Source organism: Phocoena sinus, chromosome 10 (assembly GCF_008692025.1).
Source record: "Phocoena sinus isolate mPhoSin1 chromosome 10, mPhoSin1.pri, whole genome shotgun sequence".
Classification (NCBI taxonomy): domain Eukaryota; kingdom Metazoa; phylum Chordata; class Mammalia; order Artiodactyla; family Phocoenidae; genus Phocoena; species Phocoena sinus.
In genome coordinates, this window is record NC_045772.1 from 65,350,710 (window position 1) to 65,472,605 (window position 121,896).

General features: G+C 49.9%; 2 protein-coding genes and 2 long non-coding RNA genes across 15 annotated transcripts; 2 read left to right on the plus strand and 2 right to left on the minus strand.

Annotated features, from left to right (window-relative positions):
- Positions 1 to 1,358: 1,358 nt before the first annotated feature.
- TMEM106C (transmembrane protein 106C) lies at positions 1,359 to 6,945 on the minus strand. 9 transcript variants are annotated; one of them, XM_032646859.1, is made up of 8 exons: positions 6,818 to 6,939; positions 6,129 to 6,343; positions 5,124 to 5,187; positions 4,467 to 4,626; positions 4,236 to 4,376; positions 3,744 to 3,793; positions 2,988 to 3,041; positions 1,359 to 2,107 (listed from the first exon to the last, which is right to left on the minus strand). In XM_032646859.1, the coding sequence occupies exons 2-8, from the start codon at positions 6,313 to 6,315 to the stop codon at positions 2,011 to 2,013; spliced, it is 753 nt and encodes a 250-aa protein (XP_032502750.1). In that variant the 5' UTR covers positions 6,316 to 6,343; positions 6,818 to 6,939; the 3' UTR covers positions 1,359 to 2,010. The 9 variants fall into 9 exon arrangements, 8 of the variants coding, with proteins under 8 accessions (XP_032502750.1, XP_032502751.1, XP_032502753.1 ...); XM_032646860.1 differs by having other exon boundaries at positions 6,129 to 6,392; positions 6,818 to 6,938; XM_032646862.1 differs by having other exon boundaries at positions 6,892 to 6,937.
- Positions 6,946 to 17,836: 10,891 nt separating this feature from the next.
- LOC116760241 lies at positions 17,837 to 22,249 on the minus strand. Of its 2 annotated transcripts, none has more exons than XR_004351687.1 (3): positions 22,019 to 22,249; positions 20,354 to 20,493; positions 17,837 to 20,013 (listed from the first exon to the last, which is right to left on the minus strand). It is a non-coding gene; the product is annotated as an uncharacterized LOC116760241 (long non-coding RNA). The 2 variants fall into 2 exon arrangements; XR_004351688.1 differs by having other exon boundaries at positions 20,354 to 21,784.
- Positions 20,349 to 52,347, plus strand: LOC116760242. The gene is made up of 3 exons (XR_004351689.1): positions 20,349 to 20,417; positions 51,305 to 51,393; positions 52,299 to 52,347. It is a non-coding gene; the product is annotated as an uncharacterized LOC116760242 (long non-coding RNA).
- Positions 52,348 to 57,423: 5,076 nt separating this feature from the next.
- VDR (vitamin D receptor) lies at positions 57,424 to 113,942 on the plus strand. Of its 3 annotated transcripts, none has more exons than XM_032644811.1 (10): positions 57,424 to 57,471; positions 78,492 to 78,575; positions 81,469 to 81,616; positions 92,136 to 92,266; positions 99,570 to 99,754; positions 99,957 to 100,077; positions 102,825 to 102,996; positions 108,886 to 109,037; positions 109,207 to 109,323; positions 110,592 to 113,942. In XM_032644811.1, the coding sequence occupies exons 3-10, from the start codon at positions 81,471 to 81,473 to the stop codon at positions 110,849 to 110,851; spliced, it is 1,284 nt and encodes a 427-aa protein (XP_032500702.1). In that variant the 5' UTR covers positions 57,424 to 57,471; positions 78,492 to 78,575; positions 81,469 to 81,470; the 3' UTR covers positions 110,852 to 113,942. The 3 variants fall into 3 exon arrangements, with proteins under 3 accessions (XP_032500702.1, XP_032500703.1, XP_032500701.1); XM_032644812.1 differs by lacking the exon at positions 57,424 to 57,471 and adding an exon at positions 70,935 to 71,136; XM_032644810.1 differs by lacking the exons at positions 57,424 to 57,471; positions 78,492 to 78,575 and adding an exon at positions 78,697 to 78,835.
- Positions 113,943 to 121,896: the final 7,954 nt, after the last annotated feature.

The window sequence follows — 121,896 nt, forward strand, 5'->3', positions numbered from 1 at the left end:
CATAAAAAGGAACGAAATTGGGTCATTTGAAGAGATGTGGATGGACCTAGAGACTGTCATAGAGACTGAAGTAAGTCAGAAAGAGAAAAACAAATACCATATACTAACGCATATATGTGGAATCTAGAAAAATGGTACAGATGAACCAGTTTGCAAGGCAGAAACACAGATGTAGAGAACAAATCTGTGGACACCAGGGGGGAAAAGCAGGGGGGTGGGTGGGGGGGGGATGAACTGGGAGATTGGGATTGACATATATACACTAATATGTATAAAATAGATAATAAGAACCTGCTGTATAGCACAGGGAACTCCACTTTGCTGTACAGCAGAAACTAATACAACACTGTAAAACAACTATACCCCAATTTTTAAAAAAAATGAGTAAATACCTTGAAAGTTCTAAAATAAAAAAATAAAGATAACATTGAGAAGCAAGAAATGCTACTGAGGCACATGGTCACAAAAAATTATTCAAAACTGAAGTACCAATAGGAGTAACTTTGTCAAGATCACATGAAAAATATGCTAGAGGCTGTTTGGAAAATTGGAAAATAAAAAAATGTAGCAATGTGTACATCTTCATGTGTTCAGGGCATGTCCTCAAAAATGGTGCACACCTGCTTCCATACAAGTTGTGTTCCATCACTTACACACAGAACAGTCATCACCATCGTGTACATACAGACCGTTAAAGGATCCAGGTTAACAGGGAAACTCGGCTTCCAACCCTCAGCTCTTGGGTTACTCAAGCATGGTCAGCATCGGCCAAACACCATGAAATTTACCCTTAGCCTGAAGATTCAGAGTGCAAATATCATTGATATTGAAAATCAAGCTATGTGAATGAGGACAAAAAAGAAAATAGACCCCGTGCTACCACCTGTTGCTGTTAGTTTCCTGAGGCAAGAGCGCTGGAGGAGTTGGAGCCCACCTCAGCGGAGTTCTGAAACTGACTACTCAAGCTTCCCCCTAGATGCCCTGCCATCGTGGGGCTGGAGCCTGCTCTTTGGGTGGTGGAGAGGGTGGAGACAGTTCAAGAAACTTTCAACTTCAAACCAGGTCCTCTTAATTAGCAAGTTATTCCTCCTCAGGGAAGCAGCTTCTCAATCCTCAGGCATCACTGCTCTACCTCGTCCAACCTCCAGGGGGCATTAAGTGCTCTGTTCTACAACAGCGATAGGCCAACCTGTCAGCATCAGAGGTAGACGGACTGTGATAGGAGCTCATGGGGCCAGTACAAGCAGGGCTTCCTCTCTTCCCTTCCCATCGTGAGCTGGTAACACTTCACAAGCAACTATTCTACGGTCCCCCAGAGGCGCCTACTGAGACGTCCAGACAATCAGAGGAGACACAGATGAATCAAAAGCAGGGTTTACTTTTCTACCAAATTCTCCAATCCATGTTCCAGCCAATGGATGAAGGGTAAATCAGACCCCACAGACTCTTGGTAAAAACAGTTTTAACTTTCTACAGGAAAAAAAAAGTTATTTTTTTTTCTTTAGTAAAGTTCCTAGGCATTTGGAAGCAGATGAATAAATTTCACATATTGAATGGTCTGTGCTTTCTTCTTTAATGTATTCAAATGCTCCCTCCCTGCTGCCTCTTCTGTGATGAGGCCCCGAAAATAGTTCTGCAACTGCACCGACCGTCTTATTTCCGGATCACTCTATCGTCTGATACCCTAGAACCATGGTATGATTTTAACTGATAATGGCCCAAGAACAGCTGAAAAGATCTCAGTTAAACTCTTCAAACCTTCTTTGAGTGCCTACTATTTGCTGGGCATAGGCTAGGCACTAGGCAGTGATCCTGCTGGTTCTGAGAAAAGTAAATGGCGCTACAGAGAGGAGTTTTCCTCCCTAGTGGCAGGAGGATGTCTGCTGGGGACTGAGAGAACCAATTTCTCCTCTGGTTCTACCCCCTGGGGTAGGTACAGGGCTCAGGTCCCGGAAACAGATGCTGTGTCTCTTCTGACAGGTGCTGCCATGGAAGAACCATGAGCAGTTTCTAAACAGCTGTGGAATTTGCTCCACAATCCACATAGTGATGTGTCTCCAAGGAGCTCTGGGTCATGTGGCCAATGTAGGAAATCTTCACTGAAGTTCTAGGGAAAGGAAAACCAACGAGAATTAATTGTTTCTGAGACGAAATAAGTAAGAAACACTGCCCAAGTAATTTCTTGCAAGCTCAGGCAGTAATATCCACAGGTCCTAGATACGTATCTTCATGGTTACATAACCAGGAGGTCAGAGGATCTTTCCACATCCCCAGAGACACTGTGCCCTGAGCTGACCCTTTAAATATGTGGTTCTGAACCGGGGACGATTTTAACCCACAGGGGACTTCTGGCAACGTCTGAACATTTGGGGTTGTTACAACTGAGTGGGGGAGGAGGTGGTGTTACTGGCATCTAGTGGGTAGAGGCCAGGCTGTAAAACGTCCTACAAGGCACAGAACAGCCCCTCGCAACAAACAACTGTCTGGCCCAAAATGTCAATAGCGCCAAGGCTAAGAAACCCTGCTCTAACCCTCCTATTTCAAATGTCTGCAGCAGAACCCTGTCACTTGCAAATTTAACAGCCACGGTTCTAGAAACTACCCTACCGGTCCATGACAATGTGGTAATTTGTGTGGCTACAGAGTAAGTCTGGCCAGATGCCCAGGGCTGATGCCTTGAGAAAGCTTTTCTTTTCTTTACTAGTTCCATCAGGATTCTAAAGGGATCACACAACTCGACCCCATTTCATGGAGAAAATTCTACAACTAACCGTTCACCGTGACCCTGGTGATTTGTGACAGGGATTTGGACGCTGTATCTAAACGACAGCAAGGCTCTGCTGTGTCTGTGCCTGTAAGGTACTGGGTATCCCCCCTTTGGTCTGTGGGTCCCACAGGCTCTCCTGAGCAAAGGTGGCCAGCTCACGTGGCCTGACGGTCCAGGCTCAAACACAAAGGCCCTGGACACAGGGAAATGAGCAACGTACCGCATGAAGACCACTGTGTTGTGCACCAGGATATCGGGTAACCTGCAGAAGAAGCTGCAAAACAGCAAACAGAGAAATGGTTGTTTTTGTTTTTGTTTTTTTAAGAAAAGGCGAATCGGCACGAGTGCTGAGTTACACTGTCAAACTGAGGAGCAGTCAGCCCCGTTTGGGTACCTCCCCTGCCCCACACCCGCCCTTCTGGCTTAAGTGCTGTCCTGGCTCACTAGTTCCGAGTCCCCACAAGTGTCCTTCCATCCTCCCACATCATCATCTTGTTTGTTCATACCCATCACAAAATGCTGTAGCTTGGAAATGTTTCTAGTGGCCTAACGTTCTCTTTCAGAAATTTGAGCACTTCAGTCACATATCAAATACCACATCCTGGGCTTCGCTGGGGGCGCAGTGGTTGAGAGTCCGCCTGCCGATGCAGGGGACGCGGGTTTGTGCCCCGGTCCGGGAGGATCCCACGTGCCACGGAGCGGCTGGGCCCGTGAGCCATGGCCGCTGAGCCTGTGCGTCCGGAGACTGTGCTCCGCAACGGGAGAGGCCACAACAGTGAGAGGCCCGCGTACCGCAAAAAAAAAAGAAAAAAAAAAAAATACCACATCCTCCAAATAAACTTCAAGATGGCCCAAACTAGGGAACCCACAGGCCCAAGGCTGGAACTTAAGGCAGGACCGGCCCCCAACAATTGAGCTCAACTCTGAATCCCTTTCATCCAGTAAAAAGCACACATGTAGAGAACACTGTCCTTACTACACATAGGAAAATGGTCCTCCCATCTCAGCCTTCACGGTAAAATTCACCTGAAAATAAGACACCAGAGTCAGTCTGTGGCTAAGGAGGCTTGACAGAGAACAGTGCTACAATCTGCAACACAAGGACCTGAGAGCATTCTTCTACCACATACAAAATATTTCCCCAAGACTGTCCCTGATCCAGACGGTGAGCCTCTAACAAATCTTCCAACCTCTTCCCCGTTGAGAGGCCAATGGACCACATGGCCTCTCCTCGATTGCTGGCAAATTGCTTTCTCCGACAAATTCTTTTGTTCCTGTAACACTTAAATGCTAGCTGATTTTTTTCCCTAAGTTTTCATAATTACAGAGCTCATCACGTCTTCCTCATCAACCAGTTGCTACAAGTGGAAACGAGGAGAGGAAGAGGAAAGTAATGAGGTGACAGCATTCCACAGTGCCTACTCTTTTCTCAGGCCCACGGGGCCAGGATCCTAAAAGGATGGCATACCAGATGCTCGCTCCGAGGTGGAATGAGGGAGATGTTAGTTGTCACATATGACCCAACCACGGTGTTCATGTACTGAACCTGGCTGGACAGGCTGGTCACCGCCACAGAGTAGAAGTTGGAATTCCTGATTTTCAGGGTGGCCTGCATCAGCGCAAGAGAGGAAACACGTGTAAGTGTCCTGGGTACAAGACTCACAGGTGCACAACCCAGGAAGGGAGGCCCTAATCTTACCGTGATGGCGAGGATTACAAGGGAGTCCTGCTCATTAAACGTGACTTTCACCACTTTGATGCCGTCATCATCCACGAGGACCGAATGTGGAAACAGGAAGAAAACCACCAAACCAGATGCCAGGAGACAGAGCAGAACAGACAGGAGGACATACTGCTTACTGCAAACGACAAAGCACATGACCAACCCAGGCAGTCAGATATCAAGGTCCAATCAGTCAAGATTAAATGCAAAAGCAGGAATGAGGCGGGGAGGGACAAGAAAGTGAAAAGAGCAAGGGATCACAAACCAGGAAAGAGTATGTGGAGCGGGTTCACAAACCCATCTGAATGCTGTCTGCCATCTGGGAAGAGAAGCTGAAGAGAGGAACTGTGTGGACAGAAACATCTCTTCACCTGCCAGGACACCCTCTTCTCCAATTCCTACTGATTCAAGTTCCTTCATTTGGCCCTCTGCTCTCAAAACATTTCTAGCTTCAAGTTCCCTTCCCCAGACTGTGATGGGGGCAGAGACATCTTGCTTGAGCAAACAGTATTAAAGCAAGTGGGGAATTTACAGGAACAGATAACGTTTTCAAGAAGTTAAGTGGCATTCATACACAGAAGAAGGGACTAGGGACCACTGTAGGCATTAACAGGAGAGACGCAGGTGACTCACGTTCTCTGAGGACGCAACCTCTGATCACTGTGTGGGATCAAAGCCACCAACTCATTTACTTGCTCTAGAAAAGAAACAAACAACAATTTCAGTAAAATAAACCCCACGTGTTGCAGTACTTTCCATCACATACACAGCAGCCTGTCACAAATATACCTGTCTGGAATTAGACGTTTCTAAGATAACAGTTTTATATTTGGGGTCTAATGAACAAGAAACAAGTAAATACGTAGAGAGCGCTACAAATTACAAAATATCTATCAGTGCTCCCAGGGCAGTGACGTGGAAGTTGAGAAATCTAGGATCTTGTTTTGGCTTTACTGCATGGCCTTGAGCTGCTGCATGGCTTTCAGCTATGGCATAGCCGTGGGGAAGTCATTACCTCTCTAGGCCACTGTGTCCTCATCTGTAATACGAAGGCTTTGGAGTGAATGGTTTCTAAGGTTCTTACCAGCTCTAAACCTCTGTGACCCTCCGTCTACACCGTTAAGACTTTTTGAGCGCCAACTTCGTGATAGATGATTCTGTACCCAATCCAGGCTCCACGCCTGGGCGTGTTTTTCTCCCTCCACTTGACTTATTTTTCAGATCTTAGGTTGTTAATGATTCACTACCTGCTTCCTTGAACAGAAGCTTCCAAGATGGTGTCTGCTCCTCCCCCACAAAGCCATGCCAGGCCTTATGAGCGAGAGCAATAAAGAAATGGGCCTGTCAACAAATCCCACAATCAAGAGCAAGCCAAATGTTCCAAACCAAGGAAACGACGAACAAAAGAGTGGAAGTGAAGAAAAGCAAGGCTTTCAAATACTGGGAAACCTAGAGAAGTTGTGGAACCTGCCCAAGTTTATCAAGTCAGCTCAGCTGGCTCCTTCACAGGGCATGGCCTATGACTGTGGTACTGCCGCCTAGGAGAAAAGTTCTGGCTGGGAGACCGGAGAAGCCCTCTGGGTATCCTGGAATTCTCCTTGGGGAATCATCCTTCCCATGATCACCAAAGACTCTCACCTGTTGGAATGTAGCCTGTCCCCTGGCACGTGAGACAGGTGATGCTATCTCGCCCTGTGAACTCCACATACGGGAACTGAGCAATGGCTTCTTCCTGCTCCCGTTCAGCCAGCAAATCCTCCCTGTCATCTGCCTTCTTCCGCTTGCAAGAAGGGGGGTGAGCATAAGCGGACTGCTGGGACCCCATGGCCGGGATGTGCCACTTGTGTCATGTCCTAGGATGCAATGAGGCAAGTGAGTGCGTGTTGGTGGCCGTGCATCTTTCTGTGAGAAAAGTGAGAACACAAAAATGACCAAATTGCCGTCCTGAATGTGATCCCAAACACCTGCACAATTTCTAGCAGGCTCCTCGTTTTGTAGTAGTGCTCCCTAACCTCCCTCCGACTCCTGACACACACAGCCGGAGAAACGCGGCGCCAGCTCCTCACAGCCCCACGGCTCAGTTCACCCCAGCTCCCACGTGGTCCAGCCTCACCCCTTCCTGTCCGCTATTTGCAAACTCTGTGCCCTCCTCGAGAAAACCTCCCCAACAATCAACAGGCACCAAATTAATAACAGGCCTCAAAGATTCCCCATCCCCCTCCACTCCCAAACCCAGGAGGCGGGCTGAGGTCACGCCCCTTGGCAAAAAGTGCGCTCCGAGCCCACCGGAGTCGCCCAGGAGGGAGCAAATGCCGAAGGTTCCAGACCTGCAGGGCACGAACTCCCGGCAGCTCCTTCACGGGCCGGACCGCCAGCCACCCGCCCGCTTCAGCGGGTTTACCTGCCTCTTCGGTCTTCGGAACTGCCCGCACTCGATGCGCACGCGCAGAATGGCAAGCTGGCCCGGGGGCGCCGGCGTGAGCGCGCGCGTGCGCTCTTCGCGGCCCTGCTGACGATGCCGGGAGAGGGCAGCAGAGAGCTGGCGGGGGGGTTCGGGATGGAGCAGTGCTTCTCGGGGCTTGAGGCTGGTGCAGTGGAGATGACTGAGTCCCCCAGAAATGCTGGGAAAGGCTCAAGTTTCCAGAGGAAGAGGAAGACGGAAAGAGCCGGCAGCCAAAGCCATTCTCAGCTATTCTCTGAGCACAGGGGTTGTGTGGAGACGCCGAGGGTAAAAAGTGCATCAGACACAGAACCTGCCCTCATCCTGCTTTAGGGCGTCCCCTTCCCCGGCCCTAGACACACACAGAAGGCATGCACATAAGGGGTTAGAGGACACTTTTTAAAGGGCGGGTTTCTTTGTAGGGACTGCCTGGTTGCGCTTCGCCTGCAGCACAAGGAAGCAAGCGAGGGCAGACTTTAAGCAGGTGAAGTTATAAAGACGATGCTGGGGAGAGGAGAGATTCTGAACTGGGTGAAAGGGGGGCATGCCCTGCAATGTGGAGGGAGGCTGGCGACCTTCGAGGTCTCTGCCATCTCCACTTCTCTCTCCTCCTTCTCCTGTGAAGAAGGCTGATGCCACTGCTGCTGTCTAGGCACCTGTGCAACTGCTGGTCCCAGTCAGCCCACTGAGTCTTTAGAATAAGAAATGGTGAAGAAAAAATTATTGAATGACACTGGTTGGAGACGGTAAGGCAGACTTTGTTCAAGGTGGGCAATGGTGATAGGTGTGGAGGGACAGCTGCACCAATGGGGTCTTCCAGTGGGGGAGAGAGATTGGTTTCAAGTCTGAATCAGCAGGGTAACTGGGAATTTAGAGTCAAGGAACAGGGTGCCGGTCAGTGGGTGGAAAATTACTAAGAGAAAACATCAGCGGTGAGGGGAATTCTGGCTAAACTGACCTAACGGGGTTATTGCTGAAGACACACCATGGTGATCAGACATACCTGGGGGATGATGGAGGATGAGGAATCCAATCAGATATGGAAGATGATCAGATTTTGAGAGGGGTTCTTGCTAAGCTGACTTAGCAGGGTTCATGCAAAAACTGGATTGTACAATAAGTGCACAGATGGGCCTAGGAGAAGGTTCAGGAACCTGACTAAAGTTTGGTCAAGAAAAGAATATTTGGCAGAAGCAACAAGAAACCACTGCTCCTCTTTTTCCACCTACGGCCCGTACCTTCCCCGTCCTGAAATCGATCTTCACCTCTCTCCTCGCAAGCTCTATACCAGTTTATATTCCTCGTTTATACAAATCTGATCTTGTTGGAGGCAACGATTTGCTCAATGAAAAATACATTTCCCTGCCTACTTACCATACGACACAGTTTGAGCCAATGAGGTGTGTGGGACTTCCAGGAAAGCTCCTTAAACGTGTTGGAGACTCAACCTGTGATTTGATCTTCCTCTTCCTGTTTGGAATTTAGACTTGATGTTGGAGATGGGGCAGGCATCTTGTGCCCATGAGGCAAGAAGTGCATGTTAGGAAGTCTGGGTAGAGGGATTAAAAGAGCCTGGGTGCCTGATGACATTTGGAACCATACTCAGGCTCTGGACTACCTTTTTCTGACTTCTCATCGCATGAGAAAAATAACCAACCCCACCCCGACAAATTGTGTTTTGTGTGTGTAAGTGTGTGTGCCTTTCTCATAGTGGGATGCAATCCTAAAAGATACAGACACAGAGCTAGTTAAGGGGGAAGCCTGGATTTTAACACAGGCAGTCTGACTGCTTTACCCAAACACCATGTAGGCCACACTTAGGTTTCTATCCTCTTCTAACATCCGCCCTTAGGGCACATGCCTTTAGAGAGAGGGAGGCCTCTTGCCTGTCTGAGGCCTGTCTTCCAAGTTCGGCTTTCTAGTCTGAAGACCCACTTCTCACAGGGAATTCACCTGGGGAATCTGGGGAACGAGCCCATCCTTTAGTCACATGGGGATCGCCTCACTTTGTGGCCTCTGCTGGAACCCCGCCAAGGGCAAGAGGCAGTGAGCCTAATGTCCACACTATGGATGGACACTGCAGAGGGTGGTCCAGGCTGTCCTAGGAACAGGGAAGGTGAGGAGGCAGCAGCTTGATTCATACCAGCTTAATAGGAAGAGAAGGCCAGGGGAAGACTGAGGGCTGTGGATGCTTCATAAAGGAAGAGAAACAGGCTAAGGGCTTGGGCCTGTGGTGAGGAAAAGCAGGGCTGATGTTGCTGGGGACTGTAAAGGGGGTCTGGGGGCGTAACCAGCAGAACCCTTGAGACTTTCTGTCCACTGTCTGGGACAAATAGACTGTACCCTCCAGTGTGGCTCTTCCTTGTTCCCCCAGCACCCAGCTTGAAGCCTGAGGCATAGCAGGCCCTCAATAAACACTTGCAGATCGACTCCACCTGGAAGCTGGCCCGCACTGCCTGGGGGAGTAGTCCCAGCATCCACCAGGGCCATCCAGGAGGCCATTTTAATCGGGCAGCACATTCCGAGGAGACACACATCACTTCTCACTTGTGCCTGGCTTCCAAGGTTGTCTCAGCATCCCAGTTATGAGCAGTGAGGTTACTGCAGACGTGAGCTCACGGGGGGCTCTCTGTGGGGGGGGGGCAGGGTGGAGTGGGACAAACTGGGGATCCCTGCTCTCCCAGCCTCCTCGATTTCTCCACGTGCGTTATGTACTCCCGGCCCCACAGGCTGAGGGGAGTCAAGGTATTGAGGGGCCGTGGTCCTGAAAGGCCCTGCACGTGGGGAAACCGAGGGCGTAGAGTTGGAAGTGTTCTCCATGGTCTTCATTCTGTCCCCTTTACTAAGTCCACAGTGGAGAAAACCTGCTTGAGGTTAAATGACACCCAGTTAGTGAAAAAATCCAGGCCAGAACCAAATCCTCTATCTCCTTTTTCAGTATACTTTCCAAAGAGATCAGGGGACCAGTTAGAGTGTGGGCAGTGAGGGGCAGAGCCAGGTCATAGCCCGTTGCTGCAGCCACCGTGGCCACGGGCAGATTTCAGCGGCACACAACCCTTTTTATTTAAGGGATTCTGTGTTTATCCGAACTCACATCAGAGATCTCAGTGTTCAAAGCTCTGGTGCATGTGTGTTGCTCAGATAAAGAGAGAAATCGATCCCATCCTCCAAAGTTCCAGGTCCAGTTCTCTAAAGGAAGGCCTAGAGGGAGAAGGGGAAGAAGATGGTCCCTTGCATTTAAGAACCTCTTCCAGCAATGGAGCATTTTGCCACTTGTGCTTCCATCTATGTGAAGCAGCTGTTATTTCCATTTTACACTGAGACACAATCGGGGAAGCTGATTGCCCCAGCTATAGTGGTAAGGTCAGAACTGGATCATGGATTTTCTGCTCCCAAGTGCTGTCTCTTTTTACTTTACTGTGTTATTTCCTAGGAAGATTGGCTACAGAAAGAAAGTTTACAGGCCTGTTCTAGGAAGAGAAGTGGCACAGAGGGTGCTTATACACGGTAGCGGTCTAGGTTGCGGGTTTGCACTGTGTCCTGGGCCCATAGCAGCTGAAGGCAGGAGCTCTGCCCAGAGAAGTCACCTTGATGGAGGGATCCCCTTGGGATGCAGGGGCTTGTGTGTGCAAAGAATTGACATTCCATCTCAAGCCACCGAAGGTCTTAGCCCTTTACCGAAGCTGCAATGAACCATGGTGGTCCGCCAGGCCAAGGTCTTCCTCAGCTCCTTTCCCAAGGGGCGTAGAGGAGGCTGATTGTGGGGCTCATGCCCACCTGGCTCAGGGGTGCACCCTGGAAGAGCCAATAAAGTGTTCTGAGTGCTGGCTGCATGGAAGGCATGAACCTTCTTCCACAAAGCCAGGTGGACAAAAGATGTCCTAGTAGAAAATAAATGGAAACCAACCTAAATCCAACTCAGAGCCCCATCCTGACTGGCTGGCAGGGGATTTGGTCTTGGTCCCTGAGGCTGCCTTCCCTTCCCCAGGATGTCTCAGGAACCCAGGAAGCAGGGGCGGGAAGGACCTCTCGCACTCAGCCCACCGTGTCGTGCTCTCTCCTCGTTCAACACCCCATGGGCCTCTGATCTGGGGGATGGTACTGCTTTCTTGGGGCCTGGGAATCTTTGCTCAGGCTGGCAGAGCTGGTGCCCAGGCTCCTGCATGCCCAGTGCACGGGCCAGACCCAGCCAGGGCACGGGTCTCAGAGCCTCCTGGCCCCGCCAGTGGGCTCACCCGAGGGAAGTCCCTTCCCTACCTGGTGCAGGCTCCATCTCTCCCTGCCGTCCCCATATTTTCCTTTCTCTCCTCAACAGCACCTCAGTAGCATCTCTCTAATGAGCTGAGCCATTGATAGAAGACAGTTTAAGAGGTAGTCTTAAAGCAACCTTGTAAGAAAATTTCTACCCCACATAAATCAAAGAGACCCAAAGGGCTGTTATCTCCTTGGACCAGGGGGACAGGAATACAGGGAAAACAAAACAAAACAAAATGACATCGTAAAAGGAACACCTGAACAAGATTCTCTTGTAGGGGGACTTGGCAGGTGGAGGAGACTAATTCCTCACCCCTGAACATTAATAACAACTCTCCCCAGGGTCTATGTGATGGCTGCGGGGGCCTTGATCCTTATAACTGCCAAAAGTCCCTCCCCTGACAGTGACCTGAGATGAACACACTCTAAGTCACATCGGCATATGTGCTATACACACATAATGTAAACTGAGTGGCCCTCCCTCCGCTCCAGGAACTGGCACCCCTAAGCATCTCCCTCCACCCAAGAGGTTCTGGACCACCTCCTGAATCGGAATTATGTTAGGAGCTGGCACCCTCGGGGCAGGTGTGGGAGGAAGGCTGCCTGGGCTGGAGAATTTGGGAAGCCTGCCTGAGCAGGGAGGCCAGAGGTGGCCTTGCTGGATTGCTGGATTTTTTTTTTTCTCCCGTACGCGGGCCTCTCACTACTGTGGCCTCTCCCGTTGCGGATCACAGGCTCCGGACGCGCAGGCTTAGCGGCCATGGCTCACAGGGTCCAGCCGCTCCGCGGCATGTGAGATCTTCCCGGACCGGGGCACGAACCCGTGTCCCCTGCATGGGCAGGCGGACTCTCAACCACTGCGCCACCAGGGAAGCCCGGATTGCTGGATTGTAACTCTATAGTGATGAGACCAGTCATCATCATTGTATCATCATCACCGGCAGTAGTGAGCCAGTCTTCCTGGTTGACCTCCCCCAGCACTGCGTTTCTCACCCCTGTGCCAGCTTCAGGGACAAACCTGGTGGCTGAGCTGCTGCCCATCTGATTATCATCAGAAACTACCATTCAACTCCTGTCCGTGTCTGCTGCCGCGCTGGGCACTTGCGTAGGGCCTCAGCCAGCAGAGCCTCTGCCCAAAGGAGGGACCAGCCCTGAACAAGAAAGCAGCCTGTGCAAAGCAGGAAGTGAGGACTCAGGGGGTGATAGGAGTAATGGAGCCCCAGGGAGAGCCTGAGGACAGGAGGCAGAGGTAACCTCCAAGAGGTGTTTAGAGAAGCAAAATCCATACCCAACCCCATCCTGAAAGGCAACTCTCTGAAGTAGCTCCTGGTGTTTTCCCTCCCTACCCATCCATAGTCTGTGATCGGATTCAGGCCCTCTACATCCTTCGCCTAGGCAATTGTAATAGGCTGCATAATAGGCTCTCTGACTTTCAAAAATGATAATTTACTGAGTGTCTATTATGTGCCAAGCACTGGAGTAGGCACGTCCCACACAGTATCTCATCTGGCCCTCTCAACAGCTCCGCAGGCTGGGCGTCATCACCTCCTTTGACAGATGAGGAGTCTGCGGCTCAGAGAAGTGAAGCGGCTTGCTGCATGTCACCCAGCTGGGGTACAAGCACCACACCAGCCTCGATGGCTTGCTCTTCTAGCCCTTCCTCCACATTCCATTGGTCTAGGGGTCTTTTTCTGAAATGCCAACCTGGTGGTATCATCCTGTCTCTTAAAACCTTCCGTGGCTCCTCACAGACTGCAGGAAAAGACCCAAACCCCTTCCACAGCCTGCAAGGCCCTTTCCACTCTCCTGCCGCCCTCTTCCCACTAACAACACACTCCGACCACAGAAGACTATTTGTAGCTCCCTAAACACGCTGGGACTTCACGTGTCTGCTCGTTCTGTCCTCTTTGTGCAGGATATTCTTTCCTCCCTGCCCCACCTCACTCCACACCCCGTTTCCTATTCCCAGAGAGATCCTACGCAACCATCCAAACACGGCCCAGCGGTCACCCTGACATCTCTGCACACCCATTCCTGCTGTGCCTACACACGCGCTGCTTGGTGTCAACACCACTGTCCTCACATCTCTGTCTCCTCTGCTGGACTCCTCTCTAGCACCTGTGCTTTCTCCACTATATTATAATTCTCTGTTACCCAGGCTGAACGTCCTGTTAGACTGTAAGCTCCGTGTGGGCAGGGTTGGTGTCTCTAGAGCCTAGAGGAGAGCCTGGTGGAGAGTACGAGCTCCATGAATATTTGTCGAATGAGTGGGTGAGTTGAGTGAATGAATGGCAAGCACCTCGGGGCAGGGACAGTGTCACAGTCACAGGACACGGTCTGTGTCCCCATCTCGTGGCAGGTGCCTGGCACCCCGTGGACGTGCAGTCAGGGCTGAATGAATGGAGGCGAGAAAGAGGAGGGAAGGTTGCACTCAGAACGCAGTGCAGGCCTGGCACTGCTCAGTTCCTTCCGCCAGGGGGCGCGAGAGGCCCAGGAGCCGGGGCCCTCAGACTGTTGGTTCTCTTCTCCTTGAGGCTCAGCCTTAACACCCGCAGAGGTTTGGGGTTGTTCTCCTCCACAGAAGGATTCTGGAGGCAGCCCGGATCCGAGGGAAGGAGCACACCCAAAGCTGGTTTACTGCAGCAGCAGACCCGGCACTGGCCTGGCCCGCCCTGCCTGGTGGCACCGGAAGGAGCCAGCTCCCCATCCTGGGATCTGGATGCACCCGGGCAAGGACCACCTTGGGGCAGGTGGGTGCTTGCAGCTGGAGGCTATGGCTGGATCTGAGTTGGTCCAGAGCCAGGAAGGGGCTCAGAACCCTTCACATCATGGACCTGGGGGAGGTAGTTTGCACAAATTCCTGGACAGTAAGCAGCTCTTTAGAACTCACAGCTTTGTCTTCCTACCCAACCCCATGCCATTCAAGGCCAATCTTCCAGGGAATCGGGGTTGGGAGACAGTGCTGAGCGGGACACAGTCCCTGCCCTCCAGGTGCCCCCTCCCTCCCCATGGAAGCCCTGCACCCGAGTGTGACCTTGGGTACCGCCCTTAACCCTTTCTGGGCCTCAGCTTCATCATATGTAGCATTGTTAAAATGAGCAAACGAGGTAATCCACGAGAGTCTCTTAGAATAATGCCTGTCAGCCTATCAGCCTTCAATAAAGGGCAGCTATTATCATGATGATGAGTCTCTAGCAACAAGCCCTTAGAAGCTTGCATGGAAGGCCCACAGGAGACCGCCCAATGCCACCATCTTTGGATAAGCCTTGAGCACCCACCCAGCTGGGCTTCCCAGCTTCCCAGCTGGCAAGTCCTTAGGTATGGAGAAGACGGCTGAGTACTCTGTGCTCATGGGGACTTCAGACCTGAAAGGGAATACACCAAACAGATCCAGAGGGAGAACTGAGGCTCAGAGATGCCCAGTGACTAGAAGAGGTCACAGAGACAAGTGGAAGCAGGGCCCAGTCCACTGACCTGCCACCCTACCTCTTGGGTTCTTGGGGCCACATGGCTGTGTGACCACCTCCTGGGCCATTCATCCCAACCAAGACAGCTTGGTGATTTCGATCTAAATTAGGTGCCGCCAAACATTTGTATTATAAAGAGTTTTTAGAGTGTTGTGGCTTTTGCCTCTCACCCACTCCTGTGAACGGGTGTGCCGGGGGACCAGTACAAACAGGAAGAGTGAGAGGGTTGCATGGGAGGTGTCAGAGGGAGGTGAGAAAGCAACCCAGGATGCTGCAGAGATGGAGGGTGAATCTGGATCATGGTCCACAATGGCCAGGCCTGGGCTCAGCTGTGCGTTCTTCCCTCTGGGCACTGGGCAGGGGTGAAGGCAGTCTCTTGAGTGGTGGGGGCCATATGTTGGGAGCTGGGCCTCTTGGGCCTTGTTTTTGTCTCTGCTCCTGCCTCAGCTTTCTCGGCTCTATACCTTCTGTCCCTGCCACTGAGCATACGCTCAAAATCCTCACTATCCTTCCAGAAGTAGTGCTTGCGTTACCTCCTCCATGAAACCCTCCTTGATTCTGACCCTCTGCCAGGGGCCATCTCTGAATTTTCATGTTAACTTGTTTATACGCTCTCATGGGGTTTTTGCTTTGCTTCTTGCACTATGGTACAGAGGCAGCAGATTACAGAGCTGAGTGCATGGATTCTGGACTCCCTGGGCCTAGATTCTGATTCTAGCCTTTACCGGTTGTATGGTGGGGTAAGAGTTTCTTTTTCTTTTTTTAAATATTTATTTATTTGGCTGGGCCGGGTCTTAGTTGCAGCACACGGGATCTTCACTGCAGTATACCGAATCTTTAGTTGTGGCATGTGGGAACTTTAGTTGTGGCACGTGGGAACTTTAGTTGTGGCATGCAGGACCTTTAGTTGCGACCTGAGGGATCTAGTTCCCTGACCAGGGATCGAACCTAGACCCCCTGCATTGGGAGCACGGAGTCTTAACCACTGGACCACCAGGGAAGTCCTCCCTTTTTTTTTAATATGAGAGTTTCTTAATTTCTGTGTGCCTCAGTTTCCTCCTTTGTTCTAGATGGAGAGAACAAAAGTACCTTCCGTACAGGGCTGATAGGACTTTAATTGAGCCACACATGTGAAGTGGTGAGGCCAGGACCTCGAACGTAGGAAACATTCTCTAAGTGTATGCTCTTGTTGTCAGTGAAGTGTTTGCATCTGCTCCTTACCTCCTCATGAAGCCTGTAACTCCTTGGGGAGAGGTCTCATTACTTAAGCTAATTTGTGTCCCCCCAGGATCCCAGCAGAGGGCCTGGCCACTGTGGGTCCTCACTGACCATGTGTGGAATGGTGATGGGACCCGAGGGCCCTCTCTCCTTCTGCTGTCCCACCCCGGCCCCTGCAGAGCGGGACTGCCTCCGTGGCTGAGGCCTTCCCTCTCACTGCCCCGCCTGAGCTGCGGCAATTTTCCCTGGCAGCTCCCACGTTCTGGACTAACTTTAGGGTTGGTTTCCAGCTGTGGTTGGATTTTTCTGTTTGAAAAATATTTTAAGCAGCTGGTGGGGAAGGGGTGGAGAGGTGGGAAAAGCTCGTGAAAGGAAGATTGTCTAAATGGCTTGGAGTGGCCGCTTCCTCCAGCTTGGTCTCTGGGTTGTGCCCAGGACTGGGGAGCTATCAGGTGGTTGGAGATGGGGAGGGGACACCCTGGTGGCTTCACAGGCCGAGGAGAAGGACTCCCTTCCCCTCACAAGCACCTCTCGTACTTGCCTTCACTGTACGCCCGGCACGGATTCCGCGGATGCAAGAAAAAACAGATGAGAAAGAGCTAGTTCTGCAGCAGGCAGGCTTGAGGTTAGACCGTGAAAAAAACTTAATATCAGAACCTATCCCAGATTACGTCACTCAAGACTGTGTTGCTCCAGAGCTCAACTCCCTTCTTAGCTCTTATTGCGCAAGACCTCAGGCAGCCTGTCCCCCGCCCCCCGCCCCTGTTGCTCTTCGTTCCCCTGTAACAACAGAAGTTCCATCTTCCTGCACCCCAGTTTCGTCAGCTTCCTCTTCCCTTTCAGCTCGGCTCTGCCACTGAGGCCCTCAGGCTCTTTTCTGAAGTCTTCACCTCTGTTACTTCCCAGGTGGGAGAGGAGCAGGCAACAGCTCGGGCTGATGGCCAGGACCAGAAGCCCACGGGCTGCCCCACACGCAGATGGAAGGTTCCTGCTGCCCCTTTGCTGGCTGGGGAGGATTGTGGAGACAGAGGCCCATAGAAAAGCAGGGATGGGAGACAGACTAAATCACAGAGTCGAACAGAAGCCGAGTCAGAAAGAGACAGGGAGCAAATCAGATGCGGGGGTAGAGAGTGAATTTCCCTGCCATGGAAATTCCTGTGGCCTCTGATGGCAGGGTGGGCTCAGCCGTGAAGGCCGTTGGGTGCTGGGGCCCAGCATGGGGTCTCTGGCCTGGGAGGGCGGGTTGGTGGGGGGATGCCTGCCTTCCATGCCAAGTCTCCTGAGGGCTCCCTCCACCGGAGTCAGAGCCAGTATGGGGGGGATGCCATTGTGTGGACTGGGCTCTGGAGCCCAGGATGCTTTGGGTGGTAGAGAGTTCTCCCCATCTAGGGGAGCCAGCAGTGGGGCCGGGAAAAGCTGGGAAGTTGGGGGCAGACCTTCTGGGCACAAGGTAGGACGCCAGTGGAGCAGGAAAGTGCTGGGCCTGAGGATCAAGGAAGGGGCCGTGCTGTTGAGGAATATGGGGTGGTGACCAGTGCAGAAAGGAGGTTGCCTGGGGTTCAGGGAGCTTTGCAAGGGCAGGGATTATGCCAGCCAGGAAGTCTGGGTGGGCAGACGTGCCTGTGGTTCTCAGCGCTCTGCGGCAGGGAGGAGCCATGAGGGAGGGCAGAATTGACCACTTTCTTCAAGGCCTCCCCCACAGGATCCACACCCCTTAGGCACCTCTGCCCTCGAGGCCTCCCCTAGCAAGGAAGACAGCACTGGTCTAGATTTATAACTGAAATCCCTGCTTATTAGCTGACCCTTGCCACCCAGCTAACCCTGACCGTGGCGAAATTCAGAGTCCCGGAGGCTGCCTAGAGGGTATGAGAATGGGAATTTATGCTCTTTAATATTATTTTACATTTATGCTAAACATGAAAGTTTCCAAAGCATTTTTTCTTATTATGAAACATAACATACATAGGTTAAATATATATACAGTTTAATAAATAATTATAAATTAAACATCCATGTTTCCGTAGCCCAGGTCAAAAATTAAAATACTGCCAGCACCTCAGAGGTCCCTGTGTCCTTCCCTGATCACAGCCCTATCCCTCTGCCCTGAGGGAACCAGGATCCTGACATCTGTGATCGCCATTTCCTTGTTTGTCTTCCAAAGCGTTTAGTCTCTTAGATATATTATCTTCTTTGAGTTTCACAATAACCTTATTATTCCCATTTTACAGATGAGGAAACTGAGGCTCAGAAGGTTTTAACAACTAGCCCAAGGTCACCCAACAAGTAAGCGGCAGAATCAGGGTCATATTTGGACTGGCTGATGCCCAGGTGGTTTCTTAGTCAAACCAGAATCCAAAAGAAACCCTGGAACAACCCCGGTTTTGGAGATGGGTGCCCCAGTGCCCCAGTGCCCCAGAGAAGGGGGAGGCCACAGTCACGGCCAGGCCACAGGCTCCCCTCCCGCATTTGTTGACTCTCATGACTGCCCAGGGTCCTGCTGTGTGAGTACCTGGCAGGAAATGACGGAGGCCCAGGGGAGAGCATTTGGAGGTTGGGGAAGCAAGGGTAGCTGGGGCCTGATCTGGGATGGGATCGATGCCCAGAGGGAGATTCGGGCCCTGCCAGGCACATGCCAGGGGAACCCTGCACTGTGGGGTTGTGCCTGAGCCAGGTGTGCGCCCATGTTTCTGCCAGATTTACCAGGTGTGCCCTCCTTGGCGGGCCAGATGTGCTCGGTGTGAGCACGTGTGTATGTGCGTGTGTGTGTGGGGGGGTGTGTGCGTGCCTGCACCTGGCATGTCTGTGTGTGTGCCCAGCTCTGTCTACACACTTGGACTGCTCTGAATCATCTCCCCCACCCTCATCATTTTCCTTTGCATTTCAAAATTATACATGCTTAGTATAAAAAATTCTAATACAAAAGTCTCTCCTTTTCCTCGAATTCTAATCCAAATGACCCCAGGCATACGTTAGCACATTTATCCTTCTTTCTAAGCACATTAAAATATGTAGTTATTTAGATACGCATATCCAAATGCACTGGTTTGAGGTTTAAGTATTTTTAAGAAAATTGTATCAGAATCTTCTGATCGTTTTTCCACTTACTATACTTTGGTCATCCTTCCTGTCAGGATGCATGGATGTACCTGACTTTTTAAAAAAGTTGAAGGGTACTCCTTTCAATAGATGTACCATCATGTGTTTTAACCGGGTGGACTCCTCCGCGTCGCAGATCCCCCAGAAGCTGAGATAGTCGGGTACGACGGGGGGTGGAGGACACCGAGACTGGCCTCACTGTGGGGGGAGGCCAGGCCCAGCTGCCCTTTGACTTCCTGCAGATGGATTCCCCTCAACGCCCTCCCCCGCCTGAAGCCCACACCTCCTGTCCTCTGTCCTTTGTTCCCTCCCCTTTCCCTCTCTGCCCAGTGCTGCAGGTTTGGGGGGGCTGCTGGGTGAGCTCCTGGCCTCCAAGACTGTCTGATCTCAGAGAGCTGGGAGGGACTGGGCTCGGGGGACCCCAGAGTTCAGGAGACGGCACGGACACTGCAAGGTCAGTGAGCTCGCCTCCTGCCAAGGCAGCCCCAGGAGAGGGCGCCATGCTGATGTTGAGGCTGGCACTGCCCCAGGCCTGGATGGCAGCTTCCTGCTTCCCAGAGGGCACGGGTGATGGGCGCTGCGCCAGGCAGGCTCGGTGCCCCCGCCCCTGCACAAGTGTCATGGAAAATCTGAAGCCTTGATCTTCGTTCTTGATCGCTCCTCCCGACTTTTACAACTGGAAACCTGCAGCCTCTTTGTTCCCATCAGCTTGCGGGGGAGGTGTTGGGAGGGGAGCGGGAAGTGGCTGAGTCAGCAGCTGTGGATTCAGAGCCTGGTGCATCCAAGGACCAAGCACGGCCCCTTCTCTCTCTTACCCACACTCATAGTTTGCCTATAAACAGAGGGCACTTCTGTGCCAGGAGGCAGGAGGAGTGAGAATGGGCACGGCCTCTGGGTATCTTCCTGGGCAAACTGTCTCCCCTCGCCCAGGGCTGGTCCCCCGGGGGTCCAGGTACTGGGTCCCTTGCTGCCAACACCTCTACTTCTCTAATGTCCTGGTGGTACGTGGTCCCCAGCCGTGCTAATTCCTCGGGCAGGTCCAGTGTGTCTGTTTATAGTGCAGGATCCAGTTAGAAGTTTACGGTAAGGAAACCACTAGGGGAGTTACTTCCCTCCCCTGCGCCTTGCCCAGCTGCTTTGGGCCTCTCCCCCCACTTCTCCCACATGGCCAGAGTTCATGGAAACTTCTCAGGTCAGTGATTCTCACCTTCCTTTCCTCCTTGGGAGAGAGGGGCCCAACCCTCCCCCCCCCCAACCACCACCACCACTCTGGAGCCTGGCACCTTCCTTCGCTCAAAGCCCTGCTTTCCTCGGCGATGGCATGCCGTGGGGAGGAGGGGCAGGCGTGGGGCTGGACCCAGGGCAGAGCCTCAACCCCATGGCCTCACCCGCATCTTCCGGCACCATCTGCTGGATGAGAAGATGTGTCTCTTGCTTCCTGTGATCTTAGAGGTGAGCCTGGGAAGCAGGAGGTGAAGCAGAGAGAGACTGGGGCGCCTTTGCCCCAAGGTGAGGGAGGACAGCGGTGCTGAAACAAAAAGGGAGAAGGACCCCAAACCAGCCCACCACTCAATCAATTCATAGGTTGCTGTTAGATCGGCATCCCCTCTGAGGAGCCTATAATGCGCTGTGTGGTAGGGGTGGGGGGAGATCTGAGGGAGGTTGAGGGAGGCTCAAGGCGCCTCCCGAAGTGGGGTGGGACTCCACCCCTCCCTGACCACAGGCAGTTGGGGCTGCTCAGGCCACATCTGCCTGGCTGAGGCTCGGCGGGGCTCTGCCCTGCTTGTCTGTCTGTCTGGGTGGTGTCCTCATCTGGGGTCCAGAGCAGGCGGTGCTGTGCGTGGGGCAAGAGGGGACTGAGCTCGCTGGCCTCGGCACTGGTGCATGGGCTTCACCTGAGGTTGCTCTGTCTGCCGGGAACCATCGCTCCTGGCCGGGCCAGAGCAAGACAGAAGAGCGGCGCTCGCCCCTGCAGGCCGGGGAGGGGTGCCAGGGGATGAGGGACCGCAGACCAGGCCTCTCCGCCCCCCACATCCGATCTGCCTCACCGCCCAAGCAGCACAGATTATTTTTGCTCCTTCAGACTCTGCCAGGGCCTTTGCCCCATCTCCAGGAGTTACTCAGTTACCAGCATCGGTTTTCTATTTCCAGAGCAAGGCAGGCCCTCCCCTCCTGGCTTCCTTCACCCAGGCCCTGGCATTTCCTCTGCATCCAGCCCCACGAGGGGTCCAAGGGCAGGGGATTCCTCATCTCCATTGGAAGAGGAAGGGGCATCTGAGGGAGGACTAACCCCCTTCCCCTTCACACCTTCTCTCTCCGGCTTCCTCCTGGAATGTTTCCATCCGTACAGGGATGGGTCTTCTAAAAATCCCTCTACCACACCCACACCAGGGGCGGGGGGAGGGGGTGCCTGACACTCGCTGCTTCTACTTCCTCCCCGGCCATCCCCACTTCACTCCACCCCAGCCTGGCTTCTGCCCCACCACCATTCATATTAAAGTCACCAAACTCTTGCCTCAGTTGTCCGTCTCTCAGCAGCTTTAACTCACCCTGAAGCCCTCCCTTCTCCAGGCTTCCCCACATGGTGCCCTCCTGGTTTTCTTCCTGCCTCGCTGGTGGCTTCAAAGAGATTCTAGTGCCAGTGCCCTTGGACCTGGTCTTGGGCTCTTCTCTCCATGCCTCCATGGCTGTAGACACCACACATATGGCGGCAAGTCCACATTTCTAACTGGCCCCTTCCTCCTCTTGGAGGTCCGATTTTCAGAGGCAGGTGCCACGTGGCCTTTCTACTTGAGGTCTCCGGACGTTTTGAAATTCACCTGTCCCGAAAAGAACTCTTGATCCTCACTGCTACCTGCCCCACCAGGCTTGCCTATATCACCTCCACCTCCCTAGTTGCTAAAGACTGTGGTCCTTGATTCCTCCTCACATTCCACATCCATTACATCATCAGGTCCAGCAAACTCTGCCTCTAAAGCGTACATCTAATCCCACCAGTTCTCTCAATTGTCACAACCTCCCCAGCTTTTTCTAAATTACCCTCCTCTCCTTACCTGGAATCTGTGGTGGCCTCATGACTGGTCTCCCTGCTCCCAGCTTGAGGTTCCTCCATTTCAATCTCCGTGAAGCGTAAGAATCATCGTTCAGACCATAGCAGACTTTCCCCACAGCCTTTCCTTTCAGCCTGCCCGGGTTTGTGTGTGTGTACGTGCGTTCAGAACGTTACTGCGGCCTCTCAGGCAGGCCCTGAGTGATTCTGGACTTTTACCATATCCCTAGCTTCATCTTCTGCCCTCCTTACTGGTCGGGCACTCGGCTCTTCCAGTTCCTAATGGTCAAAGTTCTTTTCCTGCCTCAGGGCCGAGAACTTCCACTCCCCCGCCACCTGGTCGCCGCTCCCCCAGGAGCTGGCCCCATTCTCATCCTTTAGGTTGGCCTGAGTGTCATGTCCTCAGGAAGGCTTTCTGCACTGTCCTGTCCACACTAGCCCTCCCAGGTCTCAGCTGTCAGAGCCAGGTCAGTCTGTGGGGCTGGAGGAGGGGAGGGGAGGGGAGGTCTCCCCGGGACAATGCTCCCTGCAAGAAGGAACAGAGCACAAACTTCCAGCGGCCGCTTTACACCCAGGCCCAGGGGATCTGCCTAGACGCGGGATGGAACAGGGCATCAGCGCGTGTTCAGGGGTGTCCTGGTCTCACCAGCCTCTCCCAGTGACATTAAACATATTGTGTAGTGACCTCAGTCCCCCAGAGGCTTCCAAGGCCTGGGGAACACAAGCAGAGTGGAGAAGGGGCTGGCGAAATGCTTGTGCCACCCTGACCCCCTCCCATCCCAAGGGTCTCCGATCCTTCCAACTCTGGGGCTGCAGGCAAGCTCACATCCCTTTGCTTGGAAACCCCAGATCTCATAGCCTTTCAGATCAGGTTGGGCTCCAAGAGGGCATCCTTGCCCTCCTCTTCCCTCCGGGAAGGCCAGGCTCCTGTGGCATCCGAGATACATGGGAAGGAAAGGCTGCACTGCCTATCTTGTGCACCCTTCCCAGGGTCTTCCATGCCTAAGGAGCAGAAACTCCTTCCCATTTTTGTCCCTCCCATTGGCATTTGTGGCGAGTTACTACATGTAGTCCAGGTCTCTGAGAACCAAGATGACCTTGTTTCAGCTAATTCTTTTTCTGTCTTTCCAATTCCCCATGGCTCTATCTATTTTCCTTTGGGTCTCTGTGTTGCTTCCCAATTAATTAATAATTTTCAAGGAGATGTAGCTTGGGTGTGGGGAATCCTCTCCTTGTGTCCTCACGGGACTGACACGTAGGATTTCCCAGCATCGGGTCCAACACCTAATGAATGAGTCTAGAGACACACTTGACACATTTTCCTAGTCACATATGGTCTGATTCCTAGGGCTGCTTCCCACGTGTGCAAACACACACATAGTCACACGTACACACGCTCGCGCATACACATTCTCTCAGCCATGCTTGCACAGACATTCACACACACAGACTAGCACCTGGATGCCATCCGTCTATCTATCCTGTAACAGGAGGCGTTGGTGTGTCGGGAAAGGGCCCACTGTCACTGACACCCGTGGGAGAATTCATCCTTGGGCCCTTTGTTGAACAAATATCATGATGGTCCATTTGAGTCCTGGAAGGCACTGAGACAAAGAGATAATCAACATAGGAATTTGTGGGTGAGGGCTGTTTAGCTTAGAAGGCACTTGGATGAGGAAGGAGCCACGACATGGTAGGAGGCTTGAGCCCAAGTAGAAGACAGTTCCCCATGACGGGAATGTGGGGGAAAGGAACAGCTGGAAGACTTTTAAGGACAAAGTTCTAGTGGTCAACACTAGGAGATATTCTGTTGTGTGTCAGAGAACAGCCCCTCTGTTCCTTCCACATCCACAGGGAAAGTTGGCTGCATCCACTGACTTTGGCGAGTGATGTTTGGGAGAAATCAAGGAAAACTGACTGAATTAGATGCTTGAATCCATGCAGGTGGAGAGTGGAAATGTCCACAGGAGGCAAGATAGAAAAGAGAAAATCCCACAGAAGCATGAACTTAGAGCCAGAAGTGACTGGGGTGGCCAGGGTGGGGTGGGGGGACATTGGGCCAGCCCCCTTCCCATCCCAAACATTCCTAGAGATATTGGGAGGGACCCTGGATTTCCCACCATCTGTGGGATGAATGTTTGAGTTGATATCTCATCTCAAAGAACAAATGACCCAAGTTGAGTTCCATGTAAACGCACATATTAAAACATGTGTGTTCACACTCACATAAGAATTTCTTTCCCCTTGATAGAGCGTGAATGAGGCAGTGATTTGGCGAGTATCAGGTTAACTTTATAAATGAAGACAGCCAAACCAGAATATTTAGGTTCAAAAAGCTACTACTGGCCTGAATGATCTGGTTTGGCCTTCTTGACTTAGCAAATTAACCAGAAAATTGCCAAAGCCCTGCACTTGTGCTGGACAGACACAGTTTTAGCGTGGCCTGTATCCTTATAGATACATAGATATCTCTCCACGTTATTACATCTAATTTATATTTGCAACCAACTCGATGATTGTCCCAGATTGGTCCAGAAGCAATCTTTCGTAGAGGGCTGGATTTCTACAGCTGCCTAGCATGTGACTGAACCATGGGTATAAAACACTGAAAAAGTAGGACACGCTAAACAAAGAAAAGGCCATGATTGCTTCTGTTCTTGTTATTGTTTTCATTCTCTATTAATGTGTGTCAGAAAATGAAATGACATTTACTGTTAGCTTAAATTGTACATAATTGGCAAAGAAAGCCTGTTTTTATAACAGAACCCCAAATCAAAGCACCAAATAGGGAAGTTCTTAAAGAAATAGGAAGAGGACAGGTAGAACGGAAGCCTTTTGAGTCAAAAGAGAGATTTGCATTTTCACCTTATTTTTGCTAGGGACTTGTTTTGAAAATTTGTCAGTGTCACCATCTGTACCATGATGGAGTAGGTGTAGGTGCTTTTGAGAAGTCCCTTCCAGCTCTAAAATACTGAGACTCCCCAAGAACATCTAACTCATGTGGGTCATCAGGCGTTTGCGAGAATGGTCTGATATGGTGGACATAGTAGGCCTTAAATTTTAACGTGAGTGTTAAAATGTGAATCGCGTAAGGATCTTGTTAAAATGCTGATTCTGATTCGCTAAGTCTGGGTTTGAAATTTCTTATTTCTAATAAGCTCCCGGGGTAGGCCTATGCTGCTGGTCCAAACACTGCACTTTGAGAAGCAAAGGCATTAAACCTCCTGGGTCTGGCGTGAGAAGTCCCAGGTCTGTCCCTAGTTTCTTATCTTTGCTGAGCCTCAGTTTCCTCTTTTGCAAAATAAAAACAGTCTTAAATACATACTCCCAGAGTCTGTTGTGAGGCTCATAGGAGATAACATATTTTTGATAAAGTGTCTTACAAATGTTTGTTATTATTGTTTTGGGGTGGCACAGCTTCACCTTCAAAGACTCCCGAGTGCTGCTGTCATGGCGGGTGGACCGATGATGGAGCGATAGCAGCGAGCATCCCTGCATCCTCGCATCGGTTCCACAGCGCGCTCACGTGAAGCCTTTTCCCTGGAAGCTGTTATTTGCAGAGCCAGATGCTCTGTGTTTCTCCCTCTGCCCCCCCCGATTGCCGGTCTGCTTGTTCTCCTGGCCCATGACCCAGAGAGGCCACAAGGCTTCCAGCTGTGCTGGGGCATCCGGAACACATTCCTCCTCCCCTCCACCCCGCGCCCCCTCTCGTGAACTCTCCCTTTAGCTCGCTATGTGCTCAGGGCTGGCCCAGGCAGAACTCTGCACTCTGCGGTTTTAACTCCCTGTTTCTCCCTCAGGCAGCCAGTGCCCTCATGTCCTCATGCCTTCAGCTCACTCCACCCAACCCACCCCATCAAATCCTCACGTTGGGAAAGCACCTGATTCTCGAATTCAGGGTTAGCAATGGCTGATAACACTTAGGGTGACCTCTCCTTAGAGGACAAAGCCAGGATGCGGTTAGAACCACAAGGGAACAGTTCAGGCCTCAGTGCCTGGACAGGGTGTCTTTGGAAGGGGTCAGGAGGCCTCTCTACTACCTCTGAAATCCTAGACTTCGGTGTCCTGCATCTGTCAGCCTTGCAGTGTTCCATTTTCAGCCAGAAACATTCCAACCTTGCGGTATTCTTGATCTTACTCCTGACCCTCATGGGTGTTTGTGAAAGCCGAGACCACCTCCTTTGATTTCATAGACTGATGTGAAAACCGGGCAGGTCCAGGTTTCTTCACCACATAGAAGCTTTGACACAGACGTCATGATGAACCAGGGGTTTCCAACCTGCTTCCCCCCTCGACAGCCTTGTTGGTCGGTGGTCACGTGTGGGACAAAATCTCCTCCAGGTGCCCTGGGTGATGAATACGAACCCCCCGCATCCCCGCCCCAGGTATAACTCTACCCTTTTCACTCTTATTCAGACCAGTCTCATCCAAGTAAGGAAGGAGAATATTATTATAAGGTAACTTTAATTTACTCTGATTATTATTATTTTTTAAGTATGGGGTTTCTAAACTTTGGTGCTTTATTTAACAGCAAGAACAAATAGTGACCTCGGATAGCTGTTGAGAACTCTGTCCATGGACTCTGTTTGCTCCAATATTGGGGCCACGGACTGCCTGCTCAAGAAGAGGATTTGATTTTATGTAACAAACTCACTGAATATCTATTTTGTACCAGGCTGCCAGGCTTTGAAGATACAAAGATAAATAAGACATGGGCACTGCATAGCCCAGCAGGAGAGAGGCGGGAGAGCTGTCTCCCCTAAGGATGTGCTATTCTTTCAGGCTTTTGTCGTATCTACACTGCCTCTAGTTGCCATTAGGCCGTTTCTGCCACCTCTTTTTTTTTTTTTTTCTTCCTAAATGAATCTTGCTATTTTATTTTCTTTAAGTCTGTCAAGTTCAGTAATCTCAGAAACCAACTTTTGAGTTTGTCCATTATTGTCTGTCTCTGGGTTTCTTAATTTTGCTTTTATTTTTATGTTTCTACTTTCTTTGAATATTCTCTTGATTTGTTAAATTGAATACGTAACTGATTAACATTCAGTCTTTTTTATTATCAATATCTTTTAAACTATACATTTTCCAATAGTTTTCACTGCATCCACAAATTTTGAGGCGTATTGTTTTTATTATCTAGTTATAATTTTCATAGCTGTAATTATTTTTCTTTGGCCTATAAATTATTTCTGAGAGCATTTGAAGTTTGCCAAATAAAAATTTTGTTTGTATTTTTGAAATCGAATTTTTGTTTTACTTCATTGTGGTCACAGAATATGTAAAAAAAATGTTTTTCGTCTTTTTTTTTTTTTTTTTTGCCGTACGCGGGCCTCTCACTGCTGTGGCCCCTCCCGCCGCGGAGCACAGCCTCCGGACGCGCAGGGTCTGTGTACGGCCCAGCCGCTCCGCGGCATGTGGGATCCTCCCGGACCGGGGCACGAACCCGTGTCCCCCGCATCGGCAGGCGGACTCCCAACCACTGCGCCACCAGGGAAGCCCCTCGTCTTTTTTTGAGACTCGGTTTATGGTCTCCTTTTGTGAATATTCTGTCAAGTGTTCTTGAAAAGAATGTGTATTCTCCAGTTTCGGGGTGCAAGGTTTTACACATGGCCTTCGGATCCAGACAATAATAAGTTCTATTGTAACAATTCACTACTTATGTTCTTATTCAACTTTTTTACTTCTTAAGCTTTGAGTTTCTGCAAAAGCTAAATGGAAAATCTCCCACTCTAATTGTGGATGTGTTCATTTCTCCTTGTAATTCTGTCAATTTTTGTTTCAAGTATTTCAAGACTATATTGCATGCTAAATGCATGAAGGTTCAGTTATTACTATATCTTCCTGGTATAATATCTTTGAGCAATGATTCTCTTTATCCCTACAATGCTTGTATTTTTTTTTCTTGCTTTAAAGTCTCTTTGATAATAATTATTAATATTATTATTGCTGATATTAATATTGCTATATCAACTTTTTCTATCATTTCACTTTCAACAAAGGAGAATTTTTCTCTGTTGAGTGTCAGTGTCAGGAATGTCTCTGCATTTCTTTGAAGTCAGCAAAACAGATATTTTTGTTTGGGGAGGGGAAGTTCAGGTAGGGACAGTGATCTACTGACCAAATGGTGTTGGTGGGGGTGATGTAAGAAGCACTAATGTTTACTGAGTTGTGGGTCCCACAGTAGGGTTGGGCTTGGAGTGTCCAGGCTCTCTCCCCACCCAACCTGAGGTCAGACCTCAAGCTGAGTTTGAGTTGGGGGGGGGGGTGACGTTGTTCCTGAAAGTCCCGCCCTAGAGGCTTAGGGGCTGGAGACTGGAGGCTGTATGAGAGTCTGTGGTCTGGGGAAGCCCTGCAAGGTAGGAGGCAAGGGCCCTGAAGTGCGTGCAACACATCAGGGATCTGTGGGACGCGATGTGGGCAAGTCAAAGGAGGCCCCGAGAGACCTGTGAGCAAAAGGACACCTAAACTTTCACAACCCACAGTACCTTCTGCCCAGAAGGGGGGCTCTCTTAGGGCCTGATCAGTTGCCAGGTGATTCGCAGGGACCCAGGGAGACAGGGGTGGCAGATCCTGGGGGTGGGTGTATTGAAGGGGACTTTATAAGTATCATCAGGGTCACGGCTACCATCTAACCTTCACTGAACTGGCGGGATCTGAAGACCAGCTCATCAGAGACCCTACTGGGGGTGGGGGCAGGGGGTGAATTCCATTGCTTGAAAGCCTTCCTGCTGGAAGGAAACAATGGAAGGGGCCAGGTTTTCTTGGTAACAAGAGGGCTCTCAGAAACTAACCCGTGTTAGGGACCAAGCAACCCCATTAAAAATGTATGTTCACACCAGTCAATGACCCAAAATGATACAAGTCCTAAACAATGTCCTATGGCCAATCATCTGAGTTTTCAGTACTCAAGGATGGGATAAAAGGGAGCAACCTTGTGGGTGGATACATCTCTATAACATATTCTTCTGATTAAGCTGAGAGATCAAAGCTTCCACCTGTGCTGATCCCCAGCAAGCTCCTTGGCCCTCTCATCTACCCCAGGAATGGGGACATTTTCTCACTTGGGTCGTCCCCAAGCATACCCAGATATCACCAAGCCACCTGGCATCAGCTGGTCAAGACTGACTTGGATGGACAGATCTAGATAAGGATGGCACTCTGGGCCTAGAAGCAAGGTAGCAAGAACACAGGGCTGGGGGCAGCAGCCCACGGCATAGGGTATGTGTCTCAGGCAGCTCAGCACACACCCAAATCTTTCCATGGATTCTGTGCAGGCCCCTGTGTCGCCTACTTGCTCGGCTGAGACAGACTCAAGGTTTGTCTGTAGGATCTTGGAAGTGCCTTCTGCCCCCCTTGACTTGCCTTGGGCCCTGATTCCTGTGGTGGGGATGCAGAGAGGAGTCGTCGGGAGCGGAGGGGACATGGAGTTCCTGGAGAGCACCCAGGTGTCAGCTCCACTCAGAGGAGGCAAACAGCTCTGGAAGAAAGTATCTCAGCGGCGGGTGTACGGGTGGGTCCCTCCGGCACATGCAGTGAGAGTAATTGGTCACATTACTGAGTACCGCCATGGCAGGTATGGTGTGTAATTGGGCTAGGGTGTGTGTGTGTGTGTGTGTGTGTGTGGTGTTGTGTGTCTGTGTGTATGTGTGTGTGTGCGGTGTTGTGTGTGTATGTGTATGTGTGTGCATGTGTATATGTGTGTGTGGTGTGTGGTGTTGTGTGTGTGTATGTGTGTGTGTGGTGTGTGTGTGGTGTGGTGTGTGTGTGTGTGTGTGTGCGGTGTTGTGTGTGTGTGTATATGTGTGCATGTGTGTGTGTGTGTGTGTGGTATTGTGTGTGTGTGTGGTGTTGTGTGTCTGTGTGTATGTGTGTGTGTGCGGTGTTGTGTGTGTGTGTGGTGTTGTGTGTGTGTATGTGTGTGTGTGGTGTTGTATGGTGTGGTGTGTGTGTGTGTGTGTGGTGTTGTGTGTCTCTGTGTGTGTGTGCGGTGTTGTGTGTGTGTGTGTATGTGTGTGTGTGTCTGTGTGTATGTGTGTGTGTGCGGTGTTGTGTGTGTATGTGTATGTGTGTGCATGTGTATATGTGTGTGTGGTGTTGTGTGTGTGTATGTGTGTGTGTGGTATTGTGTGTGTGTGTGGTGTTGTGTCTGTGTGTATGTGTGTGTGTGCGGTGTTGTGTGTGTGTGTGTGTGCATGTGTGTATGTGTGTGTGTGTGTCTCTGTGTGTGTGTGTGGTGTTGTGTGTCTGTGTGTATGTGTGTGTGTGCGGTGTTGTGTGTGTGTGTGTGGTGTTGTGTGTGTATGTGTGGTGGGGACCGGAACCTAACAAAGCAAGTCTAGGAAATTGAGAGCTGGCTTGTTAACAGGGAGAGCACCCCTGCACCTGGTGCTCAGCCCTGGGGGCCTTGGTGCCTGGAGTCAGGGGTCGGAGTGAGGCTGGCGGTACTGATGGTATCCAGAGATCCCCAACTTTGGATCGCTTGCTTACAGTGGTTTTCTCTTGCTTCACTATAAGCTAATAAACTCGAAGTCACATCTGGCCCTTAGTTCGCCTTTGGACATCAAACCAGGGAGGGTCTGATGGTGGCTGCCAACTCCGCCCAGCCCCAGTCCCCCCACCCATCTTTCCAGCCTGCACTTAATGGGTCCAAAGTCTGGCTGAAGGCTTCACGCCAAGCTCATGGGCTCTGGGAGTCCCTGGGGAGCCATGGGGGGCCTGGACGGCAGGGGCTGTGACGCCTCCAAATGTGTCTCGCTTGTGGTCTCAGGCAGGCGGCAAATACCATGGGGCAGCTTGGTCTTGGGCTCAGTTTCCACCCTCCCCACTGGCCACGCTGACCCAGGCCTCCCAACCCCATCTTGGCCTGTCCTCTGTGTCTGGGGACCCAGGGAAGAGGGCCTGATTGTGCAAGTTTGGATCCAGACCTCTGCTGTGGGGACTTTCTCTGGGCTCAAGAGGGAATTTGGGCCACGGGGTAGAGTAAATAGGCCATGTTCCTGGGAAGAACTGCCCTGACCAGCTGCTTGAGGTTGAGGGAGAGGGCCCGGTGTCCAGACCCAGAGCCAGGGGGCCAGGTCACTGGAGGATCATCTGGAAAAAGGGGAGACCGGACTCAGCCAAGGACTGGACTCCTCTCTTGGGCCTCACGCCTTCCCTGGCCCTTCATATGGTGCTTCAATCGTGGACCTGGTCCTTAAAGTCCCACAGGGCTGGAGAAGCTTCCCCTGAAGCTTGTTGGGGGCTGGCTCAGCTGTGGGATTAGGCTAGAATTGCGAGATAATGCTTAACCTTTCTGAGCCAGATGCTGAGAGGGAGCAGGGGCTTGTCCAAACTGGACAAGGCAGCCTGGAGTGCGTGTGGTGGGATTTGGGTCACTTAAGGGCTCCATCTGTCCTAATAGTACTGACTGTGGCTCTTCATCAGAATTAATTTTAAAGTCTCTGGAAGGTCAGAAACCTTCCTAGGATCATTCTAAGCCCAAGGAGGGTATTTTAGGAGAAGAATGTCCTTATTTAAAGCTGAAAAAATTAAAATAGTGTGATTCTTGCTGTTCTAGTAAATTTATCAATCCCCTATAATTTTCTTGACCCAAAAGATAACAAGCTGTGCTCTTAAAGAAAGACTTAACCACATCCTTCCCCTGTGCCATCTCTTTGCTGCCCCTCTCCCTCCAAAACACAGCTTTATAGCCCTGGCACAAATGGTCAGTCCAGCCCACAGCTCTAAGCATGGTTTCCCACCACTCTGAGTATGTAGACCCTAAATAGTTCAGGCTGCAATCTCTGGGAAACCCCTAATGTCCTTGGGCTAGAAGCTCCCACAATGACATATGATACCCCTGTGTTCACTCCCCCAAACTCTCTCCTCATATGGGGGGTGACTGCACTCATAGAGGGTCCTGGAACTGGAGGGCCAACATGCGGGCTTGGCTGTCATGGGGTCTTTCCCCTTTCAGATCATCCCTCCTCTGGATCCCACCAGCAAGAGTATAGCCATAGCGAGGTTCCCAGGTTTAAAAGCAGTCATATTGAGCCCATACGTGACCCAGGTCACGGCAAAGTCAGCATCGTGGCAAGGCCAATGAGCCTCTTGCTTCCCTGACGTGTTGATGATTTTCTGTTCTTCATTTCCACCCCTCTCCCAGATCCATTGCCCACCTTTCTCTGCCCTCTTCTGTGCCCCAGGAGGATGACAGCTCTGGACCACATCTTCCTGGGCTCCCTTGCTGACTGGTTTCTGATAGGATCCAGCTAGGGGAGGCACTTTCAGGGGGTCAGAGGGAGGAGAGAGAGATTAGGTACTTCTCCCTGCTCCTCCTTGCTTCAAAACTAATTCTTTGGTAATAGTTCCATGCCTCCATGACTACTGTTTCATCCAGGCGGCCCATTCTCCATGGCTCCAGCTCTCACTGGGCACTGGTTACTTTTTTCTTTCCCTTGGACCATTGAGGTTGAGGTGGTAATGATTTCCTGTCACTCCTATACTCCATTTTTGTTCCCTTAACCTTGCCCACACATCTGTCAATGACCTTTCTTCAAAGTCTCTTCTGGGAAAATTATATTTCCAGCTGGGACTCTGATGGACACATCTCACCTCTTCCATTTCCTAAACAGATAGCAATTCTCTGGCTAATAGGATCCTTGGGTCAGTTGCAGAGTCTCCCTGCCCATAATTCTTCCATTACTTCCTATATGAGACACCCAGGCTCTGATCCACTCTGTTCCTTCCATTTGGAGAAGATTCTACTCCCTCTCACCATCAGCCAGTCCTTTCAAAAGGGCCTGGTGGTGGACACTGGTGGACATTGTCAAGGCTATGGCCATACAGCTATGTCCTCTTCTGGCCATCATCAGGCAGGACTCCTGGGCATCTTCCTACCTGAAGGGAAACAGTGCCAGAGTGAAGAGCAGAAATGATGCAGGTGGATATTAAACAGGAAAGGAAAGAAGAGAAAAGAAAGACAGATGCATTAAAAAATTGTATGGACATCCCAGACACTAGTCAAATAGGAGAAGTATTTCCGTGTTGGTCAGGAGATGATGGAGCTGGTAGGAGGGAAGGGAAGGTAGAATGTGGTGCTCAAGATAAAGCCCAAACTCCTTGACATGCATGACATTCAATGACTTTCCTGGTCTGACTCACACTCAGCTTTGTAGACTTCCAGGCTACTGCCTGTGCACTCAGGCACCCCACATTTCCAAGCTACTTGCTCTCCCCCTAAGTCTCTGAGCTTTTCCCTCCGAATAGAAAATGCTTCTCTTTGAGATTTTTATTGCTGTGTAATGAGTATCACATAGGTAATGGCTTAAAACAACACCCATTTATGATCTCACTGTTCTATAGGTCAGGAGTCCAGACAGGCTCCACTGAGGTCTCTACTGAAAGTCTCACAAGGCCAAAATCAAAGTGTTGGCCAGGGTGGACTCAGATCTGGAGGCTCTGGGGAAGAATCTGCTTCCAGGTTCATTCAGGCTTTTGGGAGAATTCATTACCTCATGGTTGAAGGACTGAGGTCCTGGTGTCCTGGCTGGCTGTCAGCCAGGAGTCTCTTTTAGCTTCTTTAATCCATCCTCATCCCTTCCCCTGTGGTTTCTCCATCTGCAAAGCAGCCAAGGCATGTTGAGCCCTTCTCATGCTTCAGATCTCTCTGCATTACTCTTCTGGCACCAGCTAGATAAAATCCTTTGCTTTAAAGGGTTCGTGTGATTAGATTAGGCACATATGGACAATTTTCCTTTTGCCATATAATCATAGGAGTAATACCATCCATCTTAAAATTCTGCTCGCCACACTTTCTGTCCTTAGTTCAAATGCTACCACCACTGTAAAGTCTTCCTGGTTAATTCACTCAGAATTAACTGCTCTCCTAGCACATCACTGGCCCTCCATTCAACCTCTTATCTCATTGTATTCAATATTAATGAACAGTTTGAGAATAGGAACCATGTCCTACTCATCTTTGTATCTTCTGTTGCACCAATGCCTCCCACTTAGTAGGTGCTCAATAAACACTTATTAAAAGACAGGTAGGAAGGAAGGAAGAGAGGGAGAGAGGGAGAGAGAGAGGGAGGGAGGAAGGAAGGAAGGCAGGAAGGCAGAGGTAGAGGCTATAAGGGACATAATGTCTAGCACCTGAAAAGTCACCTAGTCTGAAGGATTACATCTCTATAAAGATATTGAGGACACTAGGACCACTTCATTTTTTTAAAAAAAATTTCCCCCTCTTCCTCCTGTTCCGGTTCCTACTTTTCCCCTTTCTCTTACTTCTCCTTCTTCCTCAAACTTGATTTGGAAGTTTCAGACTCAGCACTCATTTACTACACCAAGGGGTCAAGAATTAATGTTTGATACCTTTGTTTCCCAGCAAAGTGCATAGTCTATACGTTAAAAGAACCAATTCAAGAAATTCGTCCTAAATTTTGTAAGCCCAGGTGTCATTCCCTCTCTCAAAGGGCCGGGGTCAAGAGGCCAGGCCACAAAGGACAGAGTCAGGGCACCAGCTCCTCCTGCAGGGCTTCTAAGTTGGCCTTTTCTGATTCTTCTCACATGTTTCCAGTTTCCTGTTCTTCCTATCCCAGCCCCAGGTACCAAAATGGAGAGAGGTAACCCGATTAGGGAAATGCATTCTTTTCATGCATTGACACTTTAAAAAAACTAATAAGTGTAATGCACAGATATAGTAAACACAGAAACTGAGCAGAAAGATTAGAGAAAAGGTAAAAATCTCACTCTATGCAACCCTCACCCAACCTAAGTTTCAGACCCTAAGTTCGTAGAGGAACCTCTCTCCAAATGTTGTCTCCATTAACGGTTACTTATAACTCCTTCCAGAGAAAAAATTTTATGGTGCCTGCATTTTTTTTTTTTTTTTTTTTTTTTTTTTTTTTTTTTTTTTGCTGTACGCGGGCCTCTCACTGTTGTGGCCTCTCCCGCTGCGGAGCACAGGCTCCGGACGCGCAGGCTCAGTGGCCATGGCTCACTGGCCCAGCCGCTCCGCGGCATGTGGGATCCTCCCGGACCGGGGCACGAACCTGTGTCCCCTGCATCGGCAGGCGGACTCTCAACCACTGCGCCACCAGGGAAGCCCATGGTGCCTGCATTTTAAGCTCAATAATAATACTTCTGCAGCTAGTACACAGTTTAACTGGGGCCTGATTTCCATAAAGATCATTTTCTCTTCTCTGAACTATTAAGTCAATTTAGAAGCGGTTAACAAAACCATTTTCCAAGCAAATTAAAGTATCAAACCCATTTACAGTTCATCCAAGATGACGATGAACCATGTTATTTTAATCCCCCAGATAATAGCTTCCTCTTCTCCTCCCCACCGCCATGCCCTTCTCATCTCCCAGTTCATCTGTCTGCTACCCAGATGAAAGTAGTCAAGAAGTTCAGAAAGACATTTTCAAGGATGTTTCAATATTTTCTCTCCAGAAGATAGAATGTGGACAAAACCATCTCTCTGGTACTTTCCCATCTGCCTTGACCTCAGCCCTTCATGGATGCAGCAAGAAAGCAATGACTGAGACATTCAGATAATTAACAGCCATAGTGTCTAGACACAAGGATCCTTGTTAGTTGCAAAATAACATCCTTGCTAGTTACATTCTAATTTACCTGATAGGATATAATTTGGAACATTTATTGAAGTTGTGTTTGTGTGTGTGTGTGTGTATGTGTGTAACTTTGTTTTTATTCAGGTTGACAATCTTTCTGTTTTGTTTTGTTGGGTTTTTTTTTTGCAGTACGCGGGCTTCTCACTGTTGTGGCCTCTCTCGTTGCGGAGCACAGGCTCCGGACGCGCAGGCTCAGCGGCCATGGCTCACGGGCCCAGTCGCTCCGCGGCATGTGGGATCTTCCCGGACCAGGGCACGAACCCGTGTCCCCTGCATCGGCAGGCGGACTCCCAACCACTGTGTCACCAGGGAAGCCCAACCTTTCTGTTTATAAATAAAGCTTCAGTAGAAGCAAGTGAGGCCAGCGCTAGGTACAACTGGGCTGAGCAAGTTCTTAATTCAAAGACATATCCTAAGAGAGATCAAATGATCTAGATGTTGGGGGTCAACCTTGGGCAAAGGTCTCCATCTACTACTTCAGATACCTTTTTCATCCCCACTCCCATTATCTATACATCTTTTCTCTATTTATACCTTCATGGATCATCTTGACTCTGCAATCCTCTAAACTAGCTTTCAGACAATCTAAAATTCATTTAGGTATAAAGTCATTCATAAAACCTAAAGCAGGGCTTCCCTGGTGGCGCAGTGGTTAAGAATCCGCCTGCCAATGCAGGGGACACGGGTTCAAGCCCTGGTCCGGGAAAATCCCACATGCCGCGGAGCAGCTAAGCCCGTGCACCACAATTACTGAGCCTGCGCCCTAGAGCCCGCGAGCCACAACTACTGAAGCCCGCGCGCCTAGAGCCCGTGCTCCACAACAAGAGAAGCCACTGCAATGAGCCCATGCACCTCAATGAAGAGTAGCCCCCTCTCGCCGCAACTAAAGAAAGCCCACGTGGCAACGAAGACCCAACGCAGCCCCCCCAAAAAATATTTCCTCCTTCTAGAACTTGCAATCTCTTAAAAAAAAAACAAGCAAACCTAAAGCAGTATCTCCAAAAGTATAAGCAATAAAAAAATTTTCCACTCAGTGCTCCAGGGAACACTTCGGTTTGGAAAAGCCTGAACACTACATCTCCTGCTTGAAGAGTTCCAATACAGATTCATGCATGAAAGGCCCTGAGAAGTCTTGTGTTGAAAAAACCTATTAATGTTGGTTCCTTCATTCATTCAAATATTTAGAGTTTCCACAGTGTGCCACATGTTTTTCTAGGCACCAGAGCTATAGTTATGAATAGGATAGATATGGTTTCTCATTTTAATTGGTGGAGCAGATAATACACAAGTAACACTAGTAATTTCAGATAGTGTTAAAGATCGTTATGAAGAATGTTAACGGCATGGTCAAATGTGACATTTGAACCAAGGTCTGAATGAGTAGTCAGAAGCAGCCAGCTATGTGGAAAGCTGGGAAGAGCATCCCTGGCAGAGGGACTAGCAAATGCAAAGGTACTGAGGCTGGAGTGAGCTTTTGCATGTTTGGGTCTGAAAGATGGAAGACAGGTGCCCTAGACCAGAGAGAAGAAGAGTGGTACCAGGTGAGATCTGAGAGGCAGGAAGGGGCCAGATCATTCACAACCTTGTCATCTACAGTGAGCTATTTACCCAGCATTTTCCAACCTTATTTGATCACGGAACTTTTTTTTTTCTGGTATAAACATATCTGTTAACATCCCGTAGAACTCGTATGCTGCGGATTATAGGTTGCAAAACCCAGGTCTAAGGCATTATCTCTCTCAGAATGTTTGCATCTTTTTGGAGGAATCTGCTTTCTAACAGGGATTTATTCTGACAGAATAAAGCTCTGATGTAGAGTTGCAGACTTCAGCTAGCAGATTGGAGAGTATTTTCTTTTCTCCTTTTGAGTTTTGTTTGAATGATAAAACGTGCCTCAGTTGTCAAGGATTATTTTAAAAGTTTATGAAAGGTTATTTATGTAAATTATTGCTTCTGTAAGTTTTAAATGTTTTAATGTCGATGCTTCTTGAATGTTGGCTTTTTTATTGATATTATAGCCTAAAAAGTTTTGGAATGAGTGTGAAAGACAGAAAGAGAGAAAGGAGGGACAAGCCAATTAAGATTCTTCTGTGTGGATAAGAAGGGGGTTGGAGAGTTTTCAGCTATTATCATAGAGTTAAAGATAAAAGCCAGTTATTCCCTATCCTCATTGAAGAACGAATGAGCATAAGCCCAGTAAGAGGAATTGAAATCAGATATCAGGAAGACACTCAAGACAAGGAGAAGAATGTGGTACTGTACGGAATTACTGAGAAATCGTATAGATTGTTCTGGCGGCTGAAGAACTTATAAGGACATGGACAGGCTTCCCATCTGCCTGGGGAGATTTTAGTTTAACTTCCTGGAGTCTCATTTTGATGCCAAAGCAGGGGAAGTGACAGTAGGAGGGTAGGTAAGTTGGAGAAAAGACTATTTCAGAGTCTAGGAAAGTTAACGAGAAATAAGTTCACCACGTGGAAGAACTCAGCTTCCTAAGCAAATCAATAATATTAAGACAAAAAAAACAAAGGAATAATATCTGACATTTATTGAGTGCTCGCTACACCTCAGACAACTTGCTTAGTGCTTTATTTAATTTAATGCTCATGTACCTCAGTGGAGTAGGAAAAATTAGCGTGCCCGGTATTTTCACAGCAAGTATCTTTGCCACAAGGCTTTTCACCACCAATGCTTTCGCTGCATAACTAATTGACCATAAGGCAATTTTGCCATAAAAAGTAAAATAACAACAACAAAAAAGAGAGACATTAAAAAGGACATAATGAAACATGGAAAATGAATAGCAAAATTCAAAAGACTGTCATGAAATACAAAATATTTGAATAGATTTAAAATGTGTGCATAATCATGGCACTACTGCACAAATAACTGATTTTATTTCGTGGGTTGTACCAAAGCACATGGCTTCCAAGTCATTTGTTTATAGTATTTTATGCATTTTTTTTTTGCTTGTTGATTTGTCTCCTTGTTCAGCATTGCGCTTCTTCTTTTTCCATAAAGTTTCTTTATTCATTAAGGGATGTATCAATTTCCAAATCCTAGGTTACGTATGTGTAACTGAGCTTTATGTTGCCTTGTGAGAGCCTCTATACTGCTGGCTGTTCTTGGCATATGGTTACATGTCCGTTGATAGACGTTCCAAAGTTCTATGTGAAGTGTGGGTTCAACTCTGTGCCTTCAAATCATTGAAGAATTTGCAAAGTGATATGTTATCTTTTTCTAGTATAGTGTGCAACCTAGCTTTACACTCTCTTATTTCACACTTTCAGTAACTTTGATCACTGTATTTACCATCAAGTCGATATACGTCCACAGTTGTTATCATCCACTACTTTAAGACTGCCACATCTACTCGTCACTGTATAGACCATTATGAAAGCTAAGGTCTATGTAATATAAAAATGAGAGTACTATGTCAATGCCAAGGAGTTGAAACCAAACTGTCAAACCAAACTGCCAACCAGTTATTTTATCTTTTAAATTGCCTTACAGCCAATTAGTTATGCTATGAAAATGTTTACGGTCAAAATGCTTGTGGTAAAGGTGTCTATGGCAAAGACGTTTACAACAAAAGTACCTGGAATAAAAAAAAAAAAGATCCCAATTATATAAATGAAGAAGGTGGGGATTCAAGTGGTTAAATAACTAGCTCAAGGTCATGCGGTTGTTAAAGGGCAGGACTGAGATTTAAACTTAAATCAGCTTGAGTCCGGAACTACAATACTTAATCACTACCCTATACCGACAAAACATGGAGACAAAACATTGATCGTTAACTTGTTGGATCTGAAGGTAAGGTGGGAAAAAGGAATCTTTTTATCCCAGGTCTGGATACAGACCCTTAAGCAGAATATTTTTCTTGTCTTGAGATGGAAAGAACGCAAACAGCAGAACAATGAGAGGAAGACTGGAATGCTGTGAGTGGGCAAGTTTCCCCCCAAGAAGGCGATGAGGTGTTGGCCTGGAGAACCTCAGCTCGGATAACAGGATGGATTTGGGAAGTAGAGCCGGAGGCCGGGGAACTTGGACAGAGGTCCAGGTGTTAGCAAATCCAGTCCCAATGGGAATGGAATCGAGTGGATCTGACTGTGCCACGTCAGGAGGAAGCTTGTGCTCAGAAACGACAGGGAAGGTCCAGAGGGTACTCAGGAAGAAGACCACAATGACAATTACCTGGAATGACCCGACAGAAAATGAAAAGACTTTTTATTGATTTATTTATTTTTTTAATTATATATATATTTTTGCGGTACTCGGGCCTCTCACTGTTGTGGCCTCTCCCGTTGCGCAGCACAGGCTCCAGACGCGCAGGCTCAGCCACCATGGCTCACGGGCCCAGCCGCTCCGCGACATGTGGAATCTTCCCGGACCAGGGCTCGAACCCGTGTCCCCTGCATCAGCAGGCGGACTGTCAACCACTGCGCCACCAGGGAAGCCCGAAAATGAAAAGACTTTTAAACACAAATTGAAAATGAGAAATTGGGTGGACTGCATAGTAGAGTCAGCCTTAGTGAGAAGTGGAAAAGGGATTCTACCTACTAAATGTTCCCAGCTCACACTTAACCGTCAGAGATATGTCCACCGGGCTTCCTTGGGGGTGCAGTGGAAAAGAAGAGCCTGCCAGTGCAGGGCACACAGGTTCGAGCCCTGGCCGGGAAGATCCCACATGCCGCGGAGCAACTAAGCCCGTGCACCACAACTACTGAGCCTGCGCTCTAGAGCCCGCGAGCCACAACTACTGAAGCCCATGCACCTCGAGCCGGTGCTCCGCAACAAGAGAAGCCACCGCAATGAGAAGCCCGCGCACAGCAACCAAGAGTAGCCCCCGCTCGCTGCAACTAGAGAAAGCCTGAGCACAGCAACAAAGACCCAACGCAGCCAAAAATAAATAAATTAATTTAAAAAAGAAAAGAAAAGAAAAGAAATTTAAAAGAAATATGTCCACAGAAAGAAAGAAAGGAAGGAAGGAAGGAAGGGAAAAAAATGTCCACATAGCTTCTCATCAGCACATCTTTCATTGAGCTAGTTAGTTATTATTGACTAATGGGCACACATACAATACACAAAAGAAAGTACTATTACACACACAGTTAAACACTAATACTAATATTACAATGAATACTCATATACCTAGATTAAGAAAGAGAACAATATCGGTATATCAAAAGCCCCCGTATGCTCCTCCCCCCATACTTCACCATTATCCTAAACTTTGTGTTAATCATTTCCTTGTCTTTATAGTTTTGCCACCTGTGTATGTATCCCTGGATATTAGATCATCTAATTTTGCATATTTGGGACATTAAATAAATGAAACTCTTCTGTATGTATTCTTCTCTCGCTTGCCTCTTTTACTCAATGTATTTTGGAGATTTACCCATGTGGACATGTGTTGTTTTAGTGCCTTCATTTTTCACTGCCATGTGGTATTTCATTTTGCTTAACATACCACTATTTATGTATTCATTATGCCATTGATGGATATCTGTTTTTCCTCCAGGTTATTATTATTTTGGGGCTGTTGTAAATAATTTTGAGGTATATTTGAATAATTTCAAATATCTTGAACATTTTGTGCCTATCTCCTGGTGCACATGGACACGCGTTTCTCTAGAGCTCCTATCTAGGAGTGGATTTGTTGGTTGTAAAGTCTGAGCACATTAAACCTCACTAGGTAGTCATAAGCTTTCTGTGTTCTCTATTGCGGTTCCAATTTACCCTGCCTTCAGCAGTGGATTGGAGTTCTGATTGCCCCACGCCTTTGCTGAAACTGGAATTGACTGACTTTTTAATCTGGGAGGTGTGAAGTGGTATTTTATTGTGGTTTTAATTTGCATTTCCCTGATTAATAATGAAGTTGGACTCCTTCCCGGCCCCCCACCCAATATGTTTATGGAACATCTGTGTTTCCTCTACCATGAAATGCCTGTTCATGTCTTCTGCTCATCTTTTTATGTGATAATTTGTATTTTTCTTATGGACTCAAAGTTGTTCTTTATATATCCTTGATACAGATCCTTCATTGGTTATCTATGTGGCAAATATCTTGTTCCCCTCTTTGGCTTGTCTTTTTATTCGTTTGGTGGTATCTTTTTGTAAATTGAAGTTCTCCATTCAAATACAGTCAGATTTGTTAGTCGTTTTATTTAGTTTTTTAAAAAATTAAAAAAGTTACTTAGCCATAAAAAGGAACAAAATTGGGTCATTTGTTGAGATGTGGATGGATCTAGAGACTGTCATACAGAGTGAAGTAAGTCAGAAAGAGAAAAACAAATATCGTATATTAACGCATATATGTGGAACCTAGAGAAATGGTACAGGTGAACTGGTTTGCAGGGCAGAAATTGAGACACGAAGAGAACAAACGTGTGGACACCAAGGGGAGAAAGCAGTGCGGGGGTGGGGGGGTGGTGTGATGAATTGGGAGATTGTGATTGACAAGTATACACTGATGTGGATAAAATTGATGACTAGTAAGAACCTGCTGTATAAAAAAATAAATAAAATTAAATTAAAAAAATTTTTTTAATTTATTGGAAAATTTTAAAAATAAAAATTTTATAGTTGATTTACAATGTTGTGTTAGTTTCTGCTGTACAGCAAAGTAAATCAGTTATACATATACATAGATCCACTCCTTTTTTTATTTATTTATTTTTAAATTTTTTATCATTATTATTTTTTTTGCGGTACGCGGGCCTCTCACTGTTGTGGCCTCTCCCATTGCGGAGCACAGGCTCTGAGGCTCTGGACGCGCAGGCTCAGCGGCCATGGCTCACGGGCCCAGCCGCTCCACGGCATGTGGGATCTTCCCAGACCGGGGCACGAACCCGTGTCCCCTGCATCGGCAGGCAGACCCCCAACCACTGCACCACCAGGGAAGCCCCAGACCCACTCTTTTTTAGATTCTTTTCCCACCTAGGTCATTACAGAGTATTGAGTAGAGTCTTTTTCTTTAAGTTTGCCCATTTTCTTTTTTGTTTAAGGAATCCTCCTTTTAAACATTCAATGAACTTTTAATTTTAGAATAGCTTTAGATTTGTAGAAAAGTTGCGAGAGTCTTACAGATAGTTCTCAGGTACCCCACACCCAGTTTCCTCTAATGTTAACGTTTTACTTTATTACTACAGTGAATTTATCACAGCTAATGAGCAAATATTGATACAGCATGGTTATCTAAAGTCCATTTTAAAAAAATTTTATTGAAGTATAGTTGATTTACAAGGTTGTATTAATTTCTTCTGTGCAGCAAAGTGATTCAGTTATACATAAATATTCTTTTCCATTATGGTTTGTCACAGGATATCGAATATAGTTCCCTGTGCTATACAGTAGGACATTGTTGTTTATCCATCCTATGTATAATAGTTTGCCTATGCTAATCCCAAACTCCCCTTCCTTCCCTCCCCATCCCCCCTTCCCCTTTGGCAACCACATGTCTGTTCTTTATGTCTGTGAGTCTGTTTCTTTTTTGTAGATATGTTCATTTGTGTCGTATTTTAGATTCCACATATAAGTGATAACATATGGCATTCATCACTCTCTTTCTGACTTACTTTGCTTAGTATAATAATTTCTGGGTCCATCCATGTTGCTGCAAATGGCATTATTTCATTCGTTTTAATGGTTGAGTAATATTCCATTGTATACATGTACTACATCTTCTTTATCCATCCATCTAGGTTGTTTCCATGTCTTGGCTATTGTAAATAGTGTAAAGTCCATATTTCATTCAGATTTTCTTAGTTTTTCTGTTCCAGGATCCCATCCAGGATACTACATCACATTTAGTCCTCATGTCTCCTTAGGCTCCTCTAAACTATGACAATTTCTCAAACTTTCCTTGTTTTTGAGGATCTTGACCATTTTGAGGACTGGTCAAGTATTTTGTAGAATGTCCTTCAATTGGGATTTCTTTGTCTAAAAGAACTGTTAGACAGGATTATGGATTTTCAGAAAGAAGACTGCAGAGGTAAAGTGCCATTTTCATCATATCATATGAAGGGTATATGCTATTAATATGACTTATCATTGATTACATTAACCTTGATCCCCTGCCTGAGGTAGTGTTTTTCAGGTTTCTCCACTGTAAAGTTACATTCCCTACCCCTTTCCATACTGTATTCTTTAGAAGGAAGTCATAATGTACATACCACACTTAATAAGTAGGGAGTTATGCTTCATTTTCTTAAAGGGGGAGTATCTATAAAGTATTTAGAATTCTTCTGTATGGAAAGTGGTCTATCCTCCTCTATTTACTTATTCAATCGCTAATTAATATTTATTTATTTATCATGGATATTTATTTATGGAACATGAATAGTAGAAGCTTAGTTTCTCACTATTGGAGAGGTTACAGATAAGTAAGGGGACAAGGCTGGAATCAACCATGTAGCTCTTGATGAGAGTTGGAGACATTAATATGAACCCATGTTTAGCTTAATAGAGATACAGAAATAATTATAGATGTATGTATACACATGTATAGTATACATACATATATTTCCTAACTCTGTCTGCTGAGAGGGTCTACAGTACCCCAATAGCTATGAGCAGACCCAGTGCCAAGATTTTAATTTCTAATACCATTCTCCAATAAAAAGAACCAGGGATTTTTAGAGAAATGGCTTATTCTAGAACTGGGCAGGAAATATACAGGATGAGCCTGGAGCATCTTATAGTTCCAGAAGGTAAGGAAGTACTCAAAACCCCCCAGAATGATGGGGGTATGTTAAAGGGACACAGCAGCCTTCAGAGCTCCCCATGGCCAAAGCTGGAATAATTTTAACAACACAGTAAATGAGGGAGTATTGGATTATTACCCAAAGTATAAAAGAAATCCATTTTTAACGTGAAAGTCCTATTAGTAGTCTTCTATATTACCTACTAAGAGTTTTCTAGGTCTGCATTTTCCCATTTAAGGCTTGAATCAACTTGTAATGGGTTTGAGTGTACTGTTTGAGGTAGAGATCCAATTTAATCTTTTTCTAAAAGGATAACCATTTGTTCCAGCCTATTCAATAGTCCATCCTTTCCCCCACTAATATGCCATACTCATTCAGTTACAAATAGGTCTCCATACACGTGTGTCTCAATTCTGAGTCACTGATCTAGTTGTCTTTCTCTGCACTGATAACCCACAGTATTCATTATTAGAGTTTTGTATTATGATGATGTTGGGTAGAGTGAGTATCCCACCTTGTTCTTTTTTTTATCAGGACAATTTGCCCTGCATTTGGCTCTTGATTTTCCAAATAAACTTTAGAACTAGCTTACCCAGTTCCAAGAAAAGCTCTGTTGGGGTTTTTATTGGAATTGCATTGAATTCATTATTGCATTTGTAAATAATCGACAGCTTTATTATATTGAGTTGCCTTAGCCAAGAACATGCTGTATTTCTTCATTTATTTGATCTTCTCTAATATATTTCTATAGAGATTTATATTTTTCTCCTTGAAGAACTTGAACGCCTTTTGTTAGATTTTATTCCTAGGAACTTTATATTTTTGCTATTATTGTAAGGTGCTTCTTTTCACTCTTTTAACTTTTCCATCAGATAGTTCATGGTATATAGAAATGCAATTGCTTTTACATATTTCTATCCAGCAATTGTCCTAAATTGTTATTAATTCTAGAATTCGTTTGTAAATGATCTCGGGTTTTCCAAACAGATAATCACATCAACTACAAATAATGACGGTTTAGTTTTTTCCTTTCTAACCCTCATAGCTTTCACTTTTATTTCTTGACTTCATTTCTACTTCTTGACTTATATCAACTGTCTCAGACTTCCAGTATGATGTTGAATAGAACCAGTAATAATGGGCATTCTCACCTTGTTCTAGATCTTAACAGAAATATTTCAAAGTGTCATTATTAAGTATACTGTTTTACAAATGTTTTATCAGGTTAAGGAAGTTCCCATCTCTACCAAGCTTGCAAATTTTTTTTTAAAAATCAAGAATGAATGTTACATTTTATTGAACACATTTGGGGGGGCATCTGTTTAGATAGTCACGTGGCTCTTTCCCCTCTTTAATCTGTTAGTGTTTCACACATTGCTGGATTTGGTTTGCTAACATTTTGTCTAAGAGTTTTCTGTCTGTGTTTATGGGTGAGATTAGCTTGTAATTTTCCTTATACTGTTATTGTCTGGTTTTAGAATCAAAGTTATACTAGTCTCATAAAATGAGTTAAGGAATGTCTTTTCTTGAATGTTTTCTAGAACTTCCTACATGTACCACCTCTTGTGCCCACCTCACATCCTTTTTGCCCTCCAGCTATGGCAGCGATAACCAGGTTGGTACAGGTGTAACGTGACAGAATCTTGCCTCAGCTACCCCACCAATCTCTCACTTTCTGTCCTATGGCTTCTCCACTGTGGATGTTGAGGGGAGCCTGGAAAAATCCCTAGCACTTGAGGGTTTGCAAATCTGGAAGTTTAAGAAAGTTAATAACCTACGGGGCAACCCTTGACCAATGGAGGATGGAAACTGGTGGCTTTCCCCTTCCATCCCTTAGGCAAACAATTCTAAGGTACATTCCATGCAGCAAGATTGAGCCTTAGTTGCCCATAGTAGTGACTCCTTTGTGTTGGCTGTTCCTCCTTCCCTGTTTCATTTTTCCTGGTCCTCCATTTCCAAAATAAAATATTTCACTTTCCAAAATAAACCATCTACACCCAAATCCTTGACTCTGGCTTTGCTTTCTGGAGGAACCCAGGCCACAGCAACTACCTGTAATTAAGTTGTGTGGCCTGGTGTTTTCTTTGAGGGAACAGTTTTAACTGCCAGTTCAATTCTTTTTCTCTAATGCTTATACAACTATTCAGGTTTCTATTTCTTCTTTAGTCAGTTTTAGCAAATTGTATTGTTTTGCTAGGAATTTATCCACTTCCTTGAAAACTTCAAATTTATTGGCATAAATTTGTTTTTAATATTTTCTCAACTATTTAATTTCCACAGCATCTCCAGTTAGATCCCCTTTTCAACTGCTAATATTGTTTCTTTTCAACTTCTTTCTTTTTGTCTTGATTAATCTTGCTATAGGTTTGTCTATACTGTTTCAAAGAACCAACTTTTAACTTGTTGATTTATTTTCCCTATAATGTATCTTTTTCAACTTAATTTGGACCCTGTTCATTTTTTTTTTTCTTACACTTTTCTGGGGCCATTTTGCTTTTGTTCCTCCCTAACTTCTTAAACAAAATTCTTAGCACATTAATTCTAAGCTTTGAAATTTTTCTAATGTAAGCATTTGCAACTATAACATATGGACTTGGAAGCCACACTGGCTGAGTCCAAATCCTGGCTCTGCCACTTGCTAGCTGTGTGGCTTCATTCACTTTTCCGTGCTTCAATTTCCCCGTTTATGCCTGCCTCAAGGATTGTTATGAGAATTAAATGAGTAAAATATGTGGAGCTCATAAACCAATGCCTGCCACACAGTAAATCCTAAGTAAATGTTAGTATTATATATTTTCCTTTAAGTACTATTTTAGCTACTTCCATAAGTTTGGATACATAGTATGGTTATAATTAAATTCTTAGTAATTTCTCTTTTGCATTATAATTTATTCTTCAGAAGTGTGTTTTTAAAATGTTAGTTGTCAGTATTTACAGTTTTCCTACCCTCCTGGACCTATGAGAAGATTACACTTCATAGACCCCTGGGAGTTCATCATAGCCAAGGGACTTGCTTTGCTCAATGAAATGTGAGTGGAAGCATTTAAGAAAGCAGCATGCAATTTTCCATGCTCTTTCCCTTTCTGCAGGGATTGGAGAAATACATGTTGAGATACAGGTGCCACTAGGTCAGAGCAGTCTGGAACACAGAGTTCACACATAGTGGGCAGCTGCTCTGGAGGGCTCTCAACACCTTGAGCAAAAAATAAACTTGTGTCAAGCTACACAAGTTTTGATGCTGTTACCACACCATAATCTAGCCTATCCTACTTGATATTAATTCTATTTTAATTGAATTATGGTCCAAGAATACAATCTGTTTGAAAGTCATCCTTTAAAATGGTTGGGGCTGGATTTATGGCATACTATGTGTCCATTTTCCATAAACATTCCTTGAAACGTTTGAAAAGAATATTTATTCTCTAACTGTGTGTGCAATGTTCCTTCAATGCATATTAGATCAAGCTTGCAAACCAACTTCTCCATCCTCACTGATTTTTTGTTTCCTTAATCTATCAATTCCTGACAGAGGTAGTAAAAATTTCCCACTCTGATAGTGGGCTTATCATTTTCTTATCATCTTGTCTTCTTGTTCTATATTTTTGGGGCTATGTTATTAACACACACAAATTTAGAATTATTTTAGCTTCCTGATTAATTGACTCTTAACAGCTTATATCTGGAATTCTAAAAATCTGATCTAGCTTCATCCTTCACTGGAACATTTATTTAATTACAACTCCGGGATTATTGACATATTTTGATTTATTGCTACCATCTTACTAAGTGCTTTATCTTTTTTTTATGGATAGGTAAGGATATTGACAACAACACTGGAATAGCAGAGGAATTGAAAATGCTATACATTGATCAATGGGAAACTAGCTAAATTAATTATATTGCATATACACAATAAAATACCATGAAGAAAGCAAGCACATATATAGTCTTTGGTTGACCCATATACCATTCTAAGTGCTCTACATTACATATACTACCTCACATAATTTCCCAACAATACTACTACTATCCCATTTTACATATGAGACAAGAAGTTAAGTAACATGCCCAAAATGACACATATATATATATTTTTTTCTATGTCATAATATTGACATTCAGTCCAGTAATCTTCCTAAATGCTTTATCTTGATTTTTATATTCATTTCTTTATACTTTTCTTGACTTCTTTTGTTCCCCTTCACTTGAAGTTATCCACTTAGTATCATTTTTTTAATGATTAGCCTAGCTATTTCTTTATATTCATTCTTACTTTAATAAAGTGTGCAATGAATCAATTTCTGTGTCTCCCCCTTGAACAATACAAAGATCTTGAAAACACATTAAACTTAATCATCCCTACCCAACCTACCTGCTTTTATCATCGATTCTTTTAGTACTAGCCTTCCCCCACTACGCATAAATAAGACGTTATAATTACTATTTTAAACAGTTACTGTTTGTTGGGATTTACCTAGGTATTCACCAATCTCTTTACTCATCATTCCTTCTTGTATTGCAGATGGTCATTCTAAGATCATTTACCTCTGCTTGAAATAAATCCTTGAGAATTTCCTTTAAGTGAGGGTCTGTTGGTTATAAATGCTCTCAATTTTTACTGGAAAATATTTTTGCTTTCTTTCATTATTGAAAGATAGTTGCATTGATATAGGATTCTATGTCCATAGTAATTGTCTTTCAGCACCTTGAAGATACTGCTATATCCCTGTCTTCTGATCCGCATTTTTGCTGTTGAGAAGTCAGCCATAAGTCTAATCACCATTCCTTTGTCGGTGATCATTCTCCTTGCCAATGTTCACAATCTTTTCTTTCTTCTTTGATGTTTAGTTTCCTATGGTGTTCCTACACGTGAATTTTTTCTTATTTATCTTCTTGGCATTCACTGAGCTTCCAGAAGTTCTCTACAGTTCTGGAAACATCTCAGCCATTGTCTTTGAATATTACCTCTTTCCTATCCTTCAGTTTCATTCCAGAGCTCTAATTTGGCACAGTTCGATTTTCTCTCTCCTTTATGTCTTTTACTCTTTCATATTTTCCATATCTTGTCTTTGTGGATTACATTCTAGGTCATTTTTTCAGCTCTAGCTTCCGGGTTACTAATTTTTTCTTCAGCCATATCTAATCAACTATGAAATCTATCCACTGAGTTTTAAGATTCAACACCTATTATTTTTTATCCAGAAATTTTTTTTGCTTATTTTCCAAGTCCAATTAGTTATTTATAGTCTCTTATTTCCTGCTCACTTTTTTGAGTTTCTCTTTTGTTTCTTTAAAACAAACAAACAAAAACCTTATATTCTGTGCCTAAAACTTTAAATATCTAATGCCTTTGTGGGTCTATTTCTGCTGATTTTCACTCAACGTGCTTTATTTCCATGTGTGTTTTGTGACTTGGCCCATAAGCTGTAATTTTCCCTGAGGTTTCACCTGTGGCAAGCCTTTGAGTACTAGGATGTGGTTGAGTTCCTACAGAGAGGATTACAATTGATTCAGCAAGTTACCTGAATAGTACCAACCTAGGATAACTTTAAGTTTTTTGTTTGAGTTTTTGGTTTTTGCTTTTTGGGTTTTTTTTTTTTTTTTTTTTTTTTTTTTTGATCACATAGCACATGAATTTGGAGTGCAAACCCAGCTGAGCACTGGCTTGTGGTTGTGAATTCTGAGGGAATATTTATTATTTTTCCTACCATCCAGAATGACACAGACCAAATTCCTTGCTGCTCCTTTCTATATGGAGGTTTATTTCTCATTCTCTTTACACAGAGAGTTCTGGGGTATATCCTTTGAGAGCCCAAATTTATGCAGGATAATCCCTTGGCCAAACCTCTTGTCCCTTGACCTGTGAAACCATCAAAGTAAAATCTCAAGGTTCCCAAGACTCTCTCAGGGTGAAGACCAGCTTTGGTCCTTGTTTTCCAACCTGTGTTCCTATTTTCACTTCATTTTGAGTTCTGTAGATTTCTTTCTTTTGTGCTAGCTTGGTGATACATTTAAGATTAAATGTTGTTTAATTTAAATGGTTGTCTTTAAAATTTTTATTTCAACTGAAAGGGTCATTCAAGGTATCTAATCCATTGTGCTATTAGAAACGAAACATCTTTTTTAGACTGAGGTTGAGACAGAGGTAATGCAACCTTGACACATACAATTCTTTGTCAATTGTTCTGGTTCCAGCACCACTCGTCCTCAAGTGCCCTCTACTTAAAGGGTGTATGCTATTTGGGAGAAAGAAACATGGCAATAAATCCTTAATTGCTGCAGATCAAATGAAAATGTATAGTATAAGGCAGTAAGATAACAAGTGATTAGAGGGGAGACTATTATTAATCACAAAGCAGGAATTGTATCTCCTCACATTCAGGGGTTTGACAAGGAAGTAAACCAGCTGTAGGCACAAGATTAGCCTCTCTATCAGGCTAGATTGCATTGTCACAACTGACAGGGTATATGGTATCAGTCCACAGTCTAAGCCTCATGGAATGGGAGAGAAGATGGGAGAGTGAAGTAATGTAGAGACATGTGTTTCTCTAGAGTTCCAGCTCCCGACATGGCGGAAGTGGTTGAATTACTTTGATCATCTCTAGGAAGTTACGGTGGAGATTTTGGTATTTGCCTTTGGAATTCACTTCTAATTCCTGTCAAGATCAAGCATAAGGTTCTTGGGAAGAGAAGAGGACAGGGAACTGGGATACCAAGATTACTTCAAGGACACAGAACAAAGACTCAGTTGCTATAATTCATTGTACTGGGTCTAGCATCCTGCTTGGGAACTCCATCCCAACACTGTGAGGAGTGTACAGCTGGCGTTTTCATGCCTGGGCACCTGGACTACTTGCCTAAATGTTCTCTCTCAACTCATCCTCACCCCTATTTTGGGTTTCACTGGAAGGAAAGGCAGGGAGAATGTGGGGGAGTGTTGGCAACTGAGATACTATTCTCCTTTCTGGGCAGGTCCAAGTCATAGACTCACTGATCATCAGCCTCTGATGGCCTTCAAACTCCCCATTTCTTGACAGATGAGGAACCTGGTGATGAATAAGGTACAGAGGCATGTGAGATATGTGAAGTAAACTGGGGAGCAGAGGGAGGGCAGGAAAGAAGGATCTAGGGAGGAGTAACTGATTTGTCTGGACTGAGAAGATGGGTGGGAAAAAGGAGGGTTAAAGGGTAAAGAGATGGAAACCCCTGATGGTTCAGGCCTCTTCAACACATTCTTTCTGGGCTTGGCAGCTGGCGCTCAGAGGTCAGGCAACCCCTTCTTCCCAGGTTCCAGAAACCCTAACTGAGCGACACCTCTTCTCGAGAATGTGGGTGGAAGGAAGGTCCTTGGTGGTGCCCAAGTTAAGAATTTAAAGTCTATTCTCCTACTTCTAGTTACCCACAAGTGGCCACCACACCCTTTCTCCCAACCCTGGTAGCCACTGTTGGGAGAGCCTGTCCTGTTTCCCTCTCTGGTTTAATCTGGCTGGGGACCTGTGGCATCAGACTATTGGCAGCTGTGGTTCCAGACACACACCACAGTCAATTCCACCTGTATCTTGCCTCAGACTCTGCTTAAATAAGCCAATCAGATCAAATAATTTAGCTTCCCAGCCTTCAAGAGATTCTCCCTGCCCACCCCCCCACCCCCACCCCCACCCCCACACAAAGTGCTTCCATTTCTCCACAAAGCAGAGGGAAGAGGAGGCACAGGGTGGTGGAAAGAGCAAGACCTGGATTTCAAGGAAGGAGACTTGGCCTCTAGTCCCTGCTTTGCAACTCACCAATTATAAACTTGAATGGGTCACCTAAACTTGCTAAACACTCTGGGTCCAAATCCTGTTTCTCTGTTCTCTAGAGCAGAGATCTCCGAGGGAGGATATGTTACACAATCCACTGGGTATGGGAGGACAATATCAAAGACTTCCCTTTCCTTTTTTTTTTTTTTTCTTTTTTAAAAATTAAGCTTTAGGACTTCTCTGGTGGTGCAGTGGTTAAGAATCTGCCTGCCGATGCAGAGGACATGGGTTTGAGCCCTGGTCCAGGAAGATCCCACGTGCCGCAGAGCAACTAAGCCTGTGCGCCACAACTACTGAAGACTGCGCACCTAGAGCCCGTGCTCAGCAAAAAGAGAAGCCACCGCAATGAGAAGCCCATGCACCGCAATGAAGAATAGCCCCGGCTTGGTGCAACTAGAGAAAGCCCATGCACAGCAACGAAGACCGAACGCAGCCAAAAATAAAAATTAATTAAGTATTTAATTAAAAAAAATAAGCTTTAGTGTGTTTAACATACAGATTGACACTGAACCCTCACTTGGTCCTTGTATCAGATGGTCTCCATGTCAGGTATGTTGGGTGAGGTATCTGAGTGCAAAGAAGTGTTAGGGAAGTCAGTAAAAAGTAACAAGAACATCAGCTGAAATACGAATTTACATTCATTAATGTTGATGATGAATCTCACCCTAACTGTGTAGTTTGACTTGAAATATGAGTTAATGATAGAACTTTTAAAGTCATATTCATATATGGGGATGGCAACATTTTTTTTGCCAATAAGGTTTTACAATCAGAAATGTCTAGAGACCACTTCTTGGCTGTAGGACATGTGGATGATACAAAGCAGCATAATACCACTATCATTTAGTCCAGAGTAAACTCTGTTGGAAGTGGAGATGGACACCAGAAACACCAGTCTTAACAACGGTGACGTCTCTAACAACATGGAACGATGAGGCAAATCCAAGGAGAGGGGCGTCCACGCTCAGTAGTGTTCGTCCCAGGTCAGAGGCCAAAGGCAGAGGAAAACAGCTGTCAGTAGCCACATCTTTCTGGAGTCAAGGCCCCAGGGAAGAGTTGTTTAATGCATTCCCGGGCTGCTTACGGAATGTTCTTCCTGTTCTTCTGGAGAAAGAAGCACGCATGCCCAGGATCGGGCTTGTGAGGCTTCTGCTTCTTGGTATGAAGAGAAGGAGAGCTTTGCATAATCGCCTTCATTGGAGACTCTCCTCTGGGTAAAGGGGGCTTCCTTAGAAAACAGTCAGTCATTTCCTACTGACTTCTTCAGCAATGATGTGACACTAAGGGCACTCTCACCTGCTCCCAGGATACCTACTCCCACGCCTCAGAGCCTCTCCACCCACCTGCCTCACTAGGCTCTCCAAGATATGCCTCCCTAGAGGAGCAAAATAAGAATTCCCCAAGGGCCAGAGGATAGGGTCACTTCATTTCCTATTAGAGTGATCGTAATTGTTGCAAAACTTACAGCCACAGACCCTAGGTGGGAAAGAATCTTGAGCCTCTTGTTTATTCCATTGGTCTCTGTAGTTGATGTCAGGGCTTGAAGAGTCATCATTGTCTGCTGGGGTTTGGATGGGAGCCCAGCAAATACCTGGGAGCCTAGGAGTGCTCTGGAGCTCCCTCTGCTTGGAGACGCAGGTGGGAGTCTCCACCTTCCTTCGTCCGGCCCCTAGGCTCTGCTTAACCATGCCAGCAGACGCTGTGTGCAGGCCAGCAGGCAGGCAGCCTAGGGCTCAAGGATGTGGGAGCAGATGGGAAAGACAAGTGCCAAAAGCCCCAAGGATGGAGACATGAGCTGGGCTACTGGGAATGGAGCCCTGGAGCCACATGCATTTGGATTGAACAACCGGGGGTGAGCTACACTTTCTAGGGCAAGCGGAGTCTGTGGACACTCACTTCTCGTGACATTGCAGAGTACTCCTCCACAGCTGTCCTGTTCTGGGGAAGTTAGGATCTCTGAGATGCCATAAACCTTCCTGAGGCTGAAAGAAGCCCCCACGCTAGAAAATGCAGGAGCATGGTAGGATAACAGCTGAGTTAAGGCCATAAAGGCAAACATTGGGTAGATACACATTGCCTCAGTGACCTAATCCTGACAATGTGGCCTTGGAAGTAGAATCCTCCAAAGCCTTGGAGCCCCCATGGGCTTCTGAGGGTGCTCTGTGCAAGCCAGGCTGGGCTCCCAAAGGCCTTTCTGTGAATCTCATGTTGCAGGTTCTAAATGAAGGGATCTCACGATAATAGGGACTTTTTCAAACTTTGGGTCACAACCCACTGTGGTCTGTGAAATCAGTTTGGTGGATCCGAAAAGATCTGAAAGACAGAAAGACAAAAAGAAGGGAGGAAGGGAGGAAAGAAGGAAGGAAGGAAGGGAAAAATAATGGAAAACATTGCAGGGTGTCTCTTGTTTTATAAAATGTATATCTGCATGGGTATACTAGGTCATGACAAAAAATTGTTTCTTACTACGGGTTGCAGTTAAAATTTTGGGAAACACTGTCCTGGGAAGACCCTTTTGTTTGGGTTACTTTCATTGCTTACAGCTTCTTCCATTTATTCATTCCATTTTCACCATCCGGAACATAAACAGAGAGAACAGCCCTAACATGGCTTAGAAAAGATAAATAAGTTCACCTTTCTGGACTTGATTGTTTTTGATCTCTAAAACAAGAGAACTAACGGGGATGGCCTGGTAGCTTCTGTCTTTATGAATCCATGACTCTGTGTCTCTCAGATGTTCTGGAGTTTGCTGAGTGAGAGTCTTTCCTTCATTCCCACCATACCTATAACCATAAAATATTTAAGGAGAAAAAAACGGCCCTAAAAAAGGGAAAAAGAAACAGATGGGAGTGCTCCAGAGAGGGCTCAAGGGGGCACATTTTTACCTGGAGAGCAGCCTGGAAGAGGACAGGGTCTGGAGCGACAGGTGGGAGGTATTGGGGGAAGATAAAAAGAAGTTGGTTAGGGATAGAGAGATGGGCTGATGAGTGCATATGCTGGGCGCTGTGATCACATCCATAATCCTGCAAATCTGTCTGACTCAGAACCTCTGAGTTCTCCAAGGCTGGTTTGAGAGGCAGCATGGAACAGTGGAAAGTGCAGAGAGATCTGAGTTCAAGTGGCTCTGTCACTCACCGGCTGTAAGAGCTTTGGCAACTCCGCACATCAGTTATACAACGGGGAGAGTACTTTCTAGCTGGCCTGACTCAAAAGGTCATGATGAAGATCAAACGAAGAGCTGTGAAAAGACACTGCCAATTACTGTGGAACACTTAGGACTCATCTTCTACCACTTTTTGATAAGGTTTATTTTCAAGATGCCAGGTTCACCTGTCTGGCCAATTAAGCATTACGAAAGTGACTTCTGAGTGATCAACCTCTTCCAGAGGCTCATGGAACTTTCTGAGGATGTCCCAAAGTGTTGGTTGTTAGAGATTTCCTCTGACACTTTCCTGCCCACGAGATTCACTGCTAGATTTCCCATGATGCTCTGGGCAAGGGGATTCCTTCTTTTACTTTCATTACAAGCAGCTAATCCATCCATCAGACTGGCAGGACCTCCAAAGGGGCACTTCCTTTCATCTGTTTCTCAGAATGGATAGCCCATTCCCAAGGTCAATCAAACAATCTGTGTCTCTTCTATTTTTTTTTTAACCTGTCCAGAGAGAAAGTGTCCATGATACTCCCTTAATGAACTGTTACGGTGCTTAACAAACGTCACTGTTTGAAGGTCCTTTTTTCTGTTTAGCCTCAGTCCATTTCTCTTGATCCAGTTACTGAGAGTTTGAGAGGGGCTGCTTATCATACAGTCTCGCATAACTGTTTCAGAAATGGATGAGGCTATTTTGCTGAGCTCTAGTACTACCCTTCATTGAATAGGTATGTAATGTTGGGCAAATCAACCTCTCTATACCTCATTTTCCCACCTGTTCAGTTTGTCCCTCTGAGCCATGGTTTCCGCCTCTGTAAAAGGTGAACGACAACATCTTCCCTGCCTAAAGGGGGTAACCAACTGCTGGATGACTTCCTGGGCATCTCTATTATAGAACATTACATTGTAATTACTATTTATTTCTATATTCTCCCACTGGACAGTGAGCTCGAAGGAGGGAACCACATCTTTTTCGGCTCTCCTCTAGCATCTAGAGTGGTGCCTAGCACATAGCCAAGGAAACGGAGTAATTTTTAGCCAAGATTTTCTATGGTGAATTTTCCGCATCCACCTACAATCCCAGGTCTCAGATGTACTTTTTTTTTTTTCATTTTAACATCTTTATCGGGGTATAATTGCTTTACAATGGTATGTTAGTTTCAGCTTCACAACAAAATGAGTCAGTTATATATATACGTATGTTCCCATATCTCTTCCCGCTTGCGTCTCCCTCCCTCCCACCCTTCCTATCCCACCCCTCCAGGCGGTCACAAAGCACCGAGCTGATCTCCCTGTGCTATGCGGCTGCTTCCCACTAGCTATCTACCTTACGTTTGGTAGTGTATATATGTCCATGCCTCTCAGATGTACTTTTTACCTCCTTCCATCCCTTCACACCAATGTCGGATGGGATGGATGAGTGTGTGGGGCTGGGGTCCAGGGCCCAGGGAAGCTGAGACTAAGCTTGTTTGGATGAGGTTCGCGACGGGCCGAGAACGTGGTCGGCCGTGGTCGCGCCCGAGGGGACATCGAGTAGGGGTGACAATGCAAATCCAGCCTCCTCTTCGGCCCCGTTTTCGTTCGCTCTTTTATACCAGCGTGTGGGATCGGGCTGAGCTCCCTGACGCTCTGCAGGAGTAACACGACGGCGGGCTGCACTGGGATTCTCCAAGAGCGCTCAGAGAACCTTTGGTGCCCGCCGCAGCTCCTCTCCACCCCCACCACAGAGCCCCGCAGACGACGGAGAAGTCCCGGCCGGGTCAGCCCAGGTGGGGGTGACGCACCTGGAAGAGGCGTCCGCAGCAGGCTGGGTAGAACCACTGCGGTGGGGGGAGAGGGGAGGCATCACGGATTATCGCAGGCAAAATCGTGGATCTGCACACACATAACTATCGAAAGCTCTCACGCACGGAGGGCAGTTTGCCTTGCCCCGTGGACGGCAGTCTTGTAGGACTGGGCAGAGTCTCCCAGGAGACCGTGCAGTGGTTGATTCCAAGTCAAGATGGTTGCAGCGCAGTTGGAGCTCTGGGCAAGAGAGGACTAGATCTGTGGGCGGGGCCCAGGGGCGGGGTGGGGCGGGGCCTCGAGAGAGGCGGGGCCAGGAGCTGGGCTGTCTCTGCTTGTCAAAAGGTAGCCGCCGATCCCCAGGCGCCGGGAGCGCGGAGCAGTGTGCCCACACGCAGTACCAGGTGCGGACCCGGGACCGGCGAGGAGAGGGGGCCCCAGTATCGGGATTAGGCGCGGGGTGGGGGCGTCGGGGGTACCGGGTCTGAGTGCCCGTGTGCAAGCACTAGAGTCTGGGCGAACTTGGCGACCGAGATCTGGGCTGTCGTGCCTTGAGGCTGGGGCACTAAGGGGACCCTGAGGTCTGAGAGAAAGCTGAAGTTCGTGCCAGGCTGGAGAGGGGAGCAGCGACCTCCTCGGGGCTCAGGCAGCGGATCACAGAAACGGTCCTCCAGCAGGGTGCTCGGCACTTGGGCAACAAGAAACATTTGTTTCCTTCCTCTGTCGGGCCGCCTCGGCATGGACTGGAGGAATAAGAAAGGGAGGGATGGGCTCTGTAGGGTGCTGAGGTCTTCTGGGGATGGAGTGTGTGTAGCCTTGCTATCTTATAGGACCCACGCATGGTTACCTGCGATGATGGAATTGGATCTTTTAAGTAGAGTTTTGTTTTTTCCTTTCCTTTTCTTTTCTCGCTTTTTTTTTTTTAAGCCACCAATTATTTTAGACCTGGTTGATCCAGTGCACCGGACTTATTTTCTCAGGAAAGCCCATCCATAGATGTCCACAGGAATTCAGGGGCAAGCATCTAACTGAGGAGGGGGCTCAAGGAGTAGCTTCTATTGGGGGAGTGAGGAGTCCCACATCTGTGGGTGGTGGATGAAGAGGATTTCAGGGGAAGTATCTAGGAGGGAACATCCTATGGTCTCCGGGGAGCAGTTTGACCTGGCCCCCCTCCCCCCATGGACCACTGAGGCTGAGACCTAGGCTGCCTGGGCTGGGAGAGCCCTGGGTCTCTGAACCCAGGCCCTTCCCTCATCTTCTCCTCCTCTTCCTCCTTCTCCATGCGGTGCGTGAGTCAACCTCCTGTCTGGGCTCAGCAGCCAGAGGGGCCAGAGCCCAGGCAAGCAGTTGGGCAGGCATTTTCTGAGCATTGCAAAAGCTCTCCTGGGCAGAGTTCAGCTCTGCACCAGCTCCCTGCTGGAAGGCTGGCTTCCTCATGGCTGGTGGTGGCCACTCCTGAAGGGGACACTCTGCACAGCAATGATTATGGGATGGCTATGGTATGACTCCAGAATAGGTTGACTGGGAAGGGATTGTGGCTTTGTGGTCAATCCGCATCTCTTATTCTCCTGGGATCAGGAAGTGCATCCCAGCACGGCAGAATTTTCCAGCCCCTCATATGCCATTGCTGCCTAGTGATCTTGTTAGCTGCCTATGTGTGTTAGGGAGGTGGGTGTGTACAGGAGATTGGGAAAGACTCTGGGATAAGGGAAGCCGTGGTGCTGGCAAAGGTTTTAAGTCAGGCTGGGAAGTGGGGGTGGTTTGCTGAGGTGGGAATGGGTTATCTGGACACTGGAGCCTCAACTTTACGAACCAAGAGTGTTGTGTTTCGGGGGGACCTTCCTCATCCCATTCCTGTCCAAGTGCTGGAGGGGATTGTGAGTCCTTCTGGAATGGTGTCAGTGTTGTATGTAGCCAGACCAGGAGGCTATTAAGACTGCAGATTTCTCGCTGGCTTTTGCTTTGGGTGTTTTAGATCCTTGAGCAGAAGTAGGGGCCCCATTTGGCCCCTACTCAGTGGCCTCTCTGGACCCATTTGAAGACAATCCACAAGCAGGCTAGGGGGCTGACTCAAACTGCAAACAGCTGGGGAATTCACAGTCTGTGCTCTGGCTGGGTCCCATGACTTCAGTTTGGCTGTCCCTCATCAGCCATGACTTGGACCCTTTCCAGGGTAATGGATAAGAAAGGGGGGAAGAGAAAAAGGATGAGAAAAGAGGAGAGTGGGGTAAGGAAGGAGGGAAAGAAGAGGGTTAGGGTTAGGGAGCTTTCCTCACCACTCACAGCCAAGACCATGACACTCTATTTGTATAAATACTGTGGAAGGTCTGATGCTGTTTGAGGTGCCCTAGTTACTTGTGTTCATGGTTTCTCGGTCTTCTTTCCCTATTCGACCTCAGAACTGATCTCCTTCGGGCACCGAGTCCCAGAGGAAGCACCAGGAGGACCTCTGGGACCCACACCGTCCGCTCCCAGAACACATAGCCAGTGTTAAAACCAATGTCTTTCACATTTGGAGGAAGGCCTGGGGTCTAGTGGGCCAGACCAAGTGGTTATCCAAGACAGGAGAAGGACTTGCAGTTGTTCATTTCTTTACCCCACATCCTGAGGAGGCAGAGGTCATCCTGCCTGAGAGCCAGAGTTTCTCTGCAAGAAACTGGCCGGTGCTTACATCCAGCAGGTGGGCTCTAGTGGCCAGAGAGCCAGAGTCATGAGCACCTGGAGGTCTGAGCTAGGATGGCACTCCAGTGTGTTACTGGACAGGATGAGCTATAGGAACTCCAGCTCTCCATTTGTTACTGTTTACGTCTGGTTTGGATGCAGGTAAAGAGAAGTAAGGAAATGACAAGATTTTCTTAAGAGCCTCTTGTGTGCCCAGCATGGTACTAGGCCCTCTGAGGGATAACAGGGAACAGAGCCCACCAGACCGGGCCTCTTCCCCCTAGACGGTCTGAGCTCAGACTGGGCAGTGGCTGGCGGTATCTTCTTCCACTACAGTCCAGTTCTCAGGGGGTCCAGCTGGACAGGAGCCAGCCTGGCTGTAGCTCTGGACCACTAAGGCCTTGCTTCTAGTTATGCTTTTCTCCGGTTCCCCATTGACTGTCTCCTGTCTCAGTGCCCTCTTGGATGTGCTAGAGAGAGTGACTGTATAATTTATTGCCCAAACTGGGAGAATTTTGAGAGTGAAAGGGGTGTGATGAATAATTAAACCCAAGCTGTTCAGGACAAATTGGAACATTGAGGCATTCTAGCGAACCCCACCCCAGACCCAGCGGAGGTCACGGTGATGCGGGGAAGATGGGTGGGTGTGGGTTTAATGAGGAGAAGATGGGGGTAGTGCTTAATGATGAGGGGAAGATGGGGGTAGCCTGCTCTGTGGTGTTATCGCTAATTGCAGTCTCTCCCTGAGGGCAGCACTGCTCTGGGCCACCCTCTCTCTGGACTAGCCTAGTGTTCACTCCCTTCCCCTTCACCCTTGACTTGTGAGTGGCCTCACCTTTGGTTTTCCTGCCCCACCCCTACCTCAGACAGGGACAGCAAGGCCTGCCAACTCGCCTTCAGGTGCCCTTGGGGAACTGGGATTTATACTGAAGCCAAGACTCAGCCTCACGCTTCCTCTTCTCTCTTCCCCCCCAAAACCTTTAGTCTCTTCATTCTGTCCGTCCATCTTCCCAGACCTCCGGGGGCCCCACTGTCCCGTGGGAAACTCAGCATTAAAGCGGGTAGACAACCAGGAAGGGTAGGGTAGTCAAACCTTGCCCATGTGGATAAAGGACACAGGTCACTTGTAATCAGGTTCTGGGGAAATGGTAAGCAAAGTGGAGGTCAGGGCCGAGAGAAGCTGCATAGCAGGGGAGGGAGCCAGGTCCCCTGGACACTGGAGCTTGACTCTTGGCTTGTCTGACTACTGGGGAAATGGTCCAGGGTAGGGACAGACTCCTCTCAACCCCGACTAAAGGCGTTGGTGACGGCGGGTGACTGCAGCTTGCTGTGGAGACACGTGGAAGAGAAACTGCCTTCCCTCCTTGGTCCTTGCGGCCCAGATGCTCAGGGTGGGTTCCCTGGAGAGTCCCCAGAGGTTCAGCATGAGAGATGGGGCGCCGGTCATGGGGGTGGAGCCTCCTTGATGACTGTGTAGTGACTCTGTCCACTGTGGCAGGAAGGAAGTCGTTCTCATCACCGACAAATGAAAATGGCAGGTGAAGACCTCTTGGGAAGTCCCACCCTTTGAAGCAACTTATGGGGAGGGGAGAGGAGAGAGCTTCAGGGGTGGCAGGGGTGGCAGGCCGGTAGGTAAATGGCAAAGGCAGAAGGAACAGACGCTCGGGGAGTCTGAGTGTGTGTCATACCTTCGCAAACCTGCCCGACAGGTCCCGTGCCAAGGAATAGACCAAGCTGTCTATTCCACAGTCTTTGCCACACAAAGCCCCCATTCTGCACAGGGCAGGGGCCTGATCCTGAGCATGGTGGAGGCAGCTGCACCAGTGAGAAAGTGGAGTTTGGGCAGGACCCAGCAGCCAGTTCCTGGGAAGCTGCTGCCTCTCATTGGCCTTCTGATGACAGGTTGAAGCTTTGAGGTGTTATGCAAAGTGTGATATTCTAGGCCCTGTGAGGCGCCCATGAGGCCCAAAGCTTAGCTGGTGACACATCCAGTGTGTGCCACCTGCTGGCACTGGAGTTGTAGCTCCAGGAACAGCTACTTACTGAGCACTCAGCCCAGTGGTACCAGGTGCTGGGGCCCAGACGCCGCGTGCACTGCCCCCCAGAGCTGTCACAACTTGTGAGACGAGAACCACCACCATGTTCTTTTTACAAAACTGGGGAAACCGAGGATTGGGGAGGTCGAGCCATGTGCCAAGGTGACACAGCTGGTGAGAGGGAGCGTCAGGACTGACACTGGGTCTGTCTTAACCTCAGGGCACCCTGCCACCTCTGCCCTTACCAGGCGGCCGCAAGCATTCAGGGCCTGCCTCACACATAATAGGCCTGCAGAAATGTCCCTGAGCAGCAGGCTTAGATTATGTAGCAGTTTGAATGAACTGACCTGGGAGCAAGTTCAGTTTGTCCAAAGGTTACTCTGGGGACAGTGGCCTCTCAGAGGAGGCTCCCTCTGCCATACCCTCAGGCCTCGGTGCCTCTCTGGCAGTCTTGGGTACCTTATTTGGGTAAAAACAGCAGACACGGGCTTCCCTGGTGGCACAGCGGTTGAGAGTCCGCCTGCCGATGCAGGGGGCACGGGTTCGTGCCCCAGTCCGGGAAGATCCCACGTGCCGTGGAGCGGCTGGGCCCGTGAGCCATGGCCGCTGAGCCTGCGCTTCTGGAGCCTGTGCTCCGCGGCGGGAGAGGCCACAACAGTGAGAGGGCCGCGTACCGCAAAAAAAAAAAAAAAAAAAAAACAGCAGACAAGAACCCGAGGGAGATAGCCCTGTGTGGGAGGTCTGGAAGGCAAATAAGAAACTCTCAGTTTCAAACAGACCACTTTATTGATGACCTTCTATGTGCTAGATGCACCAAGGAAGAAAAGGCCATTGTCCCACTGTCCAACTGGGAGCTATTCTCACTTTGTTTACCTCTTCCTCTCCTGGCTACCCCTTAAGGAACACTCCCCAACCTACCCACCTGGAAAGAGAAACAGACTCCAGCCTCCCCTGACGGCCTCTGCCAGGCACTGTGCTGATCACTTTCCTTGTCTCCTTTAATCTTCCCAGCTTTTCTTGGGAGTAAGTTACTAGTGTTCTCTCCAGCATGCATATGGGAAACGAAGGTTTAAAGAGATGAAGTAACCTGCACCATGCTGTAAAGTGAACCCATGACCACAGCTCTACGCTGTGTGCCGGTGATGGGCCTGGCTGTACAAACCACTCTAAACGCCAGAGCCAGAGCCTGGAGACACGTAAAAGGAGGAGAAAACACCGAGCCAGCCCCTCAGCTGGGGTTCCCAGGGTTTCTTGGTAAATGACTGAAATTTTAGGTAGTGCTATTAGGAGCTGTGCTAGCCGCCTTGCAGAATGGGAGAAACGCTGGTTTTGAGTTAGACACACTTAGGTTTAAATTCTGGCTTTGTGTGTCACTTTGTAAGGTTTAAATTCTGGCTTTGTCACTTTGTAGCTCGTGACCTTGGGCATGGTTCTGAATCTCTCTGAATCTCAGTTTCCTTATCTGTAAACTGGGATAAGAATAACTCCCTTGCCGTGTTGTGTGAGGATTAGAGATGATACAAGTGGAGCGCCTGGCACGATGTAAGCCCCAGAAGAGCTTGTGCGGACAGTCATTCACTAGATATGCGCTGAGCACCTACTGTGTGTCAGGTACTATTCAAGACACTGGGAATTTAACAGTGGAAAGAAAAGACTCTTGCAACTGTTTTCAAATTTCGTAGACCAGAAACTTATCATTTCTGAGAGGTCCTTTTAGAAGCCAGGAATGGCTAAACTCAGATTCAGTAAATTGATTTCTCTTTCTGTTATTTGTTAGCTGATGAGCTTGGAGAAGTCGTTTAGCTTCTCCAAGACTCTATTTTTTTAAACTGTGAAATACATCATACACACAAGAGTACACAATAGGCCTATGTATACATTAAAGGGTAGTGTAATATATCCTGACCCACCACCTAAGTTTGGAGTGGAACGTTTACAGAAGCTTAAAAGCCCCCTTTCCTCTTCCCAGTTGCATCCCCTTCCTCACTCTCCACCACACTGTAACTAATATTATGAATTTTAGTTAATATTTCCTTGCTTTTCTTTGCAAGTTATCATCTCTGTAGGCTTTACAAAACAGTGTATTGTTTAGTTTTACATCTTTGGAGTCTACCTACACGTGTATTGTCTGCGATGCACTTTTTTCACTCAATAGTGTGTTTCTGAGATTCATCCACTTCGAAGCACACAGCTGTATTGATTCGTTTTCAGTGCAGTGTCGTATTCCGTAAGAATATGCCACAATTTGTGCATCCTTCCTCTTGTCGATGAGCATCTGGGCTGTTTCCGGTTTGGGGCTATTATGATAAGCTAATACTGCTAGGAAGATGTTGTGCTTGTCTTCTGGTGCATGTGTAGGCTTTTCTCTAGGGCACATACCTAGGAATGGAGTTGATGGGTCACACGGAATTCCCTGTTTGGCATTACCCTACACGTCTTCCACAGTGACGGTACCGAAAACACTCCTTTAAGTAAACACTCCTTTAAGATAAAAGTTCCCATGGTTCCCCATCCTTTTTAACACTTGGTATAGACTTCATTTCTAAAATGAAAAAGTTGTACTAGAGCTTCCTTTTTTTTTCTCTCGGTACGTGGGCCTCTCACTGTTGTGGCCTCTCCCGTTGCGGAGCACAGGCTCCGAAACGCGCAGGCTCAACGGCCATGGCTCACGGGCCCAGCCACTCCGTGGCATGTGGGATCTTCCCGGACCGGGGCACGAAACCGTGTCCCCTGCATCGGCAGGTGGACTCTCAACCACTGCGCCACCAGGGAAGCCCTAGATGAGCTTCTAAAGTCTCTTTCGGCTATAATAAGTGTATCATTCTTAACCTCAGGACCTGGTTTCTGGCTTATGTGTGTGCCTGTCTGATGTGTGGTGTACAGGTGGCCCCGTAAATGCCACAGCCTGACTCTGAGAGCCCTTTGCAGGGTCTCCAGGTGCAGCTGAAGCCCTTCCTCACTGGGCTTCCACTGACAGTGGGTGAGGGATCCTGTGGCTCTACATCCTTCCCAACACTTGCTGTTCTGGTCAGTTCAACCGAGAGGCTGATGTCAGGGCTGAGAACATACCAGGTGCTCAATTAATACCCACTGAATTGCATTTTTGCCAAATGGATTGGGAGGGATGTATATTTTCCCTGAGCATTGATTTTAAGAACAAGACATGCAAGTATCAGAATCACGTATGTGCTAGTTAGTTAACACATGTATGTGTTAGCTAGTGCTAACTAGAGTGCTGGGGCTGGGGACAGGGATGGGATTTATGTCTGTCTTGGGCTTCTTGATCATTTGAAGGCTCCAGGTGAGGTGAACCGAGGTTAGTAGTCTCCACTGACCAATTGTGCAGAGTCTGGCCTTGAAATTTGACCCTCTGTCTTGTCTGGTTGGAGAGCAGGGGGCGTCTGGAAGATGGGGTGAAGAGAACAGAGGAGGTGCCAAATAGGCTGGGCAGAAGTAACTTCCCACCTCTGGCAGAAGTTTGGAAATTCAGAGCCTTTTGGAGCAAAGACCTCTGCCCCGAGGGCGTTTTCCAGCATCATCCTGGCCAGCCTGGAACCGTCCCATTCCCCCTCCACTGGCACTACCTGCTACCACAGGAGGAGGTGAATGCCCACAGAGAATCCCCTTCCAAGAGTTGAACACTCCGCCCGGGAGTGGAGGGTACCGGTTTGAAAGGTGTTAGATATACTCAGTGTCCTGGAAGCCAAATAAGCAGCCAGCTGCCCACCCACCCAGCCACCCACGGGACAAAAGAATGTGGCTGGTCGGGCAGTAGCATGGGCCACCCCAGCCCACAATCCCATAATTACCCATCGAGTCTGTGCCTGTCAGCTCCACGGGCAGGCGAGCGCCTCTGCCCTGGGCCTTATCTTGGTCACCAGGCCCATGCTGGGCTCAGCGGCAGGGCCTCACCTATCCTTCAGCCACTTCTACCCCCAACTCTGCCCCAGTGTCTCTCTCTGTACCAACCTTTGACCCTTTTGAAGCTCGCATATCATATAGTAGCTGATAATCATAATAAACCAAAAGGTTACTATAACTTAATATGTTCCAGGCACTGGGTTAAATGTTGTCCGTGCATCTTCTCATATATGCCTCTCAATAATCCCATGAGGTAGGTAATATTGTTATCCCCACTTTACAGAAGAGGAAACTGAGTTTGAACAAGTTAAGAGGCTAAATTTCTTGCCCAAAGCCATCGAGCTCCCAAGTCAGAACCGGAACTTAAATTCAGGTCTTTCTAAGACACGACGTGGGGTCCTTCTTCGCCTGCCACTGCCTGTCCTGCCCTGCGTCCCGGTCCTTCAGCTCCCCAACCCCTTCCTGTCTGAAGAGGGCTGGAAAAAGAGGCAGCAGGTGGTGTCAGTGGAGGGGGAATGGGACATTTCCAGGCTGGCCAGGATGATGCTGGAAAACACCTTCAGGGCAGAGTTCTTTGTTCCAAAAGTCTCTGAATTTCCGGACTTGTGCCAGAAGAGGGAAGTTACTTCTGCCCAGCCTATTTCGCAAGCTTGCTAACTTCTTGGGTGCCATGATGTTGAGAATTGGGGGATGGGCTCCCTCAGGTAAAATTCCATTATAATGAACGCCATCTAAGATCTGAATGGCTTGGTTAAAATGGAATTATTTTAACCTGGGTGCAGTGGAAGAACTCAGATATGCAGCCTGAGAAACTAGAAATGAAATGGAGTTGATTCGCCCTTGAGTGTCTCTTAGGGAGGCTCTGGGAGGGTTTGGAGCCTAGGAGAAGGGTCAGATGCACCCCAGTTTCTCCTTGAATGCCAGGCTCCCCGGTGGTTGGGCAGGACTTGGAGGGAGCAAGGCTGTGACTGTCCAGTTGTCTATTTCCCCCACTGTGCTGTGAGCCCCTGAGAACATCTCTGAACCCCGTCTCTGAGGTGTCACCACTCCACACAATACCTAACTCATCATGGATATGCTCAGTAGATGTCTATTGGGTTGCTTTTTAGGTAGACCGGGTCTCCTAAGCTAGAAAAGAGAGTTGGAGGGCAATCGCTTCATGTGACTAAAACATCCTTAAAAATCTGGACTGCAGCTCAGATGAATTGAACCAAATGTGCATAATGACAAGCGCTAACACTGAGCAGGTGTCACGTACCAGGCCCTGTGCTGAGCACTTTACATACATTATCTCATTTAATCCTCACAGATCAATGAGGTAGGTATTGTTATTTTTCTCATTTGACAGGGGAGGGAACGGAAGCGTAGAGAGCTCAGGTCATTGGTTCTGGTCACACCTCTGGCAGGGAGGGAAGGCAGGGTTGGCACCCTGGCAGGCTGCCTCCAGAGCCTCTTCTCTCAAGTGTCTCCCTCATCACAGAGCTCGGCTGAAGCTGGGGGCTTGTTCGGGGAACTAGGGCCAGGTAGGTAACAGTGAGTGCAAACCCTGGTGGGATGGCACAAGCCTGGTCTAGAGGGATAGCCCCGCCTCAGGCCAGCAGGGTGGCCACTGGAACTTTAGCACGGTGTGGCTAGATTATACAATATTTTTAATAGGAAGCGGGACATCCAGGTTTTTTCCAAAAGTCAAATCTCTCTCTTTTTTGGAAACATTGACAGCCAATCCTAAAAGGTATAATCACTGGTGGTGATGGGTAGGGGGGTGACAGACAGAACTCATTCATGGTCAGGTTTAGCCTGTAGGCCTCCTGTGTATCCTCCGGTAGTTTCTTTCCTTTAAGAGATGACTGTTACCTGGAGAGGGACCAGGAAAGCCCTAGTGTATATAGAATTCCTTACTAAAGGCATGAATGATTCCTCTCCATGGGTACCCCTCCCATCGTGTGATAATACTTTACAATGCAGAGTGTTTCTTTCTAGAGAGTTATAATGGAATCTTTCAGTCTGATGATAAAAAATAAATCCTCCCCTTTCCTCCTTATCTTTCTGTCTCCCTCCCTCCTTCCTTCCTTCCTCCTTCCTCCTCTACTGTGTCTTTCCAGTCAGATATTTCCCTATAGATATTAGAATGAAGGTTCGATGTAGAAAAATCAAAAGGAAACTAACAGTCAAAGAAAGGGTCTCTAGCCCCCGCACCACCCCCCCTCAAAAAAAAGTGACACTTTTGGATTGGGCTTGGTAGGCAATGAATGACGCTTATCAGGCCGGGTCTGAAACCCTCACTGCACTGTGGGCTCTCCCGGGCTGTGAGGACCTCATGCTGTCAGAGACGGGGTCACGCTCCATGTTATACTTCAAAATGTTTTCTCACAGCTTTCCCCTTTATGCCTGAGAATAGGCCTCCCTCTCCCTCTTAAATACCTGGGAAAATAATTGTAAACTAAAAACTAACATTGGTACGGAGTATAGCAATTTTATAACACACTTTTTTTTTTTTATCTCAGCTGATACAACATTCCTGTGTGATAGGCAAATGGGTGTAGAATCCCCTTTTGGAGGCTTGGTAAAGTAGCAATGTTTAATTCTTTTCCTTCCATTCCATAAGAAAGCCATAGCCAGGGAGGATTGAAACCTGGTGTGCGGGGAGCCCCTGGCTCCCCCAGGCCTTCCCATACCTGCCGCCCTCACCCCTCACCTGGCATCCACAGGTGGGAGGGTAGGGGGGACAGCTGGTAGTCCGGAGCCCCTGACTGAGGTCTCCACCTCCCTGAAATTCCCGCTCCAGGGTGAGTGTGGTGTGGGGCACGGGGAAGGCCCTAAACCAAAGGGTGGCCCATGGTCAGCCTCCTCTCCACGCCCACCCCGACTGCCTGTCACCCTGAGCTATCATTCCCCAAGCTGGGCAGAAAATAGCTCACTCAAGAGAATTATTTTTGTCTCTGTTAAACGTCAATCCTGGATTACTGAAAAGCCTGGCTGCAGAAGTGTGTTTCAGGACAGGAGGAGTGCTGGGAAAAGTGGTGCATCGGGGAGCAAAGGGGAAGCGGTGGGTGGAGGGGTACCACCTCTTCCCCCAGGGGCTGCGATGGCCTTCTTCCCTAGAAGTCTGTTCATCAGGCTGGCTGACCAGCGGCCACTCCAGCTGACAGTGTGCAGCCTGCCCAGCCGGCTGGAGTGCAGTTCACTCACAGCTCCTTTGACTGATTGAGTGCAGGCCCTGAGCTGGTCCATCAGATTCCTTCTCCAGGGATGTTTGCCTCTGCCCGAAGGAGTGGTGAGTGAAGGGAGTGGAAATTCTGTTACCTGGTGTGGAGGTCCAGGTGGGCAGCTGGGGGGCTGCAGACAGCCAAGGAGGGAAAGAAGTTGTTGCTCTGGAGTATAGACCTCCTCCCCCTCTTAAATACCTGGGAAAATGATGGTAAACTAATAACTAACATTGGTACGGAGTATAGCAATTTTATAACACGCTTTTTTTTTTTTTTTTTTTTGCGTTACGCGGGCCTCTCACTGTTGTGGCCTCTCCCGTTGCGGAGCACAGGCTCTGGACGCGCAGGCTCAGCGGCCATGGCTCACGGTCCCAGCTGCTCCGCGGCATGTGGGATCCTCCCGGACCGGGGCACGAACCCGTGTCCCCTGCATCGGCAGGTAGACTCTCAACCACTGCGCCACCAGGGAAGCCCTAACACACTTTTTTTTTTAAATCTCAGCGGATACAACAATCCTGTGAGAGGATTGTTGGAGACCTGGTCTCAGCTTCTCCTGTACCCTGAGGCAGCATTGAATGCCACTCTGTGTGGCGAATCTGTTCCATCTTTGCCCCTGGGTACCAAAGAAAAACAAGGAAGAGGAAGATAGCCAATGGGTAGGGTTGGGGTGGAGGGTTTAGTTTGGAGAGGGTTCATGGGTTAGGACAAAGGCCACTATTTCCTACCACTTTGTGGCCCCAGGGAAGAATCCTCCAGTGGTTTGGCCTGAAACATTGAAACGAGGGTTATCTTCAATGATAGCTCTAAGGGGAAGGCTGTGCTTGTGTCATGTCATGGGCCAGCAGTGAGCGTGGACGTCTGGACCCAAGGTAGGGGCTGGTGTGTGCCCACACATGCAGCGGACTTCCCACACATGTCCATGGCGCAAGTTGTTCGTGACCATAGTGTGTGTGTGGTTGGTGCCCTTAGAGGGATTCCTGGCAACAGGGAAGTGACCTTGTTGACTGGGAGAGAGGAGTAAGCCGAGTGCGCTGGTGGACGCAAACGTGGGGACCGGTGGGTTCTGTGGTAAGGCAGCTCTCCCTGTGCCCGGCAACCGCATCTGGCCACCCTGGACAGATTGATGCATCAAATAAGGATTGACTGGTGACGTGCCACTGAATTATTCACAACTTCCATCTGCCCTTGTTGAATCTTTTGTTCTTTCTTTGGGTTTTCTCTCACAAAAAGTATGTTTTCCTATTTAGCTGGGCAGGATTTTCCAGAATTCTCTCCTCTACCTCTCCCTTCCAACTCAATTACTGATGGAATGATCCCAGGGGAAAGCATCCCCCCCAAAGGAGAACAAGGGGTGTGCATTAGTGCGGTAGAAGAGGCCCGCTGCCTTCCTGACCTGGGGGGCCCTTTCTCCGTGAGTAGTTGGGAAGGAGGCCCATTTTTACTTCCTTCACAAATCTCAAGGTCAATTCCGGTTGGAATGGGAAGCTGAATGGAGTCTGAAAGTCTTTGGTTGCAAAATATCATTGCAGTGATTTAAAATTCCTGGTATTCAAGACTCAGTGTGTTTACGAGAAGTACACTCGGTAGAGGAAAGAATGGAATTTACTTCCGACTGAAATGAGTGTGGTCAGTTGGTTTATTCCTCTCTTGCGTCCCCTGTCTCTCTCCAGCCATATGGAGCTAGTTTCTCCGCCTCCAAAATGCTCTTTCCCTTTTGCCTCATAGCCTTTGTTCACATGGTATCACCTGCCCGGACCCCTCTTTACCCTTCTCACCACTGCCATGTTAAACTATGGTCCTTTCTGTCTCAGTTAAGGCGCAGAGAAGTGACGTCCTCCAAAGAGCCTCTCTCCCTCTCCTCCAGGACCAGGCCAGGTGCTCTCCCACGTGCTCCTGTCACACCTGTGCCTACCTGTATTGCAGTGGGGATCTGAGTTGGAGATTCCTGTTTGTCTCCCTCAGTAGACTGTAAGCTTCACGAGGGCCGGGTCTCTGGGCGGCTCACCGTGGTGTCTCTGAGTCCTAGTATACAGCATGCCACATAGTCAGTGCTTAAAACCAGGCAGGGGTCACCATCATAGATAAGGCATCAGAGGCCAGAACCAATACCCAGCACAGTGTGAGGCCAAGAAGAAATGCTGTGGCCTCCTTGGCCCTCCAGTATGGTCCCCAAGAAGAGATCTACACAGCACAGCAGGATGGCTGGAATTCTGCCCAAACAGAAGCCCTGGAAAAGCTCTATTGGCGAAATCATTCACACAGGAACTGAATAGCAGCTTGCGGGTGTCTGCTGCTACCCCCAAAGGTAAATGGGAGCCTCCCCACTTGGCCTCTTCCTGGGAAGCCTCATGAATACGTGAGAAGTGTTCACCTCTTCACTGATAATGCAGAAGAGAGACAGGATGCCTTTGGGTAAATCAGCCCCTTATGGGACTGGAGCTGTCTGGTAGAGAGTTACCCCAGCTCCACCCCTCTCAGAGGACCCTGGGATCCCTCATGGATTCTGACACAGGCCTCAGAATCTATCCTAGGATAAGTGAATGGCTTTCCAGGGCTGCCAAGAGCCAGGGTGGCTGCAGCCCTTACTGCCCCGCCCCCGGCTCCGGCCCCCTGGCCTCTGCCAGCCTTTCCCATCACTCTGCCTTCCAATGCCTGCTGTGGTGGCCGTGAATGGGGCGAGGAAGTGCCACTGCCCTGATAACCGAAAGGGGGTGCCCCCGGGCTGCTGAGCAAGGTCCCACTAAGTGGAGAACAGATGCCCTATAAGCCCTGGATGCCGGAGAAGGTAGGAAAGAGACTCACGGGGTGAGACAGGGAAAGGACGCGCTATGAGCAGAAGCAGTGAGCAATTGGTGGCACCTTGGGAGTCACGGCCTCATCTTCCTTGTGGAGGAAGAGTCCAGATGTGTAGCCCAGCTTCTCTGCTTGTCAGGGAGAGATTAGAACCATCCATTCTCCCTACCCCGAGCAGCCGGCTTTTTAGGAGTCGCAGCCAATGGGTGGGGTCGTCCGTTTTTTTCCCAGTTCCGCAGGTATGTGGCTCTCTGGGCAATGTTTGTTTGGGGTGGAGCCTCGGGGATGGAGAACAGGCTTCCTGGCCTCCACGGCACCTCTCTGGGCCCTGAACTCTCCGCAGTTGTACTAACAACAGTAACTGCTCTAATAATGAGAGCAAACACATAAGCTCCAGCGTGCCAGGCCCTGTGCTGAGTGCTGCGCAGAGATCTTGGTCCCCGTGACCACCTGTGACCTGGGCACTGTCATGTCCCTATTTGTAGATGAGGACACAGGGACGGGTTCTGGGGGAAGCTGGACAGTAGTCAGGTAGCCAAGGGTGTCAGACTGGCCGAGGTGATTGTGGAGGTGAGCAAGGGATCTGATGCCAAAGATCCCGAAAATCTCGCTTGGAGTTGGCAGGACCTGGGACTTGGGTACTACCTTTCCCACAGTGCAGGAAGAGGCTGAGGGATTCAGAGATTGCATTGATCCCAGCAGGCGTAAACCTGGGCCTACATGAACTTGGGCTGGGGACCAGCAGTCAGAAAGATGCTTAAGCTGGGGAGAGGGTCATGGGGCACTAAAAACTGGCCTTGGGAATCGCTTGGGAGAAAGAAGCAGCTCTCTCCTGTTGTCCTGGGGCCATTTTTTTTTTTTTTTAGAAAATCAAGGAAAATCCCATTTGGCCATCAGTTGCATCAGCAATCCCAGGGGTTCAGGTGTCCCCAGAGGAGGGCTAGATCTGCTCTCCCTGTATTCTTGGTCCTCTCCCTTTGGGCTGCCTCAGTTTCTACTCCTTGGTCTCCAAGTCACTGAACAAAGAGCCTCCTTGTCCCATCAACTTCCACCTGTGGCAGATGCCCCAGGGAAGTACTCCCACCTTAGTATCCCAGGAAAGCCACCCAGAGGAGCGAGATACACCCAGGCCAGGTGTATCCTGCCTCCCTCTAAAATAGTCCCGGACCGTCTTGAGTCCTCATCCATTTTTTCAGGCCAGAGAAGCCGGATGTGGGAGCAGAGTTGGTCAGGCAGGAGAGAGTGGGTACCCCTCACCCACCACTTTGTTTTTCTGTATTGCTCGTAAGGATGGAGTCAGTGCTGGGTGGCCTCACTGCAGTCTGCCTCAGGGCCTCCTCGTGGCCTCTCCACAACTCCCCTCCTCTGAGGAATGAAATACGTGCCCCCTTCCGTGGCCTGTTTCTCTCCCACCTCACTCTGTTCCCCTGGGAAGCTGCTCGGGCTGGTGATGGGAGGTCTTGGGACCTGGCCAGGGTGGGGTTGGAGAAGCATCCTCCCTCCTTGTGTGGCCTTTGACAACCCGCTTCCCCTCTGGTGGCCTCAGTTTCTTCTGCTGTAAAACCAGAGAGATTGGGCTGCAGCTACAAATGGGCCGGTTCCCTATGCTTCACCGGCCACTGTCACTGCCCACGCTTTCCGGCAGGGACAGGGCATGGCCTGCCTGTTACCTGAAGAACAGTAATCAACCCAGAGATCTTGTTGACAAAGCTGAGGGCTGAGTTTCCACTGGAAAAAGGCAGCTTGCAGGAATAATTGTTGTTGATAAGAAGTGGAAATATATCTAAGTAAGCTACGTATCTCCTGTCCCACTGCCTAGAGCTTCGTGGGTTCCTGCCTCTGGGTTTTGCTCAGCTCCAGGAAGCTACCAGTACTCCCAAGAGTGACAGGACCATCTGCTAAGAAAGAGCCTTGATGAATGGCCAGTAGAGTGGGAGTCTGTAGCATGGCTTCTCTGGAGTGACCTGCTAACCCGTGACACCGTATGGGGTGTCAGTCCATGACCTTTACCAGGTTCTCAAAGGTGAGGTATATTCCCCAAGAAGTTAATTAAGAAGCGCCTTCAGGGGTAAAGTTATCCCTGAAACTGCTGGATCATCAGCCACTTAATTTCCCATCCTTCAGTCAGTCGTTAAACAGTTTGGTCCACCTCAGGCGTATTCTTAGAGCTGCAGTGCTGGGGGCCAGCCTCCCCTGGAAACAACTGAGCCTAAGACAGAGGCGGCGGGCTGCCTTGGCCGAACTTACTCACACTCTTCCACAGGGCCCTTTTCTTGGGCTGGAAACTTCTCTCCAGGTGAAGCCAAGGAGGCAGATGCTGTCCGCACTCACCACCTTATTCACTGCCCTTGTGGGAATTATGATCGTACCTGGGACGTTTATGAGGTCTAAATCAAAGTTAAATGTAGCCAGGCTAGCTTCCTGTGCTTCTTTTTCTAATGTGTGTGGTAGTATCACATGATGGCCCTACCAGCGCCTCCTCCAGAGACACTGTGGGAATGGCCTAGTAGATTCATCTTTGATGGCTGTGGAGAGCTGGTCTAGGACCAGTGGTTGAAAACTGAGCTGGTCTAGGACCAGTGGTTGAAAACTGAACACTGTTGAAAACTATTTCATCTGTGCATAATGAAGAACTTTCTAAGCATAGAGCCATCCAAAGAGTATGGATTACCGTGGGAGATAGTTCTCTAACAGAAAAGATATTTAAGTCCAGGCTAGAAAACTGACTAGAATATTATAGAAGCGATTTAAGATGGTTGGAGTAGGTGGTGTTGAGTTTCCTTCCAATCTTGAGATATTCTGAGATGACTGGTATCCACTGGGTTTTACTTTGGAAATTGTAGTCTTCAGAAAATAAGTTCCGAATGTCCTCAGCCATGTTTAAAGTGTGTGTGTGTGTGTGTGTGTGTGTGTGTGTGTGTGTGTGTGTGTGTGTGTGTGTGTGTGTAGGAACTGGGGAGGCAGTGGGGAAAGAAAGAATTGGGCCAAGATCTAACTCTACAGTACACTTTCCTCTTTCCTTGCCCTCATTTCCACTCTATCCCCCCTCAGCTTCTTCTGGGAAGTAATGCTGAGACTTTCCTGGAGAAAGAATGTGGGCTTATGTTGGGGATGGTGAAGAAGGAAGAAAAGGCATCACCTCAACTGGCCATGACACTGCTGTGCCTAAGTGATGCTAGGATAAAGAGACAGCAAGTAAGAAGTTGGGTAGGTCACACAGCGTTCAGCACTCTATGGGCAGAGTTGCAAGGATGATGAAATGAAAACAACAAGAAAAGGGCGTGCACGCATAAGCACGTGTGCACTTGTGGCTGGCATGCTCACAGGCCCATCCGCTCCAGAGAGAGCCCAGCGTGTGGTTGATTCCATGTGGGCCAATTTTAGGAAGAAGAGGAATTTTCTCCCCCTCTGCTGGGAAATCACTTAGCTTTGCATTTCTTTCTAGAAGGAGAGGGAACTTTGAGCTAATGTCAACAATTAGAAAGCCCGTTTTGATCAGTCCAGTCCCAACCGTGCTGAGGGAGGCCCCTCTCCTGGGCTCCCAGTCCCCACAAGACCCAAAGGGGCCACATCACTCCCGCCCTTCCTGCCCCTTAGCATCTGGGGGTGAGTGGGCCTCACCTGTTACTGGGAGGGCTGGGGAGAGCGCTCAGTGGAGGAATTTCACTTCCTGAATGGTCTTAAGGCCTCATCATGATGGGAATTCAGCCTTGGAGTTGCATACTTTCAGAGCTAGAAAAGACCTTAGAAGTCAGACCTCTGTCTGCCGCTTGGTCCTCCTAGAGTCACAGCTTTACTGCCCTCAGGACTCCGAAGAGGGTCTAGTGAACGCAGCAGAGTTAAACTGAGCCCTGTAGCGCACTTCGATCCTTGTCTTGCCAGGGCTCTCCCCAGGACACCCTTCAGTCCCCACCCTACAAGACTGTCCTAGGTGAGACTCTGCCTGGGGATGCCCATGCAGCAGAAGTCACTGGAAGTTGGGGTGTCTGTTGTGTGAGCTGACGGGCAGATGTGTGGGAGAGGCAGCTGTGGCTTCGATGACTGGAAGGAAACACATTATCTCCTCATTTCTTGCTAAAGCAAGGTCAGGCCTGGGGTCAGGCTCAGGCAGGGTTTTTTTTGTTTTTTGTGTTTTTATTTTTTTTATTTTTGGCTGTGTTGGGTCTTCGTTTCTGTGTGTGGGCTTTCTCCAGCTGCGGCAAGCGGGGGCCGCTCTTCATCGCGGTGCGCGGGCCTCTCATTGTCGTGGCCTCTCCCGTTACGGAGCACAGTCTCCAGACACTCAAGCTCAGTAGTTGTGGCTCACGGGCCTAGCCGCTCCGCGGCATGTGGGACCTTCCCGGACCAGGGCTCGAACCCGTGTCCCCTGCACTGGCAGGCGGATTCTTAACCACTGCGACAGGTAGGGGTTTTGATGTAGGATGCTGACCCCGGAGGAATGGAAGCCAGGGGCTTTCTGCAGAGCTGAGCTGCTACCCCTCTGCTTCTCCGGGGCTCAATACTAGGGGTTTGGGTATTTCTAAAGCAGGGCAGGAGGGGTTGGCTCTGGGGACAGCCCCAGCAAAGGCAGTGGGATGCTCTTATACTCAGAACATGAATTGGGGGTGGGGGGTGTATGACGTGGCAAAGTGGGTGGTGTTAAGCTGGGGGTTTTTCCACTTGTTTTCTTTTCGCCCTGTGTCTTTGCCCCACTTTCCACGCACTTGGACCTACAGGCTAAATCTAGGACAATCTTTTCCTAAAAGGACCACCCAGTAGTGCAAAGTTGCATGGGGAGGAGAGGCCCATCTTTTGAATGGGGTTTTCCCAGGTAAGAGGGGTTGGCTGGCAGAAGAGAGAGCCTGGCTGATTTGGGAGCCTTGGAAGGAAAAGTGCCACGATGTTCTTCCGTCATGACCTGGGGATTGCCATGTCTGCTCCTCCCTGACTTAGTGGAAGTGAAGGGTGTCCAGGGCACGGGGTGAGGAAATGACTGAGTTATCTCCCTTAGGAAAAGTAGAGCAGAGACTCGGGGCTCAGCTGCCTCGGTTCAGATCTGGGCTCCAAAGGCAATTGTCTCTGTGCCTCAGTTTCCCCATGCCTAAAATAGGGGTAATAACAGTACCCGCCCGCGAGGTTGTCGTGAGGATTAAATGAGTGAGGGTACAGGAGGAACTTGAAGCAGTGCCCGGCGTGAGTATTAGCACCTGGGCTGGTGATTATCGCTGGGATGGGTTGAGTTGGCAGGAGGCAAGGGCAGCCCTTGGCCATTGTGGGCAGCCAGCCTGTCCTCGTTTGGTCCCCGGCATCACCACTGGCCTGGCCGTGGGACCCTGGGCAAGTCTCTCAAAGTGCCCTACCTGGAGTTTGGTTTTGCCATCTGTAGAATGAGACTGCCCCTCATCTCACAGGACTGTTCGGAGGTTACGTGAGATGCTGGGTGGCACATAGTAGATACTCAAACACTTTCTCTTTAAGCTCAGGGCTGGTAGGCTACCTGGATCTCAGGTCTGACTTCTAAATATCTTAGGGGCTGAGAGCAGGAAAGCAGTGGTCCTTTCTGTACCCATTTGGTCCTTACCTCAGCCTTCCTGAGGAGCAAGCAGGGAGTCTGGGAAATTGCTAAGGCCATGGGATAGAATCTAGAAGAGCCTGGTTGGCTGGGGGGCCTTGGGCAGTACAAGCAGAGGAGAGCCTGGCTTGGAGGAAGTGGTCACATGTCTGTACCCTGCAGTTACCCCTCCTCTACCCACGGTGCTTGGGAGTGGGCCAACCATGTTCATGTTACCTCAGCAGGGTCCACTGACACTTTCCTCAGTTGTTCCTTGGGGGTGGGCAGTGCCTGAGGGGCTGGTAGATGGGTCAGTGGGCTGGCAGTCTTAGGACTGGGCCCAGGTCTTGGATGCCCCTTGGGCTCTCCCCTTCTCTGCCTAGTCGGGCCACTAGGAGGCAGTGAAACAAAAGCTGGGGGTCTGAACCTTCCCCACATGGAGTTTGCCTGAAAGGCCTTCGCCAGAGTTCCGGGTCAGGCAGGCACCTGCATATCTATTATCTCCCCAGCCACTTCCTATTGGCTTCAGCGAAGGGAGGAAGTGTGTGTGTGTTTGTCTGTCTGGGTGGGCAAGTAGCACTGAGTGTGGGTGGAAGTGGGAAGGGTGAAATTCCACCAGCTCCACCTTGGTGACCCATCACGCCACTAAGACCCAGAGTCTGGACACTAGAGTCAGTCCACCGTCAGCCTTCGCCGAGGCCGGAGGTGTTGAGCATGTCTGGGGAAGAGCTAAAAGTGGCAGAAAACATCCTGTTTGAAAGCAGTGCGTTGCTGTATTTAACCCCTGCGGCACCTGCCCCGCCTACACCCAGTCTCCACAGACTGCAGATCCCAGACACCTGTCTTTGAAGCTATCCCAGGAGGCCAGGGCTAACCTGCACCATTCCCAGCTCCCGAGTGGCCTCTGCCATCGCCCGGGCGCCGGTCTCCTTCCCGCCCTCAGCAGCCTGCCAGGCCCCCCTCTGGCTCTGCTTTTCCGAGCATCCCTAAAACCCTGGCGTGGGGCCGTGGGAGCAGTCGCGCTCCCTTGGAAGAAGCCCTCCCTCCCTCCCAGCCCTCTCTGCTGCGCTTTCCATTTGCCCATGTGCTGGATGCCACTCCCACTCCTTCCCCCCCCCGCCCCCCGGCCTCAAGGGAGGGCTGTTCCTGGCTGCCGCTGGGCTCCCGCCCCTTCAGTCCTGCCAGGGATGACACCCCCAACAGATCACTTCCGTCAAGTTTTCAGTCCCTGATCTGGGGACTAAAGCCCCTGGAAAGAGTCTCTCATCCTGCTGGATGAGCTCTCTAGCGGTGAGGTCAGCGCTGAGCTGTAAAGTGCTTCCCCCTTTTCATTTCAGGGTCCTTTTGGTTGGAAGCGTCTGTGAGCCCTCACAGAAGGGTACCTCTGCGCTCGACTTCCCTTCCCTCCTCTGCTCCTTCAGGTGGGTGTTTCCTCCTCAGCCACAGCCTCCTAGCTTTCTGTTATCCGGGGGCGAGGGGAGGCGGGCATGGGCAGGAGGCGGGCAGGGGGAAGAGGAGATACTCCCTTGCCCTTGGCAAACGTGGGTTGGTCCAGTCCTGTGTCATCAGAGTCCTCAGCATCCCGCGGCCAGAGACCTGGAGCCAGGCTGATCGGGGTGAGGCCTCAGAGGGAGGGGCTTGCAGATGCCCAGGCCAGGACCCCAGGGGGCCATCCAGCATGGTGAGGTTTCCTATCCAGCTCCCAACTCCTTTCTCTTTCCTGCCCTCCACGGTCTCTGCCTGTCACTCCTGGCACTGCCAGCTCTCAGGCCATATGTGCCTGGGACTCTTCTCCACCTCTGGACTCTTGGTCCTGGGCCCTGGCTTCTTGATAGCAGCGCATAACCCCAAGCAGGGCTGAGTTTTCTCTCAACTCACCTGAAATTGTCCTGTTCACTCTGGGTCTCCAGCTGCCGGGTCCAGCCTTCTGTCAGGCCTAACCCAGTGCCTGGGGTCCCACCCCCAGGCCAGGAGCCTTCCTGCCATCACTCTGTTGCAGGAAGGCGCAGTTGCCCGGCTGTGGTGCCGTGTTGTTTCGATTCTCTTGCATCATCACATCTCCAGTGAGCCCAGATGATGCTGAATACTTGTCGGACTGATCTGACTGATTCCCTTCCACTCTCACATTTAACTTCTCTTTTTCCACCAAATCCACCGGATGTTTGGTCCCTGGATGACACGGACTCTGTAGCAACACCACGATGACTGGGAATTGCATCATCTCAGCTGACCTGGGGTCAAGCCACAAGCATCCTAGACAGTTTGTCTTCTTACCCCAATGGTATTGGGCCTCTGGGATCGCTGCCCACGTCTGGGTTGTGGGTGACACTCCAGGAGCCTGGAATCAGCCTGGACTTAATATGGGCTATAGAGACAGTGTTGACAAACCCAAAGGCACTCTCTTATTTTTAGTTGTTTTACAGTTATGCAATGTTTTATGTAGCATATAAAACAGAAAATAGAGTTTTAGTAGTAGCAATAATAAGACACTGTATACCTACCACTCAGAGAAATGGAATATGGTTGCTGCATAATGTCTCTGCATGCCCTCCCCAATCTTACTCCCTCAAAAGTTTCTGTTATCATTCCTTTGTTCTTTTTTTTTTTAAAAGTGTTTCTCTCTCTGTCTCTGCATGTGTATATATATAAACATTATCGTTTAACAAGTATCAACCTAGCTGTGATAGGGATGGGCAACAGGGTCACTATTATTACTTTAAAGTTCCCAGGAAAAGAGGAGGTGAAAGAGAAAGTTAGGGAATCCAATACATCCGTCTGTGATCAGGGCCCCTCTGCCCCTGCAGGACTGACAATACCTGTCCTTATCTGTCCAGCTTCCTTTGTTTGGCTTGAAGCTCTTGGTGAGATTTTTCTTTTTGTAAAATTAAGTATTTGTTTTGTGCACTTTGTAATTATACTTGCTAGAAAACCTCCATGTTTGGGCTTCTCTGGGCCTCGTTTGTAAAACAAGTGATAATAATAGTACTTGCCTCATTGGGGTGAGATGAAGATGGACTGAAATAAGACCTTACCAGGCATTGATGTGTCAAACCTCAGCTCAGATTGAGAGCCTAGTCATTGGAAAGAAGCTTGGAGCTTCCCAAGGGCCCCCGGAAGCTACCTCTCCCACTTAAGTGGGAGGACGTGGCGCCAGGGTAGGAGGGGTTAGGGTGCCTGTCTCCTCACCACTGGCTTCCTCTCTTGTTTTTCTTCTGTCCTGAGGGACCCTCCTGCCCTGGAGCCAAGGCACTTAAACCTGTAACAACCCATATGAGGACTCAGATAAAACTGGGAGGCAGCAGGGTCTGAGACCATTTCAGGGAGGCAGGAGGGACCCCAGAAGCAGCTCTGAGCTGACAGCAGTGGGGGTCAGAGGCAGCGGGTGAAGCCAAGGCCCCAGTTTGCCCAAGGGAAGACCTGTCAGCAGCTTCCTGAGAAGGATCTCCCAAAGCTATATATTTTGTTCCCTCTCTCTCTTTCCCCGCTTTCTTCAAGTGTGAAATCCATCTCTAGATAATGCCTATTTATACAAGCCATCTCTGAAAACAAAATTAGTTCACTGTCTATGACTCACATTACTCCGAAGGACGTTCAGAACAATGTGTTGAATTGATATTGAAAGAAAAGAGAGAGAAAAAGACTGATGAATTTGGCACCAGGACCGCAGGAGCACAAGTCCCGTCCATCCTGAGCTGCAGGGCGGCGAGGACCTGACACGACAGGGTCTGATTTGGGCATGTAGTCTATCCTCTTCCCCTCGCCCTGAAGGAAAGAGGGGCTGAGGGTTTCCCTCTGCGTCGGAGGCTGTTGGAGGGCCCTCGTCCCTCCTGGAGGGGACACTAGGCAAGAGAGGCCTCTGACCCGCGGCAGGTCCGCTGCAGAGGTGGAGCTGAGACCAGTGGTGTGCGTTTGTTCATTCACATAATCCTTCCTCACACCCGGTGAAGAAAAACACATTCTTCAGATGAGGACAGTGGGGTGCAGAGAGGCTGAACATCTCACCCAAAGTAGCCCAGGCTGTAGGCAGCAGGCGCAGCCTCTGCTCCCTGGCACCTTGGTTCCAGGCCACGCCGTGAGCATCACTGCAGCGGCCCTCCACAGGTTTGCTCCGAACTGGGTTAGGAGCCCACCTTCTGCTCGAGGCCAGCGCAGTGTCAGGAGGGTGAGCTGGGGACCGAGAGCCACGAAGGAAGGGCACCAAAGAATCCTGCTCCGGCCTGGGCCCCGGGGAGCTGCCCCGCTTTGCTGAGCTCCTGGCGGAAGGGCCGCCAGCCGGCCCTGGCACTGTCTCACCCCTGCCTGCTGTCCTTGCAGGGATGGAGGCGATGGCAGCCGGCGCTTCCTTACCTGACCCCGGTGACTTCGACCGGCACGTGCCCCGGATCTGCGGTGTGTGCGGAGACCGAGCCACCGGCTTCCATTTCAACGCTATGACCTGCGAAGGCTGCAAAGGCTTCTTCAGGTAGGTCCTCCCCAAGGGCGACGGGGAGGAGAGCAACGGGGTTTCCCAGGAAGAGACCCTGCGTTTTCCGCATCTCCTTCCCTACCAGGCCCGGGAACACGCCAGCTCTCACAGCCCCCAGGGGCGATAGGGTCTTGAGGCTGTCTTCTTCCTCCTCTGCCCTCAGCTCCAGCTCGTCCTCTGACCCCCTCTGAAACTGCTTTCCTGAGGTGGCATGTAGGTCCCCATCCTTCCATTACCCCTTGACCCGCAGCCCCCTGCACCGACCCACATGTCTGTCCTCCCGGAGCAAACCTCCTATCAGTTGATGATCGCAGCTTCCTAATCCAAGAGGCCGGCATGGCCTCGGGGAGGCCCAAGAACTTGGCCTCAGAGCTTGCCCTCTCCCCACCCCCCATCCAAATCAAACCATTCCCTGGAACAAGGGAAACCGCATCCCTGATTGGACCTCCATAGTTGATCTGTGCCCAGATCTGCATCCACGGCTTGCTTGTCCCAGGTTGGAAAGCCAACCTTAGGAAGCACAGGCATTCCTGTTTGGTCAGGGCCAGTTTCTCTATAAGCAGCCTTCTCTCTTCTCATGTGAGCCCAGCATTACCAGTGTAAACAGTGTGGGAAAGTACTAGAAAGGCTAGACAAAGGCTGTTCCCATCCGGAACCAGGGAGGGAGCACAGGGAAGTGATGAATTACAGGATGGGATTGTGAACCATGAGAAATTGGCATCTGGCATATTTTGGAGAGAGAGAGAGAGAGGGAGAGAGAAGCCTGCAAGAAGGTGGCCAACAAAGAGCTTCTGTATAATGGTCTTGTTGGAGGTGAGTAAAAGTAAGGGCAAGACTTTAGCCATCAGAGAGAGGAAAGAGTCAATCAGGTCCAGAACAAGGACTCCCATTTCCCTGAACGGGCATCGAGGGCAGAGTGAGTCAGAGGCCTCAGGATGTCTGCGGTGCTCTCCTCCAGCTCGGGGACCCCTGGGCTCTACATATACAGGCTCCCGACTCACCTGCCCTCTGTCTCGGGAGCTGGCAGGCTTGGAGTTTCACTGCCTCGAGCAACCGCTGGGCCACGGGCAGGGCTTCTGTGGGTGCTAACTGCCTGTGTGGCCTGGCACTGGCTGCCTACTCAGCTCGGGAACCAGACCGGCAGCGTCGCCGGTTCCAGGTCCTGTTGCCACGTCTCTTGTTCCTCTGGCCTGAAGCCCGTGCTTTCTGCAGGGTGGGCCTTCCCAAGCCCAGGCCTTGTGTCCCAGGTGCCACCTGGACCCTTTGCTGCTCGGGCCTGGGGATGGGGGAGCTGCCTTCAGAGTGAAAATGGAGAAGGGGTCTGGGTGCTCGCTTCAGGGCCTGTTTCGCATCTTAAAACCAGGCAGAAATGTGCGGGCTATAGTGCTACCGTGCCGTTAATTAACTGTCTGTCTTTGCTCAAATCTCTCGACTTCTCTATGTTTCAGTTACCCCGACCCCTCTAGGATATAGAATAAACTGAGGATTAATGAAATAACATATACAAAGGTGTTCTGAGAAACAAAGCACAATAGAAATATATACATATTTGAGCCTGATGGCTCAATACTGATGTCCTTTGTGGAACCTTGCCCTAATAAACAAAAGCCTCTCCAACCATCCACCCTCCTTTCGTTTTCTCTTTCACACACTGCCTCCCAGATTTTAATGAGCATCTGTGATCCGAGCATTGGACTAGGAGCTAGGGACATGGAGACCCAGACAAAGGTCATATCTCGTCAATCTGTAACCCAAACGTCTCCAGCTGCTCTCAGGGCTGTTTGGTTGATTCATGGACCCCACCCCAAATCCCCTCTCTTTCCAGGTCACCACCCACTGGGGTTCTGCTCTGAGAGATGGGACTCTTAGGTGGCTGCTTATTGGATTATGACATGTGGGAGTTCCTCACTAGAGTAGCTCCGAGCCCTGTGCACCTGGGCTTGCTGCCCTCAGACACACCACTAGGGGGTGAGTCCTTGGGACAGACCCATTAGGCATCCGGGTGGAGGGAGGACAGTCTCCCTCATGTCCAGAGCCGGGTGTGGGAGATGCCAAAAGGACAGGGACGGCAGGTTCGCACCTCCAGGGCACCACGGACCAACAGTGTGGCTTGCTGCACGTGGGCACCTTATGCCACCGTAACCCAGCCTTAGCCCCTCTCTCTGAGATGCCTCAGAGTTCTGCTGCTGGCTGCTGGCCACAACCCCTGCCTGCAAGGCCTGGCATTACCGGCAGCAGGCTGCTTTTATCTTGTTACCCTGTCCTCGGTCTACCTTATATCTTTACTATCTCTGCCTTGATGACTGAGCCAGGCTGCACTTTCTGAAAAGCCAACATCTCTGTTGTTTGGCTTGAATTTTGTTTTATAAATACACACACAAACGCACACACGCATGCACGCACCGTTGATCTTCACTGTTCGTGGAGTCCGTATCTGCAAATTTGACAACCTGCTAAAATTTACTGGTAATCCCCAAACCAATACTTGCAGCACTTCTGTGCTCGTTTGTGGACACGTGCAGAGTGGAGAAAACTTCGAGTCTCCCGATGCACACGTTCCCAGCTGAGGCCACGCAAGACATCCTGCCTCTGCTTCGGCTCTCATGCTATAAACAAGTGTCTTTTTCTTGGTCTATTTAGTGCCACCCTTTTTGCATTTTTGTACCTGATGGTGATTTCACTGTTCAAGATGGCACCCAAGCCTGGTGCTGAAATTCCATCAAGTGTTCCTAAGCACAGGAAAGCTACAAGTTGCCTTACAGAGAAAAGACGTGTTAGACAAGCTTTGTTCAGATGTGGGCTATAGTGCTGTGGGCTGTGAGTTCAATGTTAATGAATCAACAATATGTATTAAATGAGGTGCCTTTAAACAGATAACACACATGAAACAAAGTTATGTACTGATGGATTGATGAAAACGTGACCAGAAGCTCTCAGGAACCTAACCCGTATTCTCTTAGGAGCGATGGTTCAGTATTTGCTTGATAGAACGTAACTACCTCAAATAACAAGAATAGACTGTCTATATGTAATGTCTTCTCTTCTTTTCCCAGCTCCTTCCCCTACTTCTCCTCCTTTGCTTCATACAAATTCTGTTTGATATTCTTCCACTTCAGTCTATTTCAAATAGTTGTTCGAGAATTCCATTGTCACTTATATCTGTTTGTGAACTGATCCTGGGAAGGAAGGCCTCTGTCAGTGGGAGGTACTTCTCTGTGTCCGGTACCACATCCTTGAGAACACAAAGATAACACAAGTCCTTGCTCTCAAGGAGCTCACTCAACCCTACGGTAGCAGTTCTCAAGGCAAGAGCATTACTCTGGTGTTGAGTCACTGGCTATTTTCTAAGCCCTGGGGTTTAAGCCCATTTGACCATTTAGTGTTTGACTTTTTTTTTTTTTTTTTTTTTTTTTTTGCGGTACGCGGGCCTCTCACTGTTGTGGCCTCTCCCGTTGCGGAGCAACAGGCTCCGGACGCGCAGGCTCAGTGGCCATGGCCCACGGGCCCAGCCGCTCCGCGGCATGTGGGATCCTCCCACACCGGGGCACGAACCCGTGTCCCCTGCATCGGCAGGCGGACCCTCAACCACTGCGCCACCAGGGAAGCCCTAGTGTTTGACTTTTAAGTCAAGCTAAACCGCTCTAGAAGCTAGAGCTCTGGTCATCCCAGCGGGTCCAAGACTCATAATCAAACCGCAGTGTGATTATGGAGGTTGGTCAGTTCTATTGATCCATGGTCAGACATTAGAGACTATTGCCGGCCAATTCCTCACACACACATATATATAGTGATGATCTGTGGATGTGGATGAATCTCTGATCATGAATGGCTTTGTCCAGATTTTGATATAAGGGAAAGGTGTAAAGGACAGAGAAGAAAAATCAGAAAGACCCTTTTGATCAAGAGAAGGAAGAATACTGGTGACGTTTAAGAGGTGGACTTGGAAGGCAAGGTTGAGAAACAGATCACTGCTTGCCTCTGTACATCGTCTCCCTCCTCCTCATTAGGACACCGTGAAGCTGACATGTGCAGCAAGTACCAAGCCAACAAAGACAGTGTGGAGAAATGCCTTCTTGTTCGTGAGCCCCAAGGTTCTCAGGGACCTCGTTAATGACGGGCCTTGGGGAGCACAGGCTGGTGACGATCCAGGAACGTGAGGAGTGTTCTGGCTTTCAGGAAGTTCATCCTGACAATATTTGCAGGAGCTGTGCTGTGAAGGGAGCAGAGCAACGGGGCAGGTGTCCAGTGACTCAAAGTGCTAAAAGGCAGTAGAGTAAATAGAGAAGGGAGGGGTGGCCGCTTGGGGCATTCTGTGGGCACAAGTGAATGAGTCACCAAGAGGTTGGTGTTGCTGGAGAGAACTTTGTCCAGGCCAGCTTGGCATCTGGCCTCTCTCCATAGCTGCTCAAAGATGTGAACGGAAGAGAATGAGGGGGTCAGCTATGGATCAGCTAAGAGTGATGTTTGGAAGCTTTGGGGGAGGAGGCCAGAGTAGTTGGAGAGGGAACGCCACTGGAGGTGTCAAGAAAGGCAGCTGGGCTTCCCTGGTGGCGCAGTGGTTGGGAGTCCGCCTGCTGATGCAGGGGACACGGGTTCGTGCCCCGGTCCGGGAAGATCCCACATGCCGCGGAGCGACCGCGCCCATGAGCCATGGTCGCTGAGCCTGCGCGTCCGGAGCCTGTGCTCCGCAGCGGGAGAGGCCACGGCAGTGAGAGGCCCGCGTACCGCAAAAAAAAAAAAAAAAAAGAAAGGCAGCTACGTGGACATGAGGAAGAGGGTACATCTCTTTCTGGTCAGTGTTTTATTTCCTTAGGAAGCCAGCACTCTCCTCAGGGCTCACTGGTGTGAATTCCCTCTCGACACACACTGGGAATCCTCTCCGTGCTATGGCAGTAGAGGTGCCAGTGGAGAGGATGGCCGTATGTTATCCCCTACTTCCAACCCGCCCATCTCAGATCCTGCCTCTATCCCAGTGGCTTCTCTGTCCTATAGAAGTCCTTCAAACAGCCCCTGCTTCCTGCTCGTGGACTTTGGAGGGCATACTTTTGATGGCTGCTCTGGCTTAGATTGAGATATGGTGGATTCATGATAAGGACCATATTATGTAAGAACACCAGAGGCTTTGGAATCAAACAGATCTTGATTCTAATCTCAGCTTTTACACTTTTTAGCTGTGTGACATTAAGCAAATTATTTAACTTTCCATTGCCTTTTTGTACCACCTGTAAAATAGGGATAATACCTATCCTAATAGGTTGTTGAGAGCATTGGAGAGAATATGTAAAGTACTGGCAGAGAAGGCGCTCAATAAGTGGTACCTATTATCACTGTCCCTTTGTAGTGTCTGAGTTTCTGAGAACAGACAGTCCTTTCCTCTCCTCCATCATGGAACCTGGAACATGTGTGACTTTGTGTGTCAGCAAGGGTCTCTGATTAAAGGTCCCCAAACAGGAGTTAAATATCAGGTATGAGAAAGAAAGGGCTGGTCCGGGGGCTCTAGAGAACTTCACGTCAGTCAAGGACTCTGTGAGACCTGGTTGGTGCTCAGAGAAACTGGACATTGCTCGCTGTAACTCACACAAAGACTGTGGGTCTAGACATCAGGTGCAACAATACATGAGGCAAAGCAACGGTACGTTTCGAGTTTCTCTGCCTGCAGAGCCCCACACCAGGCACTCCAGGCGTTGGTGTGAGATGTGCTCTTTGCTTCCAGGGTCTCAGATTCTCACTGCTTTCTTCAGCCACCCTTCAGCTCCCACTGCCCCTCCCTGCCAGCTTCTCTGGACCTGTACCAGGTCCTGCTTCCTTTATTTAATCCTTACAGCAACCCGCTCTGTAGGGTTGTTTCCATTTTACAGATGTGGAAACTGAGGCATGGGCATGGGGAGATTAAGTAACTTACGCAAGGTTGTACATTAGAGTTTAAACCCAAACAGATCCATCTAACCAAAGTCTGTGTTTCATTTAAATTTTTAAAATAGCTATAAAGGGTGGGGTTTTTTGTTTTTGTTTTTTGTCTGGTTAAGTAATGCCTGTGAATGGTTTTTTTTAAAAAGATGTAGACAGTTCAAAAGGGAACATAAGTGAAAAATAAGTCTCCTTCTCAACCCAACTCTCAGGTCCACAGGATGAATTCCTGGAAGTGGCTTTACTGTGTGAAAGGCTCTGTGCACTTCATATATTGGTAGATACAGGCATACCTTTGCAGATACTGTGTTTTTTACAAATTGAAGGTTTGTGGCAACCCTGCACTGTCAGATGATAATTAACAGTGTTTAATGATAAAGTATTTTTTAATTAAAGTGTATTCATTGTTTTTGTAGATGTAATGCTACTACACACTTAATAGATCATAATATCGTGTAAACATCACTTTTATATGCACTGGGAAACCAGAAATTTGCGTGACACGCTCTATTGCGATATTGGCTTTATTGCGGGGGTCTGGAACCAAACCTGCGATGTCTCAATGTATGCCTGTATTGCCAAATTGCCCTCCAAAAAAGAGGCCTGCGCTCTTTACCAGTGCTAACCTACCATCCCTTAAAGTTGGTTTTTCTTTTTTAACCCACCTGCTGAGAACCCCTTGATGTCACCACACATAAATGTGCCCAGTGGGTCTCATTATCAGACCACACAGGCAGACCTTTCATATCAGGAGCTCTGTAAGACATCTGCATTCAGACTGGGCTCTGGGATTTCTGTGACACTAGAGCTGCAGTGGAGACAAAGCTCAGAGCTAGTATTTGGCCCCAGTTTTGGGTTTTACAAGGTGTGTCTCTGCTGTCAGGGATTACCTACTGAAAAAGCACCCTCCTGTCCCAGGCCCGAGACCCTGGCCCCAGGCGCTCAATGCTTTTGTGAGCTGCTTGTCTCATGTTTTGATGAGTTGGTCTCTGGTGCAAGAATCCGTCAATGTCTTTTCTCACCCTGGCTTTCTAGAAACTGCGTCTATATTTAGCCTGGTTGCACCACCCCTACCACCCCCCCCCCTTCCTGAGCTGGGGTATAATTGCCAACCATCCAGAAAATGACAGGGTCCAGGCTGAGAGCGCTGCTGAGGAAATGGGCTCCCTTGGAAACCCAAGGCTCCTGTTTCTGAAAACCAAACCAGCTCCCAGACAATTAGTGTTAGGAGGAAGGCAGGGCAGAGCGTGGACCTTCAGGACAAAGCACAGAGCCAGGCCTGGCCAGTCTGGCTGCCCTAAGTCCTCGTGGGCAGAGGCTAGCTGACAGCCACATGTGTGCAAGTGCCCTTAGAAGGCGGGAGAATGTGGAAGAACTGGGCTTCAGAGACCAGGGAAACTGTGTCCTGCCAAACAGCCATGCTGGGCCAGACAAGCCAGAAAGGCCGGCCCCAGAGCCCAGGCTCCGGGAAGGGCCTGGGTCTGACTGCCGGAGTTGGTGATAGAGCTTTCCCCGCCCCAAAGAATGACCCCACAACCCAGAGCATGATGACGTTGTCCGTGATGTGCAGCCTCCGTCTTCCCAGCCACTATCCAGCGCCTTGCCTCTGATTCTGTCTGTAGAGGAGCCACGGAAGGGCTGGTTACTGTATGCTTTCATAATAATAACTTCAGAGCTCCATATGTTTACAGGCTGCTCTCTGCTTTGCTCAAATAATGTGCAGACACAGTACAGGGTTGGTGGGCTTCAGGACAAGGTGTGGCAACGGGTGAAAACCACAGGCTGCATTCTTACCACCCGTCTGAGCCCTGCTGTGAGCCTGGCCAGTAGAATTTCTAACATCTTTCTTCCTCCCTCCCTCCCTCTCTTTCTCCTTTCCTTCCTTCCGTCCTTCCCTCGCTGTCTCTGTCCCTTTCTCTCTCCCCCTGTCTCTGCCTCCCTCCCTCCTTCCCTCCTTTCTTCTCTCCCCCTTCCACCACCTCCTTTCTCTCCATCTCTCCCTCCTTGTCATGGTCTTGGTCCTCCTCCTCTTTCAATCTCAATCCTGTTGGGCTTCATACTCCTAATATAAGGTTGAAAGCAAGGACACTGGTCCCCCTCCCCCAGTATTTTCTTTTAACCCGGCTCTGAATCCTCTGGATTCCCACCCCAGCCTCTCTGGAATCCACTGCTGTCAGACAAAGTTGGGCTGAGCAGCTATCTTCCACTCTCCTGTGTGTGGAAGTCTGGGTTAGGCTTCAGATTTACAATATGAGAAAGGTAAAGGAAGAGAGTGAAGTTTCAAAATCTTTTTCCAAGCAAATTTGCAGTTGGAGGAGGTGCGCACTGGTGAGGGGCAAGGGGCAGGCCCCGTAGAGCCTGAGGAAGGAGAGACAGGCCTCGAAAGGACGCTGGGGACCCCTCCCTCCTGGGGCCTCGGGAAGCTCTCAGCCCCCAGCGCAGGGATGTGAGAGGCTTTGGCTCATGTGTCTAGAGGTGCCGTGATGTGTGTTCTTCTTGCTGCCCGCGGCCCTAGAGAATGAACAGGGTGACCTCTGAGCCAGACAAGACAGTGGGTAGGAGGACAGAGCAGCCCCTCAGCTCAGCCCCCAGGCTAAATGTGTGGTTGTTTAAAAAAAAAAGGAAATGAGAGTTTGCTCCAATTAGAAACTTCTGGTCCTTGAGTAGGGTTAGAGAATTATGGGCATTCTGGGGCCCGAGCATTTGTGGTATAACAGGTGGCGCCTCAAGTGGGAAGGAGAGAAGGGAGTAAAAGGGGAGCCAATCTCATGTCCGGGAACATATCGATGTGCCCTGTGGTGATGACAGTATCTCATTTCAGGTTAACCAAGGTGCTTCTATGTTCTTCTGTTCCTCTGGGAAGCTGCGGTAAATGTATGGAAGCACAAGGAAAAAAGGCTTTCTGTTTCCATAGGCAAGAGCCTGGGATACAGTCTCTCCCTGAGGAGTCACTGCAGGGGCAGGACACGGCCTTCAGTGGGCTGGACTGGGGGCTAAACCACCCGAATAGCTAGCACTCCTCCACCTCCCCGTATTGTCCAGTCTGCTGGTGACCCCTTGGGTGTGAGGGTTGTGATGGGAGGGTACCAGGGCCGAGGTCCAAAGCCAACAGCACCTGCTTCCCAGACCACTGGGTGTCCTTTGCCTTGAGCTGTGCTCAAGGGCCAGCTGCCTGAAGCCATTCGCCTGTGAGCTTAGCTTCATCGAGCTCCTTGAGTTTCTGGGTATGAAACAGTATGTCCAATCCAGGAAGCTAAAAGCTGAGCCTCACATTCCTAAGGTCCCAACTTGGGAGCCTCAACTCTTTGCTAAATCACCTCAAGTAAGTCTCTTCACCTCAGGGGTCCTATCCATAAAATGAGGGGTGCCCTATGGGTCTTAGAGTCTGACTACCTATGGCTTCCTGTTCCTCTAGTCTCTTCTCCCCTCTCCCATGGGTCAAGCTGGTTTGGTTCCCGTATGTCCATGTCGACTGATGAACGTGTTTGTCCTAAATCATATGTGTTCCAGTGACACATAACTAGTAAATGACAACCGGAGAAGACGATATCGGTAGCTTATCTCCACGAGAGGGAAAGGGTTGAGCCCGGACCTTGGTTTCTAAGGCTTGGGCATCTCCACAGCTCCTTGAAAGATGTTGCTTGCTCACAGAGAAAGTGATTCTGCCACCATCTTTCCCCAGCTAAATCCTGGCACCTGTCCTGGGGCAGAAAAAGTGGGGCCTGCCCTTGCTGGGGCTGGGGAGAGTAAGAGGAACCTCTAGGATACAGATGCTGAGAAGCCTCTGGGGAGCTGTCCTTTACGCAGCCTCAGGAACGTCCCATGTGCTGTGGCTGGGAGCAGGGGAGAAAGCCGGAATTAGGAAAATGAGCCTTTGGGCTTGCACGCATGCCTGTGCACGCACACACACACACACACACGTGTGCACACACACACGCACACGTGCGCGCACACACACACACAAATTTACATAGGCTGTGGGGTGGAGCGCTAGGTGCCAGCTAAGAGCTAAGAGCTCTTCGGTAGTTTTCTGTTCTTACAGAACTCTTTAACTTCCTCTACCTTTCCGAAAGCCAAGGCCAAACCTCGAGGCACCCACCTGCTCATGTGGCTGCTTCTCTTTCTGGGCAGCTTGTCTGGATGTCTGAAGCTATGGTTTGGGCCCTTTCTCGCTTCTCTGTGCACCTGTGCACATGTCTGTCCCTGAACCGGGGATGCTCTAGTCGCAGATCTCTGACTCTAGAAGACTTAAAGCTGAGACCAGCTTCATCGCCTCTCATGATGGCACTAAAGGCAGTGAGGGCAACTCTGCAGATTTCAGTATTAAAATTTTTTTTTTGCTAGCTAATTCACTCATATTTCTTGTGTAATAAAAAGAAAGGGAGTAGGAGAGTACTGTAAAGGTAAGTAAAACCAATGATGGGGGCAGAGTAGGAAATGACTGGGCTGGGCCGCCATCCTCCTTGGGAGACATAGAGCCCCGGGGTGGGGGGTTGGGGGGGCATTGGCAGGTCTCCTGATCACAGCCCTCTCAGGCCACTCTCCCACAGGCAGGGCCGAGGGGCTGGGAAGCAGGTGACCCAGCCGAGGGTCTGTGCTCTCTCCGCAGACGGAGCATGAAGCGGAAGGCACTGTTCACCTGTCCCTTCAATGGAGACTGCCGCATCACCAAGGACAACCGCCGCCACTGCCAGGCCTGCCGGCTCAAGCGCTGTGTGGACATCGGCATGATGAAGGAGTGTGAGTTTCAGGGGCGGGGCCTGGGCGGGGCGAGGGCGCGGTCAGGGGGAAGGTGGCTGCCGTTTACGCAGGTTTGGCCAGCAATGTCCTCTTGACCTTCCTCTGTAGCTGCCGGCATTTGGGGCCTGGGTCGGGAGTCCGGGCATGAGTGGGACCAGCTGCATCAGGCAGGGCGGCTGGAACTCCAAGATCAAAGGCCCAAGGAGTCCTGCCAGCCTTTTTAGGATCCGTGTGTGTGTGTGTCCTGAGGCCCAGGAAGGGCCCGTCCTGTGCGAGGCCTGTGAGGAGGGACAGGCAGGGCACTGCCTACATGAGCCCCCCCCAGGTTTGTCTTCCTCTAAGACGTCATCGCCATTTTACAGCAGCCTCTTTCCAGGACCTTTGGGGAAAGGATGAGGCTCAAGGACCCCAGGGTTCTTTGGACTTTGGGAGAGAGGGCTGCTGTGAGTGGGGAGGGGCGGGAGTGATGGAGAGGAGAAACATTCAGAGCCTGGCTGTCATGGGGGTTCTGCCCCACCCTAGCCTTCCAGCCACTCTGGCCCAGTGAGCAGATCCGAGGGCTGGTGTCCAGGACTAGGTGGAAAGATCCTGTAAGGGGAAGCCCTAGACTCTAGGAGGACCCTCTAGATCCAGATGGAAAAAGAGGATCGATCCTCTAGGACTTCCTGCCCAGCACTGGCATTGCAGAAGAGGACCAATGTGGCAGGTTAACATGTTCTGACCCACTGTTAAAAGCAACCCTTGGGGGGCTTCCCTGGTGGCGCAGTGGTTGGGAGTCCGCCTGCCGATGCAGGGGACACGGGTTCGTGCCCTGGTCCAGGAAGATCTCACATGCCATGGAGCGGCTGGGCCTGTGAGCCATGGCCGCTGAGCCTGCGCGTCCAGAGCCTCAGAGCCTGTGCTCCGCAACGGGAGAGGCCACAACAGTGAGAGGCCTGCGTACCGCAAAAAAAAAAAAACAACCCTTAGGGACTTCTCTGGCGGTCCAGTGGTTAAGACTCCGTGCTTCCAACTCAGGGGGCGTGGGTTGGATCCTTGGTCGGGAACTAAGATCCCACATGCTGTGTGGCGTGGCCAAAACAAAACAAAACTAAGCTAAACTAAAAATAACCCCTGGACTTTGCATCTGAGCTCTAGTGCCAGTTACTTGGTAAGCAGAGTAACCATTGAATTCAGTAGACCCTGGGAAGGGCTGGCCAGGCCCTCCCCTGGGCTAGAAGCAAGGGCACTGGGCTGGCCTGGTCATGGGTGCCCTCTGCATACTCTTCCCTGCTCTGTGCCTTTTGCTCACCCCCATCTGTGAACTGTACCCTGATCCCTTCCAGGGCCTGGGATGGGGGCCATGCCCTGCTAAGCTATGGGCCTGAGGAGACTCAGGAGGGACATTCAGATACAGCCACCCCTGGAGGCCCTCCTGGCCATGGGGCCAATTCTGGGGGGCGGGGGGTGGGCATTGGAGACGTTAGGTACAGGGGAGACGTGTCTGGAACAAGGAAAACGCCACAGGACAGCGCTGAGGGGATGGGAAATTTCTTCGTTGATGGGAAAAAATGCTCTGTTTTTGGGAAACAGAGGCCAAGTGGTGGCCCCAGTGAGGCCTCCTCGGGCTTTGACAGGCTCCCTTCTGGTGGGCCATGGCCCCTCACTCCTGATACCAGCTCCTCAGCCAATGCCAGCAGCCCTGGAAGAAGCTTCCAGGCCATCGTTCCTCCTCGCCCCCATGGGAGCATGCAGGCCTGGGCACGCTGATCACTCCCAGCCCGGGTCCCCTGCCGCACCCAACTCCTGTTTATCCTGGAGTCATGGAGGCTCAAGGCCTGGGTGCCTCGTGGAGCTTCTCACACGTTGGCTTAGTGCAGCCTGCTCTGTTCAAGGTGCTGGGCTAGACGTAAACAGGAAGCAGTGCGCGCCGCCCCTGCCCCCGCCCCCTCTGAGCACACAGCCTCCACAGGGCAGGGGGCTATGGTTCTAAGGCTCCAGCCAACCAAGAATGGCCCAGAGTTACACCTGGAACTCAGTAAGGCTCTGCCACGGGAGTTCTGGTCAGGGCCAGCCTCACTGATGTCCCAGAAGTGCCTCTCCTTTGTCTCAGGAGAAAAGAGATGTTCCATCCACTTAGAACAGGAAGCACACTTAGAAATCATCTGAGACCCAGAAAGGCAAGAATATTAATACCAGGATTGGAGTCAGAAAGCATGTTGGGACTAGAATCCAACTCTTTGTCCCTCCTAGATCACTCCTGGTCCCCGTGGAGAGCACTGCACCCACCGTGATGAGCAGGCCTTAAGTGTTTCAGGGTGCTTCCACCCCAGGAACACCACGTGGTGGGGGGCCAGCAATCCAGAAGTGGATGCCCACCCCCAGCCCCTGGTCAGCTTTGTGCCTCAGCCAACCTAATCTCAGCCTCAGTCCCTCGGATGGAGCCCTGTGCTCCCGTCCTGCTCTATGCCCAGGGCAACCCTGTGCCCACCACTCTCGCCGTGCTAGTGCAGGGAGCTGTGCTGAGTTAGGGATGGGCTGGTAGAGCTGCGCTTTTGGGGTCTGGGCCCCAGAGCTCCATTTGTAATAGAAATGTTGGGCCAACGCAAGGCTTATTCTTCCCACTGCCCCAAAGGGAAGGTCCTCCAGGAAGAGCTCTATTTCCTGCCTCAGGTTAGCCAAGCTTTGGGGGGCCTGGAGCTCCCCAGCTCAGGTCCCCTAGGAGAGCTGCTTATGTATCACCCAGGCTGGCTGTCATCCCCAAGGCCTAGCCTCCTAGAGACAGCTGAGTGTCAACATTAGTAAAACCACAGGGCACCCCAGGGCTCCCTTTGAAGGGAGCTGCAAACCCAGGCTCCTTTCTGGTTGGGACAGGGAGGTGGCCGTTTCCTAGAGGAGGCAGAAGAAGCTGAGGAGATGCCTGTGGGAACCAATGTTTATTGACCACTTACTGTACCAGTGTCAGGCACTAGTACTTTCTTGTTAAAGTCTGACAACAATCCCTAAATATGTAAATGCTTCTGTTTTTATTTTTTGTGATAGATGAGCAAATTCAGAGAAATTAAAATATCATGCCTCCAAAGCTAATAATCTAGGCCTGTTACCAAAGGTCAAGCCTGTGGGCTCCACCCCAGCACAGCCCCTCGGCCCCCCGCCTCTTTTCTCCCCGCTCCCCTCAGTGGGCCAGAGCGCCTCCACTGTGCATTTCCAGGCACTGCCTGGGGCCCTATAGGACGGGCGGAAGAGAGTTTGTTCCCACTAAGGATTCTGTCTCTCTTCGAGTCCAGGTTGACTTGATGTCCTTGGAGCCCAAGACATTTCACAGTTGAGCTCTGGCCTCTTGTAGACCTGGCCTGCACATGTGAACTTGTTTAATGTTTTTATACATGTACATCTTTTCTGCCCAGCATGAGCACAGCCCCTGGCACATAGTAGGTACTCAATAAATATGTGTTGAATGATTGAATATTAGCTCCCCATTATGCTTCTTTGTATCTCTGCATCTCCCACTGATTTATATATCAGGAAGATCTCCCAATCTGATATTGTCAATGTCATTCATTTGGGAAAATTTTATGTCTGTTTCCCTAATGCTGTCCTTAGGCCACCCGTGGCAAACTGAAATGTTTTTACGTTGTTCGTGCTTTCAGATCTTGACTCCCTAACTCTGTTCTAGACTTTATGGAACAGGGAATATCTTGCATGGGATTAACTTGAGCAAAGCCGTTTGCACACTCAGCGAGGACCTGGGAAGCGGCTAAGCAGCCACATGGATTCGCAAAACCCCTGCGCACAGCTCATGTCCTTTATTCACTGGAGAGCCCATCGGTGGGCTTTTAACTTGAGTGGCTTTTAACTTCAAAATGTGCCTCCTAGTGAGAAATAAATTTCTATTGTTTAGCCAAAAAAACCACAAAAAATAAAACAAACAAACAAAAAAAGTGTCCTCCTACATGATAATAATGGTATTTTTAGTAGCAATTCATTGAGAAAATGATTCTTTAAATCCTATGAAATTAACAGCCCCTTTAAACAAATGACTTATTTCATAAGTCACAACGACATCTGCATATGTGAGAGAATTATGACTTATTAGTCCCCAGAAAATGTTGCCTGGAGGGAGGCCCATGGATTGGCAGCCTTCATTTGAAACCAGCGGATCTTAGCATTTCTTCCTCTAGTACCGCACATGGGATGGTGGTCACTGTTCGCTAGAAGTGAGGGAGAAGATCAGTGTCATAAGGTTAACCTCAAATCTCTTAACTTTTTCCTTTTAAGGTAAATCACTTACCAGCTTTGCGACTTTATTTACTTTTTCATACTCTTCAGATGGATTGGAACACCTTGTGTGTCAGGACTCCATGGCTGAGGACCAGGGTCCTGCTGAACATTCATAGCCAATTATAGTCACAGGCAGTATGGGCTAGTGGTTAGGACCTTGGACTGTAGAGCCAGACTGCCCAGGCCCAAATACCAGCTCCACCACTTGTTTGCTGTGTGACTCTGAACAAGTGTTATAGCCTCTCTGGGCCTCACTTCCCTCATCTGCAAAGTGAGGATAATAGTACCTGCCTTAGGGGTTATTATAAGGACTAAGTAATGTGAGTTAATATATAGAAGCACTTAGAATAGTGCCTGGTACATTCAAACAAACCTCTATGTTTATTAACAGTATTTTTTATTACACACAGCTTGATCACCAGGATTTCCAGCTCCCAACAGATGAGAAGTAACTCTTAAGGGGGATAAAGGCATACTTCTAGAGACACACAAATAAGAAGAGACAACACATAGCTGAAGAGAGCGGGCTAGACTGGTATGAAAAGTAGTACAAGAACTCAGAATCACAGCTGGGTGAGTCATATAGTGCATATAGGAAAACAGCTCCATACAATTCTGAGGTCATAACCTTGTCCCTGCAAAGTCCAGGAATTATTCAGAATGATGCCTCTGAACCGTCAGGCAAAGGTTACATGATGTTACGGGTGTTCTGTTACAAGGTATTCTGTCTTGAAAATACTTCCGTCACAATGATTTAAACGAAGAATGTAAGCTTTGCTCAGTGATCTGGTGGACTGGCATGCGGCATGTGCCATTCCGACGTGGTTGGGAACGCTCAGCATTGCTATACTTCGCACCATTCTTTCCTGAGCCAGGATGACGACCAGCACATAGTAGGTACAGCCAGTGCTGGTGTGCTGGGTGTCCAGTGCGTCAGACTGTTGAGGAAGCCTCGCTGGGCTAGCCTTGGTGCGGAAGACACAGGCACTGTAGGATGTGGCCCCCACCCTTAGGTAGCCTGCAGTTCCAGTGAAGGAGACCTTGAACTTCTTAGGCTCTCTCTATAAAGGTATTTACTGGGACCTGTACTAACCGTAAATGTAACAGAGTGAAAAACGATCGGGTGCCAGTGTGTGTGGGAAAAACGGCTCACTGCACATCAAGGTAATAAGAAAGCCTCTCGTCACACGAGAGGGCTGTGAACTGGGTGCTGGAGAACCAATAGAGCTTGCATGGCTACTGGGGAGAGAAGACCCAGCTGGACAGGCATCCAGCACAAGGAGAAATGCAGTGGCAGGTCATGTTCACAGGTCAGCAGTCCCAACGTGACTAGAGCAGAAGCTGTGTCCAGTGGCACCGGGAAGTGAGGTTGGAAAGTTAGGAAGGAGGGGAATCACGGAGAATCTTGACTTTAGTTGGGGCATGGTAAGCAGGAAGGATCCAGAAAAAGTTTCTGAGCAGGAGAGTGACATCATAGAATCACAGGGGTTTATCAGAGCCCTGTTGGGGCTGAGAAGCATGCCTGTGGGCACACAGAGCCAGCCCCCCACCCCCCACCCCGGCTCCAGCCTCATCACCTCCTCCGCCTGCCCCGCAGGTGAGCAGGAAAGACCCGACACCTAATCTCGGCTTCCCCAGGCTACGGCCTCGCACCCTGCCTTAAATGGGATGCTCCCTCGCCCACCCTGCTCGATCTCTTGGGGTCTGAGCAGACACCCTCTGTGGGAGGAGGGCTGGCAGCTCTTCGGGCAGGTGAGTCAGTAACCTGGGCGTGGTGTCCACCCCAGTCTTCCTCTTGGTATAGTTTGTTTCAGCTCTGGAAGAAACAGGCCATCTTTCGCAGCAGGCTTCCCTTTCCTGCTGTGCCCACTCCCACTCCGGACAGGCTCTCCCTCTCCGCCCCCGCCAACTTCTCTCATCCTTCCCCCACCCAAGGGGCCTAGGCCAATAGGTCTTTCTCGAAGCTGGGCACCCACCCACCCTGGGGTTCTGGTTCCTTTTCTTGCTCTTGTGAAACTCTCAGTTCTGTGGGCAGATGCCCTGGTAAGACCAGCAGAGAACAAGCAGCTGCAGACTGAGGGCCCCAGTGCCCACTCCTGCCGTCAGCGCTCTGCAAGCCCCAGCCGGGAGGTCTGTGTGCCCGGCTGCTGTGCTAAGCACCCCTGCTCCCAGCCCCGCCCTCCCGGCAGCTGCCCCAGCACCGGGAGGCCCGGAGCCCCTGCACGGCCTGCAGGGGACAGGGGATCCCCGAGGCGGTATACACTGGCCAGTTGCTGGAGAGAGCTTCCCAGATTAGAGCTGTGAGCTGCTATGCTTGGGGACTTCCAGAGGACTCGAAAACTTCCTTGGGCAGTCATTCCAAGATTGGATTGGCTGAGGCAGGGGTTGTTTGGGCCCAACCAAAGAGACAAAGTCTTTCTACGTTGGTCATAGTAGATCACAAACATGGAAACTTGGATGTGGGGAAGGCCGTGTGAGGTCTTCTCAGCACCTCCTAGCCTCTATCACCGTGACTGTGCACCCTCCCTCCCCCCAGTGTCTCCCTCAGGATCAGGAAATACAGGGTGGGGGTAGAAGCTACAAGAACAAATGTTTAGTGAGCGTCTGCTCTGTGGTAGGCCTGCATTCAGGTCTCAAAGCAGTCGGTCCTTTGAGGTAGGATCCCCACATACGCATGCCTTATGGAGGAAGGAACAAAACAGGGACTTAGAAGAGATCATATGGTCCACACTTCTCATTTTAGAAACAAGCAAACAGAAGCCTGGAGAGCTCAATCTGTGCAGAGTCAGACACCTTGTTATTGAGATCCCAGGCATCCCATCTCCCCAATCCTCTATCTCCTCCTCTCTCACGCGCCTGCCTTTTCAACATAGAACACGCAATCTTCCGTTCGTATTGTGGGCTTGGTGTCCCCGTGGCCCGACGGCCCGGTGAGCTCCAAGTGTGAGGCACAGCCCCTTCCATCTCGTGCCTTTACCTGGAGGAAGGTTCCTTGGAGGTGCTGCAGGGGAGCCCTCCTGACTCCCCCCTTCCTGCCCCACAGTCATCCTGACTGATGAAGAGGTGCAGCGGAAGCGGGAGATGGTCCTCAAGAGGAAGGAGGAGGAGGCCTTGAAGGACAGCCTGCGGCCGAAGCTGTCCGACGAGCAGCAACGCATCATCGCCATCCTGCTGGACGCCCACCACAAGACCTATGACCCCACCTACGCCGACTTCAGCCAGTTCCGGGTACAGCACAAGCCACCAGCAGAGCCCGGGCTTGGAGGGGGACGGAGGGCAAAGGGGCATCTGGGCACAGAACCTGGGAAGGGACGGAGGCTGCTCTGGCCTTCTGACACTGGAGAGGACTCCCCCTCCTGTCAGAGATCAGGGCTGGGGTAAGAAGGTGACCTCCAAGTGTGGGCCTCTGACGCTCCACCTTTCCCTCCAGCCTCCGGTTCGAGAGGGTGAGAATGAAGGGAACCATCCCTCAGGGCCTTGGTTCATACACACGCCCAGCTGCTCTGGAAACTCATCCTCCGCCTGCTCAGATCGCTACACCTCCTCTCCAGGTAAGTGGGACTGCGCGCCCCCTCCCAGAGAGCCCAGAGCTTCCCCAGCCCACCTGTCCTTGGCTGCAGCTGGAAGGACAGCACTTACATACTGTGTGCCAGGCAACGTCCTCAGAGAAAAACCGTTTTTAGAGAAGAGGCGGGGCTTTCCTGAGGGCCCACGTGGAGGACTCTGAGGAAGGGGCCAAACAGGGGTCTGGTGGGCAGGGTCTACCTGCAGAGCCTCTGTTCTTTCCTCTAAGCCAGGCTTCAGCCCCTGGCTCCCTCCCTGGGAGTGACCGGATTCCTTTAAACGGTACTTTGAGCGTGGGCCCTTGGGGTTTTTTTGTTTGTTTCATTTGGGGTTTTGTTTTCTCCAGTTTTATTGAGATATAATTGACATATACCATCGTATTAGTTTAAGGTGTATAACATAATGATGTGATATATGTATATATTGCAAAATGATTGCCACAGTAAGTTTAGTTAACCTCACATAGTGACAAAGATGTTTTCCCCCCTGTGATAACTTTTAAGACGTACTCTCTTAGCAACTTTCAAATATAGCAAACAGTGTTGTTAACTACAGTCACCAGAGCCTGAGTCTTTGGAAGGCGGAATTCAGCATGGAAGGAAAAGATGTGGGTCCCACTACAGCCCGCCTTCCCCTCAAGCCCTGGGGGGCCCCTAAGGCCCTGGAGGACCTGTCCCTTCTAGCTCGTCCTTGCCTTCCTCTTATAGTCCTTTCCTACCTTTCTCTTCATCTTCCTGCCTCATCCTCCCCCTGCCCTTCCCTTCATCCTTCTACCTCTCACCCAACCCAGCTGCCCTCTGGCTGGGGCCTGTAGAAAGGCAGGGATGGAAAAGCCCCCTCCCCTCTAGGGAACTAGAATCCTCAGGTATGATACTTCCAGACTCATTGATGGATCTGTGCCCAGATCCAGAGTAGGTGGGAGGGCTCCCTGTGTCAACTAGACAGAGATAACAGTGGAGTTGGCCGTGTGTCTACTCACCTGCATGGACCACTGCACAGATAACTGATCCTCTGAGCCCCTCACCTTGTAGTTAACCTTGCAGTAACCCCTCCCCTGTGGTAATTTTCTCTACCCACTTTCCTGCTCTTTTTACTCCATGGTATATTCATTTTTATCAATGAAGGTCAATCTGGGGACTTCCCTGGTGGTCCAGTGGTCAGGACTCGACACTTTCACTGCCGAGGGCAGGGGTTCAGTCCCCGGTCGGAAAGCAAAGATCCCACAAGCCTTGCGGCACAGCCGGGAGGAAAAAAAAAAAGAGGGCCAATCTGCATGCTATACACTGGTCTGTACTTCAACTTTTCATAATAATTTAATGTTATTTAGAAGTTTTGATTTCTTATCATAGGTTAATTAATTTGAGGTGGTTACCACCACCCGATGGTATGTTCAGTATAGCATATATTTATTGAAAAATTCAAACTAGTTAACATTTTTAACTTTAAAAAATAATTATTATATGAAAGTAATATGTGTTCATTGTAGACATCCAGAAAATATAAACTAAATTATGTATATTATATATATTATATATAATCTTTAATCCTACCACCCAAAGATAATCACGGTTAACACCGTGATGTATCTTTTCCCAATTTTTTTTAACACATATATATGTTCAGAAATGGAATTGTGCTGTACGCAGTCTGGTAACTTGCTTCTCTCTTTTGCTAGTATGTTGTCATATCTTCATACCATTCAGTACACGCCTAGAATATAATTTTCAAAGGTTGCATAGTATTCTGGGGTGGAATGTACAATAACATATCTAAACCCCCATCACTGGGCATCTAGATTTTTTTTTCCCAGCTCTTCATTAAGCTAACAGTATGCTTGTGGCTCAATATTTGCACTTATTCTGAATTTTTCCTTATGTTGAATTCACGGAAGTAGGATTACTGGTCATAGAGTGTACATAATTGTAGGCTTTTGGCCATCACGGTCAAATAGCTTTCTAGACTAGTTGCACATATGTATGGCTCCTTTATACTCCAGAGCTGCACAAGGATTGCCTAATTCCCTGCCTCTTTACGAACACTGGTGTCAACGTATAAACGTACTTGCTTCTAGTTTAGAGGTGAAAGGTAGATGTTCTTCTTGGCCATTCTTTGATCACTAGTGAGGTTGAACATTGTTTTCCACAAGTTTATTGGTTCCAAATGCACCTTTTTTTTTTTTTTTTTTTTTTTTTTTTTTTTTTTTTGCGGTACGCGGGCCTCTCACTGCTGTGGCCTCTCCCGTTGCGGAGCACAGGCTCCGGACGCGCAGGCTCAGCGGCCATGGCTCACGGGCCCAGCCGCTCCGCAGCATGTGGGATCTTCCCGGACCGGGGCACGAACCCGTGTCCCCTGCATCGGCAGGCGGACTCTCAACCACTGCACCACCAGGGAAGCCCCCAAATGCATCTTTGATTTGAGATCACTAGGAACAACATGTAAAATCACATCTTAAAGAAGGTCTCTTATCTCAGAGTGTCTCTGATATTTGATTTTCCTGCCCCACTCTGGAAGGTCTCTTATCTCAGAGTGTCTCTGATATTTGATTCTCCTGCCCCACTCTGCTGAAGGAAGACACAGGGAACCCTAGGGGGAAGCCTGGGCTGAAGTGACCTTGGAGAGAGATGGTGACTGTGGGATTCCCAGTTGGCCCTGCTGCCAGGGTGTAGGAGGGCCTCGTGGTGCCTTGCAGAAGCCTGGCTCAAGTAGTTCCTTCTCTTCCCTCATCCTTCCCCAGATACGATGGAGCCAACCGGCTTCTCCAACCTGGATCTGAGTGAAGAAGACTCTGATGACTCTTCTGTGACCCTGGACCTGTCCCAGCTCTCCATGCTGCCGCACCTGGCTGACCTGGTCAGTTACAGTATCCAGAAGGTCATTGGCTTTGCCAAGATGATCCCAGGGTTCAGGTAAGGAGCTTCTGGGACATCCAGGGAACAGAGTCAGAATCCTAGACTGAGCCTGAAGAAGGCTCGGAAACTACCAATCTACTGCTTCCCAAAATACAGCCTCAGGCCCCACCCCAGACCTCCTAAGTCAGAATTTCTGGGCAAGGCCCAGGAATCTGTATTTAAGAAGTGCAGCCCATCCAGCATTACTCGGCAGGCCAGCACTGGAGAGCCATGCATCCCTTACACTTTCTATGTGATGGAACAGGAACCCAGTGAGGTCCAATGGCCAACATCAGGATTTCTAGTATTGAATCCCATGTGTCAGAGCCGGGTTAAGAACTCTTACTTCACTGCTGTGTCCACTCCAGCTGCCTTGGATCTATTCCTCATATTATCCTTTTCAATTAAACCTACAGTAATCCTGCACACCCAATTCTGAAACCAGGATGAAGTGATAGAGAGGAAAAAGGGTTGGGCTTGTGATGTAATTTAGGAATCCTAGAGGGAGACGCACTTGTACATATAACCTGGGCATTTTTCACCCAATTTACCCTTCACTCAAGGCTGTTTCCTAATCATTCTGAGATCTTTTTTGCCAAAGTAGGTAAGTATAAGGAGTTCTACTGGAGTAAAGACTCTCCCTTATGGGTTCATTCATACAAATTTCATTCATTCATTCAAATGTTCTATTGTTTTGGTAATAATGCTATCTATGATACTTATATTTAAATGGTCATACAGTGTTAACTATTCTTAAAAGTACATAAAAGTTGACGCTCTTATTAGATATGTTGGGAGGCAGTTATATCTATATTTGTGTATATCAATAGCTTCATTCTTTCTAAAAGTTCATTGTTACCAAATAGATATACATTGTGGTCAAGAAATAAATGAATAAACTTCCCTGGCGGTCCAGCGGTTAAGGATCCACCTTCCACTGCAGGCAGAATCCCTGGTGGGGGAGCTAAGATCCCGCGTGCCACGTGGCGTGACCAAAAAAAAAAAAAAAGAAAGAAATTAATTACTATCGAGCAATACTCTCATCATTTCAAGTAGTAGCAATAGTGGCAGCTCTAGCAGAAGGGGTAGAATGCTTCCTCAATACTGATGCTTGGATTCAGCGCTAGAATACTGGGAGATGGAAAATGACTGGACGTTGGCCAGCTCTGGATGGAAGCTAACACGAGGTGCCATTTATGGTTTGGTGAATCTCTGGCACGTAGGGAAGCCATCAGCTACTGTCTAAGTTGCTGCATTGCCAGCTAAATGATGGTAATTCACACAGCTAAACCCAGCGCATCCCAGTTTGTTTCTGTCCTGAGACAACCTGCTCTGTGTTATTTTATGCCTCACACCAATTCCAATACCAGGGATTCACCAATGTTCTTTCCTGGAATTAATGTGAAAATTATAAAGGAGAGAAACCATCAAATGGTGTGGAGACACTCTTACTGTATCGCACGTTTTGGTTGCATCAAAAAGAGTAAAGGCCACTCTGCAGGCAGAACGGGTGTCACCTGTGAGGTCAGCATCGCACTGGGCCTGGGATTTACCCTCCAGAGTCTTTCCTTGGAACTGATGGCAACATTCCGCTTAGTACAAGTTCCAGCTCCCTCCCCCACTCTTCTCGTTACTGTTTGCAAACTGCACGTGTTCCCAAAGTCTTGTTTTGTGCAAACAGCTAGAGAAAAAACACTTCAAGGTGTTGATGGATACACTGTAGCAGGCGGCTTTCATCCTAATTCCAGGAGGAGCAGCTCTCATCTACACAGTCCCCAAACCTTGCCCAGTGGGGAGCTGGACCAGAGGGCACCTGAAGCCCTGTCCAGATGCTAAGGTTTGGTGGCTAGGATTGCCCACGTGGGAAAACTGTCCTAAAAAGAAAGTGACCCATTTAACCGGATTACCCCAACGCAGCCCCCTCCACTAAGTGACCTGAGCCCCAGTTTTTCTCTTGGCCCCCATCCCTTCCCTTCCTTCGCCACATATACCCTCGCACAAAATAGCACCACCTGCCCCTCAATTCCTCTCCCCAAGGATGAGCTGAAGTCTACCCCCTCCCTTCCCTTTCAAGGCTCATCCTTCAGAGTTCCCTGGTCTAGCCCTGCAGTCCTGGCCGAAGTGAGGTATATATGAGCAGGTATTGGAGCCACCCAGCTATGGAGGCAAAATCAATGAAATCAATCCTAAACACGCTTGGGTTAACTTTTCTGGCTTCAGCATGTCTTGAGAAGACCCAAAGTGGAATGTTTTCCAACAAAAATGGAGCAGGCTTCAGCAAGAGCTCTGTGGGGACTTTTACGTGGATGCCCCCTGGAAATGGGTGGAGCTGATGCTGCACCAGGACGGGGGCCAGAGCCCAGGCTTCCTTAGGACCCAGGCGGGGGCAGCCCAACAGTTCGCTGGTTCTGCCGGTTCCTGCACTTAGAGGTTCTGTTTTTCCAAGAAGTGAAAGAACAGTGGCTGCGTCCCTGGTGGCTTTGATCTTGCTGCCTGGAGGCGGAGGTGGAGGGTGTGGGGAGGGCAGGATGAGACGTCTGTGTGGGTGAGTGGAGGGGAGAGTACAGGACAAGATTCCAGTGTGGGCGGGACTGTATGGGCTGTGCTGGGTGTGGACTGCCCTGTGGTGTGGCCTTGGCCCTGCCCCTGGCTCCCACCTCTTCTCCCTCAGCCTCTCGGTCTGCACCCCACAAATCCCCCTCCTTCAGCCCTGCAAAAGAAATGCATGGAGGAAGTGGTGTCAGGAGCAGAGACTCCATGGCCAGGCGCCGTCTTGGATCCGAGAACCAAGGACCACAGGTTTCACTGCCCAGAGGGGCGCATGAGGGACCAGGTCCCAACAACCCCAGAAGGCTAAACGCCTTCGACCTCACTGCCATTTCCATCCCCAGGGGCTCCTTCTTGGGTCACAGGCCTGGGGTCATAGTGCTTCCCTCCTCCTGTGCTCTTTCCTCTATATTCACTTATTCATCTGTCCAACAATCAGCTTGCTTATTACATAAACTGTGAGGGATAAAAGGTGACTAGGACACAGTCCCTGGCCTCCAGAGGTACAGCGTCTGATGGAAGAGATAGACATATGAATAGCCGCGGTGAAGAGATAAGGGCGCCAAGAGGTACCGAGGGAAGGCAGATGGGGAGAGGCTGGACCCTGCCTAGGGGTGTGGGGAAGACAAGACATCCCCAGAGCACCTCACAGGGGCCCAGAAGTGGCCACAGGTGTGGAAACTGATCAGGGTGTAAATATTACTCAGGTCCAGGGAGGAGGCCCAGAGCCGGAGCCCATCACAGCAGGAACGAGGTCTCTTACTGAGTTCCCTTTATCTCCACCGCTACCACCACCCACTACCATTTCCAGTTCTGGCTGTGAGCTGCACTTAGAAAGTCCCTGTATTTCCAGGCTGTGGGTGGTAATTTGAGGTCATTCTAGGTTTGCTTTCATAGAAGTAGTATGTCTGGATCACAGCAGGCAGTGATCCCACTGAAATCTCTCTAGCCAGGCACCCATGAGATGTTTGTTCACTTCTGGCCATCCATTTTGAGTGGGCCATTGAACAAAAGGTTATATACAAAGATGTTCCTCATGGAATTCCTTATAACAGCAAAACTTAGAAGCAACGAAAGTGCCCAAAAATAGGTGGGTGGGAGACTGTATTTTCCAAAGATTTGATAATGAACATGTTTTACTCGTATAATGAATTAAAACCCAAATGAGGGTGGTGTTAGTTTTTATTCTTTCAATGTGGATTGAGCACCCAGAAAAAGGTGACAAGGATGATGAGACATCTAGATGCCATGGCATCAGAGCTATGTATTCCAGAGAAAAGGCAAGGAGGGACACGGTGGCTTTCCTTAAATGGTTAAAGGGATGTCCCACGGCTAATGGAGAAGTCTGGTTCTGTGTTCCTTGAGAGGACAGAACTACAAGCAATGGATGAGTGTGTGATCACGTGGCTTAGAGCCCAATAGAAGAGGCTGTTAACCCAAAAACCAAGCACCTCATGAATGTATCCAGAGGCCAGAAGCTCCCTGGCACTGGGGGAGTCCTGCAGAGGCTGTGTGAGAGCCGTCTGTCAGAAATGCTGAGGAAGGAATTGGACCACATAGCCTCTAAGTGGGGCCTTCCAACCCTAGCACTTTGTGATTTTCCTTCAGTGCAGGCCCTTTGGCGGTCATCTAATCATGCAAGCCCTTTTACGCCTCCTCATACATCACCTGTTGATACAGGACTCTCATCAATTAAGATCCGTTTCCCACCTTTTTACTTTCCAAAGTGCAGCCACAGGGGACGACAGCCCATCGACAGGATATCCAGGAGGAAATCCACAGAAAGAGAAAGGGAGGAAAAAGAGGAAGCAATTTGATCTGTGGGTCCTGCCTTTTCCTTGTCATTGTTCAGACAAGCCCAGCTCCGTGACTCAGAACAGTGGAACTATTCATGAGCCTCTTGACTCATCAACACATAGCTGTCGACCCCCTCCTCATGCTCAGGGCTCAGTGAACGGTGTGAGGGCAACACTAAAGTCATTAAGAGGTGGTGCTGGGGCTTCCCTGGTGGCGCAGTGGTTGAGAGTCCGCCTGCCGACGCAGGGGACACGGGTTCGTGCCCCGATCCGGGAAGATCCCACGTGCCGCGGAGCGGCTGGGCCCGTGAGCCATGGCCGCTGAGCCTGCGCGTCCGGAGCCTGTGCTCCGCAACGGGAGAGGCCACAACAGTGAGAGGCCCGCATACCGCAAAAAAAAAAAAAAAAAAAAAAAAAAGAGGTGGTGCTGGCCCTCAGGTAGCTTACGATGAAGAGCCAGAGACAAGCATCTAAAGGACAGAGAGAGACAAGTATCTAAAGGACAGAGAGAGACAAGTATCTAAAGGACAGAGAGAGACAAGTATCTAAAGGACAGAGAGAGACAAGTATCTAAAGGACAGAGAGAGACAAGTATCTAAAGGACAGAGAGAGACAAGTATCTAAAGGACAGAGGCAAAGAAGGGGAAAGGGTAAAATAGGATTACAGGCAACGTGCGGCAGGTCGGAAAGGAATGGCTCTGATTCTATGAAGAGAATCGAAGGGTGGAGGGATCCAGTGGAGACCTCACTGGATTCAGGACCAGAAAGGTGGGGTGGAGCAGAAGATGGGCGCTCTAAGCTGGAGCTGTCCCACGTTCAAAGGCCTGAATGTGGAGTCGTCCGATGTTGTTAGAATGGGGGGTTGGTGGAGTCTGTGATGGGAACGGGGGCTGGAAAGACAGGTTGGAGCCAAGTTACGGCGTATGGGCTTGATCCTGGGGCATTAGATAGTCAGTGGGGATTTCTGAGCACAGGAGTGACACGTCCCTGTAGCAATAGTAAGAAAGGTGAACGAGAGACTTGACTCCAGGAGTCCAGTAAGAGGCAACTGAAAAAGATGCTGGAGCTCTGAATCAGAGCAGCCCAGTGGGAGTGGGAGTCCAGAGATGTCCTGGAGACAGAGTTGACTTCACTACCGGAAGGACCGAAGGGCAGGAAGAGGGAGAGGGACAGAAAGCATGGGAACCACTGGGGATGGCTCTGGCCATGCTTTTGCAGATGACCATATTCATGCCATAGCCCTGGGAGCTTCTTCAGGCTCTATCTTCCTAACCCTAGAAGAGCCATGGCTGCTCCGACCTTGGAGACCCTAGAAAGTCACTGGGTTTTCCGTGTCTTAGTAGCTGAGCTACATCAGTTGGCATTTGGTCACAGCTTTGAGTTGTTCTCAAGTCATTCTCCCTCAAGAAACAGGCTCGTTCTTTCCAACCAGGCTGCAAGCTCCTCGATGGAGGACCCAGGGTACGTGCTGGTCACCTGGCAGGTGTACACCTGTCAAAGCACCACACTGATTTGCATGAACCAGTAACCTGACCTCCCCCCCCCGCCGCCCCCTCCCTGGCAGAGACCTCACCCCCGAGGACCAGATCGTGCTGCTGAAGTCGAGTGCCATTGAGGTCATCATGCTGCGTTCCAACCAGTCTTTCACCATGGACGACATGTCCTGGACCTGTGGCAGCCCGGACTACAAGTACCAAGTCAGTGATGTAACCAAAGGTGCGGCTGGGCTCTGCCTCCTCCTGCCCCGGCTCCACCCCTCCCGGGGTCATGGGCCCCACCAGGCACATCAGAGGGAGTGCGGCAGCACCAGGGAGAGAAGGGTGAGGGTCGGGCCGGAGGTGGGGTGGGGTGGGTGCCCACAGCAGCTGGCCGTTCTCTCTCATAGCTGGACACAGCCTGGAGCTGATCGAGCCCCTCATCAAGTTCCAGGTGGGGCTGAAGAAGCTGAACTTGCATGAGGAGGAACACGTGCTGCTCATGGCCATCTGCATTGTCTCCCCAGGTACCTAGCAGTGTGGGGAGCAGGAAGGAGGAAGTCCCGCTGGGGGCCAGCAGGGAAGATTGGAGGGAGAAGTGAGCACAGGGAGAGACCAACAAGGAACCACCCTCTTTGCTGGGTCTGCCCAGCCCGTGTGCTGTGTGTATGTTGACGGTTCCCTCACTGCCCTTGGCCTCGCCCTAGCAAGACCATTGGTGATTCATGGGTGGGATTCGGAGGAACCAAACAGATGGGGCGTCTCAGGCCACAGGCAGTACTCAAGCTCTGCTCTTGTGTGAACTGGACTGACCTCTGCTGACACTTGAGGTCCGCTGGGGATGGGGCACAAAAGCCTGGGGCCTGATAGGAGGTTCTGCTGGCCTGACAGACAGTTTAGCTGACTGATTTTGGAGGCAGGGTGCTGTGATCCTTGAGCTCTTCTGCCTGTTTGGGGTGGGAAGAGGGAGAGAAGCCGAGGAGGGAGGTCCTGTGGTTCTGGGGATGCTGGATTCCTGATGAGGCCTCCACGGGGACTGTGTTCAGAGAACAAGCCAGTGGCCTTTCTCCAGGGATGTCTTCCTGGGCTGGGGGCCCAAGGAAAGGACATGGGCGCCCCTCCTCCTGGCCAGTGAGCATCCACTCACTCATTCATTCATTCACTCAGCAATGATTTACTGGGCTTCGGGCAGGAACCAGGCACTATGCTGGCCATAGGGACTCAGCGGCAACCAGGACACAGACTTCTCTCCCAGGAAGTGTAGAAAGAGACATGAAACAAATACTTTATTTTAAAAATAAAGAAGTACGCGATACATGATGCTACAGAGGGTATAGCAGAAAGTGGGAACCTGATGTCGTCTGGGGCATGGAGGTACGGGGTCATCAGGGATCGCCTTCTTGAGGAAGGTCCTTTAAGCTGTTACCTGAAGGGTCAGCAGAGTCAGGCAAAGGTGAGGGAGCTGAGTTCTGGGCAGAAGGAAGACAAATGTGAAGCCTGGAGTGCAGAGAGCATGGCTCATCGGGGTCCTGATGACAGATGGAGCACAGAGACAGAAGGAGAGAGAATAGGTGGGGACAGGCCCAGGTGGCCCGCACACGGACCTGAGACTTGATCCTAAATGCAACGGGAAGTGGCCGAGGGGCTGGGGAGGACTGTGGTGTCACGGGTCAGCAGCCGTCCAGGAGTAACCTGGGAGGATGCTGAGGCTGGGGGTCCGTCTGTGTGGGCGGGGGGAGGCCGAACGGTGAGGCAGCTGTGGCTCAGAGCTCCTCGCCCGCCCCTCTGCCCGCAGACCGTCCCGGGGTACAGGACGCTGCGCTGGTCGAGGCCATCCAGGAGCGCCTGTCCAACACGCTGCAGACCTACATCCGCTGCTGCCACCCACCCCCAGGCAGCCACCTGCTCCACGCCAAGATGATCCAGAAGCTAGCGGACCTGCGCAGCCTGAGCGAGGAACACTCCAAGCAGTATCGCTGCCTCTCCTTCCAGCCCGAGTGCAGCAGGAAGCTCACGCCCCTCGTGCTCGAGGTGTTTGGCAGCGAGATCTCCTGAGTAGGGCGGCCTGCCCTGGCGCCTGGGCGGGGCTGCCTCTCTGGGGCCAGAGGCTGCCCAGCTCTCCCCACTCCTTCTGGAGTTCGGCCCCTCCTCTCCCACTTCCCCTCTCCGCCCAGCCCGTCCTCCCTGCTGCCCAACCTAACACCAGGTCCCGCTTACCTGCAGGCCACGGGCTGCCCCCAGTGCCTCGAGACCTCAGTCATGAGGAATTGCTCTTTATTGGACAAAGAATCTCGAATGGGGGCAGGGGGCAGAGGCTGAAGGTGGGCCCGTGCCAGGGGATACCCCCTCCCACACTACAGAAGTGGCGGCTGGCTGGTGCCGAGGGAACAGGCAGGCGGGAGAGACGCGGCCATTCCTCAGGGACAGAGATACCCTCACCTCTACCCAGCTCCAGGCCCACACGCCCAGAGCCTGGTGGGATCACCCTTCCTTCGCCCCACCCACGATAAACACTGACCCATGACCTACACCTCATCCTGCTGCCGCTCTGTCCTGGGCAGTGTGCCACAATGGGGCCTTCTCCCTCTGCCTTCCTACGCTGGCCTGCCTAGGACACTCACTGCCAAGGAAGACCAAAACCAAGGTGACTAAGGTCACAGCCTCCCCTCATCCACCTCTGCTGGCCAAAGGGCATTTGCCTAACCCCACGGTGCCCACCTTCCTCCCATCGCCATGGTAACATTCTCCTCCAGAAGTAGCTGTGGTAAGATGGGCTTTCTCCCCATGGCGGGGGCCACTGGCCCAGAACCCGTGTGCTGAGAGGCCAAGGAGGGAAGAGAGCAGGGCCCAGGCAGCGAGGGGACAGGCAAACCCAGCCTGAACGTAAGAGTAGTCGATGGAGGCCACACCTGTCCTGCCGCCAAGCCCACAGCTCCTCAGCCTGGAGCCAAGGGGTTGGCCGAGGCGGGGGCTCTCCCTCCAACAATCCACACGGCAGGACTGAATGGCCCCCAGGCTTCAGAGAATCGTGGGCACCATCCTCATCCTCACCCTGCCAGTGCCTTACCTCCCACCCCAGAGAGAGAACCGGCCGCAGGCTCCAGGGCCCTTGCGCGGCGGCCGAGGGCGCTGAAGGGGCCTGATCCTGGGATGGCCAAGGGTGGTGACCCAGAGGCCATCCCACTGTCTGAGCCCCAACAGCCTGGAGAAGCAGGTGCTGCTCTGCTTACCAGCGGGGCCTCATCTTTCCCACCTGGCAGGGTGGGATGGGGGAGAGGAATTTCCAGACCCCCAAAAGCCCAAGCCCTCCCTGCCCACCTAGTTCTGCTTCTAACACTGCTGTCCCCCGAAGGCAGTGCTTCAGCACCCAGGGTTGGGGGACAGTGGGTTGGCCTGGTGGCTGGTCAGTGAGAGCACTTCGGCAGGGGTGGGGGGTGGGGGGGGGAGTCGGGCGGGGTAGTTCCTTATTCCCACCCCCCACCCTGACGTCAAAAGGGACCTGTGAGGCAGGGCAGGGTAGGGGCACCGAACCTCAAACTCCCCCTATGCAGAGCAGCTCAGCAGGTGGGCACTCACAGCCCGTGTACCCGGTTGGGCTTCTCTGGGGCGTGGGTGACAGGCACGCCGGAGCAGAGCAGAGAGGGCTCCTCCAGGAGCGACAGAGGGTCCTTCAGATCATACTCAAGTTTGGGGAGTGCGGCCGCGCTTGCTGTCTCAGCCAGGAGGAGGTGGTGTCAGCGGGACCAGCCTGCGTCCGCTGTTCCCTGAAGACCCCGACAGCAAACCAGCTTACCTCCACGACAGCCACCAGCGTCTGCTGGCCAGTGTTTCTTCATCTGACAGCCACCGTCCCTATCGCAGAACCGTCCTTAGACTCAGTGTGATGTCTGTTAGGTGGGGCTTGTCTTCAGACTCCATTTAGGACCACATTCTAATATAGCGGGTAGTAGGCACCACTGATGAAGCGATATTTATGGGTGATGACGTCCGTTGTGAAAATTCTACACGTTGATTACTGTTGTTGTTATTTTACAAATTAGGGAGAGACCCCTGGGATTTGACTTTAGCTGCAGAACGCATTGGTCCAGTTGTCAAGTCAGTGGCAGAAAGGGCTTGAAAATCTCTGACCCAGTTCAATCCCCTTGTTAAAGAAAACTGATGCTGAGAAGGTGTGACTCACCCAAGCGCGTGTAACTAGTTCAAAGCAGCCCCAGGACTGGACCCGGACTTTGGACTTAGGGTCCAGTGCTGTTTTCACTACATCATGCTTGAGCTCAGACTCCATGTCCCATGCCCCTTTGTGGCTGACCTCATCCCTGGGGGAAGCCCTGGGTTTTAGACAGAGCATGTCCAGATCCCAGATCCCTGCCTTACTTCCCTGGGTTGTCACCCCACTGACCCATCAGGAGGAGGAGAAGGGACACCTCAGCCTGTGTCTCAATGTGAATCACACCCCCGCCCCAGTGTGGCCTTGGCCGGATGGGGTCTCTGCCACAGCTCGGTGTAATGCTGTTGCCTTATCAATAAAATGCATCTGTCCTGTACTGTCTTCACCCTCCCGGCGCTCCCCTGGACCTGCCTTCCCCAGGCAACATGACAGGACCCACTGAGAACGCCAGTCCCTCAGCCCTGGGGCCCGTGACAGCTCAGTCTAGTCCCAGAGGGAAGTCCAGCAGCCGGGAAGATGAGAAAAAGTGAGGCTCCCTGGGGCTGAATTGGGAGACAATGTTATCATCTTTTCTGTTTTAGAATGAGAGAATGTGAAGGTAGACATTCATACATCTCAACCTTTTTAACCTATATTATTGGAAAGCTAGGAAAGTCTGCACCAAAAATGCCAAATAAACAAGATTCTGGGAGATAGGAAAACCCTTCTCTGGCCGACTGGAAGAAGTGGGAGAATCTGAATGAGGCCAACAGGGAAGCTTGGAACGTACAATAGATCTGGTTAAATCTGGGAATAAAGCAGCAAAGAAAGCTTTGAAGAGGGCCTCCTGCGTGATTTCCAAAGAGAAAAAAAGTTTGCCAGAAATTTGTCAAATAAACCAATGAAGAAAGCTCTACTATGGTAATAAAGATGGCGCATACTTACACAGCACTTACTCTGTGGCAAGTACTGCTGTAAATAAATGCTTTATGCAAACCAGCTTGCTTTATCCTTATAAGGACCCTAGGGGAGATGGACGACCATTACTCTCATTTCGCAGAGGGGATAATTTGCCCAAAGCCACAGTGGTGGCAAGTGAGAGATAGGGTTTGAACCCTTGGCAGCTGGCTGCAGAAGCCATTAATTACCTACTACCCTGTACTGCTTCGTACTGAGCTGAGTGGGCTGACAAATGACAGCTAGTCATGCCAGCTCTCTAGTAAAGTGGATGTAAGGGAGATTCCCATTCCTGAAGTAGGCCTTGGGATAGAGAAATTGGAGGTACTGGATCCAACAGGGCTGTACTCTCAGGAAGCATTCAGTCACATGTGTTGGGTCCATTTCTGTGTGGCCCTTACCTGAGAACCTCAAGGATAGGAAACCAGGCAGCTGTTGACAAAAATGTGTCTTGTATTTGAAATGCTGTGCCAGTGACTTGGCCAACTTCAAGTGACTCCTGTGAATATATAGGACTCCCAAAGGGCCCTGAGGAACCAATGTACCCCCTCCATTTCCAAAAAAAAGGGGGGGTTTATGATAAAGGGCAGCTTTCGTTAAACACACAAGCAAAAATAACTAACCAAAGACACACGTGGTCATCTGCAGGAAAAATCATGCAAGGAAAACATAACCAATGTATTTATTTACAATAAGTTGGCCTAGGGACCTGTGGCTGTGATTTAATTTTTCAGAAGCATCTGAAAAGATTTCAAACCAAATGTGTCAGTGGGGGAGGGGATGGGAATAGAAGAGTTGGGGGTGGGGCTTGAGGGCCGTTTTGTCAAGAAAAGTGAATGGACTTAGGGAAAGGAAACCAGCAGCTGCATAAACGGACACAGGCTCTGGCAGGGGAAGCGTGAAGACATGTCCTTAGAAACTGTTAGGAGACTCTTATTTAGCATTTTGATAGATGATCCAGAGGAACACAAAATCTCCACGGCCGTGTGTTACAATCAACATTTCCAGGTAAACAGAGAGGAATGCACTAAAACGTAAATTTGAATTTACATTAAAATTCATTAAAATTAAATAAAAGCAAACATTAAGCTCTGCACTCGCCACGTGTTCAGCACTCAGTAGCCCCAGGGCTATGGGAATGGACGGTGCTGGGGCAGAGGCTGGGAGTGGTGATGGGGGGTTGTCACTGCTCCAGACAGCTGCTTGGAATCTCTGCACTCAGACATGCCGTATATGGTATATGAGATAGTGTTGCAGGTCGGGTTCTGGGGAAGCCAACTCTGAAATGTAGATGGGAGTGCAGGAAGTTTACTGGGGAGGGGTCTCAAGCTTGGGTGGCAGGGAAGAAAGTGGGATTGGGTAGAGGGAGAAGGGCTGCCAAGCAATCTCAGCAGAGATCTCAACCAACCCTTATGGGGAGCTCTGAAACTGGGATGGCCCTTTGGATTGCCCCAAGTTGAGGTGAGGGAGCGGGCTTTTACATTCTTACATCACCCCGTCCTTGGATGCAGGCTGTCCCCAGGAAAAGTTACCTCTTTTCAGCCAAGGGCAGGTAGGACTGGGGGTTGTTTCTTCACATTTTGTGCAACCTGACGCCTTGGGGAGGGACCAGAATGCTGCCAGGCCCTTCTTTTTGGCTCTAAGGAGGGGGGGTAGCCATAGTTCCTGGAGCTCTCTCCAGAGGGGTCGGGGTGGGGGTGGGGGGCGTTCCCAGCCTCTCCCCAGCTCTGTACTGTCTAGTGTTTTTTTTTTTTCCTCCCGAAGTCATGTTGAGCTTCACCACTAGGTGGTGCTACTGCCCTATAGGGACAGGTTTGGGCCGCTCGCCGGGCCGCTCTCCCCCACTCCCTCCTCCCTCTACATCCTGCTCCTGCTTTTATAATTCTGTGAAGGTGCCTGGCCTGCTGTGCCTGGGGCCTCTGAGCACCTTCCCTGCTGGTCCCACGTTCCCTCTGAGGTCCAGCTCGGTTGTGCAGTGCTTTTAGTGTCTCCAAGCACAAGTGTCTCCAAGTGTCACACTGAGCCCAGTGCTGTGGACACAGCGAAGAATAGGACAGTCGCTGCCCCCCCAAAAAGGTACAGTCCAGGGGGAGAAGACAGACCTGCAAAGAGGCCATCACCAAGCAGCACAAGCAGAAGCCAAACGCTTAATGGCATAACCTGCTGGGTCCCTGTCCTGACTCTCCCACTTGCTACCTTGTGTGACCTTGGGCAAGTGACAATATTTTTGAGCCTCAGAATCTTCATCTATACAATGGCAACAATAGTACCTACTCCTAGGTTCGTTCTTGTGATATAACCTGTGTAAATCACTTTTCACAGTACCCGTGCTGCCAGCATCGTTAGGTTGCAGAGTGAAAGGGTGGTCAAACAAGTTTTCATTGCAAGTTGACATTGCTCCAGTCCTCTGACCACTGGTCCTTGCTAGGCTCTCTTTACTGGTTCCAGGGGGATCTCTTTGACCCCCCCATACAGATCTCAGCCTCTGGAGCTATGAGCCCCTGCTCCGTGAATATCTACAGGGGCTGGGGGAAGGCGTCATTGCTCCATGTGGCCACCAGGAGGCAGGTGTGCCACTTCATAAGCCAAATAGGCTCGAATTGAAACAGCCCGGCTGGAGAGAAAAGGGTGGGAAAGAGATGGGAAGGTAGAGACAGAAACACGGGGAACTCTAGTTAATACTCTCTCCGGCTTCTTTCAATTATGGTCTTTCTTTGCCAGCTTCACTGCCTCAATGACCACCACCACCGACTTCCCGGCACACACATTACTGACCCATAACTAACGTCAGTATTCGCTGGACAGAAGTGGTTCCTGCCCAGAGAGGGGGAAATCAAGATGAGCCTCAAGAATCAGGTTTGCCCCATGTAGTTTTTGTGTCACAGTTTCTATTCGTTTACCCTGGCGTTCTCTGGACCCATGTTCCCTTGGCGAGGTGCACAGCCAGCACGATGCCGCCTGTCTGCCGCTCCAGGAAAACGTGTCATTGTCCAGACTGTGGGACTCGAGCCACGGCCACGTCCAACCACTTGCAGCTCTGACCGTGCACTCGGCGGGCTGCTTCCACACCAGCCCTTCTCAAACGTTTTGTTCTTTGGACCCCTATTTGGACTATTAAAAATAAAGAGCCCCCCAACCAAAGAGATTTTGTTTATGTGGGTTATATCCATCAGTATTAACCAGATTAGGAACTTAAATTGAGAAGAATTTTAAATACCTATTAAATTTTTTTAAAAACCATAATGAATCTAAGTTAACATAAATAATACAATTTTTATTAAAGGTAACAAAACAAATTTAGTGACAAGAAGGTATTGTTTGACAGTTTTGCAAATCTCTTTGATGTCTGGCTTCGTAGAAGGCAGCTAGATTCTCAAAACTGGTTCTGCGTTCCATCTGTTAGGGTATCACACACGATGGAAACCTTGGGAGACTCCTCTGTACACAAGTGAGAGAATGAGCGTTAAAAAGGCAAACGATGATAGGGTTTCCCTGGTGGCGCAGTGGTTGGGAGTCTGCCTGCCAATGCAGGGGACGTGAGTTCGCGCCCTGGTCTGGGGAGATCCCACATGCTGCGGAGCAACTGGGCCCGTGAGCCACAATTACTGAGCCTGCACGTCTTTAGCCTATGCTCCGCAATAAGAGAGGCCGCGATAGTGAGTGGCCCCCGCTCGCCGCAACTAGGGAAAGCCCTCGCACAGTAAACAAAGACCCAAGACAGCCAAAAATCAATTAATTAATTAATTTTAAAAGGCAAATGATGTCTTAAGTATTAATATGAAAGTAGCTTTGACCTTGCAAAGCCCCTGAATGGGGCTCAGGGATCCACAGGGGTCCCCAGCCTACACTCTGAGACCCACAATGCACACTTTTCTAGGCCTTGTTTCCTCGGCCAGACATGCCCCACCCTGTCCTCCATCCCCCAGTTTTCTCAGCTCAGCAAACCCCTCCTGATCCTTCAATTTCCAGCTCAGGTTCATCTCTTGCACAAATCCTTCCCGGAACTTCACAATGCTGTACCCTCCCTTGCCCCATCCGGGCAGAATGGTGCGCCCACTCTATGGTAGAATGAAGTGTACATTGTTGTGTGTTTTAAATTTCTGGTTTGCCTTCGGGGCTCCCTACCAGACTGGAACAAAGGAGGGATTCCATAAATGTAGCTGAATAAATACATGTATGAACGAATGAGTATGAGGCAATGTGCCGCCCACTTCTGTCAGCATCTAAAAGATCTGATCTTCACAATAGATGTCAAATTAAAAAAAAAAAAATTCTGCTTGGGTTCCTGCTGGAAGATGAAATGCAAACAGACTTATGCAAATTTCAGCACCTTCCCCCTGAACTTTGGAAACTGAGAAGTTAAGTCCCTGTGGCTTCAGAACCCACATGCTAACTACCTCTCCCTACAGCACCTGCCGTATCTCCCTCATTCTGCATGTGGAGGGTTGGGGTTTTGGTCCAAAATGCAGAATTTAGCATTTAGCCCTATTCATATCTATCTGATTTGATTTCTCCCACATTTTAGCCTGCTCAAATCTTTTGCATCTTCATTTTGTCATCCAACATTCTGACCATTCCTCCTGGCCTTGCATCTTCCAAAACTTTGCTCCGCAGACCACGTACAGAGCTGGCTAAGACAGGGGCAAGACGATGCCTTTTTGCAGGTTGACACTAGCGCACTGACCAGACTTGGGACAGGGTCCCTACCAGAGGGACTTGACTTGGGTTCAGTTGTTCAAGACCTCACTGGGAGAAAGGGAAGGGGTGGGTAGTGAGATTGGGTCTTGGGGAGGCGGGTGGATGCCTTGCAAAAACCCAGGCATCCACAGGAATTTGGGAAACTTGGCAACACTCCCACAACACTTCCCTCTCCAGGACTCAACAGTCTTACCCCAAGTCTGAACAGATTCTTAGAGAATTAGACCAGATCTGAGCCAAGGCTCACGGATCCAGGGATACCTGATATAGGGGATGCAGGAAGGGGTGGATCAAGTACCAAATTCCAAGCTGGATTGTTCTGCAAATACTGTCTGAGCTGGACTCGGGGAAGAAAGACATAGTCTCCTCCATAGATTCTGGTTGCTGAGAGGGGAAGGTGGCGAGCAGACCTCTCCTGAGGCATCCGTACCTCCTCGGTGAGAAATGGAGAAGTCACGTGCAGCCCATCCTGGCAGCCCTCATTTAGCTCAGCGGGGTCTCCCCATTGTCCTCTCCACTTGCACTCAGACTCCCACAGGGCATCCGGAAAGGCCCTTGCCACCCTGACCCAACCCCATCTAATTACAAATCCTGTGAACATCTGTGGCAGCCAGCATGGGGCAAGGGCAAGGTGAGGTGAAGTGAGCGCAGGGGCCCCAACTGTGTCTGCACCTGGCTCCTGTTTCGCTATTTGTCTCCCAGGAGGGCCAGGTAGAACAAGCAGCCCATCACGAAAGGCTCAGCCACCAATGCCAGCCCAGCCTGGGTGCGGAGGACCACAAGCAGCCGGGTTCAGAGTGTCAGGGAAACCCCTCCCCGCTGTCCCCTTTGTTGCCCCCAGCCCCACAGATTTAAATGTCTTCCCCTCTCCCACCCTGGAGCCCTAGGAGAGCAGCAGGGAGGAGACGGTGAAACAGCCCTGGGTGATAAAGTGGGGATGGGGAGAAGTGATAAAGGGGATGGGAAAGAAGCCAGCCCCACTTCCTCTCCGATAGGGACCCCGCCCCAGGGGCTCCTGCCTTCTGCTGTGTTCACAGGAAGGCCTTGAGGTGGCGGAGGAGTGGATGGGAGGGGAGCAAAGGGAGCATTGTCAGTGGGCAGGATGCCAGTAGACTTGGGAGAGGACCGTTCAGTTTGTTGTTGGTTCCTTCGCATGCAGCCCACCGCGGGCCTGCAGGGGCTGGGCTGTGGGCACGGAGGCAGAGGGAGCCCAGGTGCTCCCTCACACAGCCCCCTGCCCACGCTGCACCAATCCCAGCCTTGAGGGAAGCAGCCATGGGGGTGAAGGATGAATCCTGATACCACCTGTCACTAGCTGTGTAACTTGGCGGCAATGACGTGAGCCCTCTGGGTCTCGGTTTCCCCACCTATGAACAGGGTCTTTGTGCAGCGAATGGGAGGAAGCTTGCAGGGCCTCCTCTAGGGGAGCAGGTGAGAATAGCAGAAGCTGCAACGAGGGGGGAGCAGGATTTGAACTACCTGCCGGACTGCTGGCAGCTGGACTTGCTGTCTCTGCTACAGAGCAAAGATACTAGTTGCGCTCACTTGGAAGGTGTTGCGAAAAGTAAATAAGTGAACACACAGCATTTAGACTTGGGTCTGGTTGCAGTAAGTGCTTGGTGACTATCAGCCTTGGTTATTAAAACTTTCACCACTCTCTCAGGGATCCTCTCCTCTCCTCAGTCGTCGTCCTTCCAACATACACACATCCCGAGTCAGGACTAGAGGAGGTGGAGGCTGGGACTCACAGGTGGGCTCCTCTTGTGAAAGACCCAGCCTTGCTCAAGCCACCCAAGGAGGGGGAGGGCCAGGCCCATGGCACCCCGTTCCAGGCCAGGGCTCTGCTCCCTCCCATTATCTCCTCCTGCAAAGCCGCCTCCACCCATCAACCCCCAACAGAGATTACAGACCCTCAACTGTCTCCAACTGCCCTGATTCACGATGAGGCTGGGCCCTTGCCACGCCACACACACCCCATCCCCCCGGCTACCCCACCTCTGTCCCGAGGTGGAGGGGAGGCTGCCTGTTTCTCGGGGAGCTGGGGGAGGAAGGGGGGGATGGCCAGGAGGACACGGCCCCCACCCCGGGGCTGCCTCTGGAGCTCGAGAGGAAAGGGGGAGAGATCTCAAAGGCCCCCAGGCTTCCTCTGTCTCTCTTATTTCGGCCTCTCTGTGTCTCCAGGCCGCGTCTGCAGTTTCTGCCTCCCTCTCTCTCTCTCTCTCTCTCTCTCAGGCTGCTCTTCCCCCCACGCCCAGAGCACACCTGGTTCCTCACATCAGATAACCCAACCACAGCAGCCCCAGCGCTTCCAGCAGCTCCTCCTCGCCCCCTGCCCTCTTCCTCCCCCCGCCTCCTCCACCTTGTGGCTCCCTGACTCACCTAGATTTCCCTGGGGAGGGCTGGGGAGGGGGTCCCCAAAGCTGTAAAGCCTTACTGTTTAATGAGGGTGTGAGAAGACTACTCTTCCTTTTCCTGCCCCCCCAACACACACACACGCGTGCACACACGCACGCGCACAGATATGCACGCACGCGCACAGATATGCACGCGCACGCGCGCACACACACATACACATGCACGCACACTGGAAACTATACCCCCGTGCCCTGTTGGAAACAGAATGAAGGGGAGGGAGGGACCTAGGGGCCAACGCTGAGGTACGAGGAAAATCCAGCCTGAGGACGTAGGGGGCGGGGGTCGCAGAAAGGGGTTCCATAGCTCCCCGCTTCTAGGCCAAGAGAAGCTTCTTCCCTTTTCCTGCTTGTGTGAGCTCATCCGGAGTCTCGGCAGGCCCTGCCTCAGGCCAGGGTCCGAGCTGGGGAAGTGGGTGGACGCAGCCTGGGCCGTTCACGGTCCCAGCCCCTGCCTCCTACTCCCCAGAAAAGGCCGGGTAGGGAGGGGCTAGGGGTGGGGACCCCCGTGGAGGAAGAGGTGCTGAGAGTGTGGGGTGCTGGGCTTGGGGGAGAATTGGTCAAGATATGTGGGAGGGGGCGGAGTGGGACACAGGAGGGAGTGGGATACAGGAGGGAGTGGGACAGGACCTGCCGGGTGCCCGGGAGCTGAGGCTGGACGTTTTAATGCCTCTTGACAACAGATGAATCATAGGCAAATTATGTGGAAATAATGGCATAAATAAAGATGTGTTATTTCAAGGCCCCAATGTGCGTTGCTGGAAGGGAGCTGAGGGGGGCGGGACAGAAGGCTGCCCAGGCCGGATGGTGCCTGTAGTTGGGGGCCCAGGTAGAATTCCCGTGGGGGGCAGTGGAGGTGATAGCCCACTCACTCTCTCGTCACCTTT

Coding starts and splice junctions, on each gene's coding strand:
- TMEM106C (XM_032646855.1), bottom strand. CDS start 6,315: ATGGGGTCCCAGCAGTCCGCTTATGCTCACCCCCCTTCTTGCAAGCGG. Junction 4,377..4,466: donor TTGTAATCCTCGCCATCACG/GTAAGATTAGGG, acceptor GCGCTGATGCAG/GCCACCCTGAAAATCAGGAA. Junction 3,042..4,235: donor CACCTCGGAGCGAGCATCTG/GTATGCCATCCT, acceptor GCTGTTTTGCAG/CTTCTTCTGCAGGTTACCCG.
- VDR (XM_032644810.1), top strand. CDS start 78,799: ATGCCCAGGCCAGGACCCCAGGGGGCCATCCAGCATG. Junction 92,267..99,569: donor CATCGGCATGATGAAGGAGT/GTGAGTTTCAGG, acceptor CCTGCCCCACAG/TCATCCTGACTGATGAAGAG. Junction 109,324..110,591: donor CATCTGCATTGTCTCCCCAG/GTACCTAGCAGT, acceptor CTCTGCCCGCAG/ACCGTCCCGGGGTACAGGAC.